General features: G+C 42.1%; 2 protein-coding genes and 1 non-coding gene across 3 annotated transcripts; 1 reads left to right on the forward strand and 2 right to left on the reverse strand.

Moving 5' to 3' along the window:
* The first annotated feature begins 2,432 nt into the window (after positions 1-2,432).
* On the forward strand, positions 2,433-64,514 carry VPS35 (VPS35 retromer complex component). The gene is made up of 17 exons (XM_072422283.1): positions 2,433-2,518; positions 8,758-8,856; positions 19,282-19,378; positions 20,941-21,064; positions 21,550-21,732; positions 23,294-23,507; positions 24,305-24,388; positions 25,365-25,474; positions 25,567-25,663; positions 27,649-27,797; positions 31,964-32,171; positions 34,012-34,167; positions 48,183-48,305; positions 51,898-52,077; positions 54,949-55,188; positions 59,210-59,353; positions 61,730-64,514. Exons 1-17 carry the CDS (start codon positions 2,516-2,518, stop codon positions 61,907-61,909), a joined length of 2,391 nt encoding a protein of 796 aa, XP_072278384.1. The 5' UTR covers positions 2,433-2,515; the 3' UTR covers positions 61,910-64,514.
* On the reverse strand, positions 15,319-15,421 carry LOC140338747 (U6 spliceosomal RNA). The gene has a single exon (XR_011922312.1). It is a non-coding gene; the product is annotated as a U6 spliceosomal RNA (small nuclear RNA).
* Positions 64,515-81,448: 16,934 nt separating the features above from the next.
* On the reverse strand, positions 81,449-89,283 carry LOC140338356 (histamine H3 receptor-like). The gene is made up of 3 exons (XM_072422552.1): positions 88,873-89,283; positions 85,468-85,634; positions 81,449-82,734 (listed from the first exon to the last, which is right to left on the reverse strand). The coding sequence occupies exons 1-3, from the start codon at positions 89,126-89,128 to the stop codon at positions 81,844-81,846; spliced, it is 1,314 nt and encodes a 437-aa protein (XP_072278653.1). The 5' UTR covers positions 89,129-89,283; the 3' UTR covers positions 81,449-81,843.
* Positions 89,284-106,391: the final 17,108 nt, after the last annotated feature.

A 106,391-nucleotide genomic window follows, 5' to 3' on the forward strand; every position in this document is an offset into this window, starting at 1 on the left:
TTTTTAATTTACCGGTATGTATGCTTTTATTTTCTTTTTCTCCTAGGTCTTATTTTTGGGGTAGGTCTTATATTAGGGCAGGTTTACAAAATAGTGCTAGGTCTTACTTTCGGGGTAGGTCTTATTTTCGGGGAAACACGGTACTTCCAATGACTAGATCCTTAAGGTTTCCGTTAACTCCACTATTTGTGCCTCCTCCGCCTCTATCATAAGAGCCTCTGCTGACTCCATCATAGTACCGCCACTGATTTCATCATTACCATTTCCTTTGTCTCCATCGTTAGCGCCTCTACTAACTACATTTTTAAGACTTCTGTTGACTAAACCTTTAGGGTCTCTGTGGACTAGTGGGGGATAATGAGCGTGGATTCCTTCAATAGCCCCTCTATTTTTAGTACCACCATGAGCACCTTTGTTGCCTCCAATGTTGATATCATTAAGGTCCCTGTTGACTTTAGTCATTAGCTCCTCTATTATTAGAAATCTTTTGACTTCTTTATTAGAGCCTCCATGGCCTCTATCATTAGTACCTACATTGACTCCATCATAAATACTTCCACTGACTACATCCATAAGGTTTCTGTTGATTCCATCATTACAACCTCTATTATTAGTGCCTCCTCTGCCTCTATTATGACAGTACCTCTGCTTATTTCATCAATACCATTTCTTTGATTTCATTATTAGTGCCTCTACTGACTACAAAATTAGGATTTACGATGACCACACCCTCTGTGGACGTTGTCTTCAGCCCCTCCATTATTCGCACCTCTGTTGCCTCCATCCTCCTCCTAAGGTCTCTATTGATTTCTCATCAGTGCCTTCATTGTCTCCATCTTTAACTCCTCAATTTTCTCCATTTTTAGCACCTCTGTTGCCTCCATCATTTGGATTTTTGCCGTCATCATTATCATTTCCATTGATGAAATAAATAAGGTCTCCTTCACCACTAGCACTTCCATCAATGTTGCCTCCAATAACTCCACCATTAGCTCCTCCATTGTTAGCACCTATGTTGCCTCCATTTTATGGGATTTTTTTTGCCATCATTATTCAGCTCATCCATTGACTACATCACTGAGGTCTCTATCCTGAGCGCCTCCATTGCCTCTATCATGAGCGCCTCTGGTAACGCCATCATTAGCGACTCCAATGCCTCCACCATTTAGAGAGCCCATTGTTGACTCCATAGTTAGCAATTCTGTGGCTTCCATCATAATTTCAACAATGACTCTGCTGCTTCCATAACTAGTGTCTCTCTGACCTCCACAATTAGCGATTCTAATCTTAGTGCCTCCGTTGCTTCTATGATGGGAGACTCTGGAAAGACCGTCAATAGCATTTCTGTGGCTTCCACCATTAATTACTCTATGGCCTCCGTCATTAGCACCTCCATTCTCCACACTCATGCAAGACTGGGGGTGTCTCCGGAATTGTTGGCACCCCTTGGTGGCTGGAGGTGGTGAAGCCACCTGTTATGATGCATGTTAGCGTGTTGCTGTAAGGTTGTCTGTTTGATGCAGCTCACCTCACAGGGCAATAATGCATTGCGTGCGTTGTGGTGCTCAGCAAAGCAAGTGCATTAAAGGGGGAAGGGGAGTTCGGCATGCACTAGGGATCAAAAGTGAATGATTCATGAGCAGTAATGCAGGCCCGGTGCATAGGTGTCAGGTCATCCTTAGAGTTGTCCTTATTCCAATGCAATATTGTCATTAGGGCAGGAAATGAGGGGTTACGCCCCTGCTTATTTTAGTAAAACTTCACTTCCCGTCCTGGAGACCCAACAGGAAATGAGGTGAAATCTCTCCAAAATAAAGGGCAGGCCCTTGGAATCGGCGTCCCCATCCTTTTCTATTCCTGTTTCCATGGCAACCATAAGGTTCGGAATATTCACTCTACATAATGGCCACCAGAACAAATACAGAGGGCAAATCTTCCCAGTGGGGGCACAGACTGCAATAAAAAAACCCTGGCAGGGGCTTTGTCCAAAATTTAGAAAAGAGATAACTGGGAATTATTTTTTAAAGTGGCAATTGCAAAAGCTTCCTGTGGTGTTGTCACCAAGACAGGAAGTGAGGGGAACAGGGGACACAGAACCTGTTTTATTGGCAGCTGTGGGGCCATTTTCCCCCCATTTCTATGTTTTCTGGGGTATTTACATAAGGGGTGTGACCAGGTTACTGCTTTATATTGGTTCAGGCATCACATAGGCCTGTTTATCTAATATACACCGATATTTAGGATGATTTTAACAATTTCCTGTCACAGAGAAGCCCTCCGTGGCCTCTTACTCCTCACTGAGGTGACACCGATTACTGAGGTGACACGGAAGAGCCCGCGTTGACACGACGTTTACCTTCCTAGCCGCCTGATTGGCCAACGCCCTTGTCTGTCTTCCTTGAAACGGCTCAATCAAAGAGTGCAGCGAGAGTGGACCAATGAGCGGCTTGGTATTATAGCGAAGGGCGGGGCGGAGCGTGCAGGTCACATGACTGAAGGCAGAAGCTGAGACATCATGGTGAGTGTTGGGGTTCTTTCACCCCGAATTTTTTTGTGCTGGTTGTGCTGCGACCGAGGGGGCCAGGGGGTGGATGAGCGGGGGAGTGTTGGTGGCTGGAGGGGCCAGGTAAGGCAGGACCTGGAGGTGGCAGGAAGAAGGCCCTGGGCCCTGCCTGCTGGCCTATACTTAGAGAGGGACCACTGCTGGCCTTGGCAGGTATACAGGGGTGGGGTGTACCATTGTCAACAGGTGCAGGGGGGTGCTCTGTGTGTTCATACAACTATGTCCATCCACACCTATTAATCCTGCTACCCTTATATGTATGTACACACCCTAATGTCATGTATGTGTATCCTTACATCATGTATGTGCCTGCTCATACCCTAACATCATGTATGTACCTATGCATGCGCACATGCACTCCCCCATGCATTTGGTTGCAGTTGCAGGATATATAAATGACATTTCTGTTTACGTATGTACACAACTTTCCATCATATATACAATCAGGTTGTTATGTGTTCATCTGACATGAAATCTACATCATACATGCTGCTGGAGATCTACATGGAAGATCATATATCACTACATAACATGTGTAGTACACAACTTTCCGCCATGTATACAATCAGAGGTTGGTTACGTGTTCACCTGACATGAAATCTGTACATCATACATACTGCTGGAGATATTTAGTGATGTATGATCATCCGTGTATATCATGTGCAGTGCTGGAGGTATGATACGTGTGAATGTACATATCCTGATCAGGGTTATGTTATACACAATCCATGGGCCCTGTGAGGGGTAAAGAGGTGAAGGTAGCGTCCACTCCGCATTGATATCACCTGCGTACAACTTTTTTTTGGATAAGAAAAGGGTTAAAGCCCAACTCTGGGCAAATATCGGCCCCCTGCAACCCAACACATCCTGTAGTTTCTTTCCTCACCCAAATCCGTCCAGGTCCATTGCTAGTGCTGTTTCCTGGTACAAGGCACTACTAATCTACCATTGCAGATATACCCGGCTGACCTCACTACTGTAAATTCCTGGATCCTTAGGGCCATTTCAGACCCGTATTGGGCCGCAGTGTGCTGTCGCAGGCTCACTGCAGACCCATGTGCTCCATTTTAAGTGAATGGGAGTGGTTTGGAACCAATTTTTTGCACGTAACTGCATCAGATCGCAGCGCATTTCCTGTAAGCGACAGGTTGCTGTTGGAAGATAATGAATCACGTTTTTGGTGCAGTTACCAAATTAGAGCAGCAAAAAAAATAATTTTTTAATAACCGGTTAAAATGGGGAGATTCCCCGGGATCAGGTTTATTATATCTGTTCAGAATTGAAGCAGAACTAAAGCTTGCGGCATGTACCTATCTGCGCTTTTTTGTAGGGCGTGCCATCTTTCTTCCTTCTTCTGCTCCTCATCGACAGTCTTCTGCAATCTTGATTGGCTGTACCGTGGAGACGTAACTTTCAAACAGGCGCGCAGGAGTTCATACATCCCCGGCATATGCAAGGGAAGCCAGAAATGTTGAGCTTCCCCAGCAGCTGAAGCTAACGCTTGGGATCATTGTTCTGTTGCATGATTCATTTTTGACCAAGCTTTGGCCAAAAATGGTCTCATATATGGTCTCATATGTGACTCTAAAATATCTTGGTACACAGAAAAGTTCATGGTTGACATAAGTAATGCAAAATGCCCAGGTCCCATGGCTACAAAATCAGGCTAAAGCATCACCCCTCCACCACCGTGCTTCACAGTTTGTTTGTGCTGATACGTTTTTTGATTCTCACGAAATGTAGCGCTGTACATTATGGCCAAACATCTCCACATTGGTCGCTTGTTTCAGGAGTCTTATGATTTTTTTTGGAGAAAAGAAACTTTCCCCTGGCATTCCTCCCAAACAAAGCCATACATGTTCAGACTTTTTTTTTAAATTGCATTGTCATGTAGAGGTGAGATAAAGCTATTGGGGTTCTTGAAATTTTTCTAGGTTTTCACATTCGGACTTTGGGTAGAATTTGTTCGGACATTTACTCCTGGGAAAATTGAAAACTGTCTGGAATGTTCTTAACTTGTTATAATCTTTCATTGTAGAATTATGTACTTCAGCTTTGTCTGAAATTGGCCCTCTAAAGCTTGGTACATACATTCAATATTTGTTGTGAAAGATCCTTTCCAATGACAAAAGAGTGAACGATGCATGATAAACGCTCAGTGCTCAACACAGAAATCTTTTTAAGCCGGGTGGCGAGAAATTGTAAGTGGGTGGCAGCCCTGGTATTGTGACCCAATTCATTGATAACCACCTAAAAACAGCCGGGTGGTTGCTGAAAAGTGCCGGGTGGTGCGCCCAGCTAAAAGGGGCTGGGGAGAACACTGACGCTGTACATACAGCTCCGTTCTGCTCTATAGAGAGGGGATAGGGAAAACGACAGAGTGGCACCCCACTGTGCTATCTCCCCTTCACTTTCATTTTGATGGTTCGTCATTTGTGGATCCTTTAGGACGACGAGCGCTGTACACATGCCAAATTCTCATCCAATATCAGCCTAAGGCAATTATCAGATGAGAATTATCTGACATGTGTACGTAGACTAAAGCTGCGTACACACTTGCAATTTTTGTCGTTGGAAAGGATCTTTCACGATCCTTTCCAACGACAAGGTGCTGCAAGATGCATGAACGATGCTGTACATACAGCACCGTTCATGCTCTATGGAGAGGGGAGGGGGAGAGCGACGGAGCGGCACCCTGCTGCGCGCTCTCCCCTTCACTTTCATTACGATCGGCTGTCGTCCATCGTCCGTGGATCCGGCAGGTCGGTCGTCCGGACATTGGACGACACCGACTGTACACACGGAAGATTTTCGCCCGATAATTGGCCGATGCCGATTATCGGGCGATAAAAATCTGCCGTGTGTACGTAGCTTAACCCTTCCTAGATTGACGTGCAGCAACAAATGCTTCTCTAAGATCATCACTGATGTCTTTTCTCTTGGCATTGTGGTAACACACACCTGAATGCTCCACACCAGCAAACTTCTGCTTTTATTGAGGGATGATGGATTAATCAATGCATTTGATGAGCAGCATCTGGCTGATACTTACCCTCTTCTATCCTATGGATTTTTCACAAATTGCTTCTGCATTTTGACCTGGGCTTTGTTAATTAAATCATGATATTATGTAATATATCATGTGTTATTGTTCATCGGAGGTCGTATTTACCCAATTTTAAAACCTGTAAGAAAAACTTGATTGTTAAAGTGGACCTAAACCGATCCCAGGCATGCGCAGTGCAAGATCGGATGATGTACGAAGAAGAAGAGTGAAGAAGATGCCAGGATGATGCGGGACCTAATGGACCAAACCTCCCGATGGATTGACAGATCTGCGGGATTAAAGTTGTGTTTTTTTTAATTTATTTTGAATTTAGTTCCACTTTAAATACACGCATTTGCGAATGTTGTTACACATGCCCATTTATTACTAATGGGACTTGAACATGCGTGGATAAGCTAAAAATCGGCTTTATTTTTTACCAGTGCAGCTCAAGGGAGCGCATTAGTTACGTGGTGCAATGAAGGACAGGTGATCTTACTCCATGTATGTACTTACTGCATACGCCATGGTATCTCACATGTGCCCTTAAAGAGACCCTAAGAGGTGACCATGACCATATCACCTCTTGTAAACAATGAAAAGTTCTACATTTCCCTTAATTATTACAAATACCATATGACAGGGACCCTGCCGATGTTTAGCTGTTGCCAGGACAAGCTGGAATTTGTGGTGTTTTGGCATTCAGTAGACGGTGGGTTGATTTCCAGTTTTGCTTGTGTGGTTTTTCCCTGTAATCATTTTAGTTGGATTGAAGTTCCCTTGAGAAGTTGTTCCTTTTGCTTCCTCTCCATTCCGACTTGCTTTGTTCTCCTTTGTTTTGAGTTTTCTGTATCTGGCATCTGATCGGTCACACAAGCCATTCGTACTTCAGAACGATTTTAAGTCAATTCTGTTTCAGAGATGAAAGCCTAATGGCTCTATAGATAGAAAATTGACTAATTGAAAGGCCAGAAGGATCGGGACCAGTCCATCCATTCAGATCATTCTAAGTTAACCTTTCCACTTTTGGCTTAACTGTATTAAATAATAATAACAGCAATTATTAAACAGGATTTAGATAGCGCTAACATATTAAGCAGCGCTTTACATTAAATAGGGGTTGCAAATGAAAGACAGATACAGACAGTGACACAGGAGGAGGAGAGGACCCTGACCCAAATATGTATATTGTATAAATATCCACAATAGGAGGAGGATATGGAATGGTGGGGAGTAGTGAGGGTTTAGGAGACATAAACAGGTAGGTGAGTTTGAAAAGATGGGTTTGAGGGCTCTTTTAAATGAGCAGAAAGTAGGAGTAGGCCGAATAGGACAAGGAAGACCATTCCAGAAAAGTCTTGGAGCCGTGCATGTGATGAGGTTATGAGTGAGAAAGTCATTATTAGGTCATGGGAGGAGCGGAGGGAGCGGCTAGGGGGGGATTTTTCTATCAGTTCAGAAAGGTAAGTGGGACAAGAACTGTGGAGGGATTTGAAGGCAAAGCACAGATAATGAATTTGATTCTAAGGTGAAATGGAAGCCAATGAAGAGAACTACAAAGAGAGGCAGCTGAAGAGGAGCAGAGGGAAGGCTGTGTATGGGATAGGCAGGTGGGAAGGCTGTGTATGGGGTAGGCAGGTGGGAAGGCCGTGTATGGGCTAGGTAGGTGGGAAGGCTGTGTATGGGGTAGGTGGGTGAGAAGGCTGTGTATGGGATAGGCGGGTGGGAAGGCTGTGTATGGGCTAGGTAGGTGGGAAGGCTGTGTATGAACTAGGTAGGTGGGAAGGCTGTGTATGGGGTAGGTGGGTGAGAAGGCTGTGTATGGGGTAGGTGGGTGGGAAGGCTGTGTATGAGGTAGGTAGGTGGGAAGGCTGTGTATGAACTAGGTAGGTGGGAAGGCTGTGTATGGGGTAGGTGGGTGGTGTATGGGCTAGGTGGGTGGGAAGGCCGTGTATGGGCTAGGTGGGTGGGAAGGCCGTGTATGGGCTAGGTGGGTGGGAAGGCCGTGTATGGGCTAGGTAGGTGGGAAGGCTGTGTATGGGATAGGTAGGAGGGAAGACTGTGTATGGGATAGGTAGGTAGGAAGGCAGTCTATGAGGTAGGTCGGTGGGAAGTCTGGCTTTTAATATAGATTTTAGAGGAAAGAGTCAGGTAAAGGTTTATTGAAAACTGTATTCGGTTTTATTGACATCACAAAATAGCCACCAGACCCAAATATATGTTTTTGGAAAAACAGATGGATGCTTACTGAAAAGTGCTGGGTGGTGCGCCCAACTAAAAGGGTCCGGGGAAACCCCTGTATTTGATAACCACCGCTTCCATTCCATTGTGGGTGCAGCCATCTTTTTACTTCTACTTCTCCACATCCTTATTTATGACCAAGATGGGATGATGAAACTCATGTGCAGGTGTGTGGGAGTTTATTCCATCCCGACACCCGCAAGGGAAGCTGACTTTTCCTGGGACGCATATGCAGCTCAGTGAAATTTTACAACTGGGCGGCTATCAGACAGATAAGACTAATTATTACTGAAAGGACATCGCCTGTCTCTTTCTGAAAAAAACAATTGCCTGATTGCCAATATTCCAAGTGAAACTTTAGTTCTACAGTATTCTCCCCGGTCTCTTTTAGCTGGGTGCACGACCCGGCACTTTTCAGTAAGCACCCAGCTGTTTTTGGGTGGTTACTGAAGAGTTGGGTCACAATACTACTCGCCTACAGCTTCTTCCCACCCAGCTTAAAAAAAAAATAAAAATCTGCTCTAGTTGGAAATTTTGGGCTATTTTCTCACCCCATGTGTTTTTGCTGGGCCACTCGCAAAGCCCCAAATCTGTCATATGAGAAGAAATTAGTCCCATACCTCTCCATACCTAGAAGTACCTTGTAATTGCTCTGAATAAAGCAGCAGTGGAACGATAGAATGGTAAGTTGAGCCCAGACGTTCAGAATGTCAAAACCCAAAACCTTGATTATGGTAATTATGTTCCTGGCTCTAAAATAAAGATTTGCCAAGCTTACTTTACCCGGTCGCTCAGTGTCTCAGGCATCACTGACCAATGGAAACTTGTTTTGTGTATTATTTTGCCAGTATGTTTGTTACTAAAACACATTTTGCAGAATATGAACTTTAATTTTTTTTTCTTTAAGCCCACAACACAGCAATCCCCCCAGGATGAGCAGGAGAAGCTGCTGGATGAAGCCATTCAAGCCGTGAAGGTGCAATCATTCCAGATGAAGAGATGTCTGGTAAGCAAAATCAGATTGGAGGGATTCCTAAAAGATTGCTCTGTAATCCTGTATTACCATAGATTGTTAGTGTTATAACTTCTGGAAATAGTTCTGATTGGAGGATAGAAGTTAATTTATGGAATATTGGTGGAGAAGCAAGTGCAGGGGTCTTCTGCATCACCATTTGTCTGCCACTGTTGTAGGGAAACTTGATTTCCAGCATTGTGAATTTTTTTTCTGCAATTTCCAGATCTGACACTGGCCCTGCCAAACTTTAGAATATACATTTTTTCATTTGTGTCCCATCGGGGAGAATGATATGCAGTTCCTGTCCTGCAGATACAAAAGGAAACAAGAAGTCTTTCCAGAAAAAGGGAAAATGGCCTCCTAGTTGTTACTAATAGATATTCAGTTAAAAGATTTCCCATAAATTTCTGTACCAGTGAGAACTTAAAATTCTCCCTTCGAATAATGGCGATAATAGTCACCCAAACAAATGATGATGGTGAATCTAAGCAGATACAACACTCACAGCTAAAACGTCATTACACAAGGAATGAAGGTGCTGCACTTAGTCAGCATGGGCATTGCATATGTCAAGTAAAACAATGGCCCTGATTTATTAAAGCTCTAAGGCTGCAGAAGATACACTTTCATCAGTGAACATGGGTAAACCAGGTAACTTGGAATGATCTGGTTCAGGATTAAAAACATTTATTAATAGATGGCAAATGTCCTCTAAGAAATACATTCCAGGTTTGCTAGATCACCAGGTTCACTGATGAAAGTGTATCTTCTTCAGCTTAGGAGCTTTATTAAATCGGGCCTAAATGTCCCATACCCTGGCAATCCTTATACAACTAAAATGATTATTTACATTTCTAGAATAGGCAACATGTTTGGGGATTCAGGGTAATATGCAGCTTAAGCAGAAGGTATAACTTTTTGAAATGGCAACTAAGGCTGCATACACATGATAGATTTTTGTCGTTGGAAAGGATCTTTCACAATCCTTTCCAAGGACAAAAGACTGAAAGATGATTGAACAAGCTCTGTACATACAGCACTGTTCTGCTTTGTGAAAGGGGGGAACGAGCTAGCAGCACCCCGCTGTGCTCTCTTCCCTTCCCTTTACTTACATTGCGGTCACTCATCGTTAGTGGATATGCCAGGACGGATCTATGAACGACGTTGGATGACTGCTGTGCACACGCCAGATTCTCGTCCATTATAAACCCTGAGGCGATAATCACATGAGAATGATTTGACGTGTGTACCTAGCCTACGGAAGCTGAAATTCTATGTAGGGTGATATCTGTGCTTTAAACGGGCCAGCTCAGCAATGAGGGTTGTTAGAGTAGCCAGTATCAGGATTGGTATCTTTGCAAAAGAAGCTTTTGGTCAAACTCAATTTACAGCCCTGATGAAGCGGGATCAGATCCCTGCAATGTGTTAGCCCTCCTGGTTCTTTCCAATCCAATTATATGAAGGTAACAGTAGTATAGAACATTCTGTTAGATTGATGGATTGGAAAGCTCGCATCCTTCCCTTTCATGTCCTATGTTCATGTGGAATGCTGAAGTTCATCAATAATTTGCAAGCAAACCGGCTTTATTGCAGAAGGGGCATTGCCTGTCCCTGCTGCAATTAATAACATATTTATACCTGCCTGAATAAAATTTTAATAACATAGAAACTTTGTTCAACCCAGAAACTTTTTTTTAGTTAAAAAGCTGTAGGTGGGTGGCAGCCTATGTATTGTGACCCAAGGATCGATAAACATCCGGGTGGCTACTAGAAAGTGCCAGGTGGTGCGCCCAACAAAGAGGGGCCGGGGAGAACACTACTTAAATATTCTGTCACAGACACCCTCATCTTCACCTGGTTTTCTTCCATGTTTGGCATTTTGATTGGCCAGCCTGGAGTGATGTAACTTTTGCACATGCGCACAGGAGTTCATTCATTGCCCATGAATACCAAGATACTTGGCATCCGATGCTACGAATGCCGGTCCAGTGCTCAACCCAGAATTTTTTTAAGCTAGGTGGGAAGAAATTGTAGGCAGGTGGTGGTCCCTGTATTGTAACCCAAAAAACAGCTGGGTGGTTGCTGAAAAGTGCCGGGGGGGGGGGGGTGCACAAAGCTAAAGGAGGCCGGGAGAACACTGCTGTCTCTTCTTCAATACAGCACCTGCCTGTGCACAATTGTTCCCAGATGTGTTTAGTTCGCCTTTAAAGCTGGTAAAACCGGAGCTCAACTTATGTTTGCACCATGGAAAAAAAAGCAAAAAAATGTCACGTCATGTAACATACCAATAATTTTATTACATTTGGAGTTAAAGCTAACCTTTTCCTTTTTTTTTTTTTTTATAGACGTACATACTTTAATTGGTAAGTTTTTTTTAAATTATGGGTACACATCTTCAACTGTTGTCACTAGAAACAATCTTGTATGATCGTTTCCAGGGACAAAAGAGTGACAGATGACCGAACGAGCACTGTAAACACAGCTCCATGCAAGCAGCACTCTGCTGCATCCTCCTCCCTTCACTTTGTGGTCGTTCATGAATCTTACTAGTCCATGAGTGACAATGAAGACTTTGGTGACTCTGTACACCTTCATATCGGACCAGAATCGTTTGACGTGTCTACATAGTCTTATATATCAGCTGGGCGCACCACCCGGGTTTTTTCGGTGACTAACCCGGCTGTTTTTGGGTGATTACTGAACAGTTGGTTCACAATACTAGGGCTACCACCCGCCTACAACTTCTTCCCACCCAGCTCAAAAAATTTCTGTCTTGAACACTGTATATAGTTATTATCATTGATTTTCATGGCTACTTTTATGAGTAATGGGTAAATCGGCACAGCAGTCACATGCCCGGCTCATTGCCCTTCCCAGGTCTTCCTGTTTTATGTTCCCTTGCACAATATCAGCGATGACGTCGCCTCCCTCAATTGTTGGACATTTTTAGACTTGTGGATGTGCGAGTGGTTATTACATTGCAATCTGTTCTTACACAATATATTATAATCTATAGATAGAGTTAAAGCGAACCTGTTATAATTTTCCCCATAATCCATCCACACTAAAATTATTCACCTGTCATATAATTTTAAGTCATTAAAAAAAAATTTCCAGCAAAAATAATCCTTGGTGAATGAAGATTCATATTCATATATTTCTTGTATGAATACTCCCTCACAATTGTCTGCATTTGTACCCCTTTGTGTGTCCTGCCAATGGAGGTCACAAGCAAACATTATTATTGTTTGATAATTGACAGGACTCATATAGTGCCGACATATTACGCAGCCCTGTACAAAGTCCATAGTCATGTCACTAGCTGTCCCTCAAAAGAGCTCACAATCTAATGTCCCTACCATAGTCATATGTCATTATTACAGTCTAAGGTCAATTTTTTTAGGGGGAAGCCAATTAACCTAACACATGCAAACATAGGTAGAACCTGCAAACTCCATGCAGGTAATGTCCTGGCTGGGATTCAAACCTGGGACTTAGCATTACAAAGGCCAGCGTGCTAACCACTGAGTTACCGTGCTGCCAGTATATATAATAAGATTTTTGGAATTCTATCTCTTGGATGGCCTCATATGAAAGGATCCAAAATCCGAGGTGCATCAAGTGCTATGCATTAAATTGGGACATGACCGACAGATAAAGAGAGTGACACCGGGGGAGGAGAGGACCCTGCCCTGAAGAGCTTACCATCCAGGAGTACAAATATTTGTTATGCAGACTTGGTTCAATTGTTTCAGTTGATGTAAACTTGTTTGCAGATTTGTCTGCACGCATTTATGGAGTGTTGTGCAGCCCTCAGAAAATTTTTTTAATTGATTTATTAGTTAGATGACGTTTTTGTGTAGTGATCTACAGTTTGCTTGCTTACAGCTTAAAATGACTGAATGCAAAGCCTTGGTCCTTTTGATTACAAGTATTAATGAGCCACCCACTGGTTGATATTTTACAGTGTTAAAGTGGAACTAAAGCTGCACTTTGACCTATTCAGATTTAGGTAGGTGAATGTAACCCATTCAGCAATACGTCTTACCTGCTTGATCGCCACCCAACGGTCAGATTGTGCTGCGCTGCGCATGTGTTGGTTGCCAGGGGAACCTGGCGCATGTTGGGAAAGAATGAACTTCCTCATGCTTGTGCGGGGGGTATGTCATTCCGGCACGGCCAAAGATTATCTTCAGGAAGTAAAGGAGAAGGACGATGACTGTTCCCTGCTATGAAATAGGGATAGGTAAGTAATTGCGGGTTCTTTAAGATTGTTTTCACCATTACAGTGATCTTCCCAGACCCTTTTAGTTGGGCGTACCACCCGGCACATTTCAGTAATCGCCCGGCTGTTTTTGGGTGGTTACTGAAGAGTTAAGTCACAATACAGGAGCCAGCCTACAATTTCTTCCCACCCGGCTTAAAAAAAAATCTGGGTTGAACACTTTACTCTTTCTAATTAATTTTTTTTAGCTGGGCGCACCACCCGGCACTTTTCAGTAACTGCCGAGCTGGTCACAATACAGAGGCCACAGCTTCTTCCCATTTAAAAAAATTCTGAGGAAAATACGGCTGATTGATATGTTGATTTGTAACACAAAAAATGTGGTTTAGCTTTAAAAACGTTGGCCAACCAATCGATGGGGGGTAAAAAGCCAAGAATGTAAATACAATGGTAAGTATAATCATTTTGATAATTTTGAATTTCATTGCCTTGATCGTCCAATGGACATTGATTTGCAAAACCATTGCATAGTGCGTATCCAGCCTAAATCTCTATAGTGGTGCCAGGATCCAAGCTTTATTGCAGCTGATAAAATACCAAAATGAGCCATCATAGGGAGGGTTTTGATTGGCTTGTTCATCTGTATGGGTGCTGCCATATTTACTATTCTTGCAGCAGGAAAGGGGCATGTACGATGGGCAGCACGGTGGCTCATTAGTTAGCAATCTGGCCTTTGCAGCGCTAGGTCCCAGGTTGGAATCTCGGCCAGGACGCTATCTGCATGGAGTTTGTAGGTTCTCCCCGTGTTTGTGTCGGTTTCCTCTGGGTACTCCGGTTTCCTTCCACATCCCAAAAACATGCAGTTAGGTTAATTAGCTTCCCTCCAAAATTGACCTTAGGCTGTGGTAATGACATATGACTATGGTAGGGACATTAGATTGTGAGCTCCTTTGAGGGACAGCTAGTGACATGATTATGGACTTTGTACAGCGCTGCATAATATGTCGGTGCTATATAAATCCTGTGTGCGTGTAATCTGCTCCTCTCATCAGCCTTGAGCATTACACATGAAGACTTCACTATTCTTATCTGGGTCCTCCATACATCTCCGCAATTTCCTAGAGAATGATATGCAGGGAGATGTTGATTCTTTCTAAATTGGAAGGATACATTTAGAAAAATAGTTTTTGCTGTTGCAGGCAAAGATTTTACGTGTATGTGTTTTCATGTGTCTATATTTACCGGAGGCTGAATCCAAAGGCATGGTGCCCTATAATCAGCTGGTCTGCATCACATGATCGCTCCTTTATGGGTATTGACATGAAAACTAGCCTGTGGTCACATGATGATCATGAAGATCTGTTGCCTGCACAATGATCAGAGATTCTTTTATACGGCACTTTGAATTACTAATAGGAGGTTGAGTTGCATGGAATTCAATAATTTAAGTATGATTGGGCATATAACAAACTTTTACAGTTTACATTTCAAGAGGTGTCAAAAACTTCCCTTGCAGTGGGGCTCCACCGCACCGCAATGGTTAAAGCGGAAGTAAACCTGTCCTGGTTCCCTGTCAGGGCGCAGCCATCTTATTCTTACTTTTGCTGTCTTGATTGGCCGGGCTGGGATAAACTCTTGCATGGGTGTGTGGGAAATCATTTCCAGCATGCACAGAGGAAGCCAGGAATGTTGCGTTTCCTGGCAATCAATTTTTAGCTTTGTGGCCAGAAGCCTGGAGTGATCAGGCATATAGGGGACTTTTGGCTGTAGTGTTATTATTAATAAACTGGATTTATATAGCGCCAACATATTACGCAGCGCTGTACTTTAAACAGAGGTAAATGACAGATACAGACAGTGACACAGGAGGAGGGGAGGACCCTGACCCGAAGAGCTTACAATCTAGCAGGTGGGGAAGTATCACACAATAGGAGGGGAGATAGGGAATGGTGGATTTAAGAGACAGAAGAAGACGGGTAGGTGAGGGTGAAGTGTTGGGTTTTGAGGGCTCTTAAATGAGCAGAAAGTAGGAGGAAGCTGAATAGGACGAGGAAGACCATTCCAGAGATTCGGGGCAGCTCTAGAAAAGTTTTGGAGCCGTGCGTGTGATGAGGTTATAAATGAGGAACTCATTAGTAGGTCATTGGAGGAGCGAAGAGAGCGGCTAGGGGAGTATTTTTCTATCGGTGCAGAAAGGTAAGTGGGACAAGAACTGTGGAGTGATTTGAAAAAATATGTAATGTTTCACGAATTTGCGTGTCATCCTTGTGCAGGGGCCATGCTAATCTTCTCTGTGTCATTTCAATTTTAGTAAATGTGCTGCTGAAGTACATATACAACACATCGTCTTTGTGTTGTATGTGGCCCAACTTTTCTGTAACCACCTGAAAACAGCCAGGTTGTTGGTGAAAAGTGCCGGGTGGTGCACCCAGCTAAAAGGTGCCGGGGATAACACTAGATTATTGGTCATCAATGGGGCACTTTGGTTCTGAGGGGAAACCCCTGATGCTGAAAAGTGCCAGAATAATGAATATGGAGAAACGCATGTAAAGTGTGCAACTAACCCACACAAAGTAAATAATAGCTCAACATGGGCTAAAATTTCAGGTACGGTTTCCCTTTTAAAGACAATAAAAAAAAAAACTTTTATCGCGGTATACTTTTTAATTAAAATTCTCTGGGCCTTTTCCTGAGTAAAACAATACAGCAGCTATTTGTTTTAATGGAGCCTGATGAATGAAACCACAAAACATATTGAGAGTCGCTCCGGTCGTATCAATCCTCATCTGCTTAATTTCCCGTGGGACAGCGCCGAAAATTGCTCCCCTAATCAATGTAAATCACCGTTCGGGCGGCTGGCAGTCTTGAAAATTAGCTGCCACTAGATTCTGCCAACAACTGCCGCCCAAGCCCCGCGTCCTAATGGTGCTTTATTTTTTTTGTCACTGTTGAATTATCATAAATATGCCGAAAGCAGACAAATGAAGTGTTCATTTGGGGTTTTTGTAAAGCGTGTTTCAAATTTTAGAGGATTTCCACGTTACCTGTCACTTTACCAATCTTTTTTTTTTTTTTTTTTTTTTCAAACCTCTCAATAAAGCCGAACTGCTGCAACATGGTCATTGGGTTTATTTGCTTTTCTCGTCTTCAGTACTGCAGAGAGTATTGGACTTGACCATTGGACATGACTATGGACTTTGTAAAGCACTGCGTAATATGTTGGCGCTATATAAATACTGTGTCATAATATTGCTGAGGTTATAATGTTGATTTTGCTCTTTGCAATAGTGTACTGTGAGCACAGGACAGCACGATGACTTTTCCCCCAGGGGTGTGTGTGTGTGCGCGCATGACGACTCCTCCCCCAGGGGTGTGTGTGCGCACGCACGATGACATCTCCCCCAGGAGTGTGTGTGCGCACGCACGATGACATCTCCCCCAGGGGTGTGTGCGCACGCACGACGACTTCTCCCCCAGGGGTGTGTGCGCGCACGCACGACGACATCTCCCTCGGGTGTGTGTGCGCACGCATGACGACTCCTCCCCCAGGGGGGTGTGTGCGCGCACGCATGACGACTCCTCCCCCAGGGGGGTGTGTGTGCGCGCGCATGCTGACTCCTCCCCCAGGGGTGTGTGTGCGCACGCACGACGACATCTCCCCCAGGGGTGTGTGTGCGCGCACGCACGACGACATCTCCCCCAGGGGTGTGTGTGCGCGCGCGCACGACGACATCTCCCCCCCAGGGGTGTGTGTGCGCGCGCGCACGACGACATCTCCCCCAGGGGGGTGTGTGCGCGCGCACGACGACATCTCCCCCAGGGGTGTGTGTGCCCGATGACATCTCCCCCAGGGGTGTGTGTGCGTGCGCACGACGACTCCTCCCCCAGGGGTGTGTGCGCTCAAGACAGCTCCCCGGGGCTGTGTGAATGTGTGTGCCTGCATGATGACTCCTCCCCTGGGTGGGTGTGCATGACGGCCTGGGCTCACAAGCATGCATGAAGTGAAACTGTGAGTCATTTAACCCGGGAGTGCAGCATTTCCGGACTTTGGAGCACTGAGTCTGTGTTGGAAACTGTGTTGAAAAGAAGGGAAGTATTGCTGTGAGAGCTGATTTTTCCTGCTCTGATAAAGCTTGGCCTTTAAAACTAAACTTGTTATACTTTCCTGTCCCCATTCTGTCACCGGGTGCTGCCATCTTCTTCGTCACTTCCTCTTTGCAATCTCTGGCCTAGAAGAAGTCAGGAAGTTCCTTTGGCTTCACACTGTCAGGCAGATCTGGGGTCTGACTACTCAGCAGGAGTTCCCGCATAGCTGCAGGTGACATCGATTGTGCAGGAACATCTCCTTCTTTATCACATTTGTTGCATTGGAGCGGAGATTCTCCTAACACTCGTGTGTCAAATATTTCTGATTGGTACAAAAACCTAAGAGGACTTTCAAGTTTTGCAGCAGTTTGGCTGCCTTTCCTGGGGTGGCTATGTCAGGAATTACAGTAGAAAAGCTTTCTATCCAGCAAGTAAATAATGTAAAATGACATTGTATTCAAAGTGCTGAAATTTTGGAATTCAGATACAGCATTTGCACCACAGCAGCCTCTGACCAACTTGTACATTCACATTTTTGGCCTGGCAGCTGAAAAACCTCAGCATGGAGGTAGGAAGAATACAAAATGACATGAAAAGATAAATATTTTCTATTTACAATATTGTTTTAGGGCTGTTATGAAGCTGTTTTTGGTAGCTTTCTGTGTACAGCATTGTGTACATAAGCAAATCTGTGCTCTGCATATTCCGTGCTAAGAAACAGATTTGCAATAAAGGAGCATTTACCTGTCATTGCTGCACTCCCCTGGTAAAGGAAATACCTGTTTCCTCTGGGTAGATAGATAGATCTTTGGCATGTATTGGAATGGCTGTACTACTTCTTAGTTCAGCCAACACTGCAAAGGGATGGAAAAATGGTCAAACCGAATGTAGATCTAGATTACAGAGAGTGTAGAGAAGTACACAGGGCCGGGTGTACTCAGTCCTTTTGCACAATAAAGCAAAAGGTCAACAAAAAAAAAAAATCAAATGATATCCTGCATGGCCAGGGGCAGTAAAGTGATAATTTCCCTTGCTCTGCGTAGCTAAAACAATTCTTTACTTTAAATAGTATAGTTCCAGCAATTATTATTATTATTATTATTATTATTATTATTATTATTATTATTGTTGTTGTTATTAATAAAAAGCTATATTTATGTAGCACCAACATATATTAAAGCAGCGCTGTACATTAAATAGGGGTTGCAAATGACAGACGTTTACAGACAGTGACACAGGAGGAGGAGAGGACCCTGCCCCGAAGAGCTTACAATCTAAGAGGTGGGGGAAGTATCACACAATAGGAGGGAGATATGGAATGGTGGAAAGTAGTGAGGGTTTAGGAGACAGAAAAAGATGGGTAGGTGAGGGTGAAGCGTTGGGTTTTGAGGGCTCGTTTAAATGAGCAGAAAGTAGGAAGAAGCCAAATAGGACGAGGAAGACCATTCCAGAGATTTGGAGCAGCTCTAGAAAAGTCTTGGAGCCGTGTGTGTGATGAGGTTGAGTGAGGAAGTCATTAGTAGGTTTTTGGAGGAGCGAAGAGAGCGGCTGGGGGAGTAATTTTCTATCAGTGCAGAAAGGTAAGTGGGACAAGAACTGTGGAGGGATTTGAAGGCAAAGAAAACCCCCAGGGCCCAGAGGAGAAGTCTGCGGAGAATGGCACCATGTTGTTGCATGCTGACCTGTGCCATCATGTGACTGGGCCACAAGGTATGTATAGTATAAAAAAGCATGTCATTTTTAATTTAAATAGGGACAGACTTGCAATAATTAATATTTGGGGAAAGTAAGGCGCTAAAGTCTTTGCTTTGATTTTTGATGTACAACAGTCTGTCATGTTGTTGGTATACTTATTTTTAACTTTTAGATTTAGACTTGATGCAATTTTTTTTAGTATGTTACATGCACAATAAAGGCCGCTGTTCAGTTTCCATGGGAACTCTATGGGAACTGTATGATATAAATAAATGTATGGAGTCCTGAAATGACCTTCGCGAAGGGCTCCGAGTTGTACAACCATGTACTAGTCATGCATTTTTTCATGTAGGCCAGGCCTACGCATTTTGTAACATAACCATTGTATTGATATATTTTTTATTTTTCAGGACAAGAACAAACTAATGGATGCTCTGAAACATGCCTCAAACATGCTGGGAGAGCTCCGGACTTCCATGTTGTCTCCAAAGAGTTACTACGAGCTTTGTATCCTTCTCTGTGGCAATGTGTTGTGTCATGCAGGGTAGTACATATATTGCAATATATGCCAGGGATCGATCAGTCAGAAGAATCTATTCTCTGATCATTAAGGCTACGAACATGCATCAGATGGTTCTCATCTGATAATCGACTCAGGGCTAATATCGGATGGAAATCAGGCATGTGTACAACGCTTGTTGTCCAAACCACCGTCCTGGCGGATCAACAGACAAGGAACAATCATAATGAAGGTGAAGGGGAGAGAATGCAGCGGGGTGCCTTCGTTCTTTCCGCTCCTTTCTCCATAGAGCAGAACATCTCAGTCATTTGTCGTTGGAAGGGATCCTGAAAGCCTTAGTCAAAATAGGTAGTTGGGCTGGAAAAAAACATGTTCATCTGGAACAGACCCAACATCCAGTTGTACAATTCTCTCTATCCCTCTATCATATATTTCTCCATGGCAATGTGTTGGGTCACACAGAGTCTCTCCCCTCTCTCTCTCCTCTCTCTCTCTCCCCCCTCTCTCTCTCTCTCTCTCCCCTCTCGTTTCTGGAGATCAGCAGCATTAACTTCCCTGGCGGTATGATTATTTGAGTATTTTTACATGTGAAATCGGTACATTTGTAAAAATACTTCTAATTTAAAATTTCCTGCCGATACCTCCCCCCTTCTCGACGCAAGCACACCGTCCGCACACACGTTGCATACCCGGCCGGCATCTGCATCCCCTAACCTTGCGCAGGCTTCCCTGATACTACCACAGCCTAGCTGCTCTTGAAGTTGATGTGTTTGAGCCGTCTCCTCCTTTGCAGTCAGCGGAACATTTGTGGGCTGCCGTTATGTCGGTAATTGTTTTTGATGTACTGTAGCTCAAACCTGTCACGCTGATTGCTGCCTGGGCAGTTTTACTGTAAGTACATGGTGACCGTTGTGGCTTCCAGTTATCAAGTTCAAGAAATGAATCAATCAACTTGGTCTGTGGTAGTTATTAGCTAGATAGAAAGTTTTTATTAATCCATGCAATGTTTACTCATGAACATTGGAATTGTCATGTGCAGCATCTTAAAATGATTTCACCAAAAAAGAAGGGTTTATTACATCAATTGTTTCCTACTGTATAATATTCCATCTGTGCTCCATAATTTTAATAACTACAGGCCTCCCAAGGGAGATGTCATCCAGCACCAAAGGCCAAGGTTTGCCCCATGCTGTGGGCAGCACAGTGGTTCAGTGGCTTTTGCAGCTGCAGATCCCAGGTTCGAATCTTAGCCACGACACTATCTGCATGGAGTTCGCAGGTTCTCCCTGTGTTTGTGTGGGTTTCCTCTGGGTACTCCGGTTTCCTCCCATATTTCAAAAACCTGCAGTTAGGATAATTGGTTTCCCCCCGCATTCCAAAAACATGACATGACAATGGACTGCGTAATGTCGGAGCTTTATATATACTGTGTAATAAACTCTGAACTCTAACTAGAAATCGTCTTTGCCCTGGACTGCATTTTTTTTATTTCAAAATGTTCAGTTTTGACGTTGTGAGCCTCAGTTATCCTTAACTTGACCTGAAACAGACATGGCGATCTCTGACGAGCTGCATTATCTTGAAGTTTACCTGACGGATGAGTTTGCAAAAGGAAGGAAAGTAGCTGATCTCTATGAGCTGGTCCAGTATGCTGGGAATATCATCCCCAGGCTGTAAGTATGGCTTATATCTTGTTTTTGTTTTCTTTTTTGTACCCACTAAGCATCTTAGTATTGGAGCTGGTATTATTGATTTGGCGGATGGGAAGAGCATACATGTGACCTTTCTTTTTCCTTGGTTCAGTTTGGAGCAGCCATTTTCAGCCAGGGTTCCTTTCCTTGGTTGTTAGGGGTTCCTAGAGCTTTGGGTGATTGAACTTCCATCTGATGGTCCCTGCATAGTTCAAGATTCAACGTTTTAGTTTTTGTGGGGTGGACGGTGCAGCTGTAGTGGCTTCCCTTGCAGAAAGACAGTACAGAATATTCATAGCAAGTCTGGAATCAAGAAATGAACAACTACAGGCAGTACCAGTCACTGGTCCTTTGCACTGGAACAGATAATAATTTTTAATTTTTTTTATTTAATTGTTGTAAGTAGGGAAAGTGTGACCCTTATCTGATATTTAATTTATTTACCATGACTGTGCTTTATCTGTCAGGTATCTGCTTATCACCGTCGGTGTTGTCTATGTGAAATCTTTTTCCCAGTCGAGGAAAGACATCCTGAAAGACATGGTGGAAATGTGCCGCGGAGTACAGCATCCGCTGAGGGGACTCTTCCTTCGCAATTATCTCCTACAGTGCACTCGCAACATCCTTCCGGATGAGGGAGAAGAGCCAAAGTAAGAAGATGTGTCTTTTGGTTGTATCGTCTTTGTTGTTGGCGTGGTCATGTGGTGTTTTCTTTGTTCAGAGCTTTGTAGGAAAAATTCAATGCCCAACTGATGACACACAAATAGATGGTAAAAAAGACAGACATTGCACTGAAATCCTCCATTGTACTAGTTTTGCTTCCTTTTTCCTGTTCCAGCAGTTGTGCAGATTGTCCTATTATAACTGTGACATCCAACAGGGACCAAAGTTGATCCCACTGCAGGGATGTGTGAATTTAATTGTGTATTTCAGTAGGTAGCAAAAATGCTCTGAAAAATATACACGAGAATGCCAAACATTCCCCCCCCCCTCTGAAAACGTCTCTTTTCAAGCATAAAGCACTGAAGGGGCAAAGCAGAAATATGTTTAGAGAATTTCTAAGCAAAAATCATTCACAAATCCTATCGTGCAGGCAACAGAACTTTAAAAAAGCTCCACAGTTATTGCCCCACCGATCTTTCTGATCTGATAGAAAAATACCCCTAGCCACTTGCTTCTCTCCTTCAATGAGCTACTAATGATTTCCTCACTCATAACCTCCCCGCACGCACGGCTCCAGACTTTTCTAGAGCTGCCCCAACTCTCTGGAATGGTCCTCCCCGTCATATTCGGCTTGCTCTCACTTTCCGCATACTTAAAAGAGCACTCAAAACCTAACGCTTCAACCTCACCTACCTGTCTTCCGCCTCTTAACCCCTCACTACTTCCCATCATTCTATATCCCCCTCCTATTAGAATGTAAGCTTTTTTGGGCCAGGGTCCTCTCCTCCTGTGTCACTGTCTGTATCTGTTGGTCATTTGCAACCCCTATGTAATGTGTACAGTGCTGCGTAATTTGTTGGCACCATAAAAATCCTGTTTATTATGTTTAATAATAATAATAATAATAATACATAAAAAAGTGTGGGGCTGCAGTTGAGTTTTAATTATTTTAAAACTGTTTTACATAAAATATATATATATATATATATATATTTATATTTATTTACAAGGTTTTAAAATGACCCTTTATGTCCCTATTTCCATACAAAGCTATACCTGTCTGTTGAATCTTCTGCAATCAGCACTTTAAGCAGTGTTGTATGTCTGGTTTCCTGGATGTGCACTGTAGGTTCCTTCGCTGGTACCTGTCATTACTGAACACCGCAGGAACCAGCAGATGAAACCATAGCAATATGTATTGATCACATTTAAAGATTGTTTGGCAGCAGAAGAAGCAAAGGTTGGTGATGGGACAATTAAGTGTTAATTTTATATTACAGACAGAGTCTGCTCCTAAATGAGACATCCTTATTTGTCCTCACACATCAGTACACAGAGAAGTTTGAATACAGCCCCTTCCATTTGACAGCAGATACTTATTTCAGTATTTGGCTGGCCCTTTAAAGCCCAGTTTACCCCTTTAATAGCAAAAAGCAGGAGGTTAGTAAAGCTTTCTGGACAGTGATTCTGCCTATTTTAGGAGAACGGTTCTGATAGTAATGATCTCCAGTTCTGTAGTTCGGACAGTAACATGTTTGTGTTTTACAGCGAGGAAGTCACAGGAGACATCAGTGATTCCATGGATTTCGTCCTCCTGAATTTTGCCGAGATGAACAAGCTCTGGGTCCGGATGCAGCACCAAGGCCACAGCCGGGACAAAGAAAAGAGAGAGCGTGAGCGCCAAGAACTACGGATCTTAGTGGGAACCAATTTGGTCCGGCTCAGTCAGCTAGAGGGAGTAAACGTCGAACGATACAAGCAAGTGAGTCTGTCTGGCACTGCCGACTTGTTTGATAGTTTGTTTTCCTTTGTAGATTAATAATAGTTTTTTTAAAGAAACTGTGTGATACATCTTGTTGTGAAGTTTATATTGTTACAATAAATTAACTTTAATATTTAAACACGAACAAAGATTTAAAGGGGAACTAAGCTAAAAATAAAAAAAATTACGTTTACCATTAATCCCGCAAATCCCTTGATGGTACTGGACCTTCCCTCGATACGGTCCTGCGTCATCCTAGAATTCTTCTTTGTCCCGGCACGGAGGAAGCCATCTTCAGTTTTCTCTTCCGTCTTTTTCTTGTCTTTTTGGCTTGTCACCTGTTCTCGCACTGCGCATGTTCAAGATCGGGTGACGTAGGCAGCTGTAAAGGAGCAAAAAGAGAGACGATCTCACTGCACATGCGTGAGATCAGCATCTATTGCCCTTTAGTGGAATAAATGTCTCTTCTGCGCGTACCTGATAGCCATGCGCAGAAGGAGGACCGAGAGCCCTCCGGGATATACGGCGTATGTACACCAGGAGGCCCTTAGATGTAGTATCTTCATTGGTTTACTTTACTTTTCTCATGCTTTTTCCTTCTTTATTTTCATCTTGTTATCCCGCCATTAACACACTTGATATCCTAGTGTGTAATCTCCTACCCACTGCATTGTATCTAAGAAGCACCGTTGATTCCCTAGGAGACGTAGTACTTCCATGGCCTGTGTCCTAGTTCCAGAATAACAGTGTAGCTTTTCTCAGAATTCTTAGATTTTGTTCTTTTGTGTCTCTTCCAGATTGTTTTGCCTGGGATACTAGAACAAGTGGTGAATTGCAGAGATGCACTGGCTCAAGAATACCTCATGGAGTGTATCATACAGGTAAGTGGGACTCTTAGCACTAATTTATTACATACACTTCAATGCTGCACAATGCTTAAGTTTTAGTTTTTTTTTCTGGTAGGTTCTGTTTCTGTCCATAGAAAATTTTGTCTTATGTCCTGACATACTGGGAAGTTCCCCATATGGGCACATAACTGTGACAAAACATGTTTTGGGTAGGGTATTAAAATTGACCTGCAGCCTTCAATTCAGTCTTGCACAGATGTTATGTCATCTCTGGGTCAACATAAGGTATGTAATGAAAACTGAAAAGTTTTATTTAGTAAGAGTGTTGAGGGGAAGAAAGGAGGAACCAGTAAAGGCAAAATATGAGGCGGTTACATTTCAGCCAATACAAAATTAAAACTAAAGTTTATTTTAATTATATTTTGCCTTCCCTAGTTCTTCTCTGCCGCCTCATTTACATGTTAACATTTTTTTTTAATTCTTTTCTTTATTACATACTTTGTCTATGTCTATGCCTGGTTTGCTATCTTTATTTTTCTATGCAAACCAGGCAACTCATGGCTTGTTGGTGAGTCCAGCAGGATGCTGTACATAGCTATAGGCTACATAGTCGGGCTGAAAAGTGGAGGAGGGCTAGATAATGTCCTCCAGACAGGAAAATGGCTGAAGTTTATAATGAAATTTCTGAGAGGCTTATAGTATGCAGTGAACTTAGTGAAAGCTGCTTCAGAACAGGACATGAGCCTGTACAAATGTGCAAGACTAAAGGGAAGAGGGGCTGGATTGTTTTTGGAAAGCCTGGATGGTTTTTATACTACAAATAGTGTGATGTTGTGTTTCCTAAAATTTCTAAATCATGTGCTTGAGGGGCCCAAAAAGGGCCCCTGTACTTTCTGGGCTATTTACAAAAAAAAAAAAAAAAAAAAAACACCCACACCTCATTATAAAAATAAAAACCTGCCTTTGACTGGAACCCTTGCCTACTTTAATCTTTCATTTTTTTTTTCAGGTCTTCCCTGATGAATTTCACCTCCAAACACTGAATCCCTTTCTCCGCGCCTGTGCCGAACTCCACCAAAATGTGAATGTGAAGAACATCATCATTGCTTTAATTGACAGGTAACTGCAGATTCTGAGGTTACTGTACAATTATAGACCTTGGAGTACCTGTGACACACGTTGAGATTTGTGTTATCTCTCCCTCACCCCAGGCTAGCACTGTTTGCACACAGAGAAGATGGACCCGGCATCCCTGCTGATATAAAGCTCTTTGATATCTTCTCACAGCAGGTGGCCACAGTCATACAGGTGAGGAATTGAGAGTAGAAGGGACATGATTTTTCAAAAAACAGCTCAAAGTAAATATGGAAACTTGAATAATATGTGTAAACATTTCAGGACTCAAAATATTTAACTGGTAGTGTGTACTGTATAACTGTTCAACGTTGCGAATGGTATTGTACTTCCATACCTAAGGTGGCCATTCATAGTTAGATTGCAGCTGGATTGGCTCTTCACCTTCCATGCTGGGACCTGCAGCAAACATTATATATATATATATATATATATATATATATATATATATATATATATATTTTTTTTTAAATTATCTTGTGAAGAAAGATCTATTTGCCTAATCCTTCTTTGGGTTCCATCACTTGCACTGGGTGTCTGACAGTCCCATAAGAGCTTCCCAATCATTTTCTGAAACCTAAGAGGAACCTGGCACTGGTCCTCCATAAGACAGTGTCCTACAGGCAGTGATGTGGACATCCAAAAAAGGATTCTTATGTGACTTTAGATGATTAAATAGACATTTAGATATGTCTGAAAACTAAACCATTAAAAGGAATAAAGGAGCTCTGCTGTGAGGAGAGATTAGCTGAACTGAATCTATTCTCCCTTGAGAAGAGACGTATAAGGGGGGATATGATCACCCTGTATAAATATATATACTCTCTTTCCAACTTTTCACTTTAAGATCATTACAAAGCACAAGGGGGCGCTCTTTGTGTCTGGAGGAAAAGAAGTTTAATCTCTGGATAAGGAAGGGGTTCTTCACTGTAAGGTCTGTGAAAATGTGGAATCGGCTCCCTCAGGAAGAAGTTGCATCAAATTCTATAGATTGCTTTAAGAAAAAGCTGGATGATTTTTAGAAGCACAGAATATAACTGGGTATTAACCTCCCTGGTGCTCTGATTATATCAGTATTTTTAAATGTCAAAGTGATACATTTGACATTTAAAAATACTTAATGTTTTAAATTCGCCAGCAGGTCCTGCCCCAGCCGCACTCTCACATGTCCCATTCCCGCCCAGCATCTGCGCCCCATGGCCTTGAGTTTCTGATGTTCACATGTCAGGGACGCAGATGCTAGGAGGGCATTGCTGGAGGACACCAGGTAAGCTTTACAATCCCCTTTTCAATTCCCCCCCGAGCCAGGGAGGTTAAAGTTTTAAAATAAGGACAGTGGAGACAGTTGATCCAGGGAACATCCGATTGCCTCATGAAATCAGCAAGGAATTTTTTCCCATGTTGAAGCAAATTGAATCATAATTTATAAGGATTTTTTTTTACCTTGGCTTAGAGGTAGATATAGAGCTTTATATAGAAGAAAATGGTTACATACAATATAGGGTACAATTACATGCGTAGTATACAATGTGTGTACAAAAAAAGAAAAAGTGATAAAACAAATTTAGGCAGTATGTGTTGGTATTTGAACATAGAAAAATAGGTGGTAGTAACCCTTCAAAATCCTGGTTGTGAATGTACTACTGGGCTGAGGAAGCCCAAGAGACCAAACGCCTTGGGATTAGAGGCACCTCTCTCGATTTCTATTTACTAGCACTCCAGCTAAAATAGGAAATTTATGTCTAGTTTGACAAAATAGTACACAATCGGGAATTTGAACGATTACTACCACCTACTTTTCTATGTTCAAATACCAACACATACTGCCTAAATTTGTTTTATCACTTTTTCTTGTTTTGTACACACATTGTATACTACGCATGTAATTGTACCCTATATTGTATGTAACCATTTTCTTCTATATAAAGCTCTATTTTTTTTGGCCACAAAAAGGAACCCCCTCTGTCTTTCCACTCCTTTGAATTTGATTCAGCGAGTGATGGCTCTGTAGACCCCCTGTCTCACTTGCCAATGAAGAATTACAGGTGTGATATGGACCTAAAAACTATAGTAAGCAGAGAAACCTGGGAACTTGTGTTCAGTAAAAGGCTTTATATCTCCACTAAATTTTTCTAACCCTTATTGTTTTCTCTACCCAGTCCCGGCAGGACATGCCCTCCGAAGATGTGGTGTCCTTGCAAGTATCTCTAATTAATCTGGCTATGAAGTGTTACCCCGACCGGGTAGATTATGTGGATAAAGTGTTGGAGACCACTGTGGAAATCTTTAACAAGCTGAACCTTGAACAGTAAGTAGACATAAATAAACCCAGTAGATGAAAAACTACTGAAGGACGTTACAGAAGGAGGATAATACTTTTGTCGCCGGCATTGTCAGTCGTGTACAGCCTTGAAGCTTTGCATGGAACAATTGACTATTTATTCATCCATTCTCATTGTCATTACAGTTTTAACTTTAGGAATCCAACTCTCCAACCCTTTAAAGAAAAAGTTGTGTATATTGAAAAACTCAACCAATTTTTTTTGTTAGTGTATCACGATGCAAACATTTTTTGTAGGTTTGAACAGAGTAGGGAAAGGTTAAATCTGCCCTCCAGCCTTCCCTTTAGTCTTGTACAGTTGTCTGTGTTTTCCTCCTGTACTGAAATTGCTTACTCAAGAGAATTACAGACCGAACAAAAAGATGAGTCGCCCCTTAACTGCATAATCACAACTGTGAGTTGGCGCTGTGGCACCCATTTTTTTTCCTTAAAGCGGACCTATCACAAAAATCTTTACTTTATATAAAAGGGTAGACAATCCTTTTGTGTAAAGTAAAAATTATCTTCTTTTTTTTTTTTGTTTAAAAAAGTGGGGATGACCCTCCCCTTCTGTCTTTACCGCCACGGTATAGTTTACTTGCCCCTTGTTTTGATTGCTAGGGGTGAAAGCCTATAGTCAAGAATTTGACATTGCTGTATGGTGCAGCTCATACATGGAAGTACTAGATATTGAGCATATCTTTGGAGGGAGTGAACTCTGCTATGGGGAGAGATTAGCTCAACTGTATTTTTTTTTCCCCCCTGAGAAGAGATGTTTAAAGGGGGATATGATCCCCCTGTATAAATATATAAATGGTGTAGAGAACTCTCTTCCTAAATATTCACTTTAATGTCACTACAAAGCAAAAGGGGGCGTTCTTTTCGTCTTGAGAAAATAAGTTTAATCTCTGGAAGGGATTCTTCACTAAGATCTGTGGAAATGTGGAATCGGCTCCCTCAGAAAGTAGTTTCAGCAGCTACTATAGATTGCGTTAGGAAAAAGCTGGATAATTTCTAGAAGCACAGAATATAACTGGGGATTAAAGTTTTAAAGTAAATATAACAGAGACTGTTGATCCAGGGAACATCTGATTGTCTCATGGAATCAGGAAGGAATTATTTTCCCCTGATGGAGCAAATTGTACCAGGGGTTTTGTTTTTCCTTCTTCTGAACCAACTATATCCATAGTGTTTTATATCTGGGATATGTTTATACCTGAATGAACTTGATAGATTTCTTTTTTCAACCTGACTTACTATGTAACTATGATTGGAAGGTACATACTGCTGATTGCTGATCCTAAAGGGTTACAAAAATACACCTCCGGTTTATAAACCAAACCTTTTACTGATCTTCCATTGCTATAAAGAACAGAACTGTTGCTATTATTTTCAGGTTACTGCTTTCTCTTTCATCTCCATATATTTATATTTGCAATACCCAGTTGAATACCCGTCCGTCCACCATAATTCCACAAATCGGTGAACAAAAGATCACGTTCAGTAAAGCTCAGCAAGTCTTCTTTTGTTTTTGTTTGCTTACAACAGATGAATTTCTATGCAACTTTCTCTATAATTCTACTTTAATGATGTGAGATGATAATACAACAAGTTGCTTTGGAAACCAATTTTTTAACAGGCTGTTGTCCCTTGTTACCGGCTGATCAAATCTTCCAAGAAATCTCTGCAAGGTCGTTATGTTTATTTATTTTTCCTTAAAACCTAAAGCCGCCTGCCCTTGAACTAAGTTTGCATAGCTAGGGTGTAAAAATAGATTTTAATCATATTAATTTTAAGTACTTGTCAGTGAAGCCATGAGAATATTTCAAATTTTAAGCAAAACTCCAGCCTTCCCTTTAGTGTACAATGGTCCAGGCTCCTCCTCTGTACATTATATTAAAATATATTAGACATTTTACTGCACACATAAGGCAGTGTTGAGCCCAAAATTTTTTTTTAGCTAGTTGGTAGGAAATTTTAGGCGGGTGGCAGCCCCTGTATTGTAACCCAACTCTTCAGTAAGCATCCAAAAACAGCCGGGTGGTTACTGAAAAGTACCGGGTGGTACACCCAGCTAAAAGGGGCTGGGGAGGACACTGCTTAGTGGCTTCTTATAGTGCACATTGGAAGCTGCAGCAAGGCAGACCGAGCCGGACTCATTCCCCCTTTCCTTTTATTCACCATGACTTGTGGCTTGTAGACAGTCAGCACCATCCAGCCCTTTGCCAGCCTGTCTTTGTTCGCCCTTTTATAAAATTTTATTGCTGTTTCTTCAGATATGGAGGCTTAGGGTTATATTTAGATGCTACTTGGGGTGGTCTGTTGCAAATGCAGCCATTACATCTGGCCAGTACTCTCATCTGGCTACCCTGTAAATCTTCCCAGGTTCCCCAAATCCTTTACGATGTTTCCGCTATCAGGAGGCTGTGCCATGCCTGCTGGTTGGCAATGCCACAAATAAAGGATGTCTCATGGTTGCAATATCCCCAAGGCTGCCCACATCAGGTGCAAAGAGCAGATTTCTTCCTTTATAATTGTAACCGTTATCCCTTGATATACAGGTAGCTGACAAGCGATACTTCTAGCTTTGTAAATTGTCTCCTTAAACCGTGCCATTGCACATTCCACTATAATTACATGATAGCTTTTTAAGAGCCCTTCGGCACGATGGATGATTTCCTCCTGCTCTTAGTCATTTGCTCATGTAGTGGCTGTTATTCAGTTAGGCTGCAAGGACACTTTATCATGCCGAGATGTGCAGATGAGACTTTTCTCGCACCCTTTATTTGTATTTGTAATCCACACTTGAGTTTCACACACTGGACCCACAGGAATTGCGGAGATATTGGCCTATGGGCAATAAATGTCATATTTCTTCATTCACCTAAATGATTCACTTTACGTTTTGCTTAAGGCTTGTTATCATTCCAGTAGTACGGTTAAGGCGTCTGCAAATTCTGAGTGACTATTCTGGTTCATAGCCAGTTTTATAGGTCAGGAAGGTAATTACTGTGTGTTGTAAGTGACAATCAACAGTACCCTGTCAGGGTAAAAAAAAAATCCAAATTAAGATGCCTTGCAAAGTCGAGCTATTACACTTCACTGTTCAAATTTTTTTTTTTAAGCTGGGTGGGAAGAAATGATATGAGGTATGTATTCCTTCTCCTTACTGTATAATACGGGTATTAATGTGAGCCACCTCTAGAAAAAATCAAATGTGAATGAGTGTAGAAAAGAAAGAGGTTTGAGGCTCTTAAAATTTCATACAATAGGTAAAGTGTATTGATTTGAATATTAAATAACCAATAAACAATCCAATACACATACAAAACATATAAATATGGTTTCTTTCTGCCTTGTTTACCATTTCACAAGGCAGGGGTTAGTGCATACTATACATAGTATAATCTAGCGAGGGGTTAATAATGTAACTGCATAAAGGTTCATATAACCGTATTGTGATGTGCGATAATCAGAAATTGTAGGCAGGTGGCAGCCCCTGTATTCTGACCCAACTCTTTAGTAACCAGCCAAAAACAGCCCGGTGGTTATTGAAAATTGACGGGTGGTGCGCCCAGCTAAATGGGGCTGGAGAGAACACTGTATTGGATGTCACAAATGTACATTGAAGTTTTTAATTGATATAGCATCTTGGATGCTATTGTAAATTAAGTACGTTCTTGTAATATAAGAGGAATAGACTGTAGAGATAGAGGACATAATCCTGCCTCTAGAGGTTCAAAGCATTGGTCAGACCTCACCTGGAATATGCAGTCCAGTTTTGGGCACCAGTTCACAAAATAGGATTTTGTGGAATTGGAGAGAGTGCAGAGAAGGGCAAATAAAAGGAATAGAGGAGCTCAACTACGAGGAGAGAGTTAAGGAGGGGGGAGACTGAATCTATTCTTCCTGCGTCTGGAAGAAAAAAGTTTAATCTCCGGATAAGTAAGGCATACTTCACTGTAAGGTCTGGGAAAATGTGGAATCGGCTGCCTCAGGAAGTCGTTTCAGCAAGTAAATACAAAATGTTTCAGTAAAAACAAATTGTTTTTATACTGACCATGCTGTTTTAAGCAGAATATTTTTTTATTAAGCTGTAAGTCTTAGAAAAAGTCTTTGTAAAGCTGAACATAATCTCTGCCTTTCTCATTTAGCATCGCCACCAGCAGCGCTGTTTCTAAGGAGCTTACCCGACTTCTGAAGATTCCGGTGGACACGTACAACAATATTCTGACCGTTCTGAAGCTCAAACATTTCCATCCGCTCTTCGAGTACTTTGACTATGAGTCTAGAAAGAGTATGAGCTGCTATGTGCTGAGCAGTGGCTTGGAGTACAATACTGAAGTTGGTTCTCAGGAACAGGTAATGTTGGTGCTTATTTCTCTTAAGTCCCATTTACCTTCTTTCACTTCATGTCCCAAGTTTTAGCAATTGAACCTTCTTGACACAAAAACATAGAAGCCAAAAAAGAAGAGAGTTTTTTTTTTTTCTTTTGGCAAATCACTAAATATATTATATTGCTTGGCATGGCAATAGATTGCCATACATTGAGCATGATTCATTCATAAAAAGCTTAACATATTTCACAGGATATGACAGCTTCTTTAGGACCATCATATATCAGGGTGAAGCATGCATTTCTGAAAGGTAATAATCGTATATTTATTTAGTGACAAATATCCTAGGTAAAAGATACCGGAGTATGTCACTTTGCAACTACATACAATAGTAATGGATTGTCTCTGAGTCTTTTTATCCTTGTCTGTGGCTTTAGATTGCCCTCCTCTGCTGACCAGTTCTCGGGACAGATAAGCTGTTGTCTGATTTATTAAAGCTCTCAATTTCATAAACGATACAATTTCATCAATAAGGCTGGGTGATCCAGCAAACCTGGAATGGATTTCTTAAAAGTCATTTGCCAATTGTTAGCAAATGTTTTCAATCCTGGACAAGATCTGTTCCAGGTTTGCTGGATCACCCAGCTTCACTGATGAAAATGTATCTTCTCCATCCTTGAGGAGCTTTAAAAAATCAGGCCCTATATGATTATTTTAACTTAAAGTTACATAAGTGTATTTTTTATCTAGGATATTTGTCACTAAATATAAGATAAATTATTTTTCAGAAATGCTTGCTTTCTCCTTGTATATGATGCTCCTGAAGAAGCGGTCATATCATGTGAAACGCGTTGAGCTTCTGAGGTGTAATACCGTGTTTCCCCGATTTTAGGACATCCCCATTAAGTAAGCCACCCCCGATTTTTAAAAAAATAATTAAAATAAGACACTCACCCGTTTATAAGACAGCTCCAGATATCTGATCCTGCGTGTGTGTCCTTTATGCTGGCTGCAGCGTGTGAGTGATCATGAGTGACTTTCAACAATAAATGTGTACTGTAGTCTTCTTCATGGAAAAATAAGACATCCCCTGAAAATAAGACCCAGGGCATATTTTGGCATTTCAAAAAATGTAAGAGAGTGCCTTATATTCGGGGAAACAGGGTAGCAATGAATCATGCTAAATGTTATGGCAATCTATTGGATGTCACAAGTGTACATTGGAGTTTTTTAATTATTATAGCTTTTTGGATGCTATTGTAAAACAAATACATTTTTTATTGTATATTTTTTTGGATGAATTGGGCTTTACAGTATGTGGGTTGCAGAGGACACTGGGCATCATTACATTCACACACTAGAATGTATTCTTAGAAGATGTTTAGTTAGCAATGTGTGCTTATATGGAGCAGGTTAGGACTAATGCAAAGCGTCACCATTCAGACTGGTTGACTCTTCTCACACCATTGGCTTGCCATGCAAGGAGAAGACACTGGTGAACCATCCAACAGTTATTGTAAACCCTTATAATGAAGCACAGGGTTCTCCCTGGACCCTTTTAGCTGGGCGCACCACCGTCACTTTCCAGTAACCACCCGGCTGTTTTTGGTTGGTTACTGAAGAGTTGGTTCACAATACAGGGACCACCACCCGCCTACAACTTCTTCCCACCCAGCTTAAAAAACAGAATACTAGCGGATTTTCCATTGTAATGTTCATACCATTTTTTTCTGTACTTGCATTTATATTAAGAAGAATTGAAAACAGACTTTTGTATTTGTCTATGGGCTTTGGTCTTTCTTAAGAACACTTCTAAAGCTGTTCTCCAGCTTATAAGCACATGATCATTTTTTTTTGTCTGGCAGGTGGACGCCATCATGAACTTAGTATCAACCCTGATCCAAGACCAACCAGACCAACCAGCCGAAGACCCAGATCCAGAAGACTTTGCAGAAGAACAAGGCCTTGTGGGCCGCTTTATTCACCTATTACGGTCTGATGATCCAGATCAACAGTACCTGGTGAGGAGATTTATGTGTTACATTTTATTGCTCCTGAGTTTCTGTACCAATTCATTCTCTGCATTTTATGTTCACTAACTTTTCCTACTCTGGAAGTGTGCTATGTTTATGGCCTTGCATTTATTTTTCATATTTGGATACAAGTGCCAGGCCAACAATAGGTCTGCTGAATATGAGTTTGTGCTGGTCTGAGTCACTCATACATCTGTCATCTCCAGCCGCTGAATCCCTCTGCATAGTTCTGTGTTCTGAACCCCATGCACACCCACCTGCTTTTCATGTGGGATCGTTGCTACTCCTTACATTTTTTAAATGTTTAAAAACAAAGCCAGCAGGAAAAATGGGATTTCCTTAGTAGTGCAATCCCCAGCTCCTCATACTGGATTTTCTCGCAATAATAAATACTGATTGGTATGCTATGGTGACAGGACTTTTACTTTAAAGTGGATCCTTCAGCAACTTTATAACTATTTCTAGACATGTCAGTGCTCAACCCAGAAATTTTTGTAAGCTGGGTGGGAAGAAATTCTAGGCGGGTGGAAGCCCCTGAATGTTGACCCAACTCATCAGTAACCACCCAAAAACAGCTGGGTGGTTGCCAAAAAGTGCCGGGTGGTGCGTCCAGCTACAAGGGGTCTGGGGAGAACACTGCATGTTACAATATACATAAACAGTACATAGCTTTACCTTTCTTCATTAAAAGCTTTGTGTCGGCTCCCATCAGTAAGGCTGGGTACACATGTAAGACTTTTGTCGTTGGAAAGGATCTTTCACAATACTTTCCAAAGACAAAAGACTGAAAGATACATGAATGAGTGCTGTTCTGCTCTATGGAAAGGGGAGAACAAGTGAGCACCACTGGGATTGTTGCGTTATCTCCCCTTCACAGGTATTATAATCGTTCATCATTCACGAACAACGTCGGACTACCGCTGTACACACGTCAGATTTTCATCTGATATTAGCTCTGAGGCGATAATCGGTTGAGAAGCAAGTATGTACATAGCCTAACTTTTCTAGGCTGAGATGAAGGCATCAGTCTGCTGCTGAAAGATTTCTTTCTTGGTAATCGGACTGCAACATTTCTACTTTATAATTTGTCAGAAAGTGAGAGGTTGCAGCACAGGCTGTTCTGTGTCATTTGTGAGAGCAGCCAGGAACGACCCAGTCACCATAACCTACATAACTGTCATGTCTGAGTCTCAAACAGGTAGAGAATAGCAGATTAGGGCTTTTTTTTTAAACACTTTATTTTTATTGTAAAAATACATTTTCCAATAAAATGGAACAACCACAAACAAATCGGATAGAAAACATAGTATGAACAATTCGCAAAAAGTATATCTTATAGAGTAGTACATACAAACAACCTTGTTTTCACTTCAATACAGTCAATCAACCCAGAATGCCTAATCGCCAAACCATCATTACATAGTGCCCTCATATATCAATGCACTACCAGCAGGCCCCCACCTCCTGAGAATAAGGATTTTTTAATCTCTGTAAAAAGGTAATGAGCGTGGAATACTTGGAATACTGCACTTACCAAGAAAAAATATTTCTGATATTTTTACAATGGTTGTGCAGTTCTTTTTTTATAGAACATAAAACTGATTTTATTCTGGAATCTTTTGAATCACTGTTTTGTGCTCTGTTATTCTATTTACAAGAAGATATGTGCTGTAGAAGGGGACGCATTGCAGATTTCTAATTTTGGCTTGCAGATAATTACTTAGCAACGTTGGGAAATGGATGGATTTAAGGGACATGCCTGTACAGAATCAGCTTGATCTTAAATCTGACCTTCAGCTTTCTCTTAAGTTTGTACAGTTGTATCGGTTCCTCTCCTGCATTGGAATTCCTACACTGATTTCACAGCACACTATGAGGTTATTTATTTCACAACAGCATCCAAAGCGATTAAAAAAACTCCATTGTACACAAGGTAGGCTATGTACATACATGTACACTTGCGACATCCAATAGATTGTAATACATACAATCATTAGCATAATTAATTCCTTAAAAGCTCAACACGTTTGGCAGGATATGACGGCTTCTTCAGGACCATCATATATGAGGGGTGAAACATGCATCTCTGAAAGATGACAATCGTATATTTAATGACAAATATCCCAGATAAAAGATACCGGGGATCCAGCAAACCTGGGAAATACATGGAATTAAGAGACATGCCTTTTTTTCCACATTGTGCAATAGAAACTGCAGCAACCAGAGACCATTATATTTCCTACTGAATGCCAGCATAGCTTTTTTTTTTCTCCGGTCTTGCTATACCTTAGGCAGTCTTCATGGTTAGAAACTCCTATTCCTCCAGACTAACATCCAACTAAAAAGGTATTTGTGCATAAATCCTGCTGAAAGTCAACCCACTGCTAGCACCAGGGACTTGAGGAAGAAGTTGTATTGCTTTGCATAGCACCCTGCCTGTCCCTACCACCAACCAAAATCTGCCTGCAGTGCTCGGGGAAGCACCATCTCCCGGTGATGACCGTACTGTGTTATGTATAAGGTTTGTAATAAAAGCAGGTTATATTTCTTAATGTCATTTGGCTTTTTAATGAAGTGGGCAGAAGAAACAAGAGAATGTAAAATCGAAGCAGATAAAAACTTGGAGCTTTATCTGTTCTTTGACTTTGTGTTGGGAATATAATGTCCTGAACCTTGCTGTCCTCTATGCTCTGGCAGAGAATAATTCTAACAATCCTTTTCATAAGATCAGCGATGAGTGCTACTTGTCTCGTCATTCTGAGGTTGGATGTTTCTTTTCCCGCACTGGTAATGTTCATTCAGGTCAGTGACTGCCAATTGCGATAGTTAACAGGGACTTTTTGCCTGAATAGTTTATTTGAAGTGGAATGTAAGTCCTTCTTTAAAAAAAAAAATATCTGTCAGGAGATTGCTGAAGAAAGGGTCAGGCGATGTCTCTTTTGCAATATTCCCTTCCACCTGCCTGATTACTCAGCAGCCTAGAACTGCAGCATTCAAGCCAGAACTTTTTTTTTTAATGCGGGTGGTAAGAAATTGTAGGGGGATGGCAGCCCCTGTATTGTGACCCAACTCTTCAGTAACCACCAAAAAAACAGCCAGGTGATCACTGAACAGTGCTGGGTGGTTTGCCCAGCTAAAAAGTGCTGGGGAGAACACTGAACTGTCAAAAAAGCCGAGCGACTCATGCCAGCATACCTGGCAGTCTTCCCCTTTACTTTTTGGGAATGAATGAACTCCCAGGTGCCAGTGAATGGGTTATGTTATCCCGGCCAATCATGATGGCCCTAAGATCGGATCGAGAAAGAAGATGGTAGCGTCCTGTTGGAATGTGGGAAAGGTGACTATAGTGAGGTTCACTTCCACTGTAAAATTGTGCTCAAGGCAGACCTCTAAACAGACGTTTGCAATATGTACATCTGTAAATTTTTTCAGTGAGTCTTGTGACCCTATGCCCAAAATTTTTACTTAACATAAAATGGAAGATATTCCTTTTATGTAACCTAAAAAGTAATTTATTTTACTGTGGTGTTAAAGGCAGAATGGCAGTGGAGAGCCTGGGATACCCACATCAATTATCCCAGGGGGCTTTTGGCTGCTCCTTCTGCAAATGCCTAATCTCGGGCATGTGTAGAAGAGGCTTTTCCTGTATTAGGAAAAAAAAAATGCCGATCTCATACATACACACTGGGATCAGCACTCTTTTTGTCTCCTTTTAGAGCATGCCACGCCACCTGATTTTGCTCCTGCACAGTGCAAGATTGGGTGACGTCAACTCTTCCTCTGCGTCATGACGAAGGTGGATTACAGGACGGCGAGGAACCCAAACAAGGACAGCTCCAGAAAAAACGGGCTCTGTGCCCGAGATCAGGCATTTGCAGAAGGAGCAGCCAGAAGCTGGGATAATTGATGTGGGTATCCCAGCTGGCTCTGCACTCCCATTCTTTTCCACCGCAGTAAATAAAGGGTTAAAAAATTACTTTTTAACTTGCATAAAAGGGTTGTCTACCATTTTATGTACGTAAAAATTTTGATGATATGTCCACTTTAAGTGCTGTTTAGTTCAGCTTTTAACACTTCCGCTTCACATGCCCAACACCAGTCTCTGTTCATTCCTGAGGAAGCGGCCATATTGCTGCGAAATGCATCTAATGAAATTTCCCCCTCTAGAGGGCTGATATGTATTATATTCAATATTCTACTTTGTTATACCACTGAGATCAACCCATGTAGATATAAAATGACACCTCTGGATTTTATCGTAATGTTTTAATATTTTTTGTACAAAAAAGAATGTTTGGATTTTAATCATGTAGCCCTTGAAAATCCCACTCTCGTGAACTCTGTTGTTCATAAAAACTTTTTGATATCTGGAGCAATCAGGCGGGTAGGAGGGATTAATGCAGAGGAGACATTGCCTGCCCCTTTCTGCAATACTGTACTGCTAAATCACGGATTCTTAAAAGTGGAACTTATATTTGCACTTTCCGTTCAGCTTGCATCTGGGATTCAGGGTCCTTCCCAGCTTTAAATTTGGCAAGCAAGACCGGTTCTCTTAAACCATGTTATTTCCTATTTAAAACATCATTTTGTATGCTAGAACGAAATGCTTGCATTGAATAAATTATCTCTTTCAATTTTTGTAGTTTTCCACGAAAGTGACAGCACAATGAATGAGTGACAGCACAATTAACCAGAATATTCACCCAATGACAGCTGCATCCCAGTTGTTAAAGATCTGGCTCTATTATCCTGGACAGGAATATTTGCTTTCATTGTGTGTATTGCTTAGAGCCCTTTGTGTTTGCAGTAAATTACTTTTTTAGCATCCAATATCCTCATTCTTCACCCTGTCTATTCATTTTTAATATCCTTTATCATATTCTGAGATCACTGAATGTCGGATCTGAGTGAGACGCTCGTTCTGGGTGTCGACGCGTGGTGTTTTTTTTGATAGACCTCTTGTCAGGTTGCATTATAGGAGAAAGCCATCATTTTGTGCTGCACAGAAAAAAAACAATTTTCAGGTTTTCAATTTTTCGGAAAGTATTTGAATAGCCATTTTGGCAATCTTAGCATTTACACCCTTAATTCAAACATTCATGACAATGCAAAGTCTCTTCAAACCCTTATTCACTTTCACTCCCCTTCTTCACTTCATCGCTGCTGTGTCTGGTCCTCTTTTGGGTATTCGACATTTTGCATATAGAGTAACACATGAATTATATCAAACCTATATAACTCCAATACCAAACCTCAGGTCAAAAAGTCTTTAAAAGGGTTAGGACAGTGGATATAGGAGGGGGTTCTGTTCTAAATAGGCAAAGTGATTTAAATTTTACATAAACTTTAATAAAGGGAAAAGTCAATGTGCCACGTTACTATTAATAATTAATAAATACAAAGACCTGAAGAAGGTCAGACCTAGAAGAGTAAAGGATTTGCATGTGGCTAAATGTTGTGGTAAAAAGTCACAAATTTTATTTCATATTCTGCAATAAAATATCAACAATTAAATACAGTAAACACAGACAGCAAATGTAGACATAGCTATATCCAAGGGTACAATGTCAAATTCAAGTTGCCCATATGAAAGGATCGCATGCATTTTGCAAGTAAGTCCTGCTTCCTGAGGACAATATCGGTCACTTAGGAATTCTGTATGGAATGGAACGTATAAAAACAATTACACCATTAAACTCATATGCAAGAGTCTTTCACCACAGTCATGGTGTACACAATAGAAAACCCAAATAGAAAAATGCAAGAAAGTCTCATCTGAATTTACTGCTGTGAGGCGACTGATGCAGGCATTAATCGCGGTGATAGACTCTTGCTGATGAATTAATAGGCCCCCAGCTTAAATTGAGGCTCTTGGTTTTACGTTTGCACCTTGCTGTGTCTGAAGCCTAATAATGTAATCATTTTTATACTTTCCATTCTATACAGAATTCCCCTGAGGAAGCAGGATTCACTTGCGAAACGCGTCGGGTCCTTCCATTTTTAAATATGACATTGTACCTTGGATAGATTTATGACTACATTTTCTAGTAGAGTTTGATTAATATTTAAAATTGTTGAAATTTTTAATGCAGAATATGAAATATGTGTGACTTTTTACTATAACATTTAGCCACAGTAAATCTCTTACACTTCTAGGTCTCCCCTTCTTCGGGTCTTGGCAAGGGAGTGGCATTTGCAAATATTTAGGGAGTTGTTAAGCTATAAGGATGCACTTGCTATAATGATTGTTTTCATTGCTTCATTTAAGGACTCTTAAAGGGGAAACATGGTGGCTCAGAGGTTAGCTCTCTAACCTTTGCTGCACTGGGTCCCAAGTTTGAATCTCGGCCAGGACTATCTGCATGGAATTTGCTAGTTCTCCCCGTGTTGTGTGGGTTCCAAAAACATGCAGTTAGGTTAATTGCCTTCCCCCCAAAATTGACCTTAAACTGTAATGACATATGACTATGGTAGGGACATTGTGAGCCCCCCAAGACTATGAATGTGCAAAGCGCTAAATTAATGCTCGATAAAAATAATGAACTTTTTTGCTATTGCTTATCTTTTGTTCTAGTTGTCTTGCAGCAACTTGAGTAATCAAAATTCTTTTCTGGGCTATTTTTAAAAGCAGCGGTTTAGAGGCAAAAATAGAACATTTTTAAAGCTCAGCAATGTTCAATACAAATGTGCTGTGTTGGCTTCGGGACTCTGTAACCTGGGCAGCACTACATAGCTAAATGAAAGTTCTGCTTTAAAGAGAGCAAAGGAAAAAATAACGATCACATGACTGGTTCTTCTCCATCATAAGGTTTTCTGTGAAACAGCGAGAACTCTGCAGGTCTTTCTTGACTTCCCACTGATCCCGGTATTTTACTTTCCATATGGGATGGATTGCATGGAGCGTCAATATCGGCTCTCCATTATTAGGAGACCCCTTTACTTTTGGGTTTTGTGTATTAAATAGGTTTTCTTTTTTAACAGTTGATCAAATATAAAGCGGGACAAAACATCCAGATCTTAGCGAGATTGAGTTTGCAGGTTTCTTCTGAAGCTCGGGTTTAAATGAGGTCAGCAAGCGTCCGTTCACACCGCTCGTCTTCCAGCAGGAAGGCATTGATTAAGTCTTCTCCTGCCGAGACTTGTAACATTTCCAGCAGTGGTTTATCTTTTGAACACAAGCTGCTGACAGCACTTCATTTTCATTGAATAGAAGCAATTTTCTTCGAGTGTCCCCTGTGCACTGAATAATGGTCAAACTCCATATCTGAGCTTATTTCATCCCTCCTCTCTGAGCCTTTCCTCTTCCCATTTACTCTGCAAAAAATATATCCGAAAGCTGAAATTTTGGAAGCAGCTGAGGGGGGTCTGCTTAGGACAAAATAACCTAAAATTCCATTTTCTGTATTATGTGGTATAAAAGTGGAAAAAGGACAAAAACTGATAGCTATCTAGTCTGATAAATTATGCAAAATAAGTAGAAGCTGTGATACATGAATCACTTCCTCTCTACATGGAAACTTTGGGCATTGATTTATTAAAGCTCTCAAAAAACCTGGGTGATCCAGGTTTTTCTTTAATCTAAAGCATTATTCTTCAACTGTCCAGTGCCCCTGTGTTGTGATCCAGCTTTTTCAGTAAAGCACCCAAAAACAACCGGGTGGTTTCCCAAAGGTGCTGGGTGGTGCACCCAGCTAAAAGGGTTTGGGGGGAACACACTTTGTTATATCTGCGTTAATGTGACCATTACTTATTGCTGCAGCACTCTATAGTGCCCAGTGCTGTTGTTCATTTACCATATTATTAATAAACAGGATTTATATAGCACCAACATATTATGCAGTCCTGCACTGTAAATAGGGTATAACATCCAAATGCACAGTTAGTGTTGATGGACTCACGCTGCAGCATCCCCCAGCATGCGTACTGTGTTTTAATTAATATTTCAGTTATTTGCAGCTGTAGAATAACACCACATATGTTGTTTAACATATTAATCGATGATTTGCTTGTTTGCGATTACCTCTTACCTACATCAGTATAAGTATATGCTAACGTTTTTGAAGCAAAGGAGCCTATTGCATAGGAAACACTCTTTACATTCTTGTCCGGATTGTAATTCTGCAACCGAATTGTGAGGTAATAGTGATATAAGTAAAGTATTTGTTATTAGCAAATTGGAGAACACAATGATAAGAGCAAGTTCTTATATTTATGGGCCTGGTGAGCCTAAGGCACACATGTGCAATAATTGTCGTTGAACGAGCGCTGTTCTGCTCTATGGAGAGGAGAGGGAGAGAACGTGTGCTCTCTCCCATTCACTTTCATTGTGATCGTTCATCGTCCGTGGATCCACGGGATAGTTGTCAGAACGAAAGGCAAGGAGCTCTGTACACACACCAGATTCTCGTCCGATATCGGCCCTAAGGCAAAAAATGAAGACAACAAGCAACTGACAATGCTTGGTTTTCTCCCTAGAAATTATTTAACGTTGGGTATGAAGAAGCTGTAGGCGGGTGGCAGCCTCTGTTTTGTGACCTAACTTTTCAGTAATCGCCCAAAATCAGCCCGGTGGTTATTGAAAAGTGGTGCACCCAGCTAAAAATGTCTGTGTGGGGGGACATTGATACCAGGTAGAGCCAGGACCACAGAAAACTTGACAGAGTAGACCACGGGCTAGATCAGCAGAACATCATTGTATAAAGCCAGGGTCAGGGTAGCAATTAAGTGGGGGTAGCAATGTATAGATATGGTATGCAAAATTTTAATCCAGAGGTCAGGCTGGAGAAGAAGCAGAGGTAGATGGGCAATCCAAAAGCGTATGGTCAGGTAACAGGTGACATCTACATGCGGTGGAAGCTTACCATTGCCAAGTGGGCTGATTATAATGGACAAGGAGCACACATAAATATCAGGCATAGCAGAGCTATATAGCATGCTCAGGTATTTGCAGCCATACCCAGTGGTGGATTTTCAGTTACAGCCCCTATGTGAAGAGTACTTTACGCTAAATGTGCATGCAGAGATTCTCATGCCTTTCTATAGGCTTGGCCTTCTTTATTGTATATCTAAGACCAATGCCTTTTTAAACAAGGATTTTGTTTCCTATTGAGATTTTTCATCATCTCTCTTGGAGAAAATTTAGAAATCAATTTTTTTAAAGTATTTGAAATCCAATTTAGATATTGAGGATTTACCCAGGGATTTTCTCCTAGTTCCTGGATAGGCATTTCCATTTGGTGATTTTTCCCTTTTTGCTATTATGACAGCAGTAAAATGGTGGGCGATTCCCCCTAGGAGTAACACACAACAAAATTGGCAAAAACAACATTTTAATTTACAATAGAGAAATTCTTTCTTTGTGTTATTTTTTTGTCATTTAAGTGAAGAGAAATCTTCCCTATTGGGACACATAAAAGCAAAAAACATTCTAAAACATAATATATAAAACAAATACTTTGGATTTACATTTGGTTTAAAGAACAAATGCATTTTAGAATATAAAATAAAAGGTTTTCTATTGTTTGCCACCCTGTGTTCAGATAAATGTTCAATAGGTGTGCAGGGGTGGATTGTTTTATATTCTATAAATTCCTTTGCTATCCAGTACATTAAAAACCATTCCTGTGTTTAAGCACATGCCAAACATCTGGAATTGATAGGAAACAGAACAGGCCATAATGGAAACAGAAGACAAAAACACAGGAATTAATTAGAGTAGCGTCTCCAGTGCAAAACGGGCGCAGGCTGGGAATTAGGGGCCATTTTGTTTTCGTGGAAATCCTTGCCTGGTCCCTGCCGGCAGCTGTTTGATCAATCCAAACCAATTAAATAGGTAATGAATGAGATAATGAATCACTTAGCATTTGCAGGAGAGCCCCCCTTGGTATCATGACTGGTTTACATAGTAGGAAATCAATCGCAGTTTGGAATTAACACAAGGATCTGCAGAGATGGCCAGAGCCAGAGAGTTTTATAATGCAAATAGGGAGCTTCATTACAGAACAAAACCCGTGCGATGGAATATTTGCTGGTGATTATTTTTTGGAGTTTTCCAACTAAATTAGATTCTCCAAAAAGATTTTACTTCTACTTCATGCCTACAGTTTTCTACCCTATTATTATTACACAGTATTTACATATCGCCAACATATTACACAGAGGTGTACAAAGTCCATAGTCATGTCACTAGTTGTCCTCAAAGGAGCTCACAATCTAATGTCCCCATCATAGTCAATTTTGGGATGGAAGCCAGTTAACCTCACTGCATGTTTTTAGAATGTGGGAGAAAACCTGAGTAACAAACCCATGCAAACAAAGGGGGAACCTTCAAACTCCATGAATATAGAGCCCTGGTCGAGATTCGAACCTGGGACCCAGCACTGCAAAGGCCAGAGTGCTAACCACTGAGCCACCATCTCCAAAATCCGCCCCTACTTGTCCCCAAAGACCTACCTACCCCATACACAGCCTTCCCACTGCTCCTTCATTGGCTTCCATTTCACTTGAGAATCGAATTCAAGCTCTTGTGCTTTGCCTTCAAATCTCTCCTCTGTTCTTGCCCCACTTACCTTTCTGCCTTGATAGAAAAATACTCCCCTAGCCGCTTTCTTCACTCCTCCTATGACCTACTAATGGCTTCCTCACTCATAACCTCATTACACACACGGCTCCAAGACTTTTCTAGAGCTGCTCCAACTCTCTGGAATAGTCTTCCTCGTCCTATTCTGCTCCTACTTTCTGCTAATTTTAAAAGAGCCCTCAAAACCCATTTTTTAAAACTTGCCTACCCATCTTCTTCTGTCTTTTGAAACTGTCACTACTTCCCACCATTTCATATCCCCCACCCATTGTGTGATACTTCCCCTATCTACTAGATTGTAAGCTCTTCCGGGCAGGGTCCTCTCCTGTGTCACTGTCTATTTGTCTGTCATTTGCATCCTCTATTTAATGTACATCTCTGCAGAATATGTTGACGCTATATATATCCTGTTTAATAAAAAATAACTTGGCATATTCTGGCTAGTTGAAAGAAAGTATGAAGTTTCTTTCCACTGCTACCATTACACTGCCCTGTGCTTTTTGGAGGATTCTGATATTACAGTTCTGATTGTACAGGACAGGTATATTTGATGTAATAGGTGATACTCTGCATACACTCTACTGCATTGCTATTGAACCTCTCTTTATATTAAATGTTAATTTTAATACTTTCAAGCAACCAGAAACTACATTTATCTGGAATCTACCAATCCCTGTGGGTGATACTGGGAGATACTGAAAAAAAGCAGGAAATGAAAATCACCCCTAACATTGGGGGTCAGCCCAGGTTTTTCTCACTTCAAGAAACCTTCAGCAAGTGTGAAAAGAACCCTACAGATCCATGGAAACCTGTTAGAGAAAGGCTAGTTTACAGCAATTCCAGCTGTCATTCTGTCAGTAGATGGTGGCCACCTACGTAGAAGTACTTCACAGCAAGCCAGCAACAAGTGGCCATACAAATAGGACACAAAAGCAGAGAGAATAAGAATAAAAGAGCAATTAAACATAATTGAAAACACTAGCACACGGCATACTTGATATAAGTCTAACATGTCACATAAGCGAACTTTTTACATTAAAATTGTTTCGTTATAAATGAGCTTAAAGTGTTCGCTTTATTATTCTCTCGAGAAGCTCTAAACGTGGGTTTGAATTTCAGATCCACTCTGCATTTTGCTGTATCGAATCCTGGAGGGGGCCATACATTAGTTTTTTTTTGTTCTCGTGTTAATCTCTCAGCAGTTTATATATTTTATGTAGAAAATTACAAGGCACTTTGCTAGCAATTTTGATTCGGGGTGACATAATTGATATTAATATGCTTTTCCGGCAATAAAAAAAAGAAAGAAACTGCAGGCAACTCTTGCAGGTTACTGCGATCTGATCACATTTACGGTATCGTTCTCCGAGCTTTAAGATGTTTCTGTACAACCCGCCACTGAGGACAGCCCACACCGTTTTCTCAATCTGCGGCTATAATTGGCATTACCATGAACTGCGTCTATTTACACCTTTCCAAATATGCTTCCCTATTGCCAAAAACATATGTTTCCCTGCAGTAAATCCTCCTGGCAGTAGCTGAGAATAAGTCATTTGCTAAATGTTAATGTATCTTAGCAACCTCGTCTGGCCCTGCCGTGTGTATATTGTAAAAATTAGCAGTTTATACCATTTAATTCAGGAGAAGATGTGATCAGTGTTTTGTTTTGAAAGGAACCAGATGATGAATTGCCGATTGCTCACAGTCTGAGTTACATTTTTTTAAACGTAATGTCAGACAGATATAAAATAATCCAAATGCAAGCAATGTAGAAAGCTGAGATTGATCTACAATCGACCTCTTACTAGAGTTTAGTATGGTGGGGGGAGAATCTGCACAAAGAGTTAGTCGGTTATGCTTTAGTGCTAGAAGCGTGCTCATTTGAAAAGAGAAGAGATTGACAGAGGTGAGTTTATCACTATTCTACAGCAGGGGTCAGAAAACTTTTTGGACTACTAGGCCATTTGAGGAGGTCAAGAAGGCACACTAGGCCAGAAGAAACAAGGTGTCCAAGGAAAGGTCCAACCGTAACTGCAAGCGAGCAGCCTCAGTCTTCCGCTCATCCGCGGTGTAAGCTCTGAATGTGTGCGCGTGCTTGTCATGGAAATACCCCTTGAGATTTGACCTCTTGAAAGTGCTGTTTGTGTCCTTGCACACTAAACACAGGGCTTTGTTGCCGCGTTGGACAAAGAATAATTCCTCAGTCCATTCGGGGTTGAAGACACCACGTTCGAAGTCAACCTTCCGGAGACTGGTAGCTACGCATTGCTTCTGCTCTTTGGGCATAGTAATTGGGGTTACTTTGCGGGAACTTGATGATATCGGGAAAACTTGCGATAATTCAATTAGGCCGGATCCAACAATAAATAACTGGGGGGTCGTTGGGCCCGACTGGAAAACTGGCTAGGTTGTATCCGGCCTAAAGACCAGAGTTTGCCTACCTCTGTTCTACAGTCACAGGCTGGGGGAAGGACAAGACCATCAACAGCAAAGGCAGAGAAAAATTAGGTCTCTGGTCCTGCCAGTTAGGTCTGCATACTTTTTGCACCCCTAGGTCAGTTAGCTTGTGCTGCCCCCGTCCCAACCAGTAATGGCGTTTGATGCTGACACTCACAAAAAATTCTATGGAAACTGTTCCTCAAAAAGACTTGGGACAGAGTGGGGAGAGAAAGGCAGAGGTGAGATACAGATGGAGAGAGGTGGAAGAATAGGGGGCACAGAAGTGGGGAGGGAGGAGGAGGAGAGAGAGCGAGGGGAGGGAGGAATGGGAAAAAAAGAGAAGTATAGAGTAGATAAAGTGAGGGGGAGAGAGAAAGAGAGGTACAAGGTGAGAGGCAGAGTGAAAGAGAGAGAGAGGGAGGAAAATGGGAGATGAAGAAGGGATGAGAGAGAGGAAGAAAAAAGTGGGGATGAGAAGGCGAGGGGAAGAGCAAGTGGAGGGGCAGAAAAAGATGGAGAGGGGAGAGAAAAAGATGGAGAAGGGAAGGGATGGAGCGAGGGAAGTATAGAAAGAGGGATAAGAGACAGGAGGAAAATGAGGGAGAGCGGGTGAAAAAGAGGGAGGAAGAGCGTGGATAGAGAGGAGGGAGAAGGGAGAGAGAGATAGAGGGAAAGATAAGGGAAGAGGGAGTAAAAGAGGAGGGCGTGGAAAGAAAGAGGAGGTAATAAGCGAGAGAATGGAATGGAGAGAGATAAGTGTGATACCTCCAATATATATGTTACCCTGCACTGTATGTGACCTTTCCTCTGGGTTCTTTTCATGTCACCCGAACTTTCACAGATCGAGTGGATAGGTCCGCTTTAAAAATTCTGAGTCCAGCTTGGTACAACAAATTACTGAATAGTGATAACGGCTTGCTGTCACTTTATAGTTACATGTTGAACATTTTTTTAATACCTCTGTCTTTTCTTCATTCCTTTTAAGATCCTCAATACAGCTCGGAAGCACTTTGGTGCTGGCGGGAACCAGCGGATTCGCTACACGTTACCTCCTTTAGTGTTTGCAGCCTATCAGCTCGCCTTCCGATACAAAGAAAATTCTAAAGCGGTGAGTAAAAAGTTGTGGATCTCTATTTCAGGTATCAGATTTTATTTTATTTTTTGTAAACCAATATTTTCTATGTTTTTACTCTATAATCTTTGAAAAAAGTGACACATAACAAAGGATCTTCAGAGCAGGATGTATTATGTACAGACAGAATACCAGAAGCTGCCCCTGTGCTGTGCTCAGATTCATTGTAAATTTTCCTGGCAGTCTTCAAGTGCATTCATGTTGTTTTTAAAGTAAGTTTTAGGGAAAAATTCCTCAGCTTTGTCATGCATGAAATTGGTTGGGATTTTAGAAGTTCAAAGATATTGTAACTTTAATGTTTCTATTTGTTCTGCTGCTGGGGATACAAGGTACAAAGCAGGATAGGATTATGAAAAAGTCAGGCTGAAGGAGCTCACTTTTTTGTTTTTTTGGATTAAATAGGATTGGTTGCTGTGAGTCTGCAGTTTTTGGAGGTCACCTCTAGTTCCAATCTGTCTGCATTGAAATTGAAAGTTAGCAAAGTCACATAAACATTTGATTTAATGTTACTTAGACTTAAAAGCTATTTAGGGCCCTTTCACACATATTGTGCAGCACATAGACGTGTGCTCATGTTACACAGACATGGTGTTCCAAAGCTGGGACCTGTGCTTGTGATATACACATGGCGGTCCAAAGCTTGGACGTGGGCCTGTGTTGCACACATGGCTGTCCAAAGCTGGGACGTGCGTTTGTGTTGCACACATGGCGGTCCAATGCTCGGACATGGGCTCGTGTTGCACACATGGTGGTCCAAAGCTTGGATATGTGCTTGTGTTGCACAGATGGTGCTCCAAAGAACGTACGTGTGCTCGTGTTGCACTCATGGCGACCCAAAGCTGGCACGTGTGCTTGTGTTGCAATCATGGCGGTCCAAAGCTTGAACGTGGGCTCATGTTGCACACATGTAGGTCCAAAGCTTGGATATGTGCTTGTGTTGCACACATGGAGCTCAAAAGATTGTACGTGTGCTCGTGTTGCACACATGGTGGTCCAAAGCTGGCACGTGTGCTTGTGTTGGACACATGGCGGTCCAAAGCTTGGACGTGGGCTCATGTTGCACACATGTAGGTCCAAAGCTTGGACGTGGGCTCATGTAGCACACATGTAGGTCCAAAGCTTGGATATGTGCTTGTGTTGCACACATGGAGCTCAAAAGAGTGTACGTGTGCTCGTGTTGCACACATGGTGGTCCAAAGATTGTACGTGTTCTCGTGTTGCACACATGGCGATCCAAAGATTGTACGTGTGCTCGTGGCGATCCAAAGACTGTACATGGGCTTGTGTTGCACTCGTGGCAACCCAAAGATCGGACGTGGGCCCGTGTTGGGCCTGTGGTGTTCCAAAGCTTGGACATGTACTTGTGTTGCACTTGTGGTAGTCCAAAGATTGAACCTGTGCTATTTTCAGTATTCCACCACATTTTGGAGCATTTCTGTTCGGTGCAGGAAAACAGGAACAGACGCGTGAAATACAATAGCTTTTAACTATATGCTATATAATAGCTGCTAGCTGCGGGAAAGGACTTTGTCTTCCATGCAGTGCTTTTCAATGATTGCTTATCGATGAGCGTCATGCCAAAAACTTGCTGAGTGGTGCTCCTGATTTTAGAGTCGTTGGTCTGCAGTTACCATGGCAACTCGAGATCGGCACTTTCAACTTTTGTTCCAAAAAGATAACCGAAAGCCTGCAGGATGCAAAGCACTGCTCATGTAATAAACCTTTTAGGACTTGCTTACACATATTGTCTAGTAATTTCCTTTTTGATTTTCTGCACTTTGTACTTGTCCACTGCTAAATTTTTCCGCAAGTTGTGATCCGAAAGTGCAGTACAAAAAAAAAAATAATGTAAAGTTGATTCATATTTGTGAAAGAAGAAACACACAGTAAAGTAAACTGTTCGGGGAATACTTCTGCTTCCTGCACTGTCAGGTCAACACTTCATTTGCAAGATACCCTTAACTAAACGTAAAACTGGGATTTGTAGGTGTATTTGTCCCCTGCAGTGCATCCCCTTGCATCTTGTAATAAGTGGATATCAGCAGGAGGAACAATGGGGGGTCCAGGGAGATCATCAAATCTGAATTTGATATTGTGGGAAAAGGGGTGTTTTCTTTTTTTCTTTCCAGCCATGGCTGTGTTAAAATGTAATACCAAATGGCAAGATCACTTGGGAAACTTCTTTTCCCCTCAATTTTCTCTCCAATTATAAAGATTTGATTTGGTGTGAGTTACTAGCCAACTGGTCAACTGGTCATCAATAAAACACTATTGCAAATGAAGAAATCCAGGGTTTATTTTCATTCCAATTTTTCCCTCTCCCTCCTTTCAGCCATCCTATCTACATGCACTTGCATCAGCACGATTGCCCTGGTCCAACAGAAGACCGTCCCTGAGCAATGCGTGCCAGCACCCACACTTATAGTCAAAGGCTATATGCACAAGTCCGTTGATTCTTGCCTGATACCAGTGGTTGGCCTTGTGTCGGACGAGAATCTGATGTGTACAGAGATCCCCAGATGTCGTTCATGGATCTGTCCTGATTGATCCATAAATTACGGCAATAAATGTGAAGGTAGAAGAGCACAGCCGGGTGCCGCTTGCTCGCCCCCATCTCCTCCCCATAGAATAGTACGGTGCAAAAATTGAGTGTGTGTACTCAGTCTTAAAGCGGAACTAAACTAAAAAAAAAACAAAAAAAAACCCGCTTACCTTTAATCCTGCAGATCTGTCGGGAGGTTTCTTTGTTTGGGTCCCCAGTTGTCCCGCCATCATCTTCTCTCTTCTTCCGGGTTCTTCATACGTCACCCCATCTCGAGATCGGGTGACGTAGATAGGGAAAAAGGTTGCCAATCTCAATGCGCATGCATGAGATGGCAATTTGTTTCTTACATTAATGAAAGGACTCCTTCTGCGCATACCCGAGATTAGGGCATGCGCAGAAAGAGCAGCTAAGAGCCTCCCGGGATTCATGATGTAGGTTCCTGGGAGGCTTTGGGCTCCCATTTTGTCTTGATTGCCAACAAAGAGTGCTGCACCGTTTCTTTGAAAAAAACTATTTTTACTTTACATAAAAGGGTTGTCTACCATTTTATGTAATGTAAAAATTTTGAGTTTAGGTTCAATCAAGGGTGAACGTGACAACACTAGGAGAGCGGGGCACGTGTTGTCACATTGGAACATCACCGCTCTGCACCATTCTTGTAATGGTGACAACAGTATACTGGGCCTGCACGGTTTCTTGTTGTCACCTCTAGGACTGCACATGACAAGCCTAAAATGCACCATTGAGAGCCCATAGTCACCACATAACAGAAAGTGCTTGGACAAAGACCCAAATGGACAAATCATTTTTTCAAACCCGATAGTTTTTAAAAACAGACTTTGTTTTTTTTTTTTTTTTAATGACGTTATTATTTTTATCTTTTTATCGTTACTGATTTCAGTTTACACCTTTAACATCTCCTTTCTGTGACTGACGTTCCAATTCTTTACTTAAACAAGGGAATAGTTTTGCTGTAACGCTTTGGCTCATTATTCCTTCTCTTTTCATTGTGTCCCCGAACAGGATGACAAGTGGGATAAAAAGTGTCAGAAAATCTTCTCGTTTGCGCATCAGACCATCAGCGCCTTAATTAAAGCCGAATTGGCCGAGCAGCCCCTCCGACTTTTCCTCCAAGGGGCTCTGGCAGCCGGGGAAATTGGATTCGAGAACCACGAGACGGTCGCCTATGAATTCATGTCTCAGGTAATGACCTTCTGTGCCTGTCAATTTTTCTCGCTGTCATTTGGCTGGTGACCTCGTTGTGTCTGGCTTTTCAGTTATAGATTTGTGTCAATGAAAATTGCTGTTCTCTGAAAATTTGTAATTTTTTTTTTTAACGGTTCATGACAAACCCCCATGAGATTCGTTAGGTGGGGAGCCAAGTAGCCTTCTAATTATCTTGCAGCTCGGTCTGCCTGTGGACTCCACCTTCTGATTTTTCCAGGACTTTTTAATTAAGTTTGAAAGATTAAATGTACATTTAGCTGATATGAGATATGTTTTTAAATTTAATAAAAATGTGTTTTAGAGATTCTTGCCAGGCAGATAATATCATCCTTAACACTTGTAACCCATACTGCATGTTTTTTTTTTTCTTGCCTTGCAAAGAAAGATATTTGAACCTCAGTATTCTTCCCAGAAATTTTTTTTAAAACGGACCTAAGTTCAAAATTTTTACTTTACATAAAAGGGTAGTCCATGTTTTATTTAAAGTAAAAATGTGCAAGATCGGGTGACGTGGAAGAAGAGAAAACAAGATGTCAGCGGCGGGCTGAAGAAGGTTACTGGGATGACGCGGGATCCAAATGGAGAAACCCCCGATGGATCTGCCGGATTAAAGGTAAGTGTTGTATTTTTTTTATTTTGAGTTTAGTTCCGCTTTAAGCTGGGTGGGAAGAAGCTGTAGGTGGGTGCATCACCCGACTGTTTTTGGGTGGTTACTGAAATAGTTGGATCACCATACTGCCACCCATCTACAGCTTCCTTCAACCCTATTCTGGGGAAAATACTGCTACCTCTACATTTTAATATTATTAATAAACCGGATTTATATAGCGCAAACATATTATGAAGAGGTGCCAGAAGCCAGGGGGTCCCCAGGTGCCAGAAGCCAGGGGGTCCCCAGGTGCCAGAAGCCAGGGGGTCCCCAGGTGCCAGAAGCCAGGGGGTCTCCAGGTGCCAGAACCCAGACGATCCCCAGGTGCCATTACACAAGGAGGCGAATGGTAGCGTCTCCTATTGAAAGACACATAGCAGAAAAAATCCAACAGGGCTTTTAACCCTCTCCCCTTTGGTCTTAAACCAAAAAATATTTTGGAAATTAGCTTTTATATAGGGCAAACATAATATGCAGCTCTGTACTTTAAATAGGGGGTTGCAAATGACAGACAAATATAGACAGTGACACAGGATGAGAGGACAATGCCCTGAAGAGCTACATCAAAAAACACACCATACCCCTGAATTGTCACCCAACTTTTCAGACAACTGGGATGTTACTAAAATGTGCCAGGTGGTGCACCCATCTAAAAGGGGCTGGGGAGAGCAATGCACCTAGGTTTTGAGGAGCGGGGACTTATAATACATTGCTGCAGATGTGCTTGCACAAGGCAATCTGAGATTGTTGACTTCATCAGTGCAGATACTTCTTGATCCTGAGACGAGCCCACTCAGGACCCCAAAACCCCAACTCTGCCAGTATAAGTTTTGGAACTAATAATACTTCTATTACTACTACTACTGGCTGTATGGTCTTTTCTTTGATGTGAAGTTAGCAATATATTCCCCAGAATAGGGTAGAAGGAAGCTGTAGACAGGTGGCAGCCTCTGTAGAGTGACCCAACTTTTTCAGTAACCACCCAAAAACAGCGGGGTGATCGCTGAAAAATGCCGGGTGGTGCACCCACCTAAAAGGGGGCTGGGGAGAACATGGAGTTAGGAACACCTAGCAAAAAGATAATATAGCTTAGTAATTTTTAAAAATTATTTGAGAACTTGTCGTATAAATATGCAGCCAAATCATTTTGTTGGACACACTCCCCCTCATTTTCGGACTAAGGCCTATTGTTATCAGGCTACGTATACGCATTTAATAATTGTTGTTTGAAAGGATCTTTCATGATCCTTTTCAACAACAAAAGACTGACGAGCGCTGTTCATACAAAACCTTTCTGCTCTATGCAGAGGGGACAGGGGACAACGGAGAGGCACGCCACTGCGCTCGCCCCTCCACTTGTATTGCGATCGTTCGTGGATCCGCCAGGACGGATCAATGAATGACATCAGACGAGCATTGTACACACACCAGATTCTCGTCCGATACTAGTTCTGAGGTGATTTATCGGATGAGAATCATCTGACGTGTACGTAGCCTTATATTGGCATATCTTGTGTATTCCCTGCAGAAGGGAAGGCCTTTCACCTGAAATGTTGGCTGCATATGTCACTTTCACTAACAATTTACCTATCTATAGACTTTTTGTGCTAGATCCTCCTAACTCCACACTCACAGACCGGTTGAAGTGTCAGGTCTTCTTGTATTTGGTTATGACTTTCTGTTTGCCATAAACCAGACTTTCCAAAAAGGACCATACATGCTCGGCCTTGTCATTGCAAGCTGACAGAAGCTATTGTGCAGAGCTCCATGAGGTGCCAGGTGCCTGAACCCAGGGGGTCCCCAGGTGCCTGAACCCAGGGGGTCCCCAGGTGCCTGAACCCAGGGGGTCCCCAGGTGCCTGAACCCAGGGGGTCCCCAGGTGCCTGAACCCAGAGGATCCCCAGGTGCCTGAACCCAGAGGATCCCCAGGTGCCATTACCCAAGGAGGCGATTGATAGCATCTCCTATTGAAAGACACATAGCAGAAAAAATCCAACAGGGCTTTTAACCCTCTTCCCTTCGGTCCTAAACCAAAAAATATTTTGGAAATGAGCTTTAAAAAAAAAAAAAAAGCCTGTCCGTGCAATGGAAGTGAATCTGTGCTCAATGTTTGTCTCTTTATTCATTAAAGTTGTATATTTTTATATTAAACTAGGATGCTGCTACGCTTACTAATGGGATGGCTTTGTTTTGGGCAGGCCTTTTCACTGTATGAGGATGAAATCAGTGACTCCAAGGCTCAGCTGGCGGCCATTATTCTCATCATCGGAACCTTTGAGAAGATGAAATGTTTCAGCGAGGAGAACCATGAGCCACTGAGGACGCAATGTGCTCTCGCTGCCTCCAAACTTTTGAAGAAGCCGGATCAGTGCAGAGCCGTAAGCACGTCGGCTCACCTCTTTTGGTCCGGCCGTAACACGGACAAGAACGGGGAAGAGGTGAGAAGACCTATCCTGATTTTGTATCCGTTTATCCAGCTTGTATACATTGCCATTGTACCACTCAGCCAAGTTGTTTCCTTTGCTCCAATGATAACATATTCCAACCATTTAAAGTCACACATGTCCCTCACTGAGCATATCTTCTTGAAAGAGGTCAACTTAGACAGTGATCCCCTAAAAAGGGGTAAAGACTTTCCACACAACCTGCCAGCCATATATTTTGTATTAGCACACCCATTAGCCTCTTGAGAACAGTGCAGAGACAGTTGAGTTGTTTTCTTTCTGTCAGCTTTTCTCCATTGTTAGACTGACAGCACAGTTTGTTCCAGAACACACCACAGCCTGCTGATTGGGCAGTGAATGAGCAGCAACACTTTGGCTACATACACACGTCGATAATTGCTTAGGGCTGTTATCGAGCGAGAATCTGGCTTGTGTACAGCGCTAGTCGTTCATGGATCCGTCCTGGCAGTTCTACAAACGACGAACGATCGTAATAGAAGTGAAGGGGAGAGATCGCAGCAGGGTGTCACTCCGTCGTTCTCCCCCCACCCCTCTCGATAGAGCAGAACGGTGCTGTATGTACAGCGCTCATTCATGCATCGTCCAGTTTTTTGCCATTGGAAAGGATCATGAAAGATCCTTTCCAACGACAATTATTGACCATGTGTATGCAGCCTAATTGTGTGTATTCCTTAGACTGGCCGCACAGTGCGCTGCAGACGATCCTGATTGGCTCCTGCTCCCTCCTGTTTCTCTACAAATCTGAGCCTAGCAGTGCACTGCTGATATAAAAACATCATTAATGTACTAAGGTAGCTGCATTTAAATAGCATTTATTCATTTTACTTCAAATGTCCTACTTAATTAATTGATGTTTTTATCCTACCTGCCCAAAGCTGAATTTAAAGCACATTACCAGACCGCTTGTTAATTCAATAATTGCTGTGAATTCAAAAGGATTTATAGAAATAGATTTATCCAGTACGTTTTTCAGCATCTCACAAAAACCCTCATTTTCCGTTTGGATAATCCAGTCACATATCCAAAGCCATTGCTTCAGCAGCATTAATGGCAAATGCATTAGAGGTGGCCAGTCAGGATATCATGCTGAACACTTCAGTGCTTTTCTCTCCTTGCACTTTGTCGCCAACCAAACGTTGTAGAGTATGGTCTGCCCATTTAGCTGCTTCTTACACCCTATTATTGTCTGACCTTTCTCCCTGCTCGCTGCAAAGTGCGTTGTACAATAACGTTTCAGCACTTAAAGTTACACTCTGAAAAGATGTGAATTGATTTTTAGGTTTTAATACTGAATGCAAATTTCACTCCAAAAGATACCGGGGCAGTTGCAGGGTATAGGGTTAGCGCGGGGATTTTCGCAGTACTACTGTATGTTTTTTCATTTTCAGTACTATCCTGCTTTTCTGATGTCTTGGAGATCCTTTTTCTAGTTAGAAAAGTTCAAATAGCAATCCAGCAACCAGCAAACCACAAGCTGCTCTTCTCTAAAACCTGGCCTAAAGAGTCATTGGGCCTGATTTATTAAAGCTCGCCAAGACTGGAATCTTACCAGGCAACCTTTTAATATTCTGACGTTCTTCCTTCAATATTATGTTGTGTATTTGACTGTCTGGCCAATTCAGAAATCGATATACAAGGCAGGTATTTCTGTCATGCCCAACATTAATACTTAGCTATCTTTTACCAAGTTTTTCTTGACATAAGAAAGCCTTTGCATTGTTTGGCCATAAGTTTCAAGCACAATATTGTTTATTCTTGGACATTGGACACTGAATTATGTGTTTTTGTACATCACGTTCTGTGAATCATGATTGTGGTCAGGGGGTCACAGCGATGAGTTTCTGAAGGACATGAGGCCTTACGCTCTGTAAAGTCACGTAGAGAAAGTCATGTTCTGCATTCAGCCAGTGCGAGCGTCTCTTGTTCAGCCTTTAGGGTGATGCACTGTGTGCAGGCCTTTCTTTACCTTACAGAAAGCAGATCATTGCGGATGTGTTTGACCATTCCAGAAATGTTCAACCTATTCCAAGGAGCTGACAAGGCCGCAGTCCAGTGGGATAAAATCAGCAAAATTACACAAGTATTGTCACCCTCTTCATATGTTCCAGTTGTGTACATTGTTGTTGCTAATATTATTATTATTATTATTAATAATAACAAACAGCATTTATATAGTTCCAACATATTAGCACTGTACATTAAATAGAGGTTGCAAATGACAGATGTATACAGACAATGACACAGGAGGAGGACCCTGCCCCGAAGAGCTTACAATCTAGGAGGTGGGGGAAGTATCACACAATAGGAGGGGGGGATATGGAATGGTGGGTGAGTGGTGAGGGGTTTAGGAGACCGAAGAAGACGGGTAGGTGAGGGGGAAGCGTTGGGTTTTGAGGGCTTTTTGAAATGAGCAGAAAGTAGGAGCAAGCCGAATAGGGCGAGGAAGACCTTTCCAGAGAGTTGGGGCAACTCTAGAAAAGTCCTGAAGCCGTTATGAGTAAGGAATTCATTAGTAGGTCATTGGAGCGAAGAAAGTGGCTAGGGGGTGTACTTATCAGGTGAGAATGATGAGTGGGACAAGAACTGTGGAGGGATTTGAAGGCAAAGCACAGGAGATTATTATGATTCTCAGGTGAAATGGCAGACAATGAAGAGAAGTATAAGGAGAGGCAGCAGGAGAGATGGGGAAAGCTGTGTATGGGGTAGGTAGGTGGGAAGGCTGTGTATGGGGTAGGTGGGAAGGATGGATGAGTTTGGCTGCAGCATTCATAATAGATTGTAGAGAAGAGAGTCGGGTTAGTGGAATACCAGAGAGGAGGAGGTTACAGTAGTCCAGACGAGAGATAAGACCTTGTACAAGGAATTTGGTGATCTTTGGGGACAGGTAGTGGCAGATTTTGCTTTCTATATTAATGGGATATTGACCCTGATTTTATGAAAACTTTCCAAGGCTGGAGAGAATACACTTTTATCAGTGAAGCTGGGTGATCCAGCAAACCTGGAATGGATCTGGTCCAGAATTCAAAACATTTGCTAGCAAATGGTTTTTAAAAATTAATTCCATGTTTTCTGGATCACCCAGCTTCACTTTTGAAAATTTATTCTCTCCAGCCTTGGAGAGCTTTCATAAATCGGGGCCCATATCTCGTAATGCTTCCATGCATTTCCTGGTTTAGGCACTTGATGATGAGGAGTGAAAATCTCTCTCCCTGTTGCCAATTTGCTTTCCTGCGTCATCCTATCTTGCTATCCCAAAGCACAGGCAATGCCGATTCTTTTTTTTTTTTTTTTTTATAGGCATGTTGTGGTTGTTCTGAGAAAATGCTATGTGATGCGTTTAAGGATAAAAAGAGAAAAGCAATATTTAAAAAACAAACAAAACATGGTATTAGTTGATGCTCCAGGCTTTAATAAATTCTCATATACTTAGTGTATTGCATTGTTCCATCATACTGAAATATTTCAGGGGCTGGAGAAGGAAGCCTTTCATTGACTTAGATTAGGGAAGACAGTCTCCCCATGTGATTATTCATTTCTAGTGATGTTGTTCTCTTGGCTTTTCTTTTTGGTCAGGGGGAGGCGAGAACGGCTTCACAAAAGGAGCAGAACATAATATTTGGTCTGGTATAATGGTTTGTTGTTCACATTGCATGCCACTTCACTGAAAAGCCAAGAGGACACTAAGGTTATGGATTTGTTGTATTTTTATCGACCTACCGAGAAGTGGATTGCTATTTGTGTGGTAATGGATTGTAAAGAAGTGGCAGCTACTTGTTTACATCCACCAGGGTAGTAAAGGCAGGTCACGAAGTGTTCCAGATCAGTACATATATATTTATATGGAGGTTTGCAGGTCAGGCAACACATTGTACCCTTCTCTTTTATACAGATTCATTCAATCTTATATGATGAAAGTTTTAGAATTGTTAGAAAACCTCGAACTTTCCCCAGTGTTCCCTTCCAATCACCGCCTGTCTGATTTGTTCTATTGTAGATTCACAGTGGCAAACGCGTTATGGAGTGTCTGAAGAAGGCTCTGAAGATTGCTAATCAGTGCATGGACCCTGCCCTTCAAGTACAGCTCTTCATAGAAATTCTCAACAAATACATCTACTTCTATGAGAAGGAAAACGACGTGGTATGTCCATGTTCTCATCACTTTCCTTTCGCGCTCATGTTATCTTTCAGGAGGGAACAAAGAAGTTGAAAACGCGAGCTACAGGGTGGGGGATAATGGATGTTATAGGTCAGCTTTTAGCACTGCACAGGAGCTATATATATCTATCTATATCTATATCTTTTGTTCTATATACTCTATTGTAATGTGTGTAAGTGTTCTTGACCTGACTGGGGTAATTTGAAGCAAAATTCACAGAAAAAAAGTAATACAAGTCTCATTCTGTCTTTACGATTCCCCTCTGATTCTCTTGTCTAACTCTCTCTCTGTCTTTACCTCCCTCGCTGTCTCTTGGTCTCTGTCTCTCCTGTTTTGCTTTCTCCTCTCCCTGTCTCCCTTCTCTTGCACTCTCCTTTTTCTCTCTCCCCTCTCTTGAGCCTTTCCCTTTCTTGCGCTCTCTTTTCTCTCTTTTTCTCCCCTCTCTTGCCCTCTTTCCTCCCCCCTCTCTCCCCCCTCCCCATGCACTCTTTCTTTCTTCTCCCTATCCCCCTCTTTTTCTTTCTCTTTCCCTTTCTTTCTCTTTTTTTCTCCCTTCTCTTGCGCTCCCCCACTCTCTCCAGTTCATTCGCTCTGTTCTCTCCCCCTCTCTCCCCCTTTATCTCTCTCTCTCTCTCCTCTCTCCTCTTTATCTCTCTCTCTCCTCTTTATCTCTCTCTCTCCTCTCTCCTCTTCTCTCTCTCTCTCTCTCTCTCTCCTCTCTCCTCTTTATCTCTCTCTCTCTCTCCTCTCTCCTCGTTATCTCTCTCTCTCTCCTCTCTCCTCGTTATCTCTCTCTCCCCTTTATCTCTCTCGTCTCCCTCTCTCCCCTCTTTATCTCTCTCTCTCTCCTCTTTATTTCTCTCTCCTCTTTATCTCTATCTCTCTCTCCCTCTCTCCTCTCTGTCATTGACCATTCTCCTTTTATTGAGTGATGGCCGACATAGAATCTAATATAGCTACAGGTGACTTCAGAGGCTTTACCCAGTGCGTTTGTTTAAAGAGACGTGAAATTACCTTGTTAAAGAGTCTGTAAATTTCCCACTTCAGAGGTTCTTACCAGCTGTTGATTGAGTGCTTTCTTGCCACCTACCAACTGTGGCCTTAATTATGTCCTGATTGTAGTCTAATTGCTTTGACATTTCTCAGACCGCCACTCCACTAACCCATGTGCTGCTTTCACAAATTTCATCTGGTAATCCGTTCACTTATATTGCCTCTCTCCTTGCCACATAACCTAAACCCGGCGCAATTATTGAAGAAAAACGGCCACCATTTAATTACATTATTGTTTCTTGGCTTCCCATGTCATGCCGGAGCACATGTGGAACAGCTGCAGTAATAATGTTCTGGGTAAAACGTGCCAACCAGGGCAACAGACTTTGATGCAGTGGAAATATCTCTTAATTTGTGTTGAGCAAGCTGCTTTCTAAGCCTAATTTAGAATATGGAAACCATTATTATAACCATTATTAAGTCACATGATCTGTCTCCCAAAATTGCTTCCCCAAGAATCCCCTACAGCATTCCAGGTGATACAGCGTGCAGAATACATATATCAATGTACTTACACTATTGTATCTGCTGTTTTTAAATTTTAAAATAAAAATCACTCTTAGGCTGAGTCCCTGCTGCTCCTGGCATGCATTAAATGCATCTTTAAAGCTTTTCATTGATGGAGATTGGGCAGCCTCCAAGGTTGCCGTTGGAATGAAGGTAAAGCACCCTGTCGAATCCTTAAAGAATACATTGAGAGTTGTCATAATTCATTCTTAACGCTTCTCATGAGGTATTTTTAGTGTGTTGCTGCCTGAAGCCTATGAAGGCTTGGCCTAACTATAGGTTGAGGTATCATATACCATTGCCAGTCATTCTTGTTGCTAAACCAAACCTGTGCCTATTATTGGTAGTCCCATTCATTCATCAGAATGGTCAAGTGTAGGGTAGAAGCCACACATGACTCCATATGTTTGATATAATCAGGTGCAAGCTGGGTAAGGGCTCCATCCATGCCTTGCATGGACCAAAGCTAATTTTACCTAAGCAGCGTCTTGGGTAAGAAGTGCCAACCAGGGCAACGGGCATTGATGCAGTGGAAATATCTTCTAATTTATGTCGTCCAAGCTGCTTTCTAAGCCCATCTTAGAATATGGAAACCATAATGGTTCTTGGCTTGGGGGAGCTAAACTGGTGCCTTGCAGCAGGGTTCCAGTAGCTGATCAAGGATGGACTGGTGAATCGTACACCCAGCTATAGCGGCTGCCCTGAAACAATTTCCTCCCACAAATAATTGTGCAAAGAATAGGCAAAGTTTGACTGTTTTCTGATCCTACGTGCTGACCTATTACATCTCCTTCGCAGGTTACCATCCAAGTCCTGAATCAACTCATCCAGAAGATTCGAGAAGACCTCCCGAACCTTGAGGCCTGCGAAGAGACAGAACAGATCAACAAACACTTTCACAACACCCTGGAGCACTTACGTCTACGGAAAGATTCCCCGGAATCCGAAGGGCCTGTTTATGAGGGTCTCGTCCTTTAAAGAACACGGTGTCCTCCTCCGCCACTCTCTCCAGTTCATCTGCTCTGTTCATTGACTTCATCGATTATTTTTTTATTTTAAACCGTCTCCTTTGTTTTTCTTTTTCCTTCCTTTAATTTTCTTAGATTGTGCCTTCAGAAATGCCAAGTATGTGAGCCATCGTTTCTCAAATAGTTCTGAGCACTTCAAAATGTTACTTGAGTGTCAAAACAGACATGCCTAGGACAACCTTCATTATTTTGATTCTGTAGATCTATCTGTTTGATGCTGTAGAGCCAAGCTATTAACCCTTTCCGCACCTCTGACTAGCACTAGCAGGGAGCAGCATTGTACCTTAGCCCGCAGTGTCCAAAAAGCTATCATGTTCAAAGGACCACTTAGCTAAAATGATTGTTATGCTATGTCAAGCACTGCCAGCATTGAATGCTATTGCCCACAGCTGTATGAAAATGGAGATTCAGACTTTGCTAGCTGACTATTAGACATAAGGCAAAAATGCAAAATGGTCGAAATGAATTATTAAAGTATAGCATGTGTTTAGAAATTTTGCACCTGTTTTTTTTAAAGACTTCGTGGATCATTGATTTATTAAGCCCAGGGACGTCACTGACGTGTCTGTTCTCAAACCATGGTGACCATTTAGGTAGCTTGGCTTTTTTTTAGGAGTCAACACTAGGCAAAATGTGACACAGAATGCATTATTTAAATACAAGCAGCGGAACCTGACTGACCTGGTTATAGCTACCCCCAATCTTGTACAGCAGACCTCAGACAAGTAGAAGGATAATCAGAATTAGGTGATAATTAATTTACCGTATTTACGCCTGATGCTTTTTCATTCACCATTTGGTTACAGATTAGGAAGGGACAAGACCTGTACTCAATGCTTAACTGCAGCACAGAAAATTCCAGCCTCCTGCACTTCTGAATTACCCATATTCTACTGGAATTCTGTTTAGGACCCCTCTTGTGGTAACATGACAATGGTCCCTACTTTCAGGATAGTAAATCCTTCTCTAGTTGTTTGCATTTCTTGTGTTGAATAAAATCTGAGCATTCAGACATCATGGCTCTCATAGAGCCTCATTGCGCGTGAATAGGTAAATATCTGTGCCTGGGCAGGTATTGGAATCCCATGATTCCCCATATCCCATACAATTCCTTGTAACAAATTTTTAAAATCCCATGTATAGTTATTGCAAAATGTGGCCACATCTTTGATCAAAGGCCGAATCAAATGCCATACATATATGCAAATAGAATAATGTGATACAATAGGATATTTAGACCAAAATGAAAATATCATATTGGGGGGGGGGGGACCCAAGGCGTGTGTGGCAATATGGCATAGATTAGTCATAATAAAAAAAAATTATGGCTGAATTGCCCTGATGTCTTGATTCAGGGGCGCAATATTGCCAGGAGGGACTGTATGTTGCTGCTGTAAAGAGGCATTTTCAAGGAGAAAAACATTTTTGTAAAAATATCCTCTGCCCTTCGATAAACTATAATAGACCAGAAATGTTTATCAGGCACTTAGCCTCATCACATGATCTGTCTTCCAAAATTGGTTCTCCAAGATCTCTACAGCAGAGACGATATGGACAGTGCGTTGGCATTGGTCACATGACCAGTCTCCAGAAGGATGCAGATTTTACCATGTGATACAGCAGGCGGGATACATATTTCAACATACTTACACTATTGCATCTGCTGTTATTAAATTTTAAAATAAAAGCCCGTTTAGGCTGAGTCTCTGCTGCTTCTGTCATGCATTGTAAAGCTTTTCATTGATAAGAGATTGGGCCGTCTCCAAGGATGCCGTTGGAATGAAGGTAAAGCACTCTGACGCATCCATAAAAAATACATTGAGAGTGTTGGCATTTATCACTATTAACGCTTTCCAACTCATGCAGCATTTTCAGTGTGTTGCTACCTGAAGCCTATGAAGACTTGGCCTAACTATAGGTTGAGGTATCATATACCATTGCCAGTCATTCTTATTGCTAAATCAAACATGGCCAGGTGCATGCTGGGTAAGGGTTCTATCCAAAGCTTGCATGGAACAAAGGTTATTTCACCTAAGCAGTATCTGCAGATTTTCCAAAAATTCACCATCGCCAATAAATCCGAGTCTGGCTGAAAATGTTCCCAATGCTGGTTAGAAAATGAAATGAAGAATCTGATTGGCTGTTGTGGGTTAGCAAGATTTTCTTTTTCCATCCCCAAACAAATAGTTGAACGTTTGTAGGTTGCTGCTTGTGGGCTTCAATGGTTTCCCTCCTTTTTTTTTTATTCTTTTGTGTAAGGCCTTTCGTCATTTCCAGTTTGTTCCGGAGCATGCAGAGAGACTTTTAAAACTTCACATTTTACATTTTCTTTTTTTTTTTTTTGTTTTAATTTTAGTTTAAGTTGTATGGTGTTCAGTGAGGGCCAGTATAGTGCACAGAGCTCATTTATCTGTCCCAGATAGTGTAAAAGAAGAAGTCTGTGATCTCTATAGTGTATGTATAACCATCATTGTAAATTTAGGTTTAAATGCATTCTGCACATCTATTCATATGATGATTTGCACCCGTGGTATAATAAAATGATTATTAACAGACTTGTGGTATTACTTGTTTTACTTTTATTTTTTAATTATGCTTTTGTTTTTTTCAGCTCCATAGGTGGCAGTTATATAGTTAACGTAAAGGCAGTCTAAAGGAGTTCCAAATCTAGCTACTATGTAATGCACAAGCCTGGTAAGGTAAACAAAAACCTTTCTTTGCCTTTATTGTTTGAGAAAAATATGTCTCACCTGCTCCCCCTTCCAGATATTGCAGATCACAATGGGAGGGTTTTACCAACATTGCTAGTTCTGCAGTGGGCGGGGCTGACAGATGCTGATTGACAGACTTGCTGCAGTGTTGATGGCCACACCCCCTGCAACATCCGCCTATCACACAAGTGCAAGCAGACAACCTACATTAGAGTGGCAACATCTCTCTCAGTTCAGTAGGAGGGCAGTATTGTTGCCACCTCCTCATAGAAAGCTGCATTAAGTGGACTTTACTAGCAGGATCAACGCGTATTTATGGTACTTTTCAAAGAAAAGTTTAGGTACAGATTGTTGCACATTTGTTCAATACCAGCACATTTTTCCTTATTTTTGTCTCTGTAATTATAGAAAATACTTTCATCCCAGGGAGTTTATACCTTCCTGTATTGAGTTGTCAACACTGCTTCTGCTGTACTAAAATTTCAAGCTGCGTTGTCAGCCCTTTCTGGAGTTCTCTTGCTGGACTACAGAACACCTTCCTCTCCATCTTCAGGGATGTTTCAAAATAAGGACAGGATGAGAGAATGACATTCAGGCCAGACTGATGACATCATGGCTTGTAGCGGCTGGGGGCAGTTTTTATCCTTCTGAATATCCCTCAGTCCAGGGTTACTATAAACAATAGTTATGTGATGACAAAGTCCCATGGGCCATGTGCATGACAGCCTGGACCTAAGGAAGGTTCCCAGAATGACCATGGCAGTCATCGAACCAGGAAAATTACTGACACCCAGTGGTGATAAAGAGGTATTACCAGTTACAACTATTGGGGACAGTATTATCCCTGGTGCTCAGCTCTTTATGACTTTTACCTCCTTGCCTACTATTCCCGCCTACAGGGATTTTAAAGCCAACCTTCTACTAACAATTTTTTTTATGACCCCCCCCTTCTCAAATGTAAAATGTACCTAAAAACAAAAATGATGTTAACCTCACCTTGTATCACCTGACTTGAAGTCACCATACTGCTGGGGAGATCTCTGTGGAGCACAGAGCGGCCACTGATATTATTTGCTGAACTCTATTTAAATAGCGCCAACATAATATGCTGCGCTGTACAATAAATAGGGGTTGCAAATGACAGACAGTGACACAGAAGGAGGAGAGGACCCTGCCCCCAAGAGCTTACAATCCATGTGGAAGACTGATGGTGGGTGGAAGACCAGGGTAGGGTAAGCTTGGCTCCCATTTATAGGATTTGGGAAGAGGGAGGGTCAGACCTCCTATTTTAGTTGAAGGTCTCCTTTAAGGATTTCCAGACTTTTCGAATAATATACTGGAAGTAATTCTCACTTGTTTGGTGGACGCTCTCTCTAAATTAAGAGCGATAAGAAGCCACTTTTATGTGTAATCTCCTCATCACGCACGGAGGCCAATGACGCCAGCAGCATTGAGGAAATATCTGACATTTTCACTTATTCCTCAAAGTCATCTTTAACCGGAGAGAAAAAAAATATAATATCCGCCATATTCCGATGTGCTCAATAATGTGTTTCTTCTTTGTTACCGCAAAAGTGGCACAATACGTATTGGATTCTTCACCGCCATACGCTGAAACGACTTAAGGTCAGCCGAAGGAAATTGGACGGCCGCCATGTGCCCTTTTCCATCTCCACGATTGAGATCTATTTCATGTGCGGCGGAAATTTAAAGGAAAAGTGAAGAACTATTAAACTGGCCATTGCTGACTTCACAAAATGCGTGTGTGTGGCTGTCATGCAGATCCTGTGGCTTCAATATTTTCACACCCGCACTGGCAATAAGTTCAGGCTTTCTGGACTAAGCTGTAGACTGTTTAAAAATATGAAAGCCTGAGATGTAGCGTTTCCGTATTGGTAAGAAATATCCTCCATTAATATGTAATTGATGCAAATATGGCAACTCCTGTCTCTCACCCCCCCCCCAATAACATTATTCATACTTGATTTTATTTTATAGCGCTTCTTAAAAATATTCAAACTGGTGACCTTTCTACCCCATCTTTGATGAGAGGATCTCTGACGCCCTGAACTTACAGAATGTCCAGTGCGTCATGAAACCCGGCAGATTGAGAACACCTAGTGGCAGAATGGAGTCACTACCGAAGCAATTATCACCGCTAAGGCTGTTTTTTAATTATTTTCAAAAATTAGCCTGAAGTTGGGCTTTATGTAGAATATACAAATTAGATCAGCTTAATATACATATTCTATCTATTTGCTGTATTTACAGGGACATTTACAGTCCCTTTAATTGGGAACCCCCTGAACCTATTTGAGGGGGGGGGGGGGGTGACATCCCTGACCATATAGTTCAGTGTTTCCCCACCAGGTTCCATGAGAGCCTAAGATTCCCCCAGAGGTTGCTATGGGTTCCCCAAATAATAATAAGTGTTTCCCACTGACCACCAAGGTGAGGGAACATTTTACTTTACTAATATAACGTGCATTTCTCCACTGACCACCAATGTAACGGGGCTTTTCCTCACTGAATCGAACAGGGCAATTTGCCACCAATCGCCAATTTAACGGGGCATTTCCTTACTGACCACCAGTGTAATGGGGGATTCTTCCACTGAAAACCATTGTAATGGGGCATTTCTTCTGACAACCAATGCAATGGGAAGTTTCTTCACTGACCTACCATGGAATGGGGCATTTATTCACTGATCACCAATGTATTGGGGCATTCCTCCACTAATCACCATTGAAATGGGGCATTTCTTCACTGGCAACAAATTTAGTGACATATTTCTCTATTGACACTAATGTTTTGGGATGTTTCTCCACTAAAACCAATGTATTGGGGCATTTCTCCACTGACCACCAATGTGTTGGGGCGTTTCTTCACTGATCACCAATGGATTGGGGCATTTCTCCACTGACCACCAATGCATTGGGGCATTTCTCCACTGACCACCAATGCATTGGGGCATTTCTCCACTGATCACCAATGTGTTGTGTCATTTCTCCACTGACCACCAATGTATTGGGGCATTTCTCCACTGACCACCAATGTATTGGGGCATTTCTCCACTGATCACCAATGTATTGGGGGTATTTCTCCACTGGCCACCCAAGCAATGGGGCAATTGTTCACTGATCACCAATCTAATGGGGCATTTATCCACTGATCACCAATGTATTGGGGCATTTCTCCACTGACTACCCATGCAATGGGGCAATTTTTCACTGACCACCAATCTAATGGGGGCATTTCTCCACTGATCACCAATTTAATGGTGCATTTACCCACTAACAACCAATATACTGGGGCATTTCTCCACTGGCCACCCGCTTATGGGGGGCATTTCTCTACTGATCACCTAAATGAGTGAACACAACAACATTCACCATCCTCCTTTCTCATCCAACCATTACTCTTTGCATTTATTCACAGTCAATGAAAAGAATTGTGTAGTATGGCGCAGCGCTGGGTACGCCATGTTCCAAGGACCACTTATGATTGGTAGGAAGTCCGTGGCACCTGTACCCATGCACTGTTCTCCAGACTTCCCATGCTCTTTCATTCACTCAGTGGAATCTTTCCCTCTTTTCAATGAATGGCAATCCTCATTCCGGTGTCACAAATGTTACAATAGATGTCTCTTCCCATCGCAATCAATAACCCCGTAAGTGATTCTCCGCATTGTGTCACTGCCATTGTATCTCACGGCTGCCGCACATCCACCATTGTACCGCTCCCGTGCTTGGCGCAGCAAAATGCTTCCACTGTTGTGATGAAAATATGTGGGTGCTCTGTGACATGCAATTTCTATACATCCATTATTCATGAGCTGGGGACATATCCAGCTTTTATTGTAGCATCCCATTGATTTGGGTTTTTTCAATGGATGAATCACAAAAGCACTGCATGCAAAAGTTAAAGTGGAATCCTAAATATAAAAAAAATTAACGTAAAGCATCAATAAATGTCATTTTTTTTCAGGCAAGTAGTGGACGCCTGTCGGCATTTTGCATTCATATTACAACAAAGTACAGACTGGCATGTAGAGAAGCAGCACAAGGAACCAATCAGATGAGTTACAATGCACAAGTGTGGTAGAGAAAGCAGAGTGGCATAGGCTAAGGGAGGGACAAGACCTGTAAGTGTCACTTACCTGAAATGCAGTATGAAAACTAATAGAATAACAAACGTCAGCTCCTTTTACTAACTGCTTATATTTAATATCTGGCCACGCCTCTTCAACAACTCACAGCTACTGCAAATTAGTCAACGAATCCTGACTTCTGATTGGTTGATGGGTATGATGCAGCTTCCCTCTCATTGGCCCCCCTTATCATTGACGCATTTATCATCTCCCTGTCCGGTAAATATTCCTCTGAAATCCGCAGGCACCAATCGCGCAATTTTGAAATAAACAATACGGAGAATCTGTGATGTGCGTTGCCGTGGAGATCTGGCAGCCTGGAGTGCGTATTCGGGGCGGTTTAATCAGAAGTTTCGAGAGGTAAATAGTAATTTACGTCGCCGGCCTCGAAATACTCAGGATGCAATCCGCGACGTCTGGCTTGAATGCAATTTTCTTATTTTTGCTCGAGCGTAGCTTTCAGGACTTTGGCTTGTTGCGTATTAAAGCGTATTTATAGAACGGCTCTACGCACAACCAGTGCTTCGGATGGGGTGCAACTGGCCGACTTTACACAAGAACGGTTTACTCTCCATGTCAGATCCTACAGGAATTCGTCATTATTTATTATTATCCCAAAGTTAAAGTGAATCGCTTCGAATACTGAAGGATTTGTAATTCTGTTCAGTCATTATTAGGATTCAGGCACCTTAAATCCCTGGCATCAGGACCCTGACCTCGCTGTAGACTGTAGCTGTTAAGCAGTACAGCTTGGTCTAAGACCCGCCCCTATTTTGTGATTGGACAATCAAGGTGCAGCAGCACTAATTCCCTAGCATCAGGCCCCTGACCTCCCTGTAGACTGCAGTTGTTAACTTTCCTCACCCTCTTCACCCCGCACCTTTCTTGCCCTCCTCTCCCCTCCTATTTTCCTCATACTCCACCCCCTCTTTGCCCATGTTGCCCTCCTCACCCCTCTCATCTTCCTCACCCTACTTTTTCTCTTCACTCTCCTTTCTTTCCTCATCTTTCTTGCCTTTCTCACTTTCCTTACCCTCCTTGCCCGCTTTGCCCCTTATACTACCCTCATCCTTTATATCATCCCCAACATCTTCACCCTCCTCAGCCTCTTTACCCCCTTCACACTCCTCACTCTCCTCACCCACCTAGCTTTCCTTGTCCTCCTGGACCTCCTTGCCTCCTCATCCTCCTCGCCTTCATTGCCCTTCTTGCTCCCCTCCCTTTTCTAACCTTTTTTACCCCACTCGCCCTTTTTACCCTCTCCACTCTCCTTGCCAGTCTCACTCACCTTGCCCTCCTATGCCCCCTCACTTTCCTTGCTCCCCTCAACCTCTTGACCCTCCTCACTCTACTTGCCCTCCTCATCCTCCTTGCCCACATGTCCTCCTGACCCCCTTACCTTCCTCGCTGTTCTTCTCTATTACCTTCTTTGTTCCTCTCACTTTCCTCACCCACCTCACCCCCTTTACTATTCTCACCCCTTTTATCATCCACAACCTCTTCAGTCTTTTCACCTCCCTCACACTGTTCACTCTTCTCACCTTCCATGACTGCCTCACTTTCCTTGAGCTTCTTGTCCTCCTTGTCTCCTCATCCTCCTCACCTTCATTGCCCTTTTGGCTCCCCTCCCTTTTCTAACCTTTTTTACCCCACTCGCCCTTTTTACCCTCTCCACTCTCCTTGCCAGTCTCACTCACCTTGCCCTCCTATGCCCCCTCACACTCCTTGCTCTCTTCAACCTCTTGACCCTCCTCACCCTACTTGCCAACATGTCCTCCTGACCCCCTCACCTTTCTCGCTGTTCTTCGCCGTTGCCTTCTTTGCCCTTCTCACTTTCCTCACCCACCTTACCCCCCTTTACTATCCTCACCCCTTTTATCATCCACAACCCCTCATACTCTTCACTCGCCTTCCATCACCTCCTTGTCCTCCTGGACCTCCTTGCCTCCTCATCCTCCTCGCCTTCATTGCCCTTCTTGCTCCCCTCCCTTTTCTAACCTTTTTTACCCCACTCGCCCTTTTTACCCTCTCCACTCTCCTTGCCAGTCTCACTCACCTTGCCCTCCTATGCCCCCTCACGTTCCTTGCTCCCCTCAACCTCTTGACCCTCCTCACTCTACTTGCCCACCTCATCCTCCTTGCCCACATGTCCTCCTGACCCCCTTACCTTCCTCGCTGTTCTTCCCTATTACCTTCTTTGCTCCTCTCAATTTCCTCACCCACCTCACCCCCTTTACTATCCTCACCCCTTTTATCATCCACAGCCTCTTTCCCCTCCTCAGTCTTTTCACCCCCCTCACACTGTTCACTCTTCTCGCCTTCCATGACCGCCTCATTTCCTTGAGCTTCTTGTCCTCCTTGTCTCCTCGTCCTCCTCACCTTCATTGCATTTTTGGCTCCCCTCCCTTTTCTAACCTTTCTTGCCCCACATGCCCTTCTTACCCTTTCCACACTTCTTGCCGGTCTCGCTCACCTTGCCATCCTTTTCTCACTCACGTTCCCTGGTCTTCTCAACCTCTTGCTCTTCTTCACCCTACTTGCCCTCCTCATCCTCCTTACCCACATGTCCTCCTGACCCTCTCACCTTCTTTGCTGTTCTTCCCTGTTGCCTTCTTTGCCCTTCTCACTTTCCTCACCCACCTTACCCCCCTTTACTATCCTCACCCCTTTTATCATCCACAACCCCTCATACTCTTCACTCGCCTTCCATGACCACCTCACTTTCCTTGTCCTCCTTGCCTCTTTATCCTCCTCACATTCATTGCCCTCCTTGCTCCCCTCACTTTTCTAACTTTCCTTGCCCCACTCGCCCTTCTCACCCTCTTCACACTCTTTGCCAGTCTCACTCACCTTGCCCTCCTTTCCCCCCTTACGCTCCTTGCTCCCTTCAACCTCTTGACCCTCCTCACCCTACTTGCCAACATGTCCTCCTGACCCCCTCACCATTCTCGCTGTTCTTCGCTGTTGCCTTCTTTGCCCTTCTCACTTTCCTCACCTTCTTTGCCCTCCTCGACCCCTTTACTACCCTTACCCCTTTTATCATCTACAACCTCTTTCCCCTTCTCAGCCTTTTCACCCCCCATCCCCTCTCACATTCCTTGCTCTCCTCAGCCTCTTGACCCTCCTCATCCTTCTTGCCCACTTGTCCTCCTGAACCCTTCACCTTCCTCACTCATCTTCCTCGTTGCCTTCCTCACGCTCTTCACTCTCCTCTCCTTCCTCGTCCCCTTCACCTTCATCACCCTTTTCACCCCCGTTGGATTCTTTGCCCTCTTCGCCTTCTCTTATATAATTTCTCAGCAGTTTTGAAAAATTCATTTCTAATTTAGGCCTCACAATTTTGTGTCATTTCGAGCCGTCGGTTTCACGTCTTGATTTCTCTTGTGTTGTGTCTGCTGTTTGTCAGCTTTTTCTGTTTATATGTAATCCAATCACTAAAATCTCATCAAGCTCCAACATTTAGTTTCCTATCATTAAAATTCCCTTTGCTGTAGCTTCTGATCTTCTGCAGTCTTTATACAACCAATGCGCTTTGTGCATTGGTTCCAAATCCATGCAGTAATCCAGCATGACACATGTGCAGGATCAATCCTGTTACTATTGCTCTCCCTGCTTGTGCAGGGTGACCTGTATTGTCTCCGCCCCCTTCTGTAGGTTCCTGCAGGGACCCTGCAGTGGGTGGGGCTGCTCGGCTCTGTACGGTTCAGTGATGATGTCATTGCTGCTTATAAAGGCAGATATGACCCCCTACTGTTTACTGCATGCAGCCTCCAGTGGGTGAAGCTTCTGGCCCCTCCCACAGCTCTGCACAGGTACCGCCCAGTGATGATGTCACTGCTGCTTATACAAGGTCATATCTGGGTTTGCAAAGGCATTTGGTGCCAGCAAAGATTTACTCGTTGCCTGCCAGGCTCAGATGTCTCCTGCACAGCGTTTCGCTCCAATCGCCATGTTATAGTGAAGAGAGTCTGTGCCGTATGATGCGATGGCTCGCGGTGCAGTTATATGGATGTGACAAGTGTCTGGTGTACAGGGATGGGGCGATCAATATGCAATTCCAAGAAAATAGCCCTCAATGCCACTAAGGTGATTTTTATGGATTTGGGGTCAGATCATTACACAGATTCATTCATGGAAAATAAGCGTTGGCTGAATGAAAAATGAATGAATCAATGAAAAACCAACCATAAAGCAAAAAACAAATGCAGCCGCCATACCTAAGGGCTGGAAAGCTGCAATCAGTGCTAAGATGAGACCCTTTAGCACCCATTGCGCACCCAAGTCACAGTGCCCCCCAGGAAGTGTAAACTAGGCCTGTTGCATAGGTTCAGGTCCTGCCCTTTTTTTTGCTCCATTCGCACTCAAGTGCCCACCATCTATGCTGACCCCTTACCCTCCAGCATGCTGCCCTACCATGCGGCTCTCCACAAGAATTAACTCCAGAAGCTGTGGGTCAGCACTTGCAGCAAGAAATTACTTTTCTTTCATCCTGGTTTGTTAGATGCCCCTCAAACACAAAGCGTGATTAATGGAAACATGCCAACATCTGGCACCTGGCTTGTCACAACAAAGTGCCCGTTGCTTTGCACCTGGAGCAGTAATCAAGTGCGCTACACAAATCTAATGATTTAGAAATAACCGACGCGTTTCAGGTTCTTGATTAGTTCCTGATTAAGGATCTCCACCTGAAATGCATAAGCACCTTTTTAATTACCTACTCCAGGTGTTAACAGGGGCTATGGATGGGGCTGTTGGAGGACGAGTGAAGAGCTCATTGCCTACTGCTGTGCTGATGCCAAGAACATAAGTACAAGATGGGGCATTCGTGGGATAGTACCTGGTGAAGGGCATTGCCATGGCACCAAATCTTGTATTATTTTTATCTTGTCTAGCCCAGAGTCAGATTCAGACTGCACATTGCCCTGGGTTCGCTTTTGTAGAAGCTCTGCCCCGTGTCATGTAATTTTTAACTCCTATAAATGCCCCTAGCACTCCCTTTCCTCTTTAAATATTGGGTCCTATTGCCTCCTGCTTCCCTACAAAACGGCCCACCATTGACTATATGGCACATATAGCCCTGGTTTGACCATCTTGGTGCCCATGTAGGAAATATATGCAACAGACTAAAGAAGAGAAGGTGCGTGTCTGAGAAAAAGGGTCGTGTTTCTGACCAGGTTTGCAAGGCCATAAAGGGTACTGGTCAGTTTGGTCCAGGTCTGGTGCTTATACTCCTATGTCTATCTGACTAACATCAATCACTGTGTCTTCTTCTGGCCCTTAAAAACGAACTATACTTCACCCAATGGGTGAAGGTGATGGTCAGATGGTTTCTAGTGAATTTAAAGTGTACCTAAAGGCAAAGATTTTTTTTTCTGTTTTGAAACGTGACAACCTCTACAAAAACAGGAGATAAGAAGTCCAATTGAGAAACTGATTTTGGTGACAACAAGTAGGGTTCACCTTTATAGTGGAGAGATATACACGTACATCCTGTTTTGTCCCCAGGACTGGAATGCTGGGAAAAATCTACAGACAGAAAAAATTAACCTGAAGGGCCCTAACCACCCTAATTTGTCCAATCCAAGAAAACAAGTTCTACCTGGAAACTCACCTAAAACGTAATGAAATCTTGAACATTTAGCATTTCGGAGTCCAGCTTTGGCCTTGCACATCTTTCATTTGCAGAATTCTCCTTGACGCTGTGACCCCCACAACCTCCCTTGAAGGGAATCCGGCCTCGGGCATCTTGTAGGGAATGCAATTATACCTATGAAGTGTCCGAAGGTAGTGAACCTTCAACTCGAAGAGTCAGAGCACTGATTAACAGTGCGGCCGGGGGCTCAGGAATAAAAGTGGCAGCTCTGTATAAAAGTCTGAACACCCGCGGAGAGCTTCTAGCCCAGCAGGTTTATATAGGTGAGCCGGTCCAATGATGAGTTTACTACTTAAAGAGAAAATTGCAGGCAAAAGCACAAAAAATCAGGAATTTTTGAGTGCTTTCTTGCAGCATTTTATCTTGAGTGTCAATTCCATAGCACCATCTCCTTGCCATAGTGGCATATTGATGAATGAGTGATTGAGAATGACCACTGTGCAAGTCTATGTAGGAGAGCACAGTGGGGTGCCCCTTTTTCCGCCCTCCCCATAAAAAGGGCGGCGTTGTGTGGAAGAGGTATGTGGTTGTTTTGGGATGAAAAGGGGGGGGGGGGGGTTCAGGACGCGTCTATAATGCAGGGGAAATCGTACAGGTACAGTTCTTCCATGCACAAAGGAAGGGTTAATACTGCTGGTGGTAAGTGGCTACTTTGGAGGGTGTCTTGCTGGCTTGTGGGTAGGGGAGAGGTGTCTTGTATCGGGCACCAAAATGGTTTGAAATGATCACTGTGAGGCATCTATGGAGGGGCACCATTGTCACCCTAGACTACTCCCCACTTATTTTGACTACAGAACAGCTCACTCTCTATAGCATGGGAGTGGATTTCCGTCAGAAAGAATGATTATTCTTTTTACTCATGAAACAGATTTAACAAATCATGTACTTAAAATCCCCACAGGGAGCAAATACGAGTTCATTGTTGGAATTTTCCTACACATTGAGCACCATCTGTTTTGTTCTGGACTCGTTCTTTTAACATTCTAAGCAGGCCGGCCTCAGAGCCATCTCTTTCATGTCGATTAGGAGATGAATTGAAGGTCTTCACTACAATTCCCATGTTGATGACGGCAGAACGCATGAAAAGCCCGTACAATCTTTCACAAGCGGTTTTAGTAAGCTGCAGACGTACATAAGGCCTGAGAGCGTCCATCATATCTCTTTGTTAAATTGAGCTGCTAATCACGAGATATCCCTGCTCCAGTGAGCTTCATAATTAACACGATTCCTACGTAAGTTGGGGCCGTGGAGGACAGTTTCATTACTCCCGCTCGGCTGTGTGAAGGATCCGGAGCGACATTCAGAGACGGTTCCATTCATGTGTAAAGACCAAGACAAGCCTGTTCTTGGAAGAAGAATGATACACAAATCTCTGTGTAGATGAGATGATTAGATATCACAATATCAAGACCAATAATTGTGTATGGGTTTTGATACTGTGTTTATGGCAAAATTGGGTAATTTGACAATTTTGAGAAGGTGAAAATGAAGGGAGTTTCTGAAGGTGCATTGACCTTGAAATTGCTTCTCAGGGTTTTGAGAGCTCCAGAAAGTGCAAGGTCCACTTAGATTGTTCAGGCCCTTTGCCTATAAACACTCACACTTGGTAAGTCAAAAATAGCCCTCAAAAGAAAATTGTTATAATTACACTAACCTTGCCCTTCTGCCAGCAGCATCTAAGTGAGGATGATTTCAATGACCTTCCACCGGAATGCACAGCAACCCAAATCATGAGAAGAATCTCATTGAATGTTGGAATGTGCTAGAGCTGCTTCTTGTGACATTTCACCTACTTTGCGTTCTACAAGACTCTACCCATAGGACATTAAATAATGGTATTGGTAGGTATATCTGATAGCCATACCCGTCAGTTTCTAATGGATTTATTATAAACATCAAATCTAATGCAAGTCCATCAGAAAATTCCTGATATATGGATTGAACAGTGATTGGAAATTTCCCCTATTGAAAACAATCTGTCTGCTTTGACCACCAATAATGCGCAAAGTTCCTGCCGTGGCATTAATGGTACCTGGTTGCCACCATGTGCTTATTGACCAGCCTTGTTCTTTCCTGACTGATGTCATCCCCTTGACCACCAATTATTGGGAGAGCTCCTATAACTCCGTTGCATTATTGGTTCCTGGTTGCCACCATGTCCTTATTGACCAGCCTTCTTTCCCAATTGATGTCATCCTCTTGACCACCAATAATTGGGCGAGCTCCTACCGCTGTATTGGATTATTGGTACCTGGTTGCCACCATGCACGTATTGACCAACCTTTCTTTCTCTCCTGATTTTTCCCTCCTGCTCTGAACACCAAAAATTTGAAGTGCACCTACCCCTGAGTTGCATAGTTGGTACTTGGTTGCCACCATGTGCCTATTGACCAGGCTGGTTCTTTCCCGACGGATGTTGTCCTTCTGCTTTGACCACCAGTAATAGGAAGAGCTCCTACCGCTGGATTAGTCGTACCTGGTTGCTACCATTCCCTTATTGACCAGCCTTGTTCTTTCCTGGCTGATTTGGTCCTCCTGCTTTGATCACCAATATAGCGAAGAGTTCATACCACTGGATTTTTGGCACGTGGTTTCCACCATGCCCGAGTTGCATTATTGGTATTTGGTTATAAACATGTCCTTGATGACCACCCTTGTTCTTTCCCAACTGATTTGGTCCTCCTGGTCTGACCACCAGTAACAGGAAGAGCTTTCGAACACTATTGTATTATTGGTGGTCAGAGCAGGGGGGAGGCATTGATTGGGAAAGAACATGGCTGATGATCAGTATTTGGGAGATATTGATCATTTGCCTGGTTCTGCCCCTATTCAGCCAGCATAAAAGTAGATGATTTTAGAAGAAGTAGTGAATCTGTGTAGTGTAACAAAAAAAAGCTGGGGGAGTGGGGGTTAATAAATTTTGGCAAAACGGCTTTTCTGCCAAAAACCTCTACTTTCTGGCGACTTTAATATCTAAGCCAGCAATCCAAACCTTAATGAAGGGGGAACTTCATGGTCTCCTGAAACCCATTGGCTTGTCTATTTTTTTCTTATTTTTGATTTTATATTTTATTTTATTCTTTTGCTGTGGCATTCTTATTCTCCTTACACCACTGTTTATCCATTGTTACCTTTGGGGCTCGAGTGTTGCAGAATTGCCGGACTTTTTATCTATTTCTGATTCTTGTATAACTACCTTCAGGATGGACTGGTTCTCTTTATTGGCTAATCTCTTGTTTGCTGACCCCATGGAATACCACCGATTGGTCTGTTTACAGATAAAAGTAATTCCGGCATTTCTAACAGCCTAGAATGCTACGCAGGTTTTGGCCAATAAGAGGGCAATATTAATATATACCGTATTTTTTGCTGTATAAGACGCACTTTTTGTTCCCCAAAACTGGGGGGGAAAAGTTGGTGCGTCCTATACGACAAATGTGTTATAAAATAATTAAAATAGGATACTCACCCGATACCCAATCCTGCGTGTATCTCTTCTCCTCGCTGGCTGCATGCAGCGTGTGTCTCCTCTCCTCTCTGGCAGCAGCGTGTCTTCTCCTGGCTGCAGTGAAAGAAGCTGGCACAGCGCCCCCTGCTGTTCCCTGTCCTAACTGCCGTACAGTGGAAAAAAAGCACAGAGTGATCAGAAGGGGAATTTGAGTGACACAGAGTGATCAGAAAGGGAATTTGAAAGGCATAGAGTGATCAGAAAGGGAATTTGAATGGCACATGAGTGATCAGAAGGGGAATACCGGTATGAATGGCACATGAGTGATCAGAAGGGGAATAATCTTTCAGAATCTTTTTTTTCTAGATTTTCCTCCTTTAAAATTGGATGCGTCCTATATTCCGGAGCGTCTCATACGGCGAAAAATACGGTATACATTGCTTACCGTAGGTTTTTTTTGGAGCAGGCACATTTACCGCTTGCGTCCAATCAGGAGCTGCGTTTAATGTACAGGATAAGAAGAGCATTACCCAGGCCAATCACTCGTGTCACAGCTCTTCTACACTAATGGATTCAACCACTGAGCCGGCTGTGAAATAATCGCATTAATCCTCCGCTGTGTCGGGGCTCCCTGTTGCTGTGAAAAATTGCAGATAATGCATCTAGGACTAGACCATCTCCCTTGAAGAATATCAAGGCCCCTGCGGAGGTTATTGTAATCATTACACAGCATGTCCTATTTTGTGGTGTCATTATTATCACAATATTCACAGATCTCTCAGAGAGTGAGTTTTGTTAAAGAGACGGCTAGCTCTGTAATAATATGAGCAGAAATAGCCTAGTAAAGGATAAAATAACAAAACTTTTGATGCAATACATTATTTCTGCCACTAGATGTTCTCAGTCTGACAGCCAGCAAAATTCAATCTACTTTTTCTGAGCCCAGGTTGTCCTGGACCCGCCCCTAGTCTGGACAGTTAAAGGAGAAGCAGCACAGATTTAAACTCTTTGTTCACTCTGCTCTACCTTTTCATCATACACGTGTTTTCATCCGCTGTTGCAGCCCATTTCCTGTCTACATATAAACCAGCAATGGATGCATGGTGGAGGGGTTTTCAATGGCATCAACACTGGACCATGCCTATGTGAAATTTATATGGCAAGGTGATAAGGCATCAGCACAAAATGAGAACATATTGTTGTCACCCGATAACATGAAAACCCTGAACAAGAACAACCTAGATGTCCGGATCACTGGGGATTCCCATCCTATTCGAGAGGCCAATAATTTATTAGCCACACCACTGTTTATGGTGATATGAAGGTATTGACCATTTTCAATTTTTAAGAGATGATCTGCGCTTTTCCAGTGACAATTTTTCTGGGGTCAAGAGAAGTGGAGAAATTTTGTATTCCTTCGGGATTTCATTGCAGGATTGCTAAAGCCAAAGTGATGAATGAGATCTGGACCAATCACACGCATGATATTTATTATGTACAGGTCCTGTCTGCTTGTACCGGCTTGTTACCATGACAACACCATCAGTTGTCAGGGAGTTAGAAGCAGTTAATGCGGTCACCCCCTCTCGACTACTAGGGCTTCCAGTATGAGTTACAGAAATGGAGAAGGATGTAAGTTGGGGCTTCAAGGGTTATATAACTGTAACCCCAGCCACAGCCCTACAGATAACCTTGATCCTAACACTAAACCTCACCCTAACCCTCGTGCTAAACCTACCCCTAGCTGCAACCCTTGGTTCACCAACAAAGCCATTATACTGGCCATTTCAATTCCGCGATAAGTTGCAGCTATCTGCAATGGGTTCAACTGGGGTCCCATCTGCTCCCATTCCAGTTGAATGGGGACAGTTGAGAACCTTTTTTGCATGTAGCTGTGTGGCTGTGGCAGATCATGGTGTAGTTTGCAGAAGTTATATTTTGCATTTGGCTGCAGCAGCTGTGGTCTAAAGATCTCAAGCCCGGGGTATGATTTACCTCTCCCAGCCTCAGCAGTTTGCTGAGCGACCAAAAGCTGTCAGTTGTTCAGTCTACCCTTAGGGCAGGTTCAGACCTACTTTAGGATCGAGCAATTCCAAGTGGGCCCCCTGACAGCCACTTGGTCACTTGCACCACAGCCCTTGACCAAAGAAATACATAATTTTTTACTTGAGCAGAAATCTTATAAACCATCAAAAAATAAATCAAGGACGAAATATGTAAAGTATGCGTTAGTTATATTTTATACACATAATGCCCTTATAAGTACACAGTATTTTTACACTTTTCTCCGCATGAGCTCCATGATATCCGTTTGTAGTAAAATATGAAAAGTGCCAAAAGTTTGTGAAAGTTCGCAGAACAAAGTGCTAATATTTGTAGATATTCTAAGTGGAGCTAAACTTCCATCAAAAGCTGAAATATATGAATAGAAGCTGCTGTACCCACCATGAGATTTGTAAAGTGACCCACATGTGCTGCTGATTCCCTCATGCCCGCTTTGTTATGGGCTATGGACTATGGACTAAACCACATGACAAGACTTTTAGAGCTTTTCAATGATGACATTTCTGAGCCACTGCCCTGCCCCATTTTCTTCTTTCATTCTCTTCACTACTGCCTATTACTGTTTAGAAATGCCCCCATTGTATTTTGCTGCCTGTAAGTCTTCTTAAAACTCAGCTTTATAAAAACTTTTTTTTTTCTGTACTCTGTCAAAACTTTTTTAGCTTAGGGTAACTCTACAGAGTATATTTATTTTTTCGCCTTAGATTTACCCACATTTTTCCTCAAAATGTACATATTCTTTACACTAGATTTAATAAAAAAATATATGTATGAATGTGTAAACGTTGAATTACATATTTTTGGAAAAAATAAAAATTGTTTAGATTTTGAGTAATTGTTGGGTGAATCTTGAGAAAAACCATTTCTAAGTAGGCTCTGCCCCCTAGGAGCTCTTCTTGCTCATCTTACAACTCACAAGAGGGCAAAGACCACTTAGAACTAGTAAAATGAAATCAAATTCATGCCAAACCCAACCCAAGCCAAGACTTTAGAACTGGAAGGTGTAAGTTACTTCCTGTCCATGAGACAAGAGAACATAAAATGAGAACGAAGGTTGTCCTTGGGACAATGGTGGACACGTATGAAGACGTGGCCTCCACTAGAAGCTCCTGTGAAAACCATTGAGGAAACCATTGTCAACCATAAAGTACAACCATTAAGGAGGGAGTCCCTTTATACCAGGAAGTGCTCAAACAAGTTCCTGCCATCATCATCAGGTATTATTCTAATGAAAGCTTCAGATTTTCATCAGACTTTCCAAATTACATTAACATATTCCAATATTAAGTGTTTGGGGTCAGATCTTCCTCCCTGCTAGCAACTTGGGGGCTTATTCTAGACTTTGAGGCCCCATATGGATCTAGAATTTAGGAGGGTCCAGAGAATAATTTCCAACCTACCATTGATACTTTCCGGCACCACAATTTTCCCCCACATTTATCATTGCTGTTACCTTCGAAATCTTTAGGACAGACCTGGTTCATTTTATTACATGGGCTTGAATACATTATAACAGTGTTGGGCCATCGGTGGGACTGACCATTGCAGGTTGGACACCAAAGAGATGAACCATTTCCAATCATTACAACATTTTTTTTATGTGCCAGGCCAATGATTTTTTTATGATTCACTTGGGCTTCATACCGGCCGTAAAGTACATCACCATCCAAAAAATGTCAAATGTTCTTCTCAGAGTTGACAGGACTAGTTTCAAGTCTTTAGCTTGGCTTGTGACATTTCCACCAAATGTCACATGTAGATTCTCCAATTGTCCCCTTAGCTTAGCATCTCTGCAGTGATTGACGAAGGGCTGAGAGATGAACGGAATTCCCTGTATTCCATTTTATCGAAACCGAGGCTACATAAAAATGTGTGGGTGTATCTTCACCTTTCCCGGACACAGTAGTTTCATGAAGGCTTTTCGGAAACTCATATGGCAAAGTGGGTACAGTACGGGATTGATGGCAGAATTCAACCACAGGAGCCAAAACGAGATCTCGTAGAGATAATGTTGGACGCAACGCCCGTGGCAAGCAGCCCTGATAATCATTAAAAGGGTATAGGGTGCCCAGCATAGGGCAAACACACACACGATGATGGCCAATGACTTGGCTACCCTCTTGTCTCTGGAAAGCCTAAAACGGTTGGCAATACTACTAGCCATGTCCGTCCTGACGTTACTACAAGCGTTCTCCACCGCTTTGTAAAAGCAGTCTTGATGTTTCCTGGTTTGAACCTCAACCTGCAGCGGTGGAAGGTCGTGACTTATGTTGAGGTCCAACATGTGGCCCTGGACCCTCTGCGTCCTAGGTTCTTCAGGACACACCTCTGTAGGTGTCAAGCATGAGGTCTGTTTTCTACATTCTGTGTGAGGCCTCTCGGCCGGCTTGACGAAAAATATCAAATGGTCCTTCCTCTTTCTCTGAAAACTCATCTCACACTGCTCGTGGCCTTGGGCCAGCTCCTCGTTCCTCATCCTCGTTCTCTTTTTGATATTAATGTAGATGCTCAGGTTGAAGTAGGTGACACTGATGAAGGGTGTGAAAAATTCCACAGTAGAGGCGATCATGAGGAAGTACCAGTTGTAATAAAATTCCACGTAACATTCACCTTCCGGTAAGATGGTTGCACGAGCGATGTATTCCCAGCTGATAATGGCGGGACCATAGAGGAGAAAGGCTGCCACCCACACAACCAGCATTTTTAGGACAGCATTTCTGGTCATTCCTTTCTGAGCTCTGTAAGACACCTAAAAAAAATAAACTGTAAGTAGAAGTACAGAGTACATTTGAAGCAGCAGCAAATCAAATAATGCACATCTCATTTCCTGGCTGTAGGACATCCAGCATCGTCTAGCCCTTTTCTCCCCACCTGATTGTCCCTGGCTCTCCCCTTTCATTCATTAAAGTTCTGTTCTTTCGATAAGAGAGCCTAAGCATCACAGATGGGTGCAAATTTTGGACATGCCCCTTCTATTTTTACCTTTATGTGCTATGCTGGGCTCCTACAGAAGGATTGAACAAGGCAGGGCCACCCAGATGGACATTGGCCTGTAGGGGAAGGAACTGGGGTTTGGTTGGTAGACAATGTTGGGGTATGAGGCAGGCAAAAGGCAATAGGAGACAAGGATTGCCATGTAGCCTGGCAATATGGACAAATAAATGATATTTTCCCAGTAGTAATAAATCATCATAAGGAGAAGCCCTACAACCTTCGGGGCAATTGGCCCAGTCACCTCTGATGCTAACACCATACCACAACAGCCTTCAGGCAAGTGCTATTCCTTTTTGTAACTAAGCCAGTGCTATTCTGCCAAAAAGCACTGTCCCTAGGTGATACCACCAGCATGATGGCCAGGCAATCAGCATTTTCTAAATGGGGTCAGAAATCCTAGCAGGTACTTTTAACACAACAGGTACACTTTATTTGGCAGGGATTTTTTTCAACAGTGTTGTTGCTAATAAAAGCCATGGGCTTGCCAGTCAATTCATCCCATCTCTTCTAATGCTATAATTTGACTTGAATACAGACCCCTCCGCCGCCCTTGGCAGCGGTAAAACACTTTTAATTATAGAGGAGGGTTTGCAAAGCTCTTTACTCGCAATTCTACTTGTAAAAAAGAGTGGTTAATATATGCCTTGTATTGAAAGGGCACAAAATCCTTCAAGAAAAGGTCCTCTGGAGGCTTCATGGTAATGGATAGAGAGAATATATGTGTCATTAGGAACGAGAACAGCGCTAATGAGTCTCGGGAATGAAGGGTTTTAGTTCCTGATTTAGCTCCGTTCAGCTATTAGCGGCCCTTTGCCCCACTTGGGTCCTAATTATTGGTTTTACAATGTGTGGCTGTTGGAGGCACAGGCTGGGCCATTCTTGGTGGTTGGCTAGGATCCGCGGTTGCTCTTCCCTTGTCCTCTCCAAAGGCACTGACACAGCTGCCACCAGTCATGGCACCCCCAGTTCTCATTTGGCAAATGATAAAGTCTGCCAGAGTCCATTGTTGCTCTTCGTTGGTCCTCCCCAATGGCACTGGCAGAGTTGCCACCAGTCATGGCTCCCCCAATACCCCTTCGGCCGATGATGATGCTTTATTGATAGGGAACGTGATCGGCTCCTCTGGCTTGGCCATGGCACAACTGCTCATGTGGCCAATAGTTGTTGCTTTGCACCTCCTCCTGTTGCAAGCAGTGACCCACCCGAGGAGCAAAAAGTACAACAGCAGATCATACAGAACAGAGTGGTCCAAACAAAAAAGTGGGAGAAGGTATGTGAATGTATTTTTGGCTGGTAGGTAGTCTTACACTATAGATGGTCAGGGCATGTCTACGGGGGAGTGCAAGGGAGGGTAGGTGGGTAATTATGTCTTGGTAACATGCAGGGATGTGTGGACACTAGGGGTGGAAGGGCTGGTATGTACTATAGTTGGCCAGGACATGCCTACTGTGCAGTACAAAGGAGGGTAGGTGGGTAATTATATCTTAGTAGCATAAAGGGGTATGTGGACACTGGAAGTGGAGGGTTTGCTATGCACTATAGATAACCGGGAAATATCTACAGGGCAGTACAAGGGAGGGTAGGTGGGTAATTATGTCTCAGTAGCATATGGGTGGGGGGGTGGACACTGAGAGTGGAAGGGTTGTTATGAACTATAGATGGTCAGTACATGTCTTCAGGGCAGTACAAATGAAGGTAGGTGGGTAATAATATCTTAGTAACATTTGAGGGGGTGTAAACACAGCAGTTGGCTTGGGTGCCTCAGTAATGGGCTAATGGTGTCTTGGTGGTGGATGTGGGGGGAAACAAAATGGCTAAAAATGGCTCTGGCCCTTAATAAAATGGGATAATTTTTGAAGTTACCAATGTTATAATAAACATTCAGATTTTGGATTTGCCCAATGATTAAGCAATATTCGATATGAAAGTAACACATTATTTTCCTGTTTTTATAAAAACGTCTTTGTGCATGTCTCCCGTTGGTTCTGAATTTCGAGTGCTGTGAAAAGCACATAAAATGCATCCCGCTGGGTGTAAAATTGTATATAACGCACATCAATCTGCTCTGGATGATTGATTTGCATCAGATTGAGGGACTGGTAATGGACTCACATTTAATGTCTCCAAATTGTAGCTCCATTAATCCATGTGCTGGAATAGAGCTTCCTGAAGGCATTCCCCTGTATTAGTACACTCCTGGCAGTCCGGGTCCCCTCTTCATTCAGGTGCTACAATCTTTGGTAGATATTTGGCCATTGACACTTCTGGTAGTGTTGAATACAGGTGGTCCTCCATATGCTGTGGTTCCTTCCTTTGACCAATACATCAGTGGAAGTCTCGAGGTGACATTAGGGGTCAGCGGATGGAACCACTGAGCTGTTTGCTGGAGAGATTTATTGGAGCAAAGCTAGAAAACATGGGACACTGCAGAGTTGCATTGTCAGTTTTTGGTTTATTTTATAAGGTTTGTGAATCACAAAGGACTTACCGCTTTAGTGACTGAGATAAATCTATCATAGCTGATGAGAACGATGTTAAATACGGAGGCCGTGCACAGCAGATAGTCCATGACCAGCCACAGCTTGCATAAACCTTTCCCAAACTTCCATTGGCCAGTAAGGACGTACGGGATATAAAGAGGAATGCAAAACCCACCTGCAGGGAAAAGAGAAGCCATGAAATCCTCTTTATACAAATCATTTTTATGCTCACGACACGTTCACTGGTTCTCTATATATTACAATATGCTTTAACACCAGAAGAGCTTACACTCCAAAGTTCCCAGCATGTATCAGGGCCAATCTAATTACAAGGCAATTCAAGGAAAACTGAAATTTGTAAAAATAGAATCTTAACTGGCATTTTCAGGCTTTGTGAGTCACTGACCATGAGCAAACATTGGGCGATATTCCAAGTTGTGTTATAATAGTTATCGGCCCCAAGGGGGCGGGAGCTGCCTGCTGAAAGTGTTATTGATTGGCTGCCCCGGGTGATTTAGGTCAGAGCTCCTGATGTGCGAGCTCGTTCATTGGTTTGAGAGTATGAAAGCTAATAGATTGGATCTGAGGCTTTTATATACCATGCAATGGTAATTTAGGTTGTGGGGGAAATCTACTGCAGCCAAATAAATTTTACACCATAAAACAAACTCCAATTGGATGTGTGCTTAATGGGAATTAAAACCAGAAGGGCCCCCCTCACCCCCTGCATTATAAGAGCCGGGATGTATTGATGATCAAAGTTGCCTTGGCTTTAATGTGCCTAACCAGCTACTCATAAGCCACATGTGCCTCTCATTGCCCTTTTTATGCTGCTCATGGGAATTGCAATGAAGTGTCCTTCTATTTGAATACATGGGGCATTACACTCATCTGAGGCATGAGGACCCCCAAATCCTGCCAAGTGTCAGCGATGACATTCATTCTTTATGTAAAGGTTTGGTTGAGTCCTAAGTTTTAAATTGAATCTGGTGCACCTACCCCCTCCCGTCCCCAATATCAAAGATTTCCCCACTTTTTTTATCTATGCAGATAGGCAATGCATTGTGCATCACTACCAATCTCACTCCTCTAGGGGCAATCTCTGAAAAAAGAATGAAACAAATCAGGAATAAATATAAGATTCCCACAGATATTGTATGAAGTGATCTAATGGACAGTTCTAACCCCCCCCCCCCCTTCCTGGACTGTAACAGTGAAGATGGGGGTGATAGATTGGGGTTCTGTGATTCTTCACATTGTCTAGTTGGTATTTATTAAAAATGTATGAAGAATGGGGGTCCTGCAAGACTTTACATTGCCTGGTGGGTCTATATGAGGAACGTATGGCCATTTGGGGGTTCAGGTCACATTTTGCATTGTCTGGTACGCCTTTTTAAATATTACGTAGCCATTTAAGGGTTCCTGTAACGTTTCCCATTGTCTAGGGTTGATTATAAATAACGTAAGTCCATTTGGGGGTTCATGTAAAGCTTCACATTTTCTAGGGGATCTCTAAGGAGAATTTTTGGTAATTTGGGGGTTCATGTAAGGCTTTACGTTGTATGGCAGCTCTATATAAACAATGCATGGTCATATGGGGGTCCCGTAAATCTTTATTTGTCTGATGGGTTAATAAAATTGCATGGACATTTGGGGGTTCTTGTACAGAATCACATTGTCTGGGGGTCTATAAAAATAATGAATAATGAAAGTTGAGGGTTTCTGTAAAGCTTCATATTGTCTGGCAGGTCTTTATAACTAATGCTTTGCTTTTTGGGGGTTACTGAAAAGCTTCACATTGTGTGGTGGCCATTTGGGGTTCGTTTAGATTGTCTGGGGAGTCTTAATGAAGAATTTATGACTATTTGGTGGTTCCTGTAAGGCTTTTTATTGTCTGGCAATTCTTTATGAATATTTCATGGACATTTTGAGGTTTCTGTCAGGCATCACATTGACTCGTGGTCTCTATGAAGTATGAATTGCTGTTTGGGGGTACCTGTAAGTTTTAAATTGCCTGATGGGTCTTAATGAATAATTGGCCATTTGTGGGGTACCTCTACTGCTTCAATTGTCTTAATGAAGAATGTACGGCTGTTTGGGGGTTCCTGCAAGGCTTCATATTGTCTGGCAATACTTTATGAATAATGCGTGGGCATTTTTGATACCTCACATTGGCTGGAGGGTCTTTATAAATAATGCATGGCCATTTGGGGGTTCACATAAAGCCTCACATCGATAGTTTTATGTAAATAACTCACAATTCGCTTTACATTGACTGATGGTCTTTTTGAATAATTTATGGCCATTTGGGGATTCCTATACGGCTTTTTATTGTCTGGCAAGTCTTTATGAATATTACATGGCCGATAGAAGTTTTTGTCAGGCATTACATGGTGGTCTCTATGAAGAAAGTATGGCCATTTGGGGGTTCCTGCAAGCTTTCAATTGTCTGATGGGTCTTTATGAATAGTTCATGGCTGTTTGGGGGTTCCTATAAGGCTTCAATTTTCTGGTGGATCCTAATGAAGAATTTGTGGCTGTTTGGGGTTTCCTATAAGGCTTTACATTGTCTGGTGGATTTTAATGAATGATACATGGACATTTGGGGGGCTCCTCTAAAGCTTCACGTCTGGGGGGTTTTATGATAAATGGAAGGCATTGAGAAGGTTAATGTTAAACCTCACATTGTCTTACGGGTTTTTATAAAGAATGTATGGCTATTTGGGGGTCCCGTTAAAGCTTTAATTGTCTTGTGGGGCTTTATAAACTAAGCATGTACATTTGGGGGGTTCCTCTATGCCTTGATATTAGCAGGTGGTCTTTATGAAGAATGGGGGGCATTGTTAAGGTTAATGTCGCACTTCACATTGTCTGGTGGGTTTTTTATGAATGATACATGGACATTTGGGGGTTCCTTTAAAGCTTCACATTGTCTGGTGGTCTTTAGGAAGAATGAATTGCAATTTGAAGGTTAACGTAACACCTCACATTGTCTGCTGAGTATTTACAAACTAAGAATGAACATTTGGGGGTTCCTCTAAAGCTTCACATTGGTTGGTGGTCTTTATGAAGAATTGGTGGCATTGTGAAGGTTAACGTTACACCTCTTATTGTCTGCTGGGTTTTTATGAAGAATCTATGGCAATTTGGGGGGTCTTGTCTACTTTCACATTGCCCATTGAGCGTATTTAAAGAATGTGTGCATTGGGGGTTTAGGTCAAGCTTTACAGTTTTTATAAGAAATGTACCAACATTTAGTGGTTCTTGTAAGGCTTCACTTTCTCTAATAGTGTTTTATAAAGAATCTTTGCTTCCTTTAAAGCTAGAGGGTCTTTTTGTGAAATATATGCATAGATTAGTACAGAATTTATTATTATGACCACCCCATGGTAAGGAGGAAACCAGACACTTACCCACCAAGAAGTCAGCAATGGCCAGGTTAAGGAAGAAGAAATTTCCTTGAGTTCGGAGCCCTTTGTCCACCACAAAAGCCAAAATGACCAAAGCATTGCCCAGCACCGTGGCCAGCACCATCAGGATCATCAGCACAGCCAGTAGTATGGAAACACTGGGGGTGAACTGTCCATAGTGCTGAAATTGCTCCTCACTGCCAGCCATGCACCTGTTCCCGGCCAAGCTGTCCATAGTGGAGCTGTTCACTCTGGACATCACTGAACTCAATGCCAGGCAAAGTGCATGCAGATCACACAGCTCCTCCAGCAATATTCATCATTCAAGTGGAGGATCTGCTGACCACTGAGATCTAAACTGGCCAGAAAAGTCTTCTTCATCAGCTGCCAGAAAACAAACTCCAAGCCCTTGTGATTCATTAGATGCAATGTGCTCACTCCTCATTCCAGGGAAGAGAAAGAAGAGAAATTCTGCTGCTACACATAGGGGCTTATAAATGGCTCAGCTGCGCCACCTTCAGGAAGAGAAGAGATTAGCACCAATGAATAGTCTCAGATTCCCAACACAGAAAATAGAACTTCAGGCTAAAGCCTAATACACAGATGAGTTTAATAAAATAAATCTGTTTCATCATCCGAAGGAGTTGCACAGTTCTACTACACAGCACAGCCCTGTTTGTAAAAAGAAGAGACAAATTTGTGCTCCGCTGCATTTTAGTAACAACAGAATGGACCTGATTTATTAAAGCTCTCTAAGGGTGGAGAAGATACACTTATCTTTAAACTTGGGTGATGTAGAAAACCTGGAATGGATGGAGTCATTAGCTATTTGTTAGCAAATGTTTTCAATTCTGTACCAGATTCATTCCAGGTTTGCTGGATCACCCAGATTCACTGATGAAAGTATATCCTCTCCAGCCTTGGAGAGCTTTAATAAATCAGAACCAATGAAAGATGAAGCAGTGGACTGATGAACTCATCTCTCTGTCACTTTGCCCACTCCTTCTATAAGCATGCTTTTTGACTTACAGAACACCTGACTGGCTGTTTGTGCTGCTTATGTGCCTGAGCTCTGCTACACAGGAAAAGGTTATCAAGTCAAATTTGGCAACCTACACTATTTGCATCAAAACAATTTTTATTATTACTCAGTATTTATATAGCGCCGACAGTCCATAGTCATGTGATTAGCTGTTCCTCAAAGGAGCTCACAATCTAATGCCCCCACCATAGTCATATGTCTTTAATACAGTCTAAGATCAATTTTGGGGGAAAGCCAATTAACCTAACTGCATGTTTTTGGAATGTGGGAGGAAACCGGAGTACCCGGAGGAAACCCACGCAGACACGGGGAGAACCTTCAAACTCCATGCTGATAGTGTTCTGACTGAGATTCGAAACTGGAACTGAGCCACCACGCTTCCCTTGTGTTACTGAAAAGAAAGTTGTTGTTTTTTTTTTAATTGAACCCTCAGAGTCCCCCAAGTCAAATGGATAGGGGGACCCAAGTCAGTTCTGTACAAGGGCCCACTGTTTGTTGTGTTCGCCACTGGTCAACTTCAAATAGAATATTACTTGTTGTTCGTTGAATGATAAGTCAGTATCACTCACAATTATACTTATCTTCGTCTTTCTTGTTCCCCACTCCCTAAAATCCTGAGGCTGCATTGGAGCTTACACAGGGTAATGGCCCTCTTGTCACCTCCATATGACAATGCTTGGACCTGGTTATTGGCCATCCAGGGATGAAGGGTCACACCTTCACACAGATCTAGAAGTATTGGGTATTTCCAACATATGAGCGGACTGGTTGGATTATGGGGTAGGGGGTATTAAAGGTAAGTATCAGCAGGAACATGGGTGTTATAAAGAGAACCTGTTACTTTCTCCAGAATGGGCAAGGTATTAGATTCTGCTTTGTGCGCCTAATAGATACTGGAAAAACAAATCACCCAACAATCTTTAATATATAACAATGATGTATCTGCACTTGGCTGTCTGGGTCTATTGGCAACCATTGCAGGGAAGTTTCATTCTGCCTGTTTTCAATTATGTTTAGTGGGAAGACTCCAAGATGTAGGAGAAATCCTGAAGAAGGCAGGGGCCATGCTGGGAATTTAGGCAGATGGAGCTGGTCAGTAAAGGTCTCATGTTGTATAAGGAACCTAAAGGCCATTCAATTCACCAAACTGCAGGCCAAATATCTTTTTTGGGAGAACTGAGCCTTTAAATGGAATGTTGAGGGTGTTGAATATAATGGTGGAGCAGATCAAGGTTTATTAAAGTGGAACTGCACCCGCATTGCTCACCTGTCCCGTTCCCCTGCAGAGTGCCACCATCTTCCTAGTTTTCTACTTTTTTGGCCATCTTGCCGGGGTAGAAAGGATTAGGTGGGTAGTAGAGTTTAATGCAGAAGGGACATTGCTTGTTTTTTTCTGCAACAATAATCTGCCTGATCACGTATTCCTAAAAAAGGAACTTTAGTTCTGCTTTAAATTGCATTGAGAATCTGTAAAAAGCTTTATTAGATTGATATTACATTCCCAGCTTTAGGCTCAGTTTATTTTTACAGGATTTTACAAATGAAATGATAATCGGTTAAAATCCAGGTGGAGAATATTGATGCATGTGCACACTTACAATGCATCTAATCCCAGGAAGACTATAAGTATATTATATTGCAATTTACCAGTCCTCACATTTGTGGCTGCATTTGTTTTCTTTTCTCAGCTCTTAGTGGTCCTGCCAGTAACACATTTTCTGTCCTAGAGTGACAATGATTGCTCACTACAATGTATTTCTATTGGGCTATGCTTTCGCTATACGAAAAGACTACAGAACATCTCCCTTTCCTCAATTTTCTAACATTTAATCCACAGAAGAGACCTGAGCAGGGTTGCATTGCTCCTTGAGATTTCTATACAGCAGAGGCAGAGTTCACTAGAAGTTTGCAGGTCACAAGATTTCTAGCTGGATTAACAGGTATTTAATTTTGTACTTATTGAACAGATTTACCAAAACACTTTTAATGATATGAGTAATGTTAGGGTTATATAGGTTTAAATGGGAACAAGATAATTATTTATTTATATATCCATGCTGTAAATACATATTCCAATATATCTGTTTTTGTGCTGGAGGACATTATAGATGTTTTTGGATTGTGTATGAGTAATCCTTTATAGATGAACATATTCTAGGGGATTGCTATCTATATGGCATGGAAGGATCAGGATAAGTAGACATTAAGCACCAGTAATAGTCTCACTTAGGTATTGATTGGGTGACATGTTCAGTATGAGATGTTTTACTAGTTTACCGTCTGCCAGAGATATGGAGATAGATATGTGGTGTCTGACATGATTAATGAGGCTCCCACATCCAGGGAATATCAGCATACAGAAAACATTGTGTTCATGAGAAGATATAGAATCAGGGAAGTGAATAGAGGAAAATGGGAAATGAGTTAAAGGACTGAGAGAGAGAGAGAAGGGGAGGGGAGAGATGGAAAAAAAGGGACAGTGCTCCACTAAGAGAATGATATAGGGAAAGACAAAAAAGAGTGATATATAGTAAGTGGAAAGGAGAGAGAGAATAGAGAAAGACAAAAAGAGGTAATAATAGAGGGGGATCAGGAGAGAAGGACAGAGAAAGAAAGAGAGAAGGAGAGAGATGAAGGAAGAGAGATATAGAGAAAGAAGGAAGGAAGGAGAGAGAGAAGAATAGAGAATAACAGATTGGGAAAGATAAAGAGAGAGAGGGATACAGAGGAAAGAGAAAGGGACAGAGAAAGGGAGAGTGATGAGGAGAGAGAGCGGGGAGAGATAAAGAGAGAGAGATGAAGGGACAGGGAGACATAGGAGATATAGAAAAAGAGGGAATGAAAGAGAAGAATAGAGAATAACAGACAAGAAGAAGAGATAGAGAGGAAAGAGAAGGGACAGAGAAAGAGAGAGTGATGAGGAGAGAGAGCGGGGAGGGATAAAGAGAGAGAGATGGGAGAGAGATATAGAGAAAGGGGGGAGGGAATGAAAGAGAACAGAGAATAACAGATATTGGGAAAGATAAAGAAAAGAAGAGAGAGAGAGAGGAAAGAGAAGGGACAGAGAAAAAAAAAAGTGATGAGGAGAGAGAGCGGGGAGAGATAAAGAGAGAGAGATGAAGGGACAGGGAGAGATAGAAGATATAGAGAAAGAGGGAATGAAAGAGAAAAACAGAATACCAGATATTGGGAATGATAAAGAGAAGAAGAGAGAGAGAGGAAAGAGAAAGGGACAGAGAAAGAGAGAGTGATGAGGAGAGAGAGCGGGGAGAGATAAAGAGCGAGACAAAGGAGAAAGATTTAGAGAAAGAGGGAATGAAAGAGAAGAATAGAGAATAACAGATATTGGGAATGATAAAGAGAAGAAGAGAGAGAGCGAGAGAGAGGAAAGAGACAGAGACAGAGAAAGAGAGAGTGATGAGGAGAGAGAGCGGGGAGAGATAAAGAGCGAGACATAGGAGAAAGATTTAGAGAAAGAGGGAATGAAAGAGAATAGAGAATAACAGATATTGGGAAAGATAAAGAAAAGAAGAGAAAGAGAGAGTGATGAGGAGAGAGCGGGGAGAGATAAAGAGAGAGAGATGAAGGACAGGGAGAGATAGGAGAGAAATATAGAGAAAGACAGAGAGGGAAATAGAATGAGAGAAGAGAGAGAGAGAATTGGGATATAGAGTGGGAGAAATAGAAAAAGAGAAGACAAAAAGAATGGTACATAAAGAAGAGAGAGAAAGAAGACAGTCAGTCCTAATTCTACAAGCAGAATGTAAAAGTTGGCTGTACAAGAAGCTGAATAGTAAATGATGTCACTGCATGTTACAGACAGAGAAGGACAGGAGAATATGGCCTTTCCCTACCTGGAATCAATGGGCCTGATTTATTAAAGCTCCCCAAGGCTGGAGAGGATACATTTTCATCAGTGAAGCTGGGTAATCCAGCAAACCTAGAATGGATTTCTTTAAAGTCATTTGCTATTTGCTAGAAAATGTTTTGAATCCTAGACCAACTCTATTCCAGGTTTGCTGGATCACCCAGCTTTTCTTATGAAAGTGTATCCTCTCCAGCCTTGGGGAGCTTTAATAGGACAGGCTCACTATGCTCATATACTTTTCTATATGTTCCCTTAACCCAATAAGGTATCTGAATTCGCTCCAATGATTGTTATAATTTACCTCCAATTATGTCCTAGGAGCTCTTTATTCCACCCCTCACCCCCTAAATCCAACCATAACAACTATTCATTTTGAACTCTTCATTTGACTAATTTGAATGTAACTAAATGAACTGAGTGTATAGAAAGAGAAAAAGAAGGGGAATAGATGAGAGAAAAGGAAAAATACTGATGGACAGGATACTTTAATAAAGGGATTAGAATTTCACATTTTGGACTGCATAGATCAGCAGGATTCCTTCTAAGTTATTCAGATCAATGGGAGGTGGGTCAGTGGTTAAATGCGCCAAATGAATTACAATGATTGTCTTGATCTCTTGGCATCAAACATCTGCATAATTCTGCTGCTTTCTGCAAAGTGGAAGATGAATGGAGAAAATGACTGAAGACTCCGAGTAGTGCTGTATAGACAAGTGTGATTGTCTATGGCAATTTGGGAATATGAGCATTATGCATGTCTCCTGCCTTATCTGTCAGCCTCCTCTTCAGATAAAACATAATGGCTTTGTGGTAATTCTGTCTTGTCTCATATTCCCAGGGCTATAACCTAAAGCTGCAAAAAGCTACATTCACACAATAAAGAAATATGTGAATTGTTTTATAGAACAAATGATTTGCAAATCTGCCTGGTCAGTCCTATTATACAGTCACCCCTGCCAGACAACACAGACCAGTTGGTTAGGTGACCCTGCTGTTCTCCCTGCAGGTAAATAGGTGACTAGTTGGTAATACCTGGAGAGGAGCATCACCACCCTGAGGTCATCAATTAGTTCCCTTACCTCCCTGTCACCAAAATCCCAGTGTTAGTCTGACGGCACTATACAGGGTAACAAAGCCCCCGGGGGGGGGGGGGGGGGGTTGGGTTGATGGAATGTTCTTATGTTCTTTATTCTTGCATAGCATGCATAGACTTGAAGCTAAACTCTAGTAACCTGCTAGTTTTCTAACCTTAGCTCCCCTTATCCATTCCAAATAAAACTTTATTGCTTTGTAATAAAAAAAATCTCTTACATTTAGTGTAATTGTTCATTTTATAATGACATCCTCAGCCATGGCTTGTGACTAAAGCCTTCCCTGACCCTGTAGAAGGATCAGAACAATTGCTGCAGGCCACATCCTCTTTATGTACCAGTATTGCCCATATATGGTGCTTCCATGATTTGATTGACATTTCAGGCAGCTAATAGGAAGAGGAAAGGGGGTGGGTCAGGGATAGTGCAGATATGGAGGAGAGGGCTTGATGATGCCTGATGTCCATCCATCCACCCTGGAACGAGGCAGAATTATGAAAGTTGCTAAAGCTTCTAATGCTTGTTCTTTGGAATGCAGAGTGTTTGAGGAAATAGGACTAAACTTCATCAGTAGAGAACTACCACAAAATGAAGGTTTTAGCATGAATCTTTTATCTAATGATATGATAACTTTAATGCATAAGTGATCATTTAAAAACTCAATGGACCCCTAATCCATTTTGGGTTTTTCTAGGCATTCAGGAAAGATTTTGGAAGAAAACATATGAATAGCAACAGCAGGTGCCATCACAGTGTAAAAGTTTCCAATGATTATTGGTTAAAATGGATCACTATGGGAATGACTAATTGAGAGGATATACTCCTTGTGGACAATTGCCTCATTATAATACTATGCTGCCGTGTCAGACAATGCATGTACAAAATTAATCTCGCCCCACATGGGCCTGACATCTGCAAATGGACTAATTTAATGCAGTGAAAACCTCACAGGGAGTTGGGACGGAGAATTCAATGCATGTGGGAACAGAACATTGGAAGTGAGCGATCAATAAAGAATAGAACTCCTGGAAGTGTTCACAACTTTCTTATACACGTACACAAATCATGTGATCTGTGCCAAGGCTTAAGGCCACATGAGGGCGCAAGTGCTTGCATTGATTTTAATAGACCATCAGTATACATCTGTCATTTTTGCAATGGAAGAATGATTTGGGTGATATAGACCAGGGCTTTAATACACCACCACTGGTTTATTATGTCTCAAATGACTGCTTGAAATAGAATCGTGGTAATTAGATTTGGTGGTTATGTCCTGGTGTTTTGATTGTAAAACGATTCGCGTAAACAAGTCGTTAGAGATATTTCTTTGTATCGTTTCATTTGTAATGCAACTTGTTTGACATGAAATTTTGATTTTATGTTTTAAAGCTTTATTTTTTGTCTTAATCTTTTCAAATGCCATTTATATGCGTTTTTTTGGGGGGGGGGGGGTGGTATCCATTGCCTGTGCGCTATGCCTGTGCAATGGCACCACCGCTTGTATTCTTTATTATGAAAACATGTGCCAAGGTGACAATGCAGAAGCACAATTAAGAGACGGTTGTCACCCCATAATGTACAAGAACCTTCATGGCAGGATCACTTTAATGAAACTGCACAATAATATTAATAATAATAATAATAATAATAATAAACAGGATTTATATAGCACCAACATATTATGCAGCACTGTACATTAAATAGGGGTTGCAAATGACAGACAGATACAGACAGCGACACAGGAAGGGGGGAGGACCCTGCCCATAAGAGCTTACAATCTAAGAGGTGGGGGAAGTATCACACAATAGGAGGGGAGGTGGGACATTACATTGTGAGTCCCTCTTAGTGACATGATTTTGTACATCGCTGCATAACATGTTGGCGCTATAAAAACCCATTATAGTAGTAGACGTTACATTTCCTAGAAATGCCGCCTGGCTTGGCTCCCTGCCTGCATTCTTCCTTGTGTTAGCTATAAAGAGATCATCTCCCTGGAAGACAGCGGCAGACAATGGCTGAGCTCTGTTTGTATTGGAGCGTCGGTGTGGCAGACGGTAACACACAGAATTAGGATCATTTAAATTGGCTGTTGCGGGTATATTAGGCCCCTAATTGGCTGGGCTCTGACAATGAATATATCGAATGTGCACATAGGGGAAAATAACCCGACAAAAACAAATTCACATGCCGAGCTCAGAGGACTCATTAGGGTGAACGTGAAAGTCTTTATTTTGTAGAGCTAATTAGTATGCATTAAAATGTTTATATCGAACTGGGCTCAGCGTGTGCCATGTACAACGGCTTTGATCAAAGCAAATATTTTTATATGGTTCCAAAAAACAAAATGTGCCGAATGTGGATACAGCTGGGTTTCCAGAAAAAAAAAAACCTTCTAAATATTAATTTTAAAGATCCTTCTTTTTTCCCCAGAAACAGTCATTTAAATAGCAGAGAGATCAGATTACACACACATAGTTGTATGATGGTAGAATCACAGCCCCCTTCTTCTCTATCAACAAAGAGAAGATGATACAAATGTAGCTGTCTGATAAACTTTACAATACCTGTAGGTTGCAAGATGTTTCTAGGTTACTTTCTAATAACAGGCCATTTCCAATCCCCCCACAGCATTTCGATGGCATTTAAATCAGGACTTTGTCTAGGCTAGTCCATAACCCCATTTCTAGTTTTTAGCCATCTCTTGGTAGATATGAGCTGTGCGCTTAGGATTAATGACACATGTAAGGATTCATTTCTAGTTTAATTTCAGCTTTTAGCCTCAATTCTCATCAAGCACATTTTGCTACGATGCAACATTCATACTTGACTTAATAGGCCTGAGTTATTAAAGCTCTCCAAGACTGGAGAAGATGGAATGTCATGTCTATGCAGGACAAACACCGGCACTCTCTGCCATTTAGTTTGTTGTCAGTCACTGTTTAATGCCGTTGTGTTTGCCCTCATGTGCTGAAATCCTGAGAAGTATAAAAGTTGAGCATTGTATCAATTTGATATTTTTAGTAAAATTTCACATCAGAACAAAAAGCGAGCCGCAAGGGACTTTGCACTGACATTCTGCAGCAACTTGAGATAGAGCCGAACCTTTCACTTGGTGCTGAGACCCGGATCTTCCAGTATGATCCTGAAACCAAACCACAGTCACCGGAAACACCTTCATCACCAAGAACCAAAAAAGTCCAAATTCACAGCCATGACATCGTGTTTTGTGACATGAAGGCGTCATTTTGGCAGAATGGATTCCACAAGGCACAACGGTGACCCAACATTATTATAAGGAAGACAAAGCTGAGAGAAAGAGTCAGGAAAAGACGGCAGAAATGTGGGAAATGGTTTAATTCTTCATCAGGACAATGCTCCTTCTCACACAGCACTTTCTGTGACTGACAAACACATTACTATGCTGGAACATCCTCCATATTCACCAAATTTGGTACCTTGGGACTTTTTTTCCTAAACTGAAATCGGTGATTAAAGGAACACGCTTTGTGTCAATGGATGCTGGAAAGAAAAAATAATCAGAAACTGATCTGCTCCGCACCTTCCACCAGTGGGAAACAAGACGGCATCTGTGCTTAATTGGAAATGGAGGGAATATTGAAGGGGACAAGAATTAGAATTGTCATAAATAAATAAAAGGTATATCAGTCTGGGTATTCATTAGACAGACCTCATATTAGTATTTTTGTACCTAAAAAGTCCCACAGCTTTTCTTGTACATTTTGGGAATGTGGTACTTTAACGTTGATAACTGACCGGATATGTTTTATCAGATCAGAAGTGGTGGTAAATGAAGGGGTATTGTTACATGTGTTACATGTATTGTTACAATTCCCCCACAAATCTGCATTTATTTTAAAACAATTTACAGAATAAATTCATTTTGTCATTTGTATTTTTATTTGTTCAAGTATATCATCATTATTTGTAGGCCCTGTTTGAATAAAGATCTAACATTTGCTTTTCATATATGTCGGAAAGGTCATGGGGGTGCACTTACTTTTTCACAGGTAAACTATTCTGTTAAGACAAGGTTTTATAAACTTCACATTGAAATAGGTAATCAGATGACATTAAGGTAAAAATTGTGCAGTCTGAGAACAAACATTGGGCTTTATTCTTTGATCCTGAATAGGTTCCTCCAATATTCAACATCTGTCTTCTGCAGTGAACCATTCTTAATCTTTAAAGGGAGGAAGAGATAGATTTTTTCTCAGTATCTGAGGATAATGCTGAGTTTGGCAGCATTAAGTAAGTGAGGTGTGATGGATTGTTTTATATGGACTGGCCGATAAGCAGGAATCCTTTCCCTGGTGATATGTTTTTGATATATTGTTACCAATTTTAAAAGGTCACCCCGTCAGTGAATAAAAGACTCCAACTTGGATGCATTTTTCTCCTGCACTCAGCAGATAGGGATGAGTGTAATCAAGCAATCATCCAAAAAACTGCAATCAATTAAAAGAAGCAGCACAAATCGGATGCATTGCGAGCAATCAACATGATTTTTTAAACTCATTGCTTTCGATGATGAAAGCAATTTATCTTAATTTGTAGCATAATTTAAGTGTATGTAAATCCAGGAACAAAGAGACATAAAACCCTAGAAGGTCCTGTGTTGATGAGCTTGTGCTTGCATCAATGGAAATGATATCAAAATGGTTTTGCATTCCCATACAGGTCCATAGCAATTTAAACAAATTTAACAAATTTTATAAGTGCACACCTCTACTCTATTTATTTCCTCTGGCCATTCTGCATGCCAGAGAAGACCTAACTGCATTTTAGTTGTTTTTCAATGTGCAGCAGTGTTTTGACACCTTTTTTAGCATCCTCGTATACCCCCTAGATGTGTAGATTCACACTGAGATGTGTTTTTCAGCATCCCCAATAAGCACTTCGGGCTGTGCTTTGCCTTGCTGTTCTTAGCATAGTCAAGGTACAGCTGGAGGATATTAGAGCCTAAATGTGCTGCAACCAATGGTGGCTTTGTTCTTGGCCCCTGTCTGGTCCACTCATTGGCCACTAGTTCTAAAAAGATCCAGGGTCCCAGTAACTGGTTGACTGTTGTATCCTCACTTACTAATTGTGAACCTGTTGCTGATTCTGCCTGGTGATTGCTGGACCTCATTGCCTACCTCTCCAATTCTGCTTCTGTCTTAACCCCTAGATACCATGCTTGGCTGCCTGACTTCCTGTGTTTGACTGCTGACTCTTCCCTGGATTTGATCTCTGCCTGACCTTACTGTTCTATATAATATCTATAGATCTCCTAGTCCAGTGCTTCTCAACCTTCATAACAAGGAAACCTTAAAAAAACGTTCAGATCATAAGGAAACCCTATAATTTCTATATCCACAGCTCATAGTATATTAACCTTGTGGTGAATGGGAAGAATGCTTCTTATATTGCTGGCCATTGGGAAGAATGTCACCCTTACAGATAGCCAAAAAGTTTATTTGTGTTAGTTAAGCTGAACTGAGAGGTACAAACTGCTTATTGCTCAAGGAACTCCTAGTAAGATCTGGATACAGATCCCTGGTTGAGAAACAGTGTGCTCGGAGGATCATCTCAGGAGATTTCACCCGTTCTGTGTTCCTACAAGTTTCTACCTGTAAAGCGGTTATTATACCCAGCAAGGATGGTGGTAAGGTAAATATATCTCCAAGGTACAGAGTGTTAATTGCTCAAGGATCCCCTAGCAAGCTCTTGAAGAACCCTAGGGTTCCACAGAACCCTAGTTGAGAAACACTGTCCTAGTCATTGACCCTGAACTGTCTAACCTTTTGTTGTCCGGCTCCTGATTGAGCTTGGTGGTCACCAGTCTCCTTGGCCCCAGCGACTGTACCATGTATACCCAAGTACTGGCATTTGGCACCTCCTGGCGATCCAACGACGATGCTAAAGGTAAAGCGTAGTGCCAAGATAGCTGCCAGATCCTCTTTGTAAATCCAAGTTCATGGTTGCACCCTGTGCCTTGTGAATTCTCATCCAGTCACTTCCAATCAAACTCTCAGCCAGTTTTCTTTCAAAATCTTTCCAAAACTGAGCAATGAAGAAAAATTAAACTTTTAACTAAGCCCCTAACTCTGAGGGAAACTCCAAAACCTGAGCCTAATCCTCTACCAAGTATATCAGAAAAAAGGAATATTCACCTAATGAAAAAAATACTATTATAAAATATCATCATGAAAAAGGATTTTATGTTTAGCTGAAGTTCCTCTTCCAATATAATGACCATTTGGAAGTCAGAGACCTGTTTTTCTTCACTCGTCCTCTGGAACTCTGAAGTCCTCTTTTATGTGACAACTAATTATTCGCATTGTGTTCCTTACAGAAGCTTTTTACTCCTCCTCAGCAGACCAAAACCAAAAGTTCAATGGACTTCATAAGAATTTTAGGTGGAAAAAATGTTGTAGAGTGAAAATTACATTTAAATCATCCATTTAAATTTTACTTGTCCTAACTAAAAAAAACAAAGGAAATTGTTTTAAGGCTGAAGGAGAAATACAAACTTTCATTGTAATCAGCAACAATGCACTGACTCGTGGGCGTCTGTAACCTTGAAAACTGGCACAAAAATAATTGTGATTGTGGCTGCAGGGCATTTCTTTAATAGGGAAAACCTGGGGATTATTATAATGATACTATAATGGTATACAAGTGAAACCAACAGTATAAAACTAACAGCAAAATAAAAAAGCAGTATCCCAATGTGGTTATAATAGTCAACAATTGTAAGTGGTTTTACATGTGAGACGGTGATGTGGCGTGGGCTATGATAACGGAGGTAATGTAAGGTGTACAATTCTGCTTTTGTTAGACAGCAGTCTTCTCCAGGCTCATTGTATGCTATGCAGTGTATGGTGGGTATTGGTATATGGTCAAAAATGTGTATGTTCCCCTACAGACGACTGGGTTCAGTTGTTTCCATTGAGGGGTAATGGTAATACTACAGCATATAAAGACATTTTAGATAACTGAGCTATTCCAACCTTGTGGTAATAATTTGGGAAACCCGTGTGTACAAATCCAGCTCCATAAAGATATGGTGTGACGGTTTTGGTTTAGAGGAACTCAGTTGGCCACAGAGCTCTGACCTCCAACCCTACTGAACATCATTGGGATGAAATAGAATGGTGACTGAGATCCAGGTCTTTTCATCCAACATCAGTATCTCAATGAACAAATCATTTTTGTTTGCTTAATGAGCCCCATTTTGGTTTGTAGAAACTCAGTTGGCCGTCACATGGCCTTGATCCCACCCCAATGGTAGCTGTGATCCTGGTCTTCTTATCCTCTACATCAGTACCTCAACGCTTAAATCATCTTTTTCCTAAATGGGCACCATTTTGGTTTGGTGGAACTCAGTTGGCTTCCACCTCAACCCTACTATACCCCTTTGGGATAAAATGAAATGGTGTCTGTTATCCAGGTCTTCTCATCCTACATCAGTACCTCAAAGTTCAAATCATGTTTTTGCTAAACGGGCACCATTTTGGTTTGGAGTAACTCAGTTGGCCTCCACCTCAACCCTACTATATGTGATTGGGGTAAAATAGAAGGGTGACTGTGATCCAGGTCTACTAATCCAATATTAATATCTCAACTTACAAAATCATCTTTTGGCTAAATGGGCACAAATTACCAAAGAATTCCTTCAAAATTCTGGAAAGCCTTTCCAAAAAGAGTGAACAGAGTGTAACCTCAAACCAGGCTCCTGTCTGTAATATGGGCAATAATGTGGTAGAAAACACCCAAAAAGGGAAATGACCAAATTTGAACCTAGATGTGAAGCTTGATGGGGGTATAATTCAGTCATATGATCATATGATGTAAAACTTTGATCTTTTCCCAAAAATCACAATCATGGTGTGCCATGAGCGTTGGACCAACCACCTTAACCCAAAATCCCCAGGACTCAAATAAAGCCGGTTCCCCTTATCTACTCTATCCAAAACTGAGCGATAAAGGAACTGTTTTGGCTTTAGATTACCTCTAACCTAAAGACCATCATCCTGATGAAAAAAATGTTATTATTAAAGGATATCATGAAAAAAAACTTTTATGTTTGGCTGAAGTTCCTCACTTTGAATAATACCCATTTAGAAGCAAACCAGAAATTCATTTTTAGGATCTGTACTTCTTTGCTTTTCCTCTGGGACTCCACAAACCAAAGGCTTCTTATGTGACAACTAATTATTCACATTCTGTTCATTACAGGAACTTCTTTACTCTCCGTGTAGACCGAACAGACTCAGCAGACCGAACTGAGAGTTCCGGAAGGAAGAATGCCACAGAGCGAAAATTATATTCAACAGAAAGAAAGAACATTATGCTTAGACAGTAGAGGTAAAATAAACTTTCATTGTAATCAGCAACAATGCACTGAGTCCCGGGCGTCTGTAACATTGAAAACTGTCACAAAAATGAAAAATGATTGTAATTGTGGCTGCAGGGAACTTCTTTATTAAAGTGAGCCTGTGGCTTATTATAATAGGATACAAGGGCACCCACTACTATAAACTAAAAATGGTTTATAAAAGCCCCAGACAGATCTTGTTATATTACTCATCATTTTTTTTAGCAGTTCTATTGAATCTTTTACATGCGTGGGGAAGTGATGGTGATGTGGAGGGGACTGAGAATGCAATGTATTTAGCAACAATCTTGGGATTTAACACTTTTCTCCTAAAAAAGAAGAAGGCTGCGTAGGACCTCATAAAGTCTTAAAATAAAACTCTGCGACTTCTGCAGTCTTCTCCAAGTTCCAAGCACATCTAACCATCATACTTACAAACAGTCTATTGCCAAAAGTAAATGGACCTCCCTCCCGATGATGGAGTTCAGGTGTCTCCAGTGAAGGGTACATACAGTCTATGGCCAAAAGTAAGTGGACCTCCTTCTCAATGATGGAGTTCAGGTGTCTCTAGTGAAGGATACATACAGTCTAAAGCTAAAAGTAAGTGGACCTCCCTCCCAAAGATGGAGTTCAGGTGTCACCAGTAAAAGGTACCTACAGTCTATGGCCAAAGGTAATAGGACCTCCCTCCCGATGATGGAGTTCAGGTATCTCTAGTAATGGATACATACAGTCTATGGCCAAAAGTAAGTGTACCTCCCTCCCAGTGATGGCGTTCAGGTGTCTCCAGTGAAGGGTACGTACAGTCTATGGACAAAAGTAAGTGGACCTCCCTCCCAAAGGTGGAGTTCAGGTGTCACCAGTAAAAGGTACCTACAGTCTATGGCCAAAAGTAAGAAGACCTCCCTCCCGATGATGGAGTTCAGGTGTCTCCAGTAATGGATACATACAGTATATGGCCAAAAGTAAGAAGACCTCCCTCCCGATGATGGAGTTCAGGTGTCACCAGTAAAAGGTACCTACAGTCTATGGCCAAAGGTAATAGGACCTCCCTCCGGATGATGGAGTTCAGGTATCTCTAGTAATGGATACATACAGTCTATGACCAAAAGTAAGTGTACCTTCTCCCAGTGATGGCATTCAGGTGTCTCCAGTGAAGGGTACGTACAGTCTATGGACAAAAGTAAGTGGACCACCCTCCCCTATAATGGAATATAGGTATCTCCAGTGAAGGGTCCTGGTTTTTCTCCAGCATACAAAGACATTGTTGATGATTATGCTTCTCCAGCTTTGTGGTAACAGTTTGGTGAAGACCCCTTTTTTACCATGACCCTACTCCCATGTACAAAGCCAGCTCCAAAAAGACATAGTTTGTACAGTTTGATGTGAAGGAACTTGAGTGTCCTGCACAAAGCCTTGATCTCCAGTGTATAGCCTTAGAACCCCTATTGCCAGCTCCTCTCATCCAATATAAGTACCTGGCCCCACAAATTCTCTATTGGTTCAGATTCCCACAGATAGCCTCCTGACCACTCCTGACCAAGTTCTTATGGAAAGACTTCACAATAGAGCAGAGGCTGATATAGTCTCAAAGGGGTGAAAGCCAACACCTTTTCAATGACCATGAAGTTAGGATGAGATGTTCAAAAGCTCATTGAGGCGTGATGGTCAGGTGTCTACAAATTTATAGCCATATGGTGTACAATGGAGGGTATTTTACAGACAAGGATTGGGCACACTATCAAATTCCCTTCTTAGCCAATCCATATCCATTTCCTCCTGATAACTTTTTTTTGGGGGTTATATTATCACTTTTCCTGCCAGAGCCTTGAGTTAAAAGCCTAATGGCTTTTTCACAGTGATACATTATGGGTCTGGTGATTGGCTGCTCGGATGCTGAGCACTGCTTCCTGGGAGGAAGGGAAAAAGTCTCATGTTCCCTTTACCCTAAAAGGTAAAAAGGAGCATGGCAGAACTGAGCATTGGTTAAACAGAACCTTTGGCATGAAAAGAAAGGATAATAAAATAGGAGCTGTAATTTAAACCATGAAAATTAAAAATTTTTAACAAAATTCAGTAATTCAATTTTGTAAAAATTTGACAAAATTTATTATGGTGGTTTTAGAGGTGATTAAGTACACAATGGGCTTTCATTTGGCTAATGAGAGATATAGAAGAACTATTCGCATATCCTTGACCTGAGCCTTGTTATTATATGTTTTTTAGGAAATAAAATGAGCTAGATCTTTAAAAGCGACAACATAAACAAAATAACAAAAAATTGGGGAAAAAACTATAGGAATTAAAAATACTCACAATGCAGATCAGAATCTCTCCACTTATTCTAATAGAGATGATTGTAAGTACCCTTGGCAGGTGATAGTGTCCCCCACCCCATCACTAGTACTAGAGAGCTTGTCATACATGTAAATGTGGATAAAAATATATAGATGTGTGAAATGAAAGGATTCAGATATTGTATCCATAGCTGGCACACAATGACCTCCTACAGTCATCAGAATATATTTATCTCAGTAGTGAGCCTTTAAATCTGACAACGGTGAATTACTCAAGGATTAAACCTCTGCGATCGGTGATTAATGCAAATTATCTGTTTAAAAAAAGCCACCACTGAGCTTATGTGAGAATTTAAATATTCAGTTTTAAAGTGGAATAAGCACTAAATCAATGAAATAAAGATTGCTATAGCTGAAAAACTCTGGTTGGGTAATGGACCGTGGTTGTCAATGTGCTGGCGGCAGAACCACCCAAATGATGATAAAAAGCAGGTCAAGGAGCAAGCTGAAGTTGGCAATGGGCAGGCAAGTGTGGTACAAGAAGACAGAACAGGTCCAGAACAGCCTTGGCCAAGAATGGTTGGCCAACGTCCAAGAGGGAGAAACAAAATCGTAGAAGCAACATTAAATGAGGTGACCTCAAGTAACACAAGTCTCAGGTTGGGTCAGGTACACACAAAGCTGAAGGCAGCAAAGGCATTTAAATATTGTAAGGAACTTACCCGCCCTGCGAGCCCGCGGTGTCCCTGGGGTTCCCAGCCACAGTAGCAGGCAACATGGCCGAGGCTGCTGTCCTGCTCGCAGCTTGTCTGTCTCTACAGGCGGAGGGATCCGCCCTGGCCAA

Source organism: Pyxicephalus adspersus, chromosome 9, assembly GCF_032062135.1.
Source record: "Pyxicephalus adspersus chromosome 9, UCB_Pads_2.0, whole genome shotgun sequence".
Taxonomy (NCBI): Eukaryota; Metazoa; Chordata; class Amphibia; order Anura; family Pyxicephalidae; genus Pyxicephalus; species Pyxicephalus adspersus.

What these genes read in the sequence shown, in the direction of transcription:
- VPS35 (XM_072422283.1), top strand. An exon ending in TCCAGATGAAGAGATGTCTG is followed by an intron (nt 8,857 to 19,281) that starts GTAAGCAAAATC and finishes TTTATTTTTCAG; the next exon opens with GACAAGAACAAACTAATGGA. An exon ending in ACAAAGAAAATTCTAAAGCG is followed by an intron (nt 48,306 to 51,897) that starts GTGAGTAAAAAG and finishes GTCCCCGAACAG; the next exon opens with GATGACAAGTGGGATAAAAA.
- LOC140338356 (XM_072422552.1), bottom strand. Translation starts at nt 89,128, where the DNA reads ATGTCCAGAGTGAACAGCTCCACTATGGACAGCTTGGCCGGGAACAGG. An exon ending in CATTGCTGACTTCTTGGTGG is followed by an intron (nt 85,635 to 88,872) that starts GTAAGTGTCTGG and finishes TTTTCCCTGCAG; the next exon opens with GTGGGTTTTGCATTCCTCTT. An exon ending in TTATCTCAGTCACTAAAGCG is followed by an intron (nt 82,735 to 85,467) that starts GTAAGTCCTTTG and finishes TATTTTTTTTAG; the next exon opens with GTGTCTTACAGAGCTCAGAA.